Raw genomic sequence first — 102,551 nt, forward strand, 5'->3', positions numbered from 1 at the left:
GGTTATACAAATATATTGTCTCAAGTACTGTGTGACGAAAAGTTATAACCTATTCCTTAGGGGATATCTAAGTTTTAACAGATCTTAAAACTATCTTTATATAGGTTGATGTTTTACAAAAACAAGTAATCCAACTGTATTATTTGTGTGTGTTTGTATATATAAATATATATATATATATATAGTGTATGTACACAAACATGTATCTGCTACTACAATTCTATATAATAATAATAATAAACACTACAATTTATGTCTCAAATACTGGACTAAGCCCTTTATGTACTTTAAAGGTTAATTAAAGTTGTCAAGAGAAATCCATAGTTTAAAGGTAAAGTTAGGGAAATTATATCCAAACAAGACTTCTAAGAAGATAGAATTATAAAATGAAGATAAAAGCTAGAATGAAACTCTCCAATTTAAAAAAAATGTTCTGACTATTAATTAGGATAAATATCTAACATAGATGGGCATCAAGAAAACTTATGTTTAGGCCTTGATTTTCTTGCTTAGTCAGTAAACTTTGTGTGTGTGTGTGTGTGTGTGTGTGTGTGTGTGTGTGTGTGTGTGTGTGTGTGCTGTACAGAGGGGTTGCAGTTACATGAGCAAGGTAATGAGTATACTTCCTGTTGAGCACTGTTGCCTCCTCCTTTGTTTTCCCCCTACCATCCCTTCCTTTCCACCTCAACTATGCCCCTCCACCCCTGCCGAAGTTGTAAAGTTCGTTTTCAACATAGTGTTTTGTACTTCTCATTGTTACAATGGGTCAACCTGTATCCCTATTTAAGCATTTTGTTTTTTCTCTTCTCCTGTCCGAATTAGAGAAGTGCATATACACTATGTAGGGCACTGAATCAAATACAATGAAAATAGGGGTTATATCGTGGGGGGAGAACATACAAAGAAACAAAAAAATCACATGGTACATTATAAATACATTAGAAACAATAGCAAGAAAGAAAAAAGATACTTGTGTCCCTATCTTGGGGTTCTTTTCACTTAACATCATCCTATATGGTCATATGTACATAGCTTTTGGCCTTTTCTGCTTGTTCTACACATGTACTAGTTATTGCAACTAAGGGAAACCATGGGACCTATGTTTCTTTGGGCTTACTTCACTTAATATAATTTTTTTCCAAGTCTTTCCATTTCCTAAAAATGGGGCAATGTCATTCTTTCTGATAGAGGCATAGAATGCCATTGCATATATATATATATATATATATATATATATATACATATACATATATCACATTTTCTTGATCCATTCATCTACTGAAGGGCATCTGGGTTGGTTCCATATCTTAGCTATGGTAAATAATGCTGCAATAAACATAGTTGTGCTGGTAGGCCTTGTTTGTGATCATTTCAAAAAATCATGTGGAACAATAAAAGACCCAAATAGCAAAAATGATCCTTAACAGAAACAACAGTGCAGGAGGAATATCAATACCAAATTTCAAACTCTACTACAAAGCCATAGTAATCAAAACAGCTTGGTACTGGCACAAGAACAGACCTGAAGACCAATAGAATTGAAAACTCAGAAATGAACCCACAGACCTATAGCCACCTAATGTTTGATAAGGGAGCTAAAAAAAAAATAGAATGGAAGAAAGACAGCCTCTTCAGTAAATGGTGCTGCCGAAATGGGTAATTCACCTATAGAAAACTAAAGCTAAATCCTTATATATCACCCTGCACCAGAATCAACTCCAAATGGATCAAAGGCTTCGAAGTCAAAGCAGACACCCTGAAAACATTACAGGAAGGAATAGGAGAAACCCTATGTCTCCTTGGCACAGGCCAAAATTTTCTTAATAGAGACCCACAAACACAACAAATCAAAGAAAGGTTGGACAAATGGGATTGCATGAAGCTGCAGAGCTTCTGCATGGCAAAGGACATAGCCAGTAAGATCAATAGAAAGCCCACGGACTGGGAGAAGATTTTCACTAGCCATACAACGGACCAGGGTCTCATATCTATTATATACTTGGAACTCAAAAAATTAAATCCCCAACAACAAATCCTCAAAGAAACAACTGCCCAATAAATAAGTGGGCTAAAGACTTAAAAAGAAACTTCTCTGAAGAGGAAATAAGAATGGCAATAGACACATGAAGAAATGCTCAAACTCCCTAGCCATAAAAGAAATGCAATTCATGGGGCTGGGAAGGTGGCTCAGTGGTAGAGCACTTGGCTTGCATGCCTGAGGCCCTGGGTTCGATTCCTCAGCACCACATAAGCAAAAAGAAAAAACCCGGAAGTGGCGCTGTGGCTCAAATGGTAGAGCACTAGCCTTGAGCTGAAGAGCTGAGGGACAGCACCCAGGCCCAGAGTTCAGGCCCCACGACTGGACCCCCCCCCGCAAAAAAAAAAAAAAAAAAAGAAATGCTAATCAAAACAACACTGAGATTCTACCTCACCCCAGTTAGAATGGCTAGAATCGAGAACTCTAATAACAGATGCTGGAGGGCATGTGGCCAGAAGGGAACCCTACTGCATTGTTGATGGGAGTGTAAACTTATTCAGCCACTTTGGAAAGCAGTATGGAGGTTCCTCAAAAGACTCCACATAGAGCTCCCCTATGACCCAGCAATCCCACTTTTAGGCATTTACCCAAACGATCAATAGTGAGTAAACTTTTATTTTCCAGGTATTCTTGCAGTGCTCTGTTCAGCTTAATGAAGGGAGCTAAAATTGATTACAAATTCTCTACAAAAAAAAATATGTAAATTTATTACAGCTCTACAAGATGCTTTGGTGAAACACATTCCAGGTCTATGTTCCTTGGATATTGTCTATCAAGGAAAGGTTCAAAATTTAACTCTACAAAGGGCCTGGAGGCCCATTGATTTACCAATCTGTCATTTTTCTCTGTATCACTAATAACTGTAACGAACACATATCAATAGTTTGTACTCCTAAAGTGTTTCTGTTGATCTGCATTGTTAGTTTCTCATTTACTAATATTAATATCTCCTTAAAGTTTGAAACTGGCTGGGCACCGATGGCTCATGCCTGTAATCCTAGCTACTCAAAAGACTGAGATTTGAGGATCACAGTTCAAAGCCATCCTGGGGAAGGAAAGGCTGTGCAACTCTTATCTTCAATTAACCACCAGAAAACCATAACTGGCACTGTGGTTCAAGTGGTAGAGCACTTACCTTGAGCTGAAGAGCTCAGGGAGAGTGCCCAAGGCCAGAGTTCAAACCCCCTGACCAAAAAAAAAAGAAAGAAAGAAACTGAAACTGAGTGTCTATTGTTCTAAGAAAATTAATACTACTGCTACCAACACAGAGTGAGAGAGAGAGAGAGAGAGAGAGAAATACATTAACAATCCCACAGCTCTAAAACCAAGCATGCTCAGTTTTCTAAAGCCCATAAAAATCTCAACATCTGACCAATTTTGTTTTTACAGGAACAGGGCTATTACACTGGAAAATATGCATAAAAATGTGCAGCATTCAGGAGCATTGAACAGTTTTATTTCACATTTGTTTCCTATGTAGGAAGCACGCATTCCTATATCCTATGCACATGATAGCACCTGCTGCTATAACTCTATGCTCAGTCAGCTCCCAACCTTCCCATTTTAGAAAGGCTTCATATGAGCCTTTCTTGAACAGCTGTAGAAATGCTGCCATCTCCTGTTCATTGTATAAAATACAATGAAATTACCCCCTAAGAAGAATGAAACAAAATTAAAAAAAAAAAATTTCAAAATGACAGTCCTATGAGTTTTGTTTTAAATTTCTTATTTTTAATTATAATTATTTTGAGAGAATTTGTGGTTTATTTGAACATTAAATTGGTAGATTTTAGTTTTTGAATATTTTTGGTATTATCAAAATTCCAATCACCTATTGGGGCTGGGAAGGTGGTTCAGTGGTAGAGTACTTGCCTTGCATGCATGAAGCCCTGGGTTCGATTCCTCAGCACCACATAAGCAAAAACAAGCCGGAAGTGGCACTGTGGCTCAAGTGGTAGAGCACTAGCCTTGAGCTGAAGAGCTGAGGGACAGTGCCCAGGCCCAGAGTTCAGGCCCCAGGACCGGACCCCCAAAAAAACAAACAAAATTCCAATCACCTATAAACATAAAGCATTAAAAATTAAAATCATGCAGAGACTGATAGCTAGCTCACGCCTGTAATCTTAGCTATTCAGGAAACTGAGATTTGAGATTCTTATTCGAAGACAACCCAGGCAGGAAACTCTGTGAGACACTTGTCTCCAATTAAATACCAAAAAAGCTGGAAGTAGAGCTGTGGCTCAAGTGGTAGAGCACTAGCCTTGAGCAAAGAAGTTTAGGGACAGCTCCCAGGCCCTGAGCTGAAGGCCCAGGATAGGCACAAAAAAAATTAATAATTATTAGTTATATTGGTTTGTAAGATTAAGATATTCTTAAGAAATGATCGTCTCTTTAACGATTCTAACTCTATAAACACCAACATTAAGACTGAAGATCAAGGAAAATCTAACAACTGCACAAGTAGAAATTCGTGTCTTACCAAAGCAGATACAAAACATAATAATGTTTCAACTATTCAAAATAGTTTTATTCAATAAATCACTCTTTCCTGGACAAACAGCTTCCCTGACTTCCTTTGTCATTAAATGTCTGACTGGCTATCTGTTGTGGATCTCTGTTCTGGAGATTTCACTGCTCAGAACACCTGCTGTGATCTGGATAATATCAGAGAATACCACCCAGAAAACTTCAATGGACAGTACAGCAAATGGATAGCCCAGGAAAGATTGTGTTTCTACACATACCTTTTGTATGAACATTCTTTCAAATCTGTGCCTACCTTTTGTGGAAACAAAATGAATTATCAGCTTATTTATAGGGCTCATTCTTGGTATTCTTAACCAACATACACACAATCAACTGATGAAACATAAATGCCTACTATTATAATTTTCAATAAAATGACAAATACTATAATCAGTTTACTCACTGGTTCCTAGACTTCTTGAAGTCTTTCCTGACATCTGGGGCTCTATCTTCTCTAGTGAAAATTAATAGAATCAATTTCCATCACTTTTTCCATCTAGATTTTTTCCCCCCATCAGGCTTCTTCCTTCTTAAAGAGTGATTGTAACTGCAGGTAGAAATCATAAGAAGAAAATATTGTCATGATAGGCCCAAGTTCTTTCTAGACAATAGAGACCATCTCCAGAAACATCAGAAGAAATAAAGTTACATAATTATTTCTAGAAATAACAGCCAATAATGAAGGCAAGATGGCTATTCTCAGGCTGGGCTCAGTGGTAGAGTGCTTGTCTTGTATGCATGAGGCCCTGGGTTCTATTACTCAGCACCACATAAGCACAAAAAGCTGGAAGTGATACTGTGGCTCAAGTGGTAGACCGCTAGCCTTGAGCTGAGGAGCTCAGGGACAGCATCCAGGCCCAGAGTTCAGGCACCACAACAGACCAAAACAACAACAACAACAATAACAACAACAAAAAAAAAACAGATGGCTATTCTCAAAAAATTAATTGACCAAAATTGCCATTTATACTTGCTTTAGGTGACAGTACTAAAGAATATCACATATCATTTTGAAACATAGTATAATAGTTTGCTTTAATTGTTTGAAATGTGTACCATATATCAATAAGCTAACTTTGAAAGGTGATTATAAAGCATATGATTAGAATCATATTATATATGCTTTTATTATCATACAGTGATTAGTCTTAAATAAAAACTATGATAACATGAGTAGTTTCCTTATAGTTTCTTCAAAACACTAAAACCAAATATGAAGCACGTTAGGAGTTCCTTACATAGCAAAGTAAGTAAAAGACATGTCCTTTTTTTAATACATTTATACTTCAGTCTTCTTATCAAGACCATGACAGCAATCAAAAAAAAATCATGCAATTCCAGAATCACAGAAAAAGAAAAATAGGGATACAGGTGGACCCATTGCAACAATAAGATGTACAAGTCGTTATGTCGAAAACGAACTTTACAACATTGGTGGAGGGGGAGGGGGAGGGGGAGGGTCGGGTGGGGTGCAGGGGGAGGATGGGAAGGGATGGGAAAGGGAAACAAAGGAGGAGGCTACAATGCTTGATAAGAAATGTACTCATTATCTTGCCCATGTAATTGTAACCCCTCTGTACAGTATTTCCACAATAAAAAAAAAAACATGTAAAAAAAAAGGATAGTTTATAGGATTTCCCACTGAACTTCACAGAACTTGTTTTATTTATAAGTTCACAGAATTTTTTTTACCCTTTTCCAACTTAGGTAAAGCAATATACATATCAAATGAACTGTTTTCTTTAAATGCTTAGATTTCCTTAAATGCTTGTTTTATAAATTTGGTTGACAAATAAATTGTGAGCTGTAAAAATGGTGGAGGACTAGCCCTGAGCAAAAAGCTCAGGGACAGTGTCCAGATACTGGGCCAAGCTCTGTGACTACAAAATTCAAAATTAAAATTAAATGCCATTTCAGTTGAGATTGTGATCACCAGGGGAAAAAAACTAATGGAGTTCACCAGATAAAATAAAAGTAGAATTAGTCAGATAATAATCATTTACTTATTCTTTCTTTTCAACCTATGGTTTATAGCATCAAGTGACAGGTGGCCTAAAATAAAAGGTGAATGCTGGCATGTTTTTTTAATCTAAGAAAAACATCTGTGGAGTAAAATAAGAAAAGAACATTTTCATACTAATTTAGAATAACCTGTTGAGCACTGGTGGCTCACACCTGTAATCCTAGGTAGTCAGGAAGCTGAGATCTGAGAATCATGGTTCAAACAGCCCAGGTAGGAAAATCCATGAGATTCTTATCTCCAATAAAACAGCCAGAAGTTGAGCTCAAGTGGTAGGTTGCTCGTCTGGAGAAAAAAAACAAAAAACAAAAAAACAAGCTTAATGATAGTTCCTAATCCTGAATTCAAGCCCAATACACACACACACACACACACACACACACACACACACACACACACACACACACACACACACACACACACACACACACACAGCTAATTTATAATGACCTGAGCTCTTCTCTCTTCTCTTTCCTCTTCCTGAGCTCTTCTCTTTTCTCTTTCCTCTTCCTACCTTCCTTCCCTTATACCACCACACACACACACACACACACACACACACACACACACACACACACACACACACTTTGCTCCTTCATCCTTCTACCATTCTCTGCCTCTTTTCTCCCTCACAGGAATATTGCTTGCTTTTAAAAATGTTACAGTCACTAAAATAAACCCTAAGTAATTTAAAAATGTCATTATGTTAGTGGATACTGCATTCAGTGGACAGGAAGTATCCAGTTCATTCAAAGTCCTGCTTGTTGACCACTGCTAACAGAAAAGCAACAGTTTAATCATTACATATTTTCCAAAAATGTCTCATGTATTACCTATTGGATTTTTACTACACTCTAATTGAACAGTTTCAAACCGTGATTGAATGTTAGCTTCACTGTTATCTGTCCTGTGTTGTCACCCAACATATCCAAACCAGATGGCAGTATGCAAAAACCCGAGATGTATTGAATCAGTGGCTTCACAAGGCAGCACTGGACAGCAGTAAAGGCAGTGATAAGGTTGTACCTTATGCCTGGGCCAACTTATTTAAAAATCTAAAAGAGTTAATTCAAATCCTGTCCTCTGCACACAAGGCTCTGAATTATGCTTTTGTTCCTTATACTGTTTTCATGTTATCACTTCTATTTATTTTAGAATACAATTTTCTAGTTACTACATGACAGAAATTTAGAATAAAGTATTTTGAACTGATGATAAAAATTTTTTAAATGTAGCTGGTGGAGGGAGAAAAGCCTTTAATTCCTTCTTTAAAAATATCTGTGTATTCCCTTCTGAAATAATAGCATAACTGCAACTCTTACTAGTCCAAGAGTGGTAAATACCTCCCAGAGAGACACAACATGTACCCATTTAGCAAAGCCTCTGCTGACACTGGAATTTACCAAGTTTATCCAACATCAAATATAAAAGAGAAAACAGGATTTTAATTTGTACCATTTTGTATGTTAATATTTTACTTTCCCCTTATGAATATCGTATGTATTTATTTTTATGTGCATTTTGCTCCATTTAACCTGATGGCAGCACTGTGAACTATCACAGCCCTTTCACTCTGTATTTCCCTAACAAGCCAACCAGGTACAAACGGTTTTTATATCCATTTGTAAATTTTAGTGAGTGGTGATTTTCTTGAGAGAAGGAAAATAAAAAGACAAACACTACATTTGTGTAATGTACAATCCTGTGTTGTTAGCATATGTCTCAATAAATAGGCTTCAAAAAGAAATTATTGCAGTGTAAAAAGTTTCCCTGAATTCAAATGCTTTTTACTATTCCCAGGTCTCAAAATAGCTTTTAAAATTATTTTTTCAGACTTTTAGAGCCATGTACCTCATATTGTGATAGGATATGTTTCTCTGCCCTGATCCCTGGAGTAGAATTGGAGTGAAGAGTTGAGACAGCTTGGCACCTTATTAGTCTGAAAGAGGCCTAACCTGATTCACCTTTGTTGCCAGAGAAAAGAATGGAGAAAGTAAGGGTCAAAAAAAAAAAAAAAAAAAAAAACCAGCAGGGGCCAGGCGCCAGTGGTTCATGCCTATAATGCTAGCACTTAGGAAGATAACATCTGAGGAACACGGTTCTAAGCCAGCTCCAGTAGGAAAGTTTGTGAGGCTCTTATATCCAAATAACCACCAAAAAGCTGGAAGTAGAGTTATGACTCAAGTGGTAGAACACTAGCCTCAAGCACAAAAGCTCAAGGGCCAGGACAGGCCTGAGTTTAAGCCCCAGAACAGCTACAAGAAAAAGACTGGGGATATAAGCCTTAGTGTAAAAGTGACAGTCAAAGAAATAAACTCGTAAACTCATCAAGCAAAATATACTGGAACACCTGCTATCCCAAGCACTGTTCTAGGCATGAGAGATATAGCAATAACACTCAGTGCTTCTATGAAACTTCAATGAAGAAATTACAACCCTTGCTGTAGTATTCTCTAACCAATGCCCATTTCCCATAATGGGTCTTTTCTTGAACCTTTTGTTGTTCAGGCAACTTTAGCCTTAACTCAATACAATGAAAGAATAAAACCAACTTAAAAGACACAATCCACTCTTACCGATCACAATCCATTTCCTGCTTATATGTGAAATAATTGCAGTACAACTAGGAATGTAGCTAGTGGAGTGGTAGAGCACTTGCCTAGCACATGGTTTGATCATCACCACAAAAATAAAAATAAAAACACATGACTGTGGTAACATGAGCTGTCAAGCTACCAAAGCACATGCCAAACAAAATGCCACTCTCCACTGACTTCACCATTTATGGATAGTGAGTTTTGCAATAAAGGCTAAACCATTCAATCTGGAATTAAACCAGTCCTGGAATCAACCCCTAACACTCTTCCGTCCTGAAGACAAAGATTTAGAGAAAGGTATGATATTGTTTGTCACTAATCCCCACTAGGGGAGGCAAAGATAGGAGGATCACTGTTCAAAGTCTGCCCAGAGAAAAAGCACAAGACTGTACCTAACAACAAATTTTAAAAGACAAAAGTTTTTCTTTTTTAAAAAAATTATTAAGAAGGAAGTACATGCCAGAGTTGTGGCTTGGGCATTCATTGAAAGCCAACATTTACATTTTTGTAATTTCTGATTTGTATTTCATATAGACATATTGCATTGAGCAAAATTGGTTTTGTTTTGTTGTTTTGGCTATACTGGAGTTTAAACTCTACTACTGAGCCATGCCTACAGAACAACTGATCAGTTGGATTCTTAAAACTCTAATTGCTGTTAAGGTAACTTTATTTATATTGTTAAACTACACAAAAATACAATTAAGATAGGCAATATTATACAAATTATAAAATGACGATGTCCTTTAAATTTTAATTATTTACTGGCAAGACTAATTAGGCTTTTTTATTGTTAATGTTTGTCAGTGTTGGAGACAGAATCTAGGGTCTTGTAGGCAAGCTTTCTACCAGTGAAATATATATTTGACTCCTATTTAGGTCTGTTTCAAGGTAGCAGTATTATTTTAGAAGTTTGACTAGTCTTTCCATTTCCTAACAAATGGGGCAATGTAATTCTTTCTGATGGAGGCATAGAATTCTATTGTGTATATATACCATATTTTTTTTATCCATTCATCTACTGAGGGGCATCTGGGTTGGTTCCATATCTTAGCTATGGTAAATAATGCAGCAATAGACTTAAGTGAAGTAAGCCAGGCCCAAAGAAACATAGGTCCCATGGTTTCCCTTATTTGCAATAACTAGCATATGTCTGAGACAAGCAGAAAAGGTCAGATAAGACGTTACATGAAATGAACCCCAAGATAATGACACAAGTGGTTTTTTTCTTGCTTGCTATTGTTTCTAACATATTTATAAGGTGATTTCTTTGTCGCTTTGTATGTCCCTGTCCCACAGTATAACCCGTTTTCAATTTGATGTTGGAATAATTTGGGGAGGGGAAGGGAAAAAACAAATTGTTTAAATAGGGATACAGGTAGACCCATTGCCACAATGAGATGTACAAGACACTATGTGGAAAAATGAACTTTACAACTTTGGGGGTAGGGGGTGTAGTTGTGGAGATGGGAGGGCAGGGATGATAGGGGAAAAACAAAGGAGGAGGCAACAATGCTTGATAAAAAATGTACTCATTACCTTGCTCATGAAATTGTAACCCCTCTGTAAAAATCTTACTTAAAAAAAGTTTTACTTAAACAGTAACATGATTATGTTGTTTTAAAAAATGCAACCCAAGGGGCTGGGAAGGTGGCTCAGTGGTAGAGGCCCTGGGTTCGATTCCTCAGCACCACATAAGCAAAAAGAAAAAAGCCGGAAGTGGCGCTGTGGCTCAAGTGGTAGAGCACTAGCCTTGAGCTGAAGAGCTAAGGGACAGCGCCCAGGCCCCACGACCGGACCCCCCCCCCAAAAAAAATGCCACCCAAACTAGCAAACTAAAGTGCAACAATGCCCTCTATCCTCTTATCCTACAGCTAAAATTTCTTCAAAAGTTAAGGCTCTTCCTAAGAACTTTGAAAGTTAATACTTCATCTCATCTTTGTGTCATACTGCCCTCTGCTGGATATACGTATGCATATACATATGTGGGTGCATATATGTGTGTGTGTATATATATGATATATATCATATATATAATTTCTTATATTCCTTTCTTTCCTTCTTTGTATGAATTTAGTCTTGTATTTGGCATAGTATTACACATGCTACATAAGCACTATACCTGTTAAGCCATGCCTCAGCATGGGTTTGTTTTGGTTCCTACATGGAGTCTAACTAATTGGATCTCCATTGGCCTTGAACTTCCATCTCTGCCTCCTTGAATAGCTAGGATTACAGGCACGAATCACACCTGGCATTGAATTAAATTTTTGTTTTTTTTTAAGCACTGTATGTTTTGTAAAAGTAGTGGGCACGTAAACAATGGTGCACAAATTGTATCAATGGTGATACAATGGTGATACAAATTGTATCAATGATAAATTTAATTCTGCGAATGTACTACATCATGTTTAATAAAAGAAAAATGTCTTTAATCAGGATGGTGGTATATACCTTGAGCTTGGAAGCTGACTTTGGCTATCCAGTAAGACCTTGTCTCCAAAACATCCAAGTTTTCTTAGTATAAAAATAATGCATGTTGGGGCTGGGAAGGTGGCCCAGTGGTAGAGTGCTTGCCTTGCATGCATGAGGCCCTGGGTTCGATTCCTCAGCACCACATAAGCAAAAAGCCGGAAGTGGCACTGTGGCTCAAGTGGTAGAGCGCTAGCCTTGAGCTGAAGAGCTGAGGGACAGCGCCCAGGCCCAGAGTTCAGGCCCCACAACCGGACCCAAAAAAAAAAAAAATAATAATGCATGTTGAAAAATAACAGAAAAATAAACACACCAATGGGAAGTACAAATTGTCATGTCAAAAACGAGCTTTACAATGTCGGTGGGGGGGAGGGGGTGAAGGATTGTGGGGGGAGGGGGAAGGCTGGGAAGGGATGTGAAGGGTAAACAAAGGAGGAGGCTGCAATGCTTGGTAAGAAATGTACGCATTATCCTGCCCATGTAATTGTAACCCCTCTGTACAGTATGTTTACAAATAAAATAAAATTTAAAAAAAAAAAGAAAAGAAAAATAAACACACCCACATTTCCAGAATTGTGAACCCAATTTTTGTCTTTCCTATTGCAGGCACTTTGTATTGCTTCACCTTTGTTTTTTGAGAATGCTATCTTCATGTATATGTTGATACTGCTTTCAAAATATACACCATGCCTTATTACTGTAGACTTAGCTATTCAGGAAGCTGACGTCTGTGGATCAAGATTCAAGGCCAGTCCAGACATTTCTGTCCATGAGACTCCCAAAAAGACTGAAGTGGAGGTGTGACTCAAGTGGCAGAATGCAAGCCTTGAGAAAGCGCAGGGATATCCAGGACCTGGGTTCAAGCCCCAGGACCAGCACACACTCAAAATTACAGGAGATGGGCACCAGTGGGTCACTCATGCAATCCTACTACTCAGTATCAGTTTGAAGACAGCCAGGGCAGTTTGAAGACAGGGCAGGGCAGGCCAGGAGACATCTCCAAAAACCCGCAAGAAGCTTGGAGATGTGGTTCGAGTGCTGAGTACCAGCCAAGCAAGCAAGTTGACTATATTCAAACCCTGGTATTAAAAAAATATTAGTATCTGCAATAAATATTTGCCTTGACAAACGTCCTCCCATAACATTTTTACAGCACCCTAATAGCCCAGCAGTATTCTATCTCATCATCCAACCAACAAGTGTTACTATTATCACTGATACACACTTAAAACTATTCCTATTCTTTTCTAAAATCAATGCCTAATAGTTTTCTTTCATCAAAAGGTGAAAAGTAATAGAATCTCATGATTTGCAAGGCCTCAGGGGTGCACTTTACAGGTTATGAGTATCTCTGACATATCTTTCTCAAAATGGAAATCAAATTAGCAATGTTATAATCAAAGAAATGAAAAATGCCCTTAACACGTTTCATATGAAAAGGGAAATTTTAAAACTCCCCCATGTAGGTAACACAGCCTCTCCCTCTAAGCTTGCCCAAGCAAACTAGATTGTAATGCAACCTTAATTATATAAAAACAGAAAAACCTGACTCAAACATCTTGTAATGAAAACAATTCCAATCTACAGGTGCTACTACATTGAAACTGTAGTATGACAATTGATTCATTTTTGCATTAGTCTCAACTCCAGTCCTTCTGAACTGTTGGTACTAAGTCTTACAGAACCTAACACTCAGCATTCACTGAGCAGGCACTCCCATCACTTAAAATAACACCAATTCTTCCTCTTTTGAAATGTATACCTCCCTTAATCCCCATGCTTCAGTCCCTGGAGAAAACTATGTCCTACCACTAACCCTTTATGTGCCACCGCATCCAGCTTCATATGGCTAACTACTGTACTTTACCTAATGTGTTACTGCATCCAGCTTGAGTTTCATAGACTGCATGTCTATTTTTGTGCTGCAATCCCAATACTTCAATTCATCCATTTTAAGATTTTTAGTTTCTACTTCTGACTTTTCCATCCCTGGCACAAGGTACCAGCAGTGTTTGTTATACTTCACCCAAGACTATCAAATGTGACCCTTCTGGCTTTCTCCCCATACCCATTAACTCATGCTGCCTTCTCACTTCACCTCGACACAGTGCAACGCTCATTTCAGCCACTTACCTCTCCCATCCTCACCCCATGAAGTGGCCTCATTTTCCTTCCTTAGTCTCCCTGCACTATGGGTTTCAGGGGTGTTTGCTATCAATTCTGCCTATGCTTTTTTTTTTTTTTTTGGGTCCGGTCGTGGGGCCTGAACTCTGTCCCTCAGCTCTTCAGCTCAAGGTTAGCGCTCTACCACTTGAGCCACAGCACCACTTCCGGCTTTTTTTCTTTTTGCTTATGTGGTGCTGAGGAATCGAACCCAGGGCCTCGAGCATGCAAAGCAAGCGCTCTACCACTGAGCCACCTTCCCAGCCCCTCTGCCTATGCTTTAAAGCTCAAAAATTCCAAGTTCTGCCAAACCCATGGCTCTGGTCTCTAACCCTAAATACACAAGAGACTGAGACATGAGGATCTTGAGCCAAAGTCAACTTGGGCAAAAAGTGGACAAGTGGAACTGTAACCCAATTGGTGGAGCCAGCCTTATATGAAAAACACAATGCCCTGAATTCCAGGGCTATGTCAGTACTGGCACACATTTTAAAAGTTGACACTTAACAATCCAGTTAAGGGGCTGGGAAGGTGGCTCAGTGGTAGAGCGCTTGCCTTGCATGCTCAAGGCCCTGGGTTCGATTCCTCAGCACCACCTAAGAAAAAAGCCAGAAGTGGCACTGTGGCTCAAGTGGTAGAGTGCTAGCCTTGAGCTGAAGAGCTGAGACGGCGCCCAGGCCCAGAGTTCAGGCTCCACGACCGGACCCAAAAAAAAAAAAAATCCCGTTAAGGCTGGTAAATGGTGGTTTCAAATACATAGCAGCTTTAAACAGCCCTCGAAGTTCTATGGCTCCTGATTATCACATTAATTATGGTTTATATTGCCTTTAATTGTAAAAAGGGATTCCAATTCAACAGTATCAATTTATATTCAGTATCAACTTATATTCAGTGTCACCTCTTCCATAAATTTTAATAAAATCAGCAACAGGAAATGAAGACCAGAAGCTAGAGCCAGTTATTAGTTAAGGACTCCTCTTACTATTTGAACAAGAGCTTGTTCAAGCTTGAAAAGCACTGCTTAAGCTTACCACTCTTCATACTTAGTCCCTTAGTGTAAGACATATGGCTAACTTCTTTCCAGAGACCAACTGAGTGCTTTTAATCTTTTAGCATCAGCCCATGCCAATCTCTGTGCCTTGGGATTCTATTGTGCCAATACCCATTTCCTATCTCAGCCTACTAGATCTGAAGAATACCTAGCCAGCAATAAATGCCACTCCAAACACTTGGCAACCAAACACCTTAAGGCAGGTCTCTGACCATAGTTCCAATAGTTAACTAGTGGAATAAAGCAGGTCTCTTGCCCATGGTTCCAATGCACAAGTTAACCGGTAGAATATTGCATTCATTTAGAAAAATAAGTTCCTATTTCAGTTAATCCGTTATTAGACTTTTCTCCAGATTTCTTTTACAGCCCCAAATAACAAATCAGAGACAATAAAAAGTCAACTTTTTTATTTGTTCATTTCTTGCATTTGAAGTACTCTTCGATGACATCCTTGGCCTGAGACTCTTTGCCATAGTCCTTCAAAAAAAGGTCACATGGAATATATTAATGTTTCAAAGCTCCATTTCAATTTTTAGCACTTTCTGTAATACAGTCTTACAGATACTTAAATTTGTTGTAGCCATTCTCAGGGACCTTAATGACTTTGATTGTAATTAAGGCTCGTATCATGGCACTATTATTGCCAGCTTCATCTAAATCTCTGCATATACACATTTGTTTAGATAAGCAGAGTCACTGACTGGCTTGTGTTAAGACTATTTTTCTTCTAAGGAAATGCAGAATTTTTTAAGCTTACTAAACACACTCATTTTAAAAGCCAATGCAACATGTATCATTTAGAATAATGACTTACCTTAACAACTACACAACTGCAACCAACCACTTTACGGGGTTTTCCCTCTCGGTCGATTTTGCAGAGACCTACCCACTCCCCTAGTTTTTTGTTATCATCGACCTGTAGGGGTTATTTACAAAAACAAAAAAGAGCATATTAGGTTAATAGACAATCACAGTATGAACAATGAGTTAGATAACAAAGATAGCTGTGGTCAGAAGGGTGACATGGCAGTTTCCTCATAGCAATTCAGTAGAGGGAGCCAGTTGTCATCATGCACAGCGACAAACCAGTTAAGAACTTTCTAGGAAAACTAGTATTCATACATGTTTTATGTCAAGCACAACTGGATAATTACCTTCATCATAGTAGCCAGTGATGTAAGATCCAAGTAATGTATAAATCATGTGCTTGGCTCTAAAATATACCTTGGTATGTAATCCTGGTATTACTACAAAGCATTCACCTTTCTCTATGTAAGACAAACTGTATTAAGGCACTTCCCAACCCTTTTAGCAAATCTAATCAACTTACCTTAATAAGGTTGATTTGGTGCTCAGCACAAAGTGCCTCCACCAACTTGACATACATGGGCTCATTGCAGTTGGATGCAAGCACACAAAGGTGTGCTTGGCGCCTGCAACATAAAATGCATGAAATGACAATTAGGCCAAAGCTTCCAGGTACAAATACCCATTTCTATACAAATCTTTTTTTAAGTCCACTTGAGTTCACTTATCTACAATGACTTAGTACCTATTTTCCCAGTATGAGTCTGTGCAGGGATATGTACAATTCTGTGTCCTAGCAACAATAATTCCTTGACTTTCCTACACCTTCAAAGACTCTTACTATGTTCACAAGATACATGTTTACCACTAAGCAGTAACTTACAACCCTGAAGATTACCAGGACCCTGAACTAAACACTAGGAGTGCTATTCCTTGGATTTTCTGGCCAAATCACAGTGAATTGATGTAATAGAGCAGTCCTTATATTGCAAACTTAGCTGAATGAGTTAGAGAATACATTTCTGCCATTCATATAATCTGGCCCGAGTAACAGTAGAAACAGGCTAAACGTTTACATGTCAAATAATTGTCCCTAGTAGCTATTTAGAAAATCCAGATGATGTACATCAGCTTAACACTTGATATTTTAAGTGCGAATCCCCACATATCCTCCAGGCAACGCTGATACTACAGGTTTGTCAGACTGTTGATTTTTCACCCATGAAAAAAGGTGAAGGGGTATCCGACAGTTTAAATCATCATTCAAACGCTGTAGTACTCGGCTTAAGAACCAACTGCCAATCCCCAAGCTGCACAGCAACCCACGTTTACAGCCACTCGCATTAGCCTAGGTGGGGCATAGAGATCTGAGTTTCGGGTACCTTTTCCTAGGTTTCCGGGTGAACGGATGTCATCCAGAACTTTTGTGCTAACATCATGAACTTCACGCTTTCTTCCCTTGGCTGCAGTTTTGTTCGGGCCGCACCAACCCAGAGTATTGAGACTGATACACGTACTTGTCTAGGGCTTTGGCGGCTTCGCGGATTCCACGTGCTAGGCCGTCGTGGATGAGGGCGGTCTTCAGCACCTCTTGTAAAGCAGTGTTGACGTCCATTACACCTCCAGCAGCAATGCTGCAACGCCAAGACACGCCGTCAGTCAACGCTCCCCGTGCACCCGCGCGCGCCCCCGAGCCGCCGCGCGCCGCCGGCCGTGCCCACCCAGGCGGCAGCGGCGCCCGCCCCGGCCCGCCCCGGCCCGCGGCTCACCCTTCCTCGGCCATGGCGGTGGGTTACGGGGGAAGCCGAATCTTGATCGCACTGTTAACACCAGAGAGAAGAAGACACTATTAATTCTGACTGATCACCGCACCACACGCGACGCGCACTCCGGCCCAATACTCACCCCGAGCCTCCGCCTCCGCGCGGCTTGGCGGCGGCAGGGAAAGAGGCCGCCCGCGTCCGCCTGGCGATATTTAAGGGATCCGTAAGCCCCCTACACGCATGTGCATTCCCTCCCACGGAAGAGGCTGGCTCTCTCAGTGCCGGGCCCTGAGAAATTTCTGTTTCCGGTTTGAAAGGATTCGGACACAAAAGTCCGTCATCCCCTGTGGGCGGCTTTGAGCGCTCGCACACAGGCACGATACGGACAGTCTTCCCTGCCAGGGGCGTGGTCTGTGGAGGTCCCCGAGAGCGTCCTCTACGGAGCGCGAGAAGAACCCAAGCTTCCGGTCCGCGTGGGTGCTGCCCGCGGTTCGCGGGGCTCCCCGTCCATCCCTCACGTCACTCGTGTTAACCCTTTCCACGACACTTCGCGGTTTCTTATTGGTTGCGCTCATTCGACTGTATCTTCTCGAGTGGCCTGCTTCTCCCCGGCGTTGCTAACTCACGTGGAGGGGGTCATGTTCCAATCCCACTTTTCCGGTCAGTGGCGTGATACCGGAAGTCGGTTCAGCTCCTGGTACAGTAGCTTCCATGAAGGAGTCTTGTGGTTGCGAATTGCACCCGCAGTTCCGGGCCTTAAAGCGGGGTCCGGCCAGGTGCACCTGCAACCGAAGCCGGAAAAAAAGGAAGCTTAATGTTAATTCCTAGCTTTCCGACGCTTGGATTCCGAGTGTTTGAGCCTGCTTCTCTCCTTTCTTTTTTGTAGCTCAGACAAATGTCTTGCTTTTGCTTAAAAGGAAAAAAAAAAAAAAGGTCTGGGTTTATTTGCATCTTCGAGATGAGATTAAGATTTGAATGAAAGAGCTGTGTACCTAAAATAGGATACTCAGAATCCCATGGGCGATTTTAAAACACCCAACTGAGGCCTAGAAAGTTAGGGAGGTGGGCTGATTTGGAAAGATGAGAAGACTTTAGGATTGTGTGACTGTTTGAAATGGTCTTGAAATAAGGAAGTCCTAGAAGCAGGGATGAGTGTTGTAAAAGAAGAATGCGACGGGGCAAAACACATAGTGTCGCTATGACTGCTTTGTGTATCTGAAGAGAGTAAGGGTTAAGTGGTAGGGCACTTATTTCCTAACGAAGTGGATGAGGCCCTGAGGTTGATAGCAGTAAGGCATGAGCAACAACGAAGTTGTCTGTTTGAGGACGTGTGGTAGGATTAATAGTATTTTAGCACTTTTCGCAGTATCTAGTGGTTAATATGCTAAGCATATTTGATTTTTTTCCTCTAGAAATAAATTCTTCCAAAAGCAGGCAATTTGGTAAAGATATGGGAAGTGCAAGTGGGGAGAATCGTCACCAAATAAAACATTTATATCAAGGAAAGAAAATTAACTCTTCGCTGCTCTAGATTTTTGGGGTTTTTTTTTGTTTTCTTTTGTTTTAATTTTTTTGGGGGGGTGGGGGGTCCAGTCATGGGGCCTGAACTTTGGGCTTGGGCGCTGTCCCTCAGCTCATCAGCTCAAGGCTAGCGCTCTACCACTTGAGCCACAGCGCTACTTCCGGCTTTTTTCTTTTTGATTATGTGGTGCTGAGGAATCGAACCCAGGGCTTCATGCATGCAAGGCAAGCGCTCTACCACTGAGCCACCTTCCCAGCCCTGTTTTTTTTTTTTTTTTTGTCCAGGGGCTTGAACTAAGAGCCTGGGCAATGTCCCTGAGCTTTTGCTCTAGGATAGCACTCTACCACTTGAGCCACAAGTGCCACTTCTGGCCTTTTCGGTTTATATGGTACTAAGGAATTGAACCCAGGGCTGCATGAATACCAGGCAAACTGTCTATCACTAAGTCACATTTTCAGCCTACCCCACTCTAGATTTAAGTTCTGTCTTCTAGAAGCTCTGACATGAATCTGTTCTGTTGACATGAATAAATACTTTGGACATCTACCCTAAAATTCACCTAAATAAATATCCTTTCTAACAGCCACAAACTTCCTCCTTGCAAGTGGAGCTCTTTCCATTTCTTTTTTCTCTTTAATTTTTTATTTTTCCATTTTAGGTATTGGAATGGTAGAAAAAAAAAATACAATGGCTCACACCTGTAACCCTACCTACTTAGAAGACTGATCTGGGGCTGGGAAGGTGGCTCATTGGTAGAGTGCTTGCCTTGCATGCATGAGGCCCTGGGTTCGATTCCTCAGCATACACATAAGCAGAAAAAGCTGGAAGTGGCGCTGTGGCTCAAGTGGTAGAGCACTAGCCTTGAGCTGATAGTGCCCAGGCCCAGAGTTCAGGCCCACGGCCGACAAAAAAAAAAAAGACTGTGATCTGAGGATCACTGTTCAAAGACAGCCTGCACAGGAAAGTCCATGAGACTTATTTCGAACTAACCACTAAAAAATCAGAGGTGGAGTTGTAGCTCAAGTGCTAGAGTACTAGCCTTGAGAGAAAAAGAAGAAGAAGAAAAAAAAAACACTTAGAGATAGTAACCAGGCACTGAGTTCAAGCCCTAGGACCAGCACCAAAACAAAACTCACACAAACAGATTTTAACATTTACATGTCTGAAATTGTACATAATATGTGGAGTTGTAATGTAGCTTAGGGATAAGAGTGCTTGACTACCATGCTAAAGGCTCTGGGTTTGATCCCCAACATTGAAACTTTAGTTACGTGTAAAAAATAATAAAAAGCTTCAGATAGAGGTTTACTGTATCAAAAATTAAAAAGAAATTAAAATTAAAAGAAAAAAACTTGAGGGCTGGGAATGTGGCTTAGTGGTAGTATGCTTGCCTAGCATGCATGAAGCCCTGGGTTTGATTCCTCAGTATCACATAAACAGAAAACGCCAGAAGTGGCCATGTAGCTCAAATGGCAGAGTGCTAGCCTTGAGCAAAAGAAGCTCAGGGACAGTGCTCAAGCCCTGAGTTCAAGCCCCAGCACTGGCAAAATAATAACAGTAAGAAGAATGTTGGTAGTTGTGTAGCTTATAAAATTGTTAGCCTTTTCATTGGAAAGCCCAGTTCATTAAGGAAAAATAAAGGTTGTGAAAGACTGGAACTAGATAATTGTGTAGCCAAATATGAAACCCATAGTAATAACTTACATATTTTAGGACTTTGTGTAATTGTCATGAAGTTTCATAAGTTTTGCTGATAGTAACTCAGCAAAATGAGCTCCCTTCCCATAGCTTAGTCCACTCCTTCCCTTCTCCACAGCTTAGCATGCTTCCTTCCTAGGCAACACCAAGTCCATGTAGTAAAGGCAGTAAATAATCAACTTCAATCCCCTTTACCTTGGGATGGCACTTCTCTGGGGCAGCTACTACCATATAAGGCAACAAGAGCCCCTTAGAATGACCTTCAGGTCTGGGCAGCTGCAGGATGAGTTATCTACTATTTGGATAGCAGCTATAAATCCTAGTCCAGGGGCTGGGAAGGTAGCTCAGTGGTAGAATGCTTGCCTTGCATGCATGAGGCCCTGGGTTCGATTCCTCAGCACCACATAAGCAAAAAGAAAAAAGCTGGAAGTGGTGCTGTGGTTCAAGTGGTAGAGCACTAGCCTTGAGCTGAAGAGCTGAGGGACAGTGCCCAGGCCCAGAGTTCAGGCCCCACGACCGGACCCAAAAAAAAAAATCCTAGTCCACCATGATAAAGCCCCTGGCCACACGTCTACACCGGGGGCTCCACCTCATAGCCCCTGATAAACCTCCTAGGTTATACAGTCACCTCAGACAATAGCAGGGGCTTCTTCTCACCCCTTCCCTTGTGAGAACGGGTCTTGCTGGCCCCTTTTCCTGGCAGTAAACCTTTCTTTGTTCTCTGTACCTGGATGTCTGTGTGGTTGTCTGGCAAAGTCTAATCTTTCAGTAACCTTAAAAAAAAAAATCAGATACTGTTCTCCAAAGAAGAATGACTTGTATTTGCAAATAGCATAGCATTCCAAAGGGAATACACATAACACAATAACCTAAGGGCATAGTCTTAACTAGTTGAGCCAAAGGGAAAATTGTAAATACAGAATGAAGATTACATCAAATGAATTGAAATAGTCATTTTCTTCAGTGATTAATGACAAGCAGTCTAAGGTTGAATAAAAAATTTCTGGGCATATGTCCTTGAAGAAGTACTTCTAATATAAGGCTGTGGTGACCTCTGTGTGAGTTTGTGGTTTCATAGTTTTTGTTGTTGCTGCTGCTGCTGCTGTTGTTCATGGGGCTTGAACTCAGGGCCTGGATGCTGTCCCTGAGCTTTTCTACCAAGGCCCAGTACTCTAACCTTTTGAACCACAGCTCCACTTCCCAATGGTTAATTTGAAGTAACTGTCTTCAAGGACTTTTCTACTTGGGCTGGCTTTGAACAGTCATCCTCAGATGACTGATTATAGGCGTGAGTCACTGCCCAGTCCAATAGTCTATTTACTATCAGCCAATCAAGATTAATAGCTTTTCTTACAAAACCTCTTGGCTTTATTTTTTATTCAGGTTGACACTGACAACTCATTTTAGACCCTGACAAATTTTATATAAGGCACACACTAAAAAAATGACATGTTTCTATTGCTTGTGATGCTACCCAGAACTATCCAAGTGTAGCTGCTCACTGCAGTGACAAATCAATTTATGAAAATGAAACATACTATGAAAGTTGTTTAGAAATAATATTTAGCATTCATTAATGAACTCATTAGAAATGATCTGACTTATAGTTTGCAACTGAAATTGAAAACAGTAGCCAAAAGAGCAAACCTTAAATTTATGTAAAATTTATTCCCCTGGAATACAATGGGGACTACAGTATATATACCTCCAGACCCAAAGCTGCTTCCTATAGAATACGGCTGTGACTTCTGTGACATATCTTTTAAAAATTAATTCAGAGGCATTACAATGTATCTGATAACTGTACTTAGTAAAGGGTCATTGGAAAGAAGCCATTTGTTTCACTAACCTTAGAATTATTATTAGAATTATTAGAATTTATAAAGTCCTAGTTATAATTGATTCTAAATCCAAAAATGAATGTAAAGAGCAAATTGGTAGTAATTCAAGGATTTTATAAAATATAAAATCTCTACCATTTTTTGACTCTCTAGTCTTAGTTAAAATACTTCCAGTCTCTAGGTCTTAGTAGTTCATCAGTAAAATAAATGACCTGCCCTAAGGACTTTGGGGGATTGGACATTCTATGCCTCTCTTTTCTTTTTCTTTTTTTTCTTTTTTTTTTTTGGCGGGGTCTGGTCATGGGGCCTGAACTCTGGGCCTGGGCGCTGTCCCTCAGCTCTTCAGCATAAGGCTAGCGCTCTACCACTTGAGCCACCAGCGCCACTTCTGGCTTTTTTCTTTTTGCTTATGTGGTGCTGAGGAATCAAACCCAGGGCCTCAGGCATGCAAGGCAAGCGCTCTACCACTGAGCCAAGTTAACTGTTAGTAAACGTTAACATCTCTGCTGTCTGCCATGAGTTTTCTGATTTATCTTGACATTAAGCTCCCTGATGCTGAGCTGTCATTGATGCTGGCTTTGCATCCTACTCTCTACCTTAATGATGTTCTCTTTATTTGTAAATGATAGTTATGTTTTTTAAATACTAAGACATATGACCATGCACTTCGTAGAACATGTGGTTGATATTACTTTGCTTATAGTTCCTTTCATATAACACAATGAGCCGTGACTAACAGAAACAAAAGAAATATATTTATTTATAAAGCACTGAGTGATGGCTTCAGAGCAATTGTGTCTTACTGAGCAGTTGAGCCTGGGAAATGATGTATTAGGATTGTTTCTAGGATTCTGGTTACAGAAATTCATGAAAACCAGTTAACTGTCTAAGGAGTTTTCAAACAATCTATCATGCATGATTATTTTAATAAAATAGGCAAATACTAATCACTAGGAGTTTCGACAAGCCTACCTTCCTTGTACCTCTGAAAATGTTCCAAATAACTACACAAAGATATTGGAAGAGACAAAAAGCAGAATTGGGTAAAGAGGTGGGGGAATCACACAAGGAAGAAGATGGCACTGGCTGATTCCCCCCCCACCTTTTTTTTTTTTGTCAGTCCTAGGGCTTGAACTCTGGGCCTGAGCATTGTCCCTCAGCTCTTCAGCTCAAGGCTAGTGCTCTACCACTTGAGCCACAGCACCACTTCCAGTTTTTCTGGTGGTTTATTGGAGATAAGAGTTTTGTAGTTGTTCCTGCCCAGGCTGGCTTTGGACTGCAATCCTCAGATCTCAGCCTCCTGAGTAGCTAAGCTTACAGGCGTGAGCTACCGGTGCCCGTCTCTGACTTCCTATTTTTATGGGTTTTAGCAAGATAGCACCTCTGTCACTACCAATGAAGCAACTGATCATCAGAATTCCACAATCTTAGACCTTGAAAATATGAGGGCAAAGCGTAGAGCTCATGTAATCAATGTCCAACTGAGAGGAGGAAGGGAAATCCAAGAAAGGACACACCCTTAGAATAAAGACCAAAATTCTGTGTACAGACTGTACCCAAGTCTCCTACTGACTCCTGAATTACACGTGCATGGTATAGATTCTCAGCAGCTCAAGAAACACTAAATAACCTGCAGAAGAACTTTTAGCTGTTTTTTTTTAAACAATCACTAGAGGAATAGATTGTAAATTTTGAAGGTGATCTCATTCATTACTAACATTTTTAAAATCAGTATTATTTGGAAAAATATAATAAAATCCAGAATCCCTGCAATATATCATTAAGAATGTTCTTGACGCTGATAGAAAGTGGCCTACACTTGTAATTCTAGCCACTCAGGAAGCTGAAATCTGAAGATAACTGTTCAAAGCCAGCCTAAGCAGGAATATTCATGAGGCTCGTGTATTTCCAATTAACCCTCAAAAAGCTGAAGGTAGAGGTGTGACTCAAGTGGTAGAGCACCAGCTTGGAGTGAAAATGTTCAGGGACAGTGGCCAGATCCTAACTTCAAGCCTACTGGTGCACAAGCAAGCACTTACATGCACACAGATGTACACACACACACACACACACACACACACACACACACACACACACACACACAGAGTGTCCTTGATAACATTCAAAATTATTAAATCTACTGTGAAATAGAATGATTCATACTTGAGGAAAGGCAATTTAAAGAAACTGATCTCAAGATGATCAAATGTTAGAATCAGGGAAAAAATTAGAGCAGTTATTGAAAGTATGATTATAAAAATTCCCATAATGAATGAACAGATAGGAATTTAGGGACTATAAAAAGATCAAATAGAAATTTTAGAAAAGAAAGTAAAATATGATAAATAAGAAACTCACTGGAAGGTGTCAGTAGCAGACTGGCAGTGATGGACCAGAGATCTTTTAGCTAGATCACTCAGAAGCTATCCAGCTGGAAAAACAGCAACAAAACAAACAACAACAAAAAAAACCCTCAAAAATCAATTAAAACATGAATAGTTCAAGAGGGTGAGACCTAAAGGATCTTGGTTTAAAGCCAACCCTGGCAGAAAATTCCATGAGAATTAATCTCCAAAATAACAAGAAAAATTGGGCTGGAGGCATGGCTCAAAAAGTAGGATGTCCACTTGGCAAGCAAGCCATGTAAGTATGATACCTGATACTGGACAAACAATGAGAAAACCTCAGATAATGAAAAAAAAATGAAGACATCCTAAGATCATCAAATACTAACGTACTAACAGAATTTATCACACGAAGACACATTCTTGAAGAACAGTTACTGGAAGTTATTCATGTTAAAGAGAAATGGTATCAGAAAGTTCAGATGTTCCAAAATGATGAGCACTGGAAATGATGGACATTTTTATTGAATTAGAAAGAAAACTGTCTTTTCTTCTTAAGTAAAACAAACAAGCCTATGGCTGTTAAAAGTTATGCATAATAAATTTTCTGTCTTCATAATGCATAAGACAATTGAAACACAAAAGATAGAAGAGATTGGACCCTAGATAAAGAGGTATATAAGCAAATCAGCCAGAAACTAGTGTGTTATGCCTATAATCCTAGCTACTCAGGAAGCTGAGATCTGAGGATTGTGGTTCTAAAGCAGCCTGGGCAGGAGAGTCCGTGAGACTCTTATCTCCAATTAACTACCAAAAAGCTGGAAGTAGGTCTATGGCTCAAGTGGTAGAGCACTATCATTGAGCATAAAACCTCAGGAACAGCAACCAGGCCCTGAGTTCAAGCTCCAAGATTCACACACACACACACACACACACATACACACACACACACACACTACAAACAAATCAAGGGCTGGCATTGTGACTCAAATAGTAGAACCCACTCGCCTAGTAAGCACAAGGCCCCGAGTTCAAACAGCAATACTGCCAAAACTTTATGACCACACACAAGAAAAGTTAAGAATGTGTATTGTGTTCCCTAAGCAACCACTGAATTAAACTGGAAGGTGTCAGTAGCAGACTGACAGTAGCTAATTAAACTAGACTTACCTAAAAAGACAAATTAGACTTCTGTTTTTTTCGATTAAAAAATGGTCAGAAAGAAGAAACAAATGAACAGAAAATGGGATGATGTAAAACAAATAATAAAATGGTAGACTTAGAGCCAGTCATGTCAATAATAACTTAAATATAAATAGGCTAGCTGCTCAAAAGAATATCAAAATGTATTTTTAAAAAACGAATTACATGGCTGGGAATGTGGCTTAGTGGTAGAGTACTTGCCTAGCATCTATGAGGCCCTGGGTTTGAGTCCTTAGTACCACATAAACAAAAATAAAAAATAAACAACTTAAAAAAAAATGAACTAGAACTGGTCTCTGGTGGCAAGGAGATCCATGAGACCTCCAGTAAACCATTCAGAAAAAATGCTGTGGATCAAAGTGGTAAAGCACTAGCCTTTACCATTCAGGGACAGTGCCCAGGCTTGAGTTCAAGTTCCACAACAGACCAAAAAATAAAAATAAAAAAGAATTTCAATCAGTTTACAAGAGATTTTTTTCCCTTCAGTACTGAGGGTAGAACCTTGGGTTTTGCATAACAAATGCAATCACCCAGGAATTTTTATGTAATCTTCAAAATCAACGGTAGCACTTCTTCCCAAGGTCATTCTGAACTCCTTTTATAGTATATAATCCTTTCAATATGCTTACATTTATAAAATATATTGCATTATAATAAAGCATTATTCAGATCTGTTTTGCCTGCTACAAGGAGATACACTGCTGGAGAGCAGAGGTTAATTGGAATTCTCTCTCTCTCTTTTCAAATTAGTTTACATTTTCTAACTTAACCCTATGTTGTACAGGAGAGCATTTCATTGTTGCAGTCCCACACATGTATATATTCCAATCAATCTGACTGTATCACCCACCTTCCCTCACTCCCTCCCTGAAACTTCCTTTCTAAACAATTTTAATAGGTTTCATTGTCCTATTTTCATAGTTATAAAAAAAAATCTATTTCAACTGTGTTCAGCTTCTCCTTGTAGCTTCATTTCTCCTTAAATTCATAATGCCTTGCACAAGGTGGCAATTTAATAGTCTTTTGTTTCACTTTGGCAGCAAATCAAGACTATTTATTTATTTATTGTGGTCGTGAGGCTTGAATTCTGGGGCTGGGTGCTTCCCTCAGCTCTTCAGCTCAAGGTTTGCACTCTACCACTTGAGCCAAAGCACCAGTACAGGTTTTCTGGTGGTTTATTGCAGAGTCTCATGGACCTTCCTGCCTGGACTAGCTTTGACTGCAATCCTCAGATCTCAGCCTCCTGAGTAACTAGGATTACAGGCGCGAGCCACCAGCACCCGGCTTTATTAAGACTTTTTAAAAGTCAAATTCCAGCCTTTTCAAATTGTGAAATAATATGAAGCCAAGTAAAGTCTATTTTCTGTGTGTGCTCACATATTATATGAGAATAATAGTCACCAACAAGCACAGACACTCTAAAAAGCACTTTAATCTCCGTTGTCCAGATAAGAAATCAGATTTGGTTCTCCACTCATACAACAAGCAAGTTCCTCAGTGAAAACCCAACCAACTCAGCCATCTGTTTCCAAAAGTGATCCTCAGAGTCTCTCACAATCAGACCTTAACATCCATTATCATTTGTGTGTGTGTGTGTGTGTGTGTGTGTGTGTGTTTGTGTGTGTGTGTGTGTGTGTGTGTGTGTGTGTGTGTGTACTAGTACTAGGGCTTGAATTCAATGGCCTTGAATTCTTGCTTGGCTTTGTCTCTCAAGGTTGGCACTCTACCACTTAAGCCACAACCCCTCTTCAGGTGTTTTGGTGCTTAATTGGAGAAAAAGAGTCTTAGACTTTTTCTGCCTAGGCTGACTTTGAATCCCAATCCTCAGAATTCAGCTTCCTGAGTAGCGAGGATTATAGATACAAGCCACCAGCACCAATCACATTATTATTCTTGCTAATATTTTTCATCGTTTGCTTCACATGGCTTTAATTTATCAGCCATTGTAAACACTATCTCACAAGTGCAGGTGCAGCTCAAGTGGTAGAGGGGCCAGCCTTGAGCCAATAAAGCCAAGCATGAACTCAAAGCTTTGAGTTCAAGTCCCAATACCAGCACTCTCACCCCCCACAATAAAAAACCCACAAATACAATCTCATTTACACATGTGAAATATAATATGCAAAACCAATGAAATAAAAGACATGTAAAAGATAAAGTATAAGCCTCCTTTTCTATTTCTTTTTTTCTTTTGTCATTAAAGTAGAGGAGGTCTGGCTTCTTTACATGGGGCGTGAAAAGGCACCGCAAAAATTACAGCAGTTGAGGCCGTGAGTTAGTAGCAAATGTAGGTACAGGAAACTGGAACAGGGAAAGGAGACAGACAAAGATGGGATAGATGGACAAGAGGGGGAGAGAGATGGAAGGGGTGACACTGATCAAGATGCATTGTACACGTGAATAGACACCTTACACTGAGACCCTTAAAAAAAAGGGGGGATAGGAGGGGAATAGCCTAGCCCCGCCCCGTCCTCTCCGGCCCCGCCCCGTCCTCTCCGGCCCCGCCCTCGCCCCGCCCCCTCGCTCACTCCTGCTTCTGAAGGTTTTGCAGAGCTGGCCGCTCACTGCCAGCCGGCAATGCAGGATGCCAGCCCGATGCCAGGCGGGGCCGCGGCCCTGGTCGACGAGCCTTGCACGCTGAATCCCGGGCCCCCCACAGGCCGAGGCCCGGGCCCGGGACTGGATGCCCCGCGCACGGACGACGCCGCGGGTTCCCCGACTCCTGGCGGGAGCGGAGGTGACCGAGCGCGCCGCGCGGGCGTCGGGCCTGTGTCTTTGACTGTGGCGTTAGCGTAGTCAGTTTTTCTTTTTCCAGCTCGCTGTGATTCCCCGTGAGGTTCGCTAGGTCTCGGGGTCTGGGCCAGGGGTCGAGTGTGGGGTTGCCCACCTAGGGCAGCTCAGCTCCGTAGTTCGGATGCATTTAACTTAGGTGTGCCTTTAGACTGGGGGCGGGGGGCAGGAAACAGCAGCTGTCTAGCGTTCACTCCCGCCCTCCTTTCCAACTTCCTCTCCTTTCCCTTCTCCGACTCCCAACATTTGTACCAAGGTTTATTTTTTTCTTTTAACTTCCTCATCGAGCACTGATTTTGGGGTTTTTCTGGATTGTGATAGCAACCTCTGGAAAAAAATAAAGCAAAACAAATACATTGTTTTCCCCCTCAGAACCATTTGATTAAAAAAAAAAATAAGGCTTGTGCTTGCTTAGATGTTTGAATCAGAGTAATTGATTGGGGATTAAAAAAAAATGTCAGGCCAGCCCTGTGAACAAATGTTGAATGAATTAATGTAAAAAAAATAGTAAGCAGTATAAAAGAAATGACTGATATAGCGATACGCGGGGCTCCTCTCTGCAGATCAGACTATTGTGTTAAATTCATCAGTTGAATGATTTAGTTTGTTTTTTCCTACTTATACTTCACTGAACCTAGAATTCCTAGTACATAGCTAACGCTGCATGCTTTAAACATGAGTGAGCCTGGGTAATACATGAAGCCAATCAATAGTCTGAGAAATCAGAGGTGTTACATTTCAGCAGTCTCTTTGGAGATCACCCTGCTTGCTGGCAGCCTTGAAGAAGTTTATCAGTGACCAGGGAGATAGGCCTAATGGTAAAGGCAAAACAGACCTAGTTGATGCTTTCATAATTCCTGCATTGAAGTTCTCATAGGAAAAGGGTATACAGATGAAAATGATACCTTTTTACATCACATTGAGGTTCCAGAGTGGTTTCCCATTCCTTTGGTTATGTGCTCACTTTCTTTTTCTTTCTTTCTTTCTTTCTTTCTATCTTTCTTTCTTTCTTTCTTTCTTTCTTTCTTTCTTTCTTTCTTTCTTTCTTTCTTTCTTTCTTTCTCTCTCTCTCTTCCTCTCTCTGTCCTTCCTTCCTTCCTTCCTTCCTTCCTTCCTTCCTTCCTTCCTTCCTTCCTTCCTTCCTTCTTTTTTATGTACTATATGAGGCTTGAACTCAGGGCCTGGGCCCTGTCTCTGAGCTTTTTTTGCTCAAGGCTAATGCTCTACCACTTGGAGCCACTTCTGTTTTTCTGGTGGTTAATTAGAGATAAGAGTCATGGACTTTCCTGCCCGGGCTGGCTTTGAACTGCAGGCCTCAGATCTCAGCCTCCTGAGTTGCTAGTATTGCAAGCTTGACCCACTTGCACCCAGCGTGCTATATTTAGAATAGCTCTTAGTTCAATCCATGTCTGTAGGATGCTTCATCTCTGCAAGAAATGACCATGTGTATTTTCATCCTCAGTCTAAATTACACCCCTGTAATCACATTGCATTTTTATTCAAGGTGATGGCACTGAAGAAAGCGAATCACCCAGGCGGCTTTCCAGAGAACAGATCTTTGTACTGATATCAGCAGCTTCCATGAACTTAGGCTCCATGATGGCCTATTCAATCCTAGGACCCTTTTTTCCCAAGGAGGTAAAACCTTTTTATATTCTTATAAATTAGAATGTTCTATTTCAAGGTCTGCTTACAAAATCGGTCATATATAGAATTTCAGTTAACAGAATGTTTCATGTAGTACTGGAGATTTAGTGGGTAAAGCAAAACAGAAAGAACATTTTCTTAGGTAATAATTCACCTAAAGTATAATTGACTTTGTGTACATGACTTTGTTTATCATATAATATGATTAAACGTGGAGACTGCAATTAGGAAAAGGAGGCACATTGAATACTTTAGATTTAAATGCTGCTGAAGAAGTGTTTTGGTTTGCTTATATCTTGGAATTAGGAAATTGTAACCTAGTAAATTCTCTTCCTCACTCAAAGAAGCGATATTTGCATGAAGGAAGAGTTCTCATTCATATTGCCTAGTTAAATCTAATGGTAGCCTTTTAGATGGAACAATAGGTACAGGCACAAATAGAATATCCCCAACAGAGTTGCATGGAATATGGACTAACTGGGGCATAATATAACAGGGTAAAGAGGCATGGGGCAAGTGTCAACAATATGTCAGTGTATTTTGTTTTGTGCTTTAAGCCAAAGCTTTGGGCTCATGATGAGCTGGCAACTTCTCAGTCTTCTAACATGTAATCCTCCACGGGCTACAAAATAAAGATAAAGTAGCTTTTCTGCTAGAAGAAAATGTGGCTCCTTACTCACAGAGCACACACTGTTTTCCATGCAGTTCTCATTCATTTGCCCATTCCCACCCATTTAACCAATTTGGTCCTTCCAGAAACCCCATCAAGGAGGGTAGAATATATGAATTCTGTCATGATGCAATGAAGAAACCATCTCAGAAGTAAAGGGACTTCCCAGCCCAGTCCTATTCCCTAGAGGCTTAAGAAGTTCCTTTTGTGAAGTGTGCTAGTCATGGGATGTGGTAGGGCAAAAGAAGGTCAGAAAAATGTCCATCTTGTGCCCGTTCATGAAAAGTGTGGAATAAGAAGAAAAAGAAAGGCTTCAGATGACTTGGAGATCCTGTAACAATAATCACAACAATTTAAGAGGTTGTCCCGAAGTTATGAAATTCATGAGAAAGCTTAAGAGACACGAGGAAGGGAGGAGACCTGGAACAGAGCAGCAGTTAAATGGTGTGATGCTGAATGGGGCTCCAAAGGATAAATGTAAGGTGTGGCTTGAGAAATGCTGGTTTCTATAGTGAAAAGCAAAAGCAAGAACCCTCCAGGTATGGTCAGGGGAAGAGTAAAGAGAACAGCTGGGGGACAGCAGACAGCTCCCATGTGGCCTAAACCTAGGGTGGAATGAGCTTTGCTGAGGCCCCGAGAGGCAAGCTGCAGCTAGCACATGAGAGCACTTGAGTGCTTGTCAAGAAACTTAGTCACTGGGAGATCATTACAGACACTTGATTTGGGTTTTGTGGAAAAACTATTGATGGCTTCGGAGATTATAGAAGGAAAACCCAACTCAGACCTACTGTCTCTTACTACACACTCAACACAGGTCACTTTGGTAGCCTCTAAAAATAAACAAGTAGTACAACTCCACAGGAGCAGACACCATCTGGGTATCCACTAATCCTAGTCAGTTCTGACATTCTCTACTTGGTGATAGCATCAGATTTTTACAAATTGAGGGCTCTGTTCCCAACACGGTCCACTCCCTCCTCTATTTTTCATTTGCCAGTCATATACCTCAGGTTGCTTTACTTCTGCTTCCACAATCCCATCCTTAATGTTGAGAATTTGCTTGAGTAGCCACAGAACTCAGGGAAACACTTCTGCGTACCAGTTTATTGTGAAGGCTACAGATGAGGGGATGCATTAGGTAAGGGACACAAGCACAGTACTTCCATTCCCTCTGTTGATACAGTACACCGGCTGCATCCAGGATGCACCCTCCTCCAGAAAACATGGGTAGCTACCCAGAAGTTCTCTGAATCCTGTGTTTTTTGGGTTGCTATAGAGATTTGTCTAGGCATGATTATTTAAACTGATTGTGGAAGCCCAGCAAGACCTTGAACTCTTTGCTCAGTCTTTTTGGAGCATGATCCCACTGGAAGGAGGAAGGTCCTCCTTCCAGAGATAAATGAGATTAACAAGGTCAGAGATAAAAGCCACAAGCCTTGGAGAAAAACAAATTTATATATACATATATATGTAGTTATATACTTATATCCCAATGAAGTATGATAGAAAAGAACTGAAGTAGGATTAAGCAGTTATGAAGGTATTTCACAGCTCATCTGAGACTGAGCACCATTAATGTTTGTTTTCTGTTAAGTTTGGTCTACATACAGCATAATCTTTTGCTAGGCTGTCATGAAAGTGTCTTAATAATGACATTATTCTTGTTTACACCATTACCTCATGTGGTAAAAAAGGAATGGCTGTTTTTGAAATCTATAGAATTACAGGTTCAGTTTTTAAGCAGTTACTGCAGTGCAGTATGTCTGCCTCTGTGACCTCACCCACCACTAAGGGCTTAGGCAGCCACTTATGAAGGTCTTCCTAGGAAAGGGGCCTTTCCTAATATTTACCTTAGAACAGTAAGTTCACAGCTAGGGGAGGCCAAGACAGTAGGATCAAGAGTTCAAGGCCAGCCTGGGCTACCTGGCACATTCTAGGCCAATTTGGGCTATATACTGAGATCAAAAAAGAACAAAACAAAAAACATGTGTTAAGCCGGGTGCTGGTGGCTCACTCCTGTAATCCTAGCAACTCAGGAGGCTGAGATCTGAGGATAGAGGTTCAAAGCCAGCCTGGGCAGCAAAGTCTATGAGACTCTTATCTCCAGTAAGCCACCAGAAAACTGGAAGTGGCACTATGGCTCAAGTGGTAGAATGCTAGTCTTGAGCTGAAGAGCTGAGGGACAGCATCCAGACCCAGAGTTCAAGCCCCACAAACAAAAAACAAAAAACATGTGTTTTTCTATGGTAAAATGTTCTGTAGTCTGAAATGAAAAGAGCATCCTTGAAAAAGGTTAAATATTAGATGATTATAGTATCTTGCATGAGAAGGGATGGAGAACATGTGTTCTTAAATTTGAAGACAGAAAATTACAATCCATATTCTACTAGCCATAATTACATTTCAAATGTAATTATGGCTAGTAGAATATGGATTGTAATGGATGTGTGTATATGCGTGCATGCATGTGTGTGCCTGCCCGTGCATGCTGCATTTCTGTATGAATGAATAAAATTATTCAAAGCTCAGGTGGAAGGATGAATCTAAGGTAGACTCCTCTAACTATAGCCTGCTGGCATGATGCCTGATTGTGGAAGATGCTTTGTCAATGGCTGCTGACTGGGAGTCTAGATCTGTACAAGTCAGACTTCAAGCTTCATAGTGTGCAGTGTTGCCAAGTTATCTTTGAAAAATTAGCCTCATTAAATTCTTACAGTTAATGTGCATAGGATCATATAAAATAATATCATTTTATGGAATGAACTCCAGCAAATGGAAACAAGAGACATTTTTTAGTTGCTGTTGTTGCTGTTTTTTGTTTTCTTTTCCTTTTGTCTTGTTTGTCAGTCTTTGAGAGGATAAGATGGGACACAAAAAAGGTGGAAGAAAGGGTGAACAAATACAACAGCAGTACTCACTAGATGTTATTGTGGGTAGGACAGGAGGGAAAAACTGAGAGATGTAGGGAAGGTGAGACAAGGTCCAGAAAGAATTGCACTCATTACCTGACTCATGTAAGTGTAAGCCCTCTGTACCTCACCTCTGCAATAACAATAAAATATTAAAAATAAATAGCTAGTAAAAAAAAACAAATAACATTTAAAAAATTCCTCTAACTAGAGGCCCTATAAAATATGCAGCATTTTCAGTGGGTTAAAGAAAGTTTTCAACCTTGTCTCTATTTTTATACATGAATTCAGTTGTGTATCACCACTATAGCATTTGAACTTCAAATGAATTAGATTTAGGATAACTGCTACTATAATGCTTGAAAAAGACCACCAGAGACCAAGATCGATGTAATCAGCAGTGAGGTATTTATTGTGAGCTAGCTCAGTCCTCTGCGCACACAGCAAGCAACTGGTGAAGTTGAGAGGCCCTGGGCCTAGGGTTTGCAGCAGTTTTATACACTCTTTGGGGAAGGCTGGGGCTTTGCACTCTTCACATCATTCCTTGACAAATCAACACACACTTCGGGAGAATCATAAAACATCTCTAAAACATGATTTGCATGTCCAATGGTGGGAAGGAATCTAGAAAGGATTATTGGTCAGATCAAGGGGTTGATGCACTTTATAATTATTGGTTAAAGTCACAAGGGTGGTGCAAGGGAGTACATGCAGAAAGGCAGGACTTCCTGGTTAGATATTGGTCACCACTCCTAGGTGGGGGGCTGTCTAGAATCTCAGACAATTCGGCTTATCTTAGGTAAGCATCATCTGCAATTTTCCAAGGACTGTTTGCACTGTGGAATTTTCTGGCTTTAGGACTGCAGTAGGTCAGAGGCTGAATTCCAGAATAAAATGAGGTCCCAGGTAAATTATTGGTCAGGCCTTTTATGCCCCCATTTCTTCTTGGATACTTTGGAAGCCAATCATGGATTCCTCTGAGTAATTTTATAGGATTTGACTCTACTACTTTTGTCCAGGGGCTGGTACTGGGCTTGTAACACCATTAACTGGACTGTATTGATTCATTCTTTTACAAAGACTACCTTGCTTCATGAGAAGAAGTCCAGTCCCTGACGATTTCAGAGAACTACCTCTGTCAATGAGTCTACCTTGCTGCATCTAGGGGTACTGTTACACCATCTGTAGGAAATTTAGAGCTCCCTGCTGGAGCTCAGTGTGACTAGACTGAATGGGGCTAGATATGATCTCCATACCAGTTTAAGGGATTTCCTATGCCTGCAGGGTTTTTTTTTGGGGGGGGGCAGATGTTTTTGTTGCCATTCTTCTCCCTTCCCATCCCTTCTACCTCTCCCCCCTCCTTTTTCTCTTCACCAATTTCCCCTTTTCTCTCCTCTCTTCCCCTCTATCTTCTCCTCTTTCCTTTATAGAGACTGCATCTCACTTTGTAGCCCATGTTTTTTTTTTTGTTTGTTTTTTGTCAGTGTGGGGCTTGAACTCTGGGCCTGGGTGCTGTACCTCAGCTTTTCAGCTCAAGGCGAGCGCTCTAGCACTTGAGCCACAGCACCACTTCCGGTTTTCTGGTGGTTAATTGGAGATAAAAGTCCCATGGATGTTACTGCCCAGGCTGGCTTTGAATTGTGATCCTCAGATCTCAGCTTCCTGAGTTGCTAGGATTACAGGTAGTGCCCAGTGGGAACAATTCTTTATAATCATGGTGAGTAAATTATTTTCATGTCAGAGACTAGCATTTTTACTATCTTAGTTTCCCTTCCTGGCCTATTCCACTTATTTTAAAATTAGAATCTTTGAAATTCTCCAATTTCTATTTCCTTTATTGATGTTCTTTAACATTTGTAGAATCTTTGAAATTCTCCAATTTCTATTTCCTTTATTGATGTTCTTTAACATTTGTTCCATTCTTATTTTTCAAAGGCTGAAAAGAAGGGAGCCAGCAACACTATGATCGGTATGATCTTTGGGTCTTATGCCTTATTTGACTTGCTGGCATCTTTGATATTTGGAAAATATGTAAGTATTGAAGTTTATATACATTTTCTAATTTTTAAAAATTACATAATTTTATCCATGGATAAGGAATAGCCACCATTATAGTTTTATAAATTATGCCCCTGTTGACAGCCCCAGTCCTTAGAATTTTTAAACTCTCTCCATATTTGTAATTAATATATACTATTCTTTCAAATAATTAGTGTATTATTACACTAACTATATATATGTTTCCTTAGTTCTATAATTGAGGATTTGTTTATGCAAATATAGATGTGTTGAAGCAATCCACTTACCACTCTTTGACATTTATTATAGCTTGTATGTATTGGAGCAAAATTTATGTTCATAGCAGGAATATTTGTCTCAGGAGCAGTTACAGTTCTCTTTGGGTAAGTTACTTTCTGATATGTTTGGGAATTTGTTGAGCCTTTTTTTTTTTGGGTCCGTTTGTGGGGCCTGAACTCTGGGCTTGGGCGCTGTCCCTCAGCTCTTCAGCTCATGGCTAGCACTCTACCACTTGTACCACTTGAGATACAGTGCCACTTCCAGCTTTTTTCTTTTTGCCTATGTGGTACTGAGGAATCGAACCCAGGGCCTCAGGCATACAAGGCAAGCGCTCTACCATTGAGCCACCTTCCCAGCCCATGTTTGGGAATTTGAGTAACTTTCATCATCTATCGTCAGTCATAGATGTTCATGTCTCTTTAAACACTGCTAATATTACAGTCTGCTGAATGTATGGTTTGTGACTAATGGTGAGAAGAGATAAGTGAATAGAGAGCAATGTCTCCCCATGTAGCCCAGGCTGGCCTCGTACACTCCTTCCTCCTTCCTTGAGAATGGAAAGACTGGCAATAATATATCAAGGAAAGAGCCTTACTATTAAACTTATCACTAGGCCCAATGTGGTGATGTGCACCTGTAATCCTAGCACCCAAAAGGCTGAGGCAGGGGGATTTTGAGTTGGAGGCCAGCCTAAGCTATATAACAAGATCCTGACATAAAAACACCACACAACACAATACAACACAGCACAATAGAACACAAAACTGGCTACTTTATCTCTTGTGACTGAGAGTTATAGAAACTTAACTTCTTAGTTTTCTGAAGTTATAGAAACTTGTTGACTTAATGAAATAATGAATTTCTTTCCAAATGGTTTGAGCACTATTATCCAAGTGCTAAAACAATTATCAAATCTTTTTCAGCTTCCTAGTTCTATTTCTTCTTCTTGTGCTATGTTCTTGGGCAAGCTCTCTCTTTTGGTGACCAGAAGGTATCAAAGCACCAGCAGGAAGAGAGTGCTGCTTTCCTAATAGCTCCATTAGAGTCATTGAAAGGAGTTCTTGCCTGATCTTTGTTGCCAGCCCATTCTTGCCTCAAGGCCTCTATAGACAAGACAAAAGAATCTTATTAGTTTTAGGAAGTGGGGAAGTGAAGAAAAGGAAAGTAATGGAGGAAGTGAGATCGGAATATAGTGTACACGTAAGTAGAAATGTCCCAATGAAATTCCTCCATGTATAACTAATGTATGCTAATTTAAAAAAATGTTCTGAGCTAGGTGCCAGTGGCTCATGCATGTAATACTAGCTACACAGGAGGCTGAGATCTGAGGATTGCATTTGGAAGCCAGCCAGGGCAGGAAAGTCTGTGAGACTCTTATCACCAATAAACTACTCCAAAAAAGGCGGAAATGGCACTGTAACTCAAGTGGTAGAGTGCTAGCCTTGAGCACAGAGAAGCTCAGGGTCAGCATCCAGGCCCAGAGTTAAAGTCCCAAGACTGGCAAAAATAACTAACTAACTAACTAAATAAATAAATAAAAATGTTCTGATTGACAAGGTCAGTTTAAGTGCTCATTTCTTTTTTTTCTTTTTTCTTTTGGTCATGGGGCCTGAACTCTGAGCTTGGGCGCTGTCCTTGTGCTCTTCAGCTCAAGGCGAGCTCTGGAGCCACAGTGCCACTTCCAGTTTATTGGAGATAAGTGTCTCATGGACTTTTCTGCCAGGGCTGGCTTTGAACCATGATCCTCAGATCTCAGTCTCCTGAGTAGCTAGGATTACAGGTGTGAGCCACCAGTGCCTGGCTTAAGTGCTCATTTCTGAACATGAAATAGAATTGTTTTCCCTTGGCTATTTCCAGGAAAAAAGAAAGAATGCCAAAGGCAAAGTAGCTCTGAAAATTATTAAGCTTAGAATCCTCAAACTAGCAGCAAAGTAACTAATAATGGGAAAGAGCTCATACAAGTGCCTGGGGAACAAAGATAAGAGTATGAGAAGATAAACTGAAGTAAAGCGTGGAATGAAGTAGGTTTTCTTTTTTCTTCTTCTTCTTTTTTTCCCTAGTCTTGGATCTTGAACCCTGGGCCTGGGGGCTTTCCTTGGGCTGTTTTTGTTCAAGACTAGCACTTTACCACTTAAGCCATGGTACCACTTCTGGCTTTTTTATTTTTCTGTGATTAATTGGAGATAAGAGTCTCAAGACTTTCCTGCCCAGGCTGGCTTCAAACCATAACCCTCAGATCTCAACCTCCTGAGTAGCTACCCACCAGTGCCCAGCTCTTCTTCTTCTCCTTCTTCTTCTCCTTCTTCTTCTTCCTTCTTCTTCTTCCTTCTTCTTCTTCTTCTTCTTCTTCTCCTCCTCCTCTTCCTCCTCCTCCTCTTCCTCCTCCTCCTCCTCCTCCTCCTCCTCCTCCTCCTCCTCCTTCTTCTTCTTCTTCTTCCTCCTCCTTTTTTTTTTTTTTTGTCGGTCATGGGGCTTGAACTCTGGGCCTAGGCGCTGTCCTTCAGCTCTGCAGCTCAAGGCAAATCCTCTACCACTTGATCCACAGCACTACTTCTAGTTTTCTGGTGGATTATTGGAGATAAGAGTCTCATGGACTTTTCTTCCCGGACTGGCTTTGAACTGCAATCCTCAGATCTCATTCTCCTGAGTAGCTAGAATTTCTCCTGAGTAGCTAGGATTACAGGTGTGAGCCACTGGTGCTCGGCGGCTTTTTTCTTCTTTTGGTGAGATTATTTTCTGCATTCTTTTTCTTCCTTTTTTGATGGTTGGTTTTTATTGAAGGCTTGAGACCTATCATGAGAGAAACCTGCTAAACCTGCTAGTAAGATTTCCCTCATGTATAGGTATTGCCAGAGTGATTTCATACTCAATTCAACTTCAGTATCTCTGGGTTCTACACCTGTTAGAAGCAAATGCTGATAGAAATATTTGAAAACAAAATGCATCTGTACTGAACTTTTTTTCTTGTCATCACTAAATAATCCAACATGACAATAACAACTATCTTCATAGCATTTATGTTGTACTAGGTATTGTAAGGAATCATCTAGAGATGATTTAAGGGAGACAGAAGGTATGGCTTAGCAGTAAAATGCTTGTTCACAATGAGTGAGACCTTGTGTTTCATCCTCAGCACAGCAAAAAATAAGTAAATGAATGATGAATATAAATCAAATAGTAACAATGGTCTAAAGCACTTAGCTGGATGTGTAATAGATTATATGTAAATAGTAAGCCATTTTAGAATAATTTTTATGCTGGTACAGAGGCTGGAACTCAGGGCTTGAGGACAATGCCTTAGCTTTTTTCCCTCAAGGCTACCACTTGAGTCACAGCTTCATTTCTGACTTTGGGTAGTTAATAAGACAGAAGAGGCTCATGGACTTTCCTGGCCAGGCTGGCTTCAAACCGAGATCTTCAGATCTCAGTCTTCTGAGTAGCTAGACTTTATGTGTGAGTTACTGGTACCTGACTATGCATTTTGTATGAGGCATTTGAGTGTACTCCTATTTTTGATACCCAAGGGGGTTGGAACCATTTCCCTATGGCAACTGATGGATGATTATATTCCATAAGGGCCTATTTAGTATTTTTATCTAGGGAACCAATTCTGTCAGCAGAAAAAGAAAATTTGAGTTATTATGACTCAAATTTTATTTTATTTTATTTTATTTGAGAACATACTGTACAGAGGGGTTACAATTACATGGGCGGGATAATGCATACATTTCTTACCAAGCATTGCAGCCTCCTCCTTTGTTTACCCTTCACCTCCCTTCCCAGCCTCCCCCCTCCCCCCCACCCAATCATACCCCCCTCCCCCCCCCCCACACCGACATTGTAAAGCTGGTTTTGACATGACATTTTGTACTTCTCATTGTTGCAACAGTCCACCTGAATCCTTATATGACTCAAATTTTAAACAATAAAGGCAATTTTCTGCTGAATGTTAAAAAATAAGTCTTAATTCCCCCCCCCTCCCCCCCCCACACACACACCCTGTGCAGCAAACCGGAGCCAGTGGCTCACATCTGTAATCTTAGATCTGAGGACCTGCAGTCTAAAGTCAGCCAGGGCAGGAAAGTCTTTGAAACTCTTATCTTCAATTAACTACCAGAGAAACGGGAAGTGGCATTGTGGCTCACAGTGGTAGAGCGAGCTAGCCTTGATCAAAGAGAGCTCAGGGAGATCACCCAGGTCCTGGTTTCAAGCCCAGGACCAACAAACAAACAACCCGAAACCCCAGCATATTCTTAAGAGAGAGATTGACTTTTTAACCATTATGCATAATAATCTACTCTTTTCTATGAATATAATCAAAGTGAAAAAGAAAACCACACACAGGTTGACATATGGGAATTGTCCTTTTCTTTTTTAGTGTCTTGGACCAACTTCCAGATGGACCCATATTTATTGCTATGTGTTTTCTCGTGAGAATAGTAGATGCAATAAGCTTTAGTGCTGCAATAACTGCATCAAATGCCATCCTGGCAAAGGCTTTTCCAAATAACTTGGCTACAGTATTGGTATGTACTTTATATATTTTCCTTTGCTCCAGGTCAGAATATTTGCTTGACCTTCTAAGCAAAAGCTGGACTCCATTCTTCTGAACCTACTTTTCTTGACTGACTTCTGCTTTTGTTTCCTTATACCCTAATTTATTTCTATTTCTAGCAACAAGACTATGCCATTGATGGTAGTTAGATGCTCTTCCTGATGTTTCTCAAACTGAATGGGCTGTTTCACAGGTAGATGTGCTCCAAACCAATTATTACTTCACTACTTTTAGTAAAATCTTTTGAGTAGTATTTAGCCCTCTCCCTGTAATCTAGGTCTTGACTGAGTTACCTGAAATAGTCCTCTACTTCAGAAAAGAGTGCCTGGTTGTGAATACTTAGCTCATACCAGAGCTCTTCCTCCACTCTTCCCAGATGTTTAGAGGTCTGTATGGAGTCTGTAAGTGTTTCAGTAATGTTGGAGGAATGCAATCTTATTTGGGCATAAAAATCCAGAGCCTGCTGGCATCACACTAACAAAGGTTCTTACATATTGTCTAGATGTAAACCTAGTGTTAGTGACATTCCAGATGTCCTGTCCCACCCTGAGAATCTGCCTTTCTCACCCTGGTAGCTTCCTCTCAGGTTCCTGTATCCACCCCCTGTAGGACCCCAGGTTAGCATATCAGACCAAAAGCTACCTTTATTGTGTGTATTTGTTTTCACCTTAGTACCAAAGACTCCCTTGATTTACTCATATAATACCATAGTTTGAATTTTTTTAAGCTATCAAATGCACTTCTCTATATAGTTCTTTTATCTCTCCTTCCTTCCTTCCTCCCTCCCTTCTTCCTTCCTTTCTTCCTCTCTTTTTCTTCCTTCCTTCCTTCCTTTCTTCCTCCCTCCCTCCTTCCCTTTCTCTCTCTCTCTCTTTCTTTCTTTCTTTTTTCTCTTTCTTTCTTTCTTTCTTTCTTTCTTTCTTTCTTTCTTTCTTTCTTTCTTTCTTTCTTTCTTTCTTTCTTTCTTTCCTTCTTTCCTTCTTTCCTTCTTTCTTTCTCCCCTCCCCTTCCCTTCCCTTCCCTTGCAAGGATAACCCTGCTGCACCTTGATGGTTATTCCTGTTCTGGCTAAGAGCATAGGTTCATTTGCAATGTTAATAGTTTCCTAAATTGACCCTAGTTCTCACCCATCAACAATGTATAAGAAAGTTTCTATTTTTGGATCTTGGCAGAAATTTGTGTTGATAAGTATTTAGTCAAAAGTTCATGTCTTGAGATTTAATCTCTTCTTTTCTTTTAATGAGTGAGGGCAAGCTGCTGCCTGTTTGGAGAGTTATTTGTATTTCATTTGTCAGCAGTTTATATAATTTTCCCAGGAGCCCATTTCATTTTTTTTTTTCTTACTGGCTATCTGAATGTCTTTGGGAAATTCGTTTTTTGGTTATATTTTCTCTTATTTTTCATTTGTTCTTTGATATGCTTGCCATGCATAGTTTTGCATATTTTCATATTACTGGATTTATCAGTTATTTCTTTTATGTTTTGTGTTTTGTAATGTAAGTAGAAAATCTCCACCATGCTCACATATATTTTATTTTCCTAGTATCTTTATTATTTAAACATATGCATTTAAATTTTTGGTCTATCTTTGTGTGCAGATTGTGTGTATGTATGCAGATTGTGAAATACGATTTTTTTTTCCAGATGGTCAACTGTTAATTCTTCAAGTACAATACATTAACTCAATTTTGTTTTTCCAATTTTAGGGAAGTCTTGAGGTTTTTTCTGGACTAGGATTCATTCTAGGCCCTCCTTTAGGTGGATTTTTGTATCAGTCCTTTGGCTATAGTATACCTTTCATTTTTCTGGGATGCATAGTTCTGTTGATGATACCACTCAACATATGCATTGTACCCAACTATGGTAAGTCCAAATTTATTTATTTCCAGAACCTTAATGTATCAGAAACTTGAGAAATGTAGGTAATTTACCTATAAGAATGTCTTCATATCATAAAATCTTTCCAACATTTGAAACTAACCAATTATTGTATGCCAGAGCTCTTGAGTTGAATCACATATTTAGAACAGGAAGTTTCTATAGGTCATACATGGCCTCAATATTTCTAGAAGGCTGTGAGATATGAGTGTAAGGCCAGTTTTCCTGACCCATAGTGTCTCTCAGTATACCTGTGGCATAGACCAGGTGCAAAAATATAGGACCACATCAGGCAGTAACAAAAACCACTATGATTTCAAAGCTTTATACTCCATGGGAGACAACCTACACTGTGTTAACTGTGTCAGTTTTTCTTTCAGATATAAATGCATATGTTTTCCTTCTACATATCCATGAGGGATAGGAATATGTAGATTCAAAGAGGTATACATGTTCAGGGAGGCACAAAACACGGTGTCCTCATTAGGTACTTGTAGCTTATTTGTAAATCCTTCTATCCAGATGAAATTTACCAGTCAGGGCTATTATTACTATTATTTTAAAATTGTTATTATTCTCCTTAATTAGCTGTACAAAAGGGTTTCAATTCAAGATGTCTATGGATACAATGCATCTTGGTCATTGTCATGCCTTTCATTATCCTCCCCATCTCTCCCATCCCCAGCCATCTCCTCAAGGTTGCCTAGACATATATTGGACATTGTGCTCTTATCAAGTTACCAGTGGAACAAAATTAGATAGCTAACTTCTAGTTCAGTTTTCTAAACTGAAGGAAAAGGTTAAAGAGCCAGAGAAGTAGTTCCATACTAAATCATATGGTGGTGCGTGTCTTTTTTTTTTCAGTGTTTCTTCAGTCGGATGCTTGGCTGATAATTAAGTAGTAGATGCCAATTCAGTCTCAAGAAGCAGGAGAAAAACTTGCTGACTCTTTATCATACAAGATAAAAGACTTTGCTGCTGGGCATCCATGGCTCACACCTGTAATCCTAGCTACTATGGAGGCTGAGATCTGAAGACTGGGGTTCAAACCTAGTCCCTGCAGAAAAGTCCCTGTGAGATTCTTTTTTTTTTTTAAATTTTTATTTTTTGGGTCTGGTCGTAGGGCCTGAACCAGAGTTCAGCGCCTGGGCACTGTCCCTCAGCTCTTCAGCTCAAGGCTAGCGCTCTACCACTTGAGCCACAGCGCCACTTCCGGCTTTTTTCTTTTTGCTTATGTGGTGCTGAGGAATCGAATCCAGGGCCTCATGCATGCAAGGCAAGCACTCTACCACTGAGCCACCTTCCCAGACCCCCTGTGAGATTCTTATCTCCAATTAACTCCTCAAAAACTGGAAGTGGAGCTCTGGCTCAATGTGGTTGAGTGTTAGCCTTGAGCAAAAGAGCTCAGGGACAAACTCAGGCCCTGATTTCAAGCCCAATGACTTAAAAAAAAAAAGAGAGAAAGACTTTGCTCACACAGACTAAATACTTAATAGCAGAGCTATTTAGAACTTCTTTGACTAGGTCACTAGTCAAAGTCACTCCTGGAGATCTTGCTTCCCCTCCCCACTTGGTATCTTTTGCAACCTCCTCCACCACTTATTAATTTGGCATGTAGTTATCTTCATTTTTGTTATCAATTAAAATTTCTCTGTATCCTTATTAAACTTGAAGTCCTATGTGGTTATATTTCTATCAACTGAACCATGCCAAGCCAAAACAAACAAAAACCCGAAAAGTTTCAATGCAGTTTTTCACCTACTGTATATCTTTAAAAAAGATAGAAAGAAAGAAATCCAAACCAAAACTTGTGTTTGATGCTGTTAAGCCCATAAGTGTCCAAATGCAAATCTGTGGTGATCTCTGGGCAGAAGCACTACAACTGCCATCTACCTAGACACCTCCTGGGTCTATAGCATCATGGAGCAATTAGCTTTATGCTATTTAATTGGAAATAAGAATGTCATGTATTTGTCTTCCCAGGCTGGCTTTGAACTAGGATCCTCAGATCTCAGCCTCTTTTATAGGTAACATTACAGGTCTAAGCCACTTGCTCCAGATAGGACATCTAAGTTTTTGGATGAATCAGACCTAGAGTCAAGTCTTATGGACTAGAACTTGAAGGGAAAAAAAGCAGGAAAAAATGAAAGGAGTTGTGCAATATGCCTGGAGGCTGGGAGGAATACTCCATGCTTGGTATGGGAAGAAGTTGAATTAAATGTTTGGGGAATTGTAGGAAATGAGACTTGATACTAACTCATCTTAAATGCTAGAAATAATTTGCATAGGATTCAATGGCCTCCCCTTTCAATCTAGTATTTGCTTTGCCAACAGAAAAAAAATAACGTTGTTTTCTTTTTTAAAAAATAAACTCATATTTCTCTTTGAGCACACACACCTTATTCCTTTAGTAAATCATAAATGATGCTTTTCTCTGCATCAAATCACATTCTTGAATTCTCTATCCTGTCCAGAGAAAGCCTTCTGGGTTACAACCTGAACCCTAATACCTCTTCTTCCACTCACACTTGGATTCCAGTTAGTTCTTTTTGTATCTGAAAGAATATTTTTTTGAAGAAAATAAAATGTGGCCTTTACATTTGAATATCTTAAGAGATGCAAATGGAGATGATATTCATTTTGGGGCAGAGTTGCTCTGGTTTATTTATTTATTTATTTTCATTTTAATCCTAGAGTCTGATCCCAGCGAACACTCCTTCTGGAAACTTGTCACTATCCCCAAGGTTGGCCTTGTAGCCTTTGTCATCATCTCCTGCAGCTCTTGCCTGGGCTTCCTCGACCCTATTCTGTCTCTTTTTGTCTTGGAGAAGGTAAGAAGCTTGCTTGTCAAAAAGGGCTGCTTTGTATTAAGCAGTCATAATTGCTTGTCCTTGGGCCTTTCTTTGGGAAAAGACCTTTGAATGGCTTTGAGGAAGAAGAGATAAATTGGGAACTGCACACCAAGGTAGCTGGTTAAATATTAATACTCCATTGATATCAAGCAAATTAATATTATTATCCTTTGTTTTAATACTAGGGGCCTCAAAGTACAGATTGTGGACTGTCAGCATCATTATGAGCTTGGCACACATGCACATCCTCACAACTCTATTGTTCTTGTGTCAGAAACCTTAGGACTCAAATCAAAGACTGTCTCTTGATAAGCTTTCTAGGCAATTTTTTAAACTTGTGAAACACTACATAATTCATAGGACCTACATTATATGTTTGATATCAAATGTTACAAAACAAAGCATGTCTATCTTCTGCTCTCTAGTTAGACATTGTTTTCCTCCCTGGTGAAAAAATAGGTCATTTACCAAAGTAAAGTTAAAATTAGGAAGAATACTGCAGTGGCCAATTTTGATTTTGAACTTGATTGGATTAAAAAGTACCAAAGGGATTAGTTAAGCAGAAGTCTAGGTGTGACTGAGAGTTTTTCCAGAAAGGATTAACTGTGGAGAAAGTATTGAAGGCAATGTGTATTCTGAATGTCAGAAGCACCATTTTGGATGGAATAAAATGGAAAAAAATGGAAAGCCAGTTAGCACAGGCAGGTATGATTCTTCCCTTCCCTTCCCTTTCCTTCCCTCCCCTCCCCTCCCCACTACCTTCTCTCTCTCTCTCCCTTACTCCTTACTGTTGTCTTTCCTTCTCCCTCTTTCCTTCCCCTCCTTTCCTGGCCACCATGACATGAACAGCTTTGCTCTATCACACTCTTCCTGCCATGACATACTGAAACCATAAAAAATAATTCCTCCTTATAAGTTGTTCTGTAGGGCATATTGGTCACAGCTATAGAAAGCTAATGAATAGGAATGCTGCATGTATTTAGAAGAGTAGTAACAATATGTGTTGAAGGTACATGCTTATTATAAGAAATGCCTTAACTATGTAACTTCAATGAAGGATTTCTTTTTCAGTTTCATTTGCCAGCTGGATATGTGGGATTGGTCTTCCTGGGTTTGGCACTGGCCTATGCCATTTCTTCACCGCTGCTTGGCATACTAAGTGATAAAATGCCAGTATGTACACTTGATGTTTACTTGAATTGTTTTTTGTGTGCTTAGATCAGTTTTCTAATGGTTCCTCTTGCATTCTAAAGGTCCCTTTAGCACTCCAAAGGTCCATAGGTTAAAACTGGTGGACTGATGGAGAGACTCCAATGTTTTCAACCTCAGCCATCACCCAGAGAAGATTCATTTTTAATTACTTCATATGGACAAAGAGGATTCTTAGCTGAGACTGTTAGAAAATGATTAGTTTATACTTTCTTTTCAATTTCTTAAAAGAAGAAAATCTTCCTGTGCTGCCACAGATTCATCCTGAAAATGAATCTGTAAAAATTAGGAAGAATACTAGGGAGTATTATAATGGGACTTAATTAAATTGAGAAATTTGGCTTTAGGAAAATTCTGATTTACAAAGTGGGAGTTTTAAGCATCGGCCATGTAAATGCACATTGATTATCCATTTTCTTAGCAGAAAATCACTTCTGTTTTAATGTAGTCCAACCTATTCCTTCTAAATGCTTACTGTACAAAACTGACCAGCCAAATCTTAAAGTTTTATGGCTTCTTCTATGACATTAGTGCTTAGTTTTTGTATTTTCTCTCTTCATTTGACTTGCATATATATTTCAGCACTTACATCATGTGGGAATTATTGGGTAACCAGATGGCAAAAAAACTAATGTCTTAAAAAAATGTTTGCAATTTGGGATTAACATAGTTGTGAGCCAGGCATGTTGGTATATACCAGTTATCCCAACACTTGGGAGGCTAAGGCATGAGATGTCCAGTTTGAGGCTTGTCTTGGAAAAAATAAATTCATAGAGAAGGAAAGAAAGAGGAAAAGAAAGAGAAAGGAAGAAAGAGAGAAAGAAAGCCAAGAAAGAAAGAAAGAAAGAGAGAGAGAGAAAGAAAGCCAAGAAAGAAAGGAAGGAAGGAAGAGAATGAAAAAGAGAGAGAGGGAGGGAGGGGGGAGGAGGAAGGAAGGAAGGAAGGAAGGAAGGAAGGAAGGAAGGAAGGAAGGCTACTGCCTTACACAACAGAACAGATAATATATTGCTGTGATTTTTTTTTTAGACTGAGTTTATAGAAGTTTATAAGGGATAATTTTACTGGACACTGTTTTTGGCTAGTTAGACTTCTATAACAAACATCATACTCTGAGGAATTAAAAAAATAAAAGTTTTTTTTCATTTTTTAAAATTTAATTTTACTGTCAAGGTGATATACAGAGGGGTTACAGTTACATACATAAGGTGGTGAGGACATTTCTTGTCAAATATTGTTGCCCCCTCCCTTGTTTTTCTCCCACTTTCCCTTCCCCCAAGTTTTCATAAAGTTCATTTCCAACATGTCTTGTGAGTGTCATTGAATTTTATATTGGTACCCTGTGTTTTGTATATATGTTGATCTGAATTAGGGAAGGGAAGGGGAACAACAAAATGAGACAAAGGACAAAGGGTGAACCAATGTAACAGCGATACTCTTCTATTCATTTCTTTATTCCCTTTATCCCATCCGCCTATGTAATAAAAGGAAACCAATATTTTTTTGAAATGGAAACGTGCTCTTTATATTTTTAGTTTTGTCTTTTGTTTTGAGACAAAGTTTCCTATTTTGTTTGCCTGGGCTACCTTGAACTCTGCTTCCTGGTCCTCATTCTTGCTTTTACTGCTGAATCTTATTTCATTGTATTCTGTATTTGTACCATCATTTGTTTGTTCAATCTCTCTTTTCTTTTAGTTTTTTAAAATGATTTTATTGAGATTAAGTGATTACATAAATTTCACAGTGTTGTGAGATAGTGATGCTTAGTTAAAGTCACGAACACATTTTAACCTTCACAAGGCAAATTCTCATTATTATGGTCTATAATGTTTGTGAATTATATGAGCTTTGACAATACAACTATTTCTTCCACATCAGGTGATATGTACATTTCTTTCCTTTTGTTTAGTGTATGCTGTTACCTCTTTCTCTCTCATATCCTCTTTCCCATCACTGTCCTTGAGTTGTTTAGTTCATTTTCATTAATGTCCAGTGCAGCTGGTGGGCCCCTCTGTTGTATATTTTCCCGTTTCCCTCTGATTTTGTGCCAAGGGCCAATTTTTGCTTGATGGGTGGATGATGGCTGTCTCTAGTGTCTCCTTTTTGGAAGAAGGGACAAGAGAACTCTCTGAAGATTCTTTGTAAGAGAGCTCCACCTTCAAGACCAAATCACCGTCTTAAAGCCTGCCTCCAGATACCATAATTAGGATTTAATATAGGAATTTGAGGGGAATATTCCCATTCTGTCTATATTAAGGGCTTTTCAAAACAAGGCAATTCTGTGTGTGTGTCTTTGTGTGTGTCTCTGTGTCTGTGTCCTAGGGCTTGAACTCAGGGCCTGTGCACTGTCCTGGAGCTTTTTTACTCCAAGCTAGCATTCAATCACTTGAGCCACAGCTTCACTTCTAATTTAATTAGATATGAGTCTCCCAGACTTTCCTTCTCTGGCTGACTTTGAACTGCAATCCTGGGATCTCAGCCTCCTGATGATAGGATCTGATGATAGGATCTCAGCCTCCTAGGGTTATAGGTATGAGCCATGGGTGCCTAGCTATTAATGTGACTTTTCTTACCTATTTTGACTAGTTGATGGCTTCTGTATGGTGACTGTTTAGGAAACTCTTAGATATTTTGAATAGTTCACAATGTGTAAAATTCTATAACACACACCCTCCTAAGGAATCTATGTCCTTTGCTCATCCTTTACCTTGTGGTATATTGTCCTTCCTTTTGAGTTAACATCTATTTTTTCTTAAATGTAAAATTTCTTTTCTTTTTTCAAGGCATTGGTAGTTTTGAGTATCATGATTTGCGTTCTCTAATGGTTTTTAAGTATGTTTGCTTCTAGACGGTCCTTCTCTAAGCATTTCTCTGGGCTCTTTTTCTTTACCAGAATCAAAGGAAATGGCTTCTGGTGTTTGGCAATTTAATCACAGCAGGGTGTTACATTCTCTTAGGACCTGTCCCAATTTTTCACATTAAAAGGTAATTTTTCTCTTTCAGGGTTTTGACCAAATGACACTAATAATTATTTCAAAAAGAGTATTCTACTGATATGACTTAGTAATTTAAGCCTTAATAGTTAAATAATTCTTTTTATTTAGGTCTCTATTGAGTTATTTGCTAGTCTGATAGTACTTTATATTCCTAGACATTTGGGTCAAACAAACAAGACTGCTAAATCTTTATCAAATGCAAAAAATGCTAAGTCTTCTGTTTCAACCCAATACTTGTTAGTGCTTATTTTAAAATAGCATTTGTTTCTACTTTTGCTTTATAGTTTTTAGAATATATATGTATGTATGTGTGTATGCATAAGTGCACATATATAAATAACAATGATTACTTTTTCTTGTTTAGTACTGGGACTTGAATACAGAGCCTCAAGGGTTCTTTACGTTTAAGCCACATTCCCAACCTTAGAATATATCTTTTTCTATTTTCACTCACTTCTTGAGTCTGGGACCACATTTGGTATGTTTGTAGCATCTAATAGTTTCTCATTAAAGCTTGTTAATTTTTTTTTTTCTGAAATAAAGCAAGCTTGTTAGATCTTTTAAGATACTTTTTGGAGAAGATGTGTTATCATGGGAAGAGAGATCTCAGTCTTTCAGAGTTGGATTTGAGTTTTGATTATGTCACTTACTATGGTGTGAACTTGGGCAAATCAGTAAACTTCTAGGAGCCTTGTCTTATTATCTGCAAAAAAAGAGCACCTGTAATGTGAAAGCAGCCATACATAATACTTACAGGAATACATAATACTTACAGGAATGAGTGTGGCTATGTTTCAATACAGGTTTATTCCTAGACAATGACATTTAAATTCTATATAATTTTATAATAAAGAGTCAAAATAAGATTTATATCACAAGTATTAAATGAGATAATATATGAAGTTCCTGTTGTCATGCTCAAAATAGAACAAATAATAGTTTCATCTCTTCTTTTACCCCTTCCTTTATTATTGTTTAGTTGGTGAGTTTCAAGGCTACATGATTCTAAATGAATAGAATTTGGAGAGAATTTTGTATAGTAAGGTTGTTGGCCCAAGATGCTTGCTACTTTATCCAAAGATATTATCAGATAGATGAGCTGATTTTTTTCTTCACAAATACAAGGAGCTAATAGATGATCAGGCTTAATGGCAATAGAACTGGATAGGAATGACAATAAAACTAGTTACATAATCTGTTAAACTAACTTCTCTGAGCCAGGCACCAGTGCTCAAACCTGTAATCCTCGCTACTCAGGATGCAGAGAGTTGAGGATCACAGTTCAAAGCCAGGAAAGTCCATGAGACTCTTATCTCTAATTATCCATTAACAAGCTAGAAGTGGAGCTGTGGCTCAAGTGGTAGAACTTAGCCTTGTGCAATAAAGCTCAAGAATAGTGTACAGGTCCTGCATTCAAGTCCCATGCCATCATAATCAAACAAAAATAAAACTAACTTCTCTGAGATCTTATCCTCTTCACCTTTAAGATGGTGTATCTTAAAATGCTAATGTTTTGTTTTTTATAAAACTCTCTTATAGTCAGCTGTGGCTGCTGGTGCTGGTATTAGTTATAATTGGCATCTCCGCTGGAATGAGCATAATTCCAACTTTCCCAGAGATCCTCAGTTGTGCATAGTAAGTGACTCCCATTGCTTGAACAGCTGCCTCGTGGCTAGCTTCCTCAAATCTCTTGGTTTTGTCTGATGTTGAGTACCTTCCCCAATAGTAAATCTTCATGATCTCCTAGTCTTAAAATGTTAAGATATAAATTCTATTAACACACAAATAGGTTTAAAAAAAAAGGATTAGTCATAGATGATTGGCTCAGTTTATACTTCAGAGTATACATCATTTTGCAAGGCCAAACAAATGGAAAGTCTTTGGCACTGTCCCTCTTTTATCATAGGAGATCCATATAGGAGCACAGGTACTTGGCCATTGGTCCTGGATAGGACAGGCCTTTCAATGAAAAATACCAAGTAAAATGATAGTGCTGGGTCCAGTCTACACATATCACACAGAACTCCCTCTGTGTTTCCTTAAAGCCACCCATTGTTCTGCTTGACTCATTTGGGAATCTCTTAGATGATTGTGATTTATAAGAATGTAATACAAAGGGGTTATAATTCTTTATATTGTACCATATATGTGATAAAATTATCTTCAGAAAAATTATGGCAATTCCTCCAAGTTACATGGATATATATTATTTTACTTGTTGGTCTTAAAATGTTGTGTATACTAAGCATATGTTCCTCGATTTGCTCTTTTATGTTAGAGACCGAATATTCTTGTTGTTGGTTTCCAGGTTATTCCTGGTTTATCTTAATCCCATGCAGGTTTTCCCTTTTGTTGAAAATCAATGAACTTGGGGCTGGGAAGGTGGCTCAGTGGTAGAGCGCTTGCCTTGCATGCATGAGACCCTGGGTTCGATTCCTCAGCACCACATAAGCAGAAAAAGCCAGAAGTAGCGCTGTGCTCAAGTGGTAGAATGCTAGCCTTGAGCTGAAGAGCTGAGGGACAGCGCCCAGGCCCAGAGTTCAGGGCCCATGACCAGCAAAAAAAAAAAAAGAACTTTTATTATTTATCATCTTTAAGTAGTTGTGCGTATAAAGGAGTTGCCATTTAACAAAGCAGTTTGTGAATACAGTGCATCTTGATCAATGTCACCCCTTTCAACATTCGCACCACCCCTCCCCTCCCCATCCCTTTCCTCACTCTTCCTAAATTGGTAGGATATAGTCGGATTCTTGTCTGCATGTTTCCTTTCTTTCCTTCTTCATTTGTTTACCCTTTTCCTCTTGACCCCACTCCACCCCTTTTGAGTAGCCACTTGTAAGCATTATGCCCACCTGTGGTCCTCAGCTCCATTGAGACTTGAGCTCTTCCCTGCCCTGGATTTCCTACCTTACAGCTGCCCCTCCCTCTCTCCACCCAGACCCACCTGAACTCCCATCCATCTCACTTCCTAATTTCCAGACCCTGCTGCTACCTATAGTGGAGGCTGCCATGTGCTCTCTCTCTGGGGGAAATATGGTACCTCTAATAAACCTTGTAATCATCTTCCTCCTGTGCCTGCCTGCCTCCGTGGGGTCCCCTGGCATGGATGGGGAGGGTCCTTTCACCACTTCCTTGTATTTTATTTTGCTGAATTTAATTTTGGCTTTCTAAGGAATTACATTATTTGAGATCTCACTTGAATCTATGGTATTTCCGTTAATACAGTTATATACACTTGCATACCACCCAATGTATTTACTCACGAGTTTGTATGTAAGCTAAATTTAGTTTCCACATATAAAGGAAAACATGGGTCCTTTGTCTCCTGGGTCTGACTTACTTCATATACTCATGTCTCTCTTTGCAGTGAGAATGGATTTGAAGAAGGATTAAGTACACTGGGACTCGTTTCAGGTCTCTTTGGTGCCATGTGGTCAGTTGGGTGAGTAGTCATTGAATTTACTCAGACCTGAAAGACAGAAAATACTGTCTTTATTTTACGGATGAAAATATTTAGACACCAAGAGGTCACATGAGTTTCTCAAAGACTAACAGTTTACACTGGGGAGAGCTTGAGTCCCAATCCACATCTTCTGCCTTAGAATCCTAGTCTACCAGCAGACTGAATACCAAATCAGAGTGGTCCCACTCTGTTTCAGTTGAATGATATTTGTGAAATTCCTTTAGCATATCACCTATTTCAAAAAATGTATTCTTTGGACTGGGAAGGTAGCTCTTTAGTAGAACGCTTGCTTCCTATGCATGAGGCCCTGGGTTTACTTCCTCAGCACCACATAAACAGAAAAAGCTGGAAGTGGCGCTGTGGCTCAAGTGGTAGATTGCTAGCTTGAGCTGAAGAGCTGAGGGACAGCACCCAGGCCCAGAGTTCAAGCCCCACAACTGACCAAAAAAAAAAAAAAAGTATTCGTTTAGTGATGTATTTACTTAATTTTTAGCTTCTACTATGCCAAAGAGATAACTGTATCATAGCAGCATCACAGATAGTGAATAAAGATGTATTGAATGGATTCATATTAGATGCAAATACTGTAAGGAGAAGGAGTAAAGATTCTTTTGAACATGTCATACTTATAAAAGCTTTTTTTTTTTTTTTACATAAGTGCCAACCTTTCAAAAATTGTTTAAATAAATTTAAAAACAGCATTTTGGTAGAATTTTCTTTCTTTTCTCTCCCTTCTCTTTTTGTGGTACTGAGGATCAAACACAGGGCCTCAGGACCTCACACACTATATTCTGCCATTGAGCTACACCCCCAGCCCTAGAATTATTTTCTTATAGCCATGCTTTGTCCAAGAACTGGCCTTTTTCTTCGGAATTTATATATCTAGTAAAAGGAAGATGCATGCCTAATGTATCATGCACCTTACATAAAGTATTTTTGTGCACTATTTAATATTCATTCATTCTTCTTTCCATTGTTAGTGCTTTTATGGGACCAATGCTTGGTGGATTTCTGTATGAGAAAATTGGTTTTGAGTGGGCAGCAGCTATACAAGGCCTGTGGTCTCTCATAAGTGTAAGTAACCATCTTTTTCCCTCTTTTTTTGTCCATTTCTTTGTGATTTGAGGAAACTTAATTTAAAGGATTTAAATTAACTTTACCTTTTATTATGTTAAAGGGACTAGTGATGGGCTTATTTTATCTTCTGGAGTACTTCAGAAAGAAAAGGTATGCTTAACCTCAGGTCTTTTTTTTTTTTTTTTCCCTCCCCATAAAAGCCAATTTATGGAGATGGGAAATAAATACTGTCTTAGATTCATTCTTTTAGTCAGCAGATTTCTGGGTACCCTGAGGCTTATCACTTGGTGGACATTAGGAGCATATTTGGAGCGGGCCCCTGTGGCTCATGCCTGTAATCCTAATTCCTCAGGAGACTGAGATCTGAGGATCATGGTTCAAAGCCAACTTGGACAGGAAAGTCTGTGAGACCTTGATCTCCAATTAAGCACCAAAAGCACTTGAGCTGTGGCTCAAGTGGTAGAGCACTAACCTTGAGCAAAAAAGCTCAGGGACAATGCTCAGGCCTCTAGTTCAAGCCTCAAGACCAGTACCTGCTGCCCCCCCCCCCCCCACACCCAAGAACATGTTCAGATGGAGATGTAGGTACTGTGAGTGTTTCTTTGTTTTTAAGATAAATAATACTGAGATTCCCCTATTGTTTTTTTCCTCCAATGTAGGTCTAAATCTCAAGACACTGATAGCATGGAAGAGGAACAAACTGACCTTTTGTCTGGTGAAAGCTAGCCTCACAAGTCTTGTTACAAGATGGAGAGATGGGTTCTCCGGGCCTTGAACATCACTGCTAGAAGTGTTTCTTAGGTGTACAAACAGAACTTTGTGGACCTCATATTTGCATTCTTGAGAGAGTCAACTTATATTTGGACAATTCTTTGTTGGACTAGACTTACAGTTGTTTTGAAAAGTTAGCTTACTGAGCCAACCATATGAGAAAGGGAATGACAAATCAGCAAGTTTGTGGATTTTTTTTTCTATGCCAGTACTAGGGCTTGAACTCAGGGCCTCATGTTCTCATTTGGCTTCTATCATCAGAGCTGGTGCTCTACCAATTGTGCCATGCCTCCCATCTTGTGTTTTACTGGTTGGTTAGACATGTAGTCTCACAGACTTTTCTGTCTGGTTTAGTATCAGACTTCAATCCTCCAGACCTCAGCCTTCTGAGTAGCGTGATTACAGGCCTAAGCCACTGGCACCCAGCTAAAGTTTGTATATTTTAGTCACCAATATTGGCTCAGGCTTTTTTTGTTTCTTCTATTTACTATTTATTTAAGGCACTGTTTCTATGAATGTATCTTTTCAGTCACTAAGAAAAAATGAGGTGATTTGTTTTGTACTATACATACAAAAATAACGCAAAATATAAGAATTATTGTGAAATCCATTTTAGAAAGATATATGCTGTCTGTGTGCTGAGGGTTTTGTTCTTGTTGAAAATTTAAATTTTTTGCCTGGAAAAACTCTGTAGCATTGCTTGGCCCTTAATTTTTCTTGCAAAAAATTTGTATTTGTGTAAGATGTCTGTTTTTGTGACATTTTCAATTAAGATCTAAATTTTTATAAACATTACGTGGTATCACATTAATTATTCATTTATCTTACTGTCTTTGTGTTTCACGTCTTCCCTCTGATTTCTTTTTGCTTGCTTTGTGTGTGTGCACACTCTTAAAATTACCCTTAGGTTTGCCAAGGGACTTCAGTTCAACTTCAGTTTCAATTTATGAGTGATAACTGCCACTCTTTCCATCACTCTTCCTCACCCTTATCTATGAATACTTTTGGTGGATATATTCCATCCCTAGAGCAGGATAGCACTCCTCTATACCCAGACAGGTTTATACGTTGTATATTAGGAACACTTCTAACGTCCTGTAAAATCTATGCTTATTTGACTGCTTTCATTGGACTGACATTTTACTGAGGTGCTAGGGATTTAGTTGTGATCATGATAAATATAATCTTTGCCTTCCTTGAAGGTAGTAAAGTATAACAGTGGAAAGAGATAAAGAGAGGTAGATAAAGATGGGGAGAGAGAGAGAGGGAAAGAGAGAGAGAGAAAGTATGATTTCTGTGAACAAATGTCTATTATTCCTTCATATTTTCCTTGGAAATTTATGTGGAAATTTGCCAGACTTTTTCTCAATTCTTTGGAAGGGTTTTGTGATTAAACAAAGCCTTTCTGATTTTAGTTTGTATATTTATTATAATACTGGTAACTCCTTCAAGGAGCCTCAGTTTGATATCCCAGGAAGACCAGAGTTAGTGACTTGCAATACTCCATTTGGAAGACTTGGCATTTTTGCATGCTTTGATAGACTTCCATGATGCCGGTGTTACCCTGGCAGATGATCTCCAAGTAGATACCATCCCATCCTGTTTCCCACTGCTTGGATAAATGTTTTGCCTCTTCTTTAGTTACTGAATTTCATTCAGCTTGGGCAATGGGGATGAGAATGAGTCTTCTTGTGACCAACACACTTCATTTGAGCCTATATATAACAGACAACTCATGACCAGGTTATACTTCTAAATACAGAGCAATTAATTCTTCAGATAGGCTCTGTCTTAACTTTTTGCTTTGTATTGTTATTTCTCACTTGTTTGCTATCCTTTCACAAAAAGAAAGTAGTGCTTGATTGTAATATAATTATAGTCATAGTTTTCTAAAACATTTATGTGTATTATTCTATGTAGTCATATTCTATGTAGTCATATTATTCTATGTAGTCATAGTGATAGGTACTAAGATGTCCATTTACAGATTAGGAAACTGACACAGAAAGTGCCATTAACTTGACAAAGGCCATTCCCCCTGGCAAGAGGGTAAGCAGGGACCTGAACAAGGATATACTCTAAAATGCCAAAAGCAGGCAAGAATATTTATATGCTGCTGTATTTCTAATTACTCTAAAAGTTAAAAGGAAATGTAGCTTAGACCTACAAATATTTTCTTAGAGTTTCTGTTTGTCAGTTATTGCTTGCTTGAGAGCTCTAGATTTCATCAAGTTTCTGGCTCGGGAGCAATCATCTGAACTCCTTAGTCTTCAGGAACACTCAGTTGCTTAGTGGCTCTTGACAGAGAGAACTTCATTTCTTTTTAATTTTTGAGTCATAAGACCTCATAATAAGTGTATCCCTATGACAGGGCACTACCTCAGAGCAAATGATGAAAGAAGGGTGAAAGACAGAGAGAGAAAGAGAAATAGAGAAAGAGAAGGAGGAGGAGGAGGAAGTTGAACTGCCATTTCTGACCAGTTATTACTACCATTACTTCATTAGAAGTGTGACACTTGGGCCAGGGAAGAGAATTAGATCCTCTCATTAGAAAAGGCAATGTTGAGGAATGTTTGGACATATTTGTAAGTCACCACAGTGGGGAAAAGGAAAAATTGTACATTTCCTTCCTCAAACTATTAACTCTTGAACACCAAGATTTTTTTAATCTTTAAAGTTGCTAATAAATATTATATTCAAATTTCATTTAAAATAAGGCTAACAGACATCTAATCTCTTCTAAGAGAAAAGATTGTAACTAATGTGGTGACTGCTGTGATCACAGGCTTAATTTTGATAAATTGACAAATGTGTATGTGTATGTATATTGTTGTTTCCCATTCACATGGAATGCACCACATTCTCCCAAGGTGTACCATTATGACATGGGAACACAGAGGGGAAAGATCCTTGTTGCAAAGGTGGATTCACATTCCTTAGTCTCTCCAGTTTTTCCAGCAGCTGTGAAATGGAGCTCCTATGCTATAAATATCCATCTCTTCCCAGCATAAGACAAAAACATGAGGGCCTTTATTTTCTGGGATGGCTTCAACTTCACAGAACTTATTTGAAAGTGCAGAAACTCTTAGCAATTTGTCAAAAAAAAGTTATGTTGTCATTTAAGCAAAAGAATGTTACAAAGAAAAAGGAAGAGAAAGATGTCTGTTTTCTGGGAGCTTTTACAGGATTTTGTGGCCAATGGGAAAGAGCATATTGGTACACAATATTGGCTTCAGTCACAGGCAATAGTTTAGTGCAAGTAAATTCTAGGTTAACATTTCGTATTTATTCCAGGAAACCAAGTGCTCTCACTTGGCATGGCTTCATACAATACTACACACACACACTCGCACACAACGAATTAGGTTTTGCAGTGGGAATTAAATATAATCCAATATTTTACCTTGAGCTTCTCAAATCACATTAAAAAAAATTAACCTGACCAAGATGCCTTCCAATTTGATATTGTGGTGATGTTCAACTACAAATGCTAACAATCTGAATGTGAACCTAGAAATGATTAGGAATACTATCTTTACCTTAGTTCCTCCTCTTATCAGATTGTCTTCCAATGACAAGTTGGGCTGATGTAATTTTGTTAAAACCAGAGACATTTATTTTGCATTTGATTTCACTGGCTCAACTGCCTAATGCGAGAATGATTCACTTCCTCTCTTCAAGGTTCTTCCTCTGAAGTGCATTAACCTGACCATTCATGGCACACACTGGCGCCTGACTCTGTGACTGGGAGATGGTGGGGGAGGGCGGGAGGGAGGGGGGGTTTCGCCCCACCAGGGCCTGGCACCCAGCCAACTCAGAGAAAGGCCACGACACAGTCTTGGGCATCAGACATTGGGTGGTCTCACTAGGCACTTCCTGTCTCTTGCAGGACAGGCAGGACAGGGCTCTGCTACCGCAGCCACAGGCCCACCTCATGCCCACTGTAGGACCAACAACCCCAGCTAGTCTGAGCCCTGAGCCTTGCCTTTTTGTTGATTTTTATCATCAAGATCTAGTTTCCAAGGGCCTCTAAACATCCTCACCACAGCTGGACATGAGAGCAACAGGTGATGTTTAGGGGCTTGCCTTCCGCTGTGCTTGGAGAGAATGACTAACATGGCCTTCCATAGTTTCTTTGTATTTCTCTTCAAGAGTTGCTTGACCTGACATCTTTGTGTCTGCTAGTAAAATGAAATATGCATTTCAGGTAAGATCTGTAGTGAAGGACAAGGCCTTCTGGGAGCGTCACGTGTAGGCAGGGCCAACCAGAGTGGAAGAAGCTAAGAGAATGTGCATCCAGTCTCAGTCTGCAGCGGCTTTCTTGTTGCCAATCTGTGAGTTACCCTGAACACATCATTGCGTGGCTTGTGCAGGACACTGCTGGGGTTGGGGAGAGGGAAGCAAGCACTAGCCTCTAGGGTTGAGCTAATGACAACTTCCGAGAAGTCTCTCAGGACACACGGTGAACCAATTCAGCAGTGACACTCACTGGAGACTACATTGGAAATGAACTATGCAACTTGAGAGGGAGGGAGCTTGGGAAGAAAACCTGGGAGAAAATGAGGGAGGAGGTAACACTGTTCAAGAAGAAATATACTCATTACCTGACTTATGTAACTGTAACCCTTCTGTACATGATCTTTACGATAAAATAAAAAAGCTTAAAAAAAAGTAAACATGTTAAGGGAAGCAGACAACTCTGGAGGCCCAAACGCTTTCTTGCTCTTTGTGGTCACCCACCATCTGGAGGATGGTCTTCTTTGGGAGATGGTCACAGGCCTGGGACAGTCCTGTGGGGCTGCAGGCGCATGGGAGCAGGGCTACCTTGTGCTCCTCCACGTGACAATGGGGCTGTGACTCACAGTCCACGGGCCTGCAATGCTCTCGTCTGTAACCTGTGATGCAGCCATCCACTTCTTCCAGAAGTCGTCCTCGTCTCCCAGGTGGTGTTCTGCAACTTCGATGTTCAACGGGTCATCAAAGTTCACAAGATTGGGCCGGGAAGGTGGCTCAGTGGTAGAGTGCTTGCCTCCCATGCATGAGGCCCTGGGCTCGATTCCTCAGCACCACATAAACAGAAAAAGCCAGAAGTGGCGCTGTGGCTCAAGTGGTAGAGCGCTAGCCTTGAGCTGAAGAGCTGCACCCAGGCCCAGAGTTCAGGAACTACGACCAAAAAAAAAAAAAGTCCAGAAGATCAATAAGTAAAAAGTTTAATTCCCAAACAACATCCTTTACAGCCCAGCCGTGCCATGGATAGAATGCTCTCTCAGAATCTTAGACACATTTCCCCCATTGCTGTGATGTGCGGGTGCCAGATCTTGCTCAGGCAATTCACTTTGGGAGGCTCCGTGTTGTAAGCATCAAGGAACTTCCATTTCAAACTGAAATTCTCCACCCTGCTAGGATAACCCTCATCTGGGATTACAGTTAGCGGAAAACAGAATCAGGAAAGTGCACTCTGCATGGACAAGGTAAATGAGCTTCAAGTGTTGCAAGCTCTGAGCACCCCGAGACAGGCGAGGCTGCCGGTTCCCCAACACCATGCCCAGCTGGCTGAGGAGGCATCTCTGCAGGCTTAGCCTGAAGATACAATTCTTTTGGTGCGCTGGCTATGAGTTTGTGTTATAGAGAGGAGGGGGCTAGGGTAGTCAAAGTTAGTCATCCCTTCAGTACCTGTAAGAATGCTGTTGCCCCAAACCTCTACTCTGTTGACTCAGTGCCATGACCCAATACACTAAAAGTAATGGTTTAAGTCTAATTCCAAACTGACTTCTTTCTTTCAGTCTACTCACGATCCAAGAAGTAGTTTGCTTCTCAAATCATTCTCTATTTTCCAGAAAGCAAGTAACTAAGTAAGAGTTGACCATTTCTACTTCCAACCTCTGCTCCACTATGAAAAAGGAAGAAAGGAAGAAGGGAAAGAGGTGAAGGGAAGGAAGGAAGGAAGGAAGGAAGGAAGGAAGGAAGGAAGGAAGGAAGGAAGGAAGGAAGGAAGGAAGGAAGGGAAGGAGGGAGGGAGGGAGAGAGGGAGGGAGGGAGGGAGGTAAGAAAGAAATAACAACCAACACAATTCCCTTATGGAGAAAAAAATCTTTGCCTGGCTATGGTTAAAATCCAGTAGTGCTAGTATAAGTAACTGAGACAGAAAAGTCATAGCATTTTGTGTGAATCTGTTCCACACAGGGATGCACAATGATGACAGGCCAAAGCCCTAATTCAACAACCTGTGGCAGGCCAATAGAGACTGCTTCTACCATGTTTAAAATGTTCTCCTTCAGTGGTACATTTGGGAACAGACTATGTTTCTACTGAAGCACTACTTTGGTGTTTTTTGATTCTAAAATTCATTTGTCATCTGGGAAATTTGAGGAAAGAAGCTTGAAAGAGTTTTTTTTTCCTCTGTTCTCTGGTGCCAAGCCAAAGGGCCTAGAGTAGTTACTATATCAACTATCAGTTAACTTTTGGCTGTCATAAACTTCCTCAAAATGTAGTGGCTTTGAACAATGAGCATTTATTTAACCTTGCTGTTGTGGTTTGGCATTCAACTGTGGTAACAAAGCTGTTTTTTTTCTTGAGATGGGTTCAGCTGATGTTGACTGGACTCCTCATATCTTTTACTAGCTGGGTTGGCTGGGGCAGATCAGGTCAAGATGGAATTGTATTAGACAGCTGGGATAATCGCCTCCTATTTCTCACCACATGTAATTTGCTCATATTTTCATTGAGTCCCAGAGCATCAAAAAGGAAAAGTCACAATAGATGTAAAAATGTAAAAGATATTATGGAGCAAAAGTACTGTTGCGCCAGAACTGTACCTAGAGTCAGGATCCCAGGAAACGGTCCTGAGTGCCAGTCCACACTGGCTTTTAAGCACTTTTGGCTAGGGTGGGGAAAGGGAGAGGTTGGGTGTTGGTTTTAGCCAATGATTGTTACAAGAAATATGTACCTTAGCTGGGCGCTGGTGGTTCATGCCTGTAATCCTAGCTACTCAGGAGGCTGAGATCTGAGGATCGCGGTTCAAAGCCAGCTCGGGCAGGAAAGTCTGTGAAACTCTTACCTCCAATTAACTACCGGAAAACTGGAAGTGGCTCTGTGGCTTAAGTGGTAGAGCACTAGCCTTGAGCTAAAGAGCTAAGGGACAGTGCTCAGGCCCAGAGTTCAAGCATCACAACAGACAGACAGAAAGAAAGAAAGAAAGAAAGAAAGAAAAAAAGAAAGAAAGAAAGAAAGAAAGAAAGAAAGAAAGAAAGAAAGAAAGAAAGAAAGAAAGAAAGAAAGTTTCACACCTTAAGTTTAAATTTCCAGCCAAGGTTTTTCTGGCAGGAGGCTCGGGAATAGTACAAAGGGTGGTGAAGGCTCAGCTGGGTTAGGGCACACATTGTCCAGAAAACAGCAGAAGCAGGGTTACAGAAGCTAAAATAGCTAAAATAGCTGTGGAGAAACCACGGTTACATTTATATCTTAAAATAATTCATTATCCATTTTATACAATGCAAGTCAAATATTATATTCCATCCTTACTTCCTCTATCATATCAGGATGTCCCTGCTTGCACATTTATGAAGATCTTATCAACCACAGCAAGTCACAGAACAATGTATATGCAAGTTGTAGAGAAATAAATGATCCAGACTTCTCAATGGGAAGATCTATATAAAACCATATTACAAAAAAGTATGGAGAGGGCGGGGAATGTGGCTTAGTGGTAGAGTGCTTGCCTAGCATGCATGAAGCCCCAGATTTGATTCCTCAATACCACATAAATAGAAAAAGCAGGAAGTGGTGCTGTGGGTAGAGTGCTAGTCTTGAGCAAAAACAAGCTCAGGGACAGTGCCCAGGCTCTGAGTTCAAGCCCCAGGACTAGCAAAAAAAAAAAAAAAAAAGTATGGATAAAGGAGAGGAGGGTTTTAGGTTTATTTTAAAATTTTATTTTGTTGTAAAGATGCTGTACAGAGGGGTTGCAGTTACACGAGTAAGGTAATGAGTACATTTCTTGTTCATCCTTGTTACCCACTCCTTTGTTTTTTCCCTACTATCTTCCCTCCCCCACCCTTCCCCATTTCTCTCCCCCTTTGAAGGTGTAAAGATCATTTCCAACATAGTATCTTGTGAGTATCATCCATTGTTGCAATGGGTCATCCTGTGTCCTTGTTTCAGCATTTTGTTATTCCCCTTCCCCTCCTCAAATTAGATATATACAAGATGCAAGGTACCAAAATTAGGCTTTTTTAAAAAAAAGTTTTAAACTTTATTTTTAAAATTAGGTTTCTCCTTTGGACATGGTCAATGCTCACTTATTTCTTCAATGTAAGTGAACTTGCTCCTTCTCGTTGATCTATGGTGTACAATTACATGGGATGAGCTCATTATCCAACTAATGCCTCCCTTTTGTATTCGTGGCGATGTTTTGATTGGAACTAGGCAAACCTATTTCTCCTCTGCTGGCTGTATTCCTAAATTATGCCAATAGAAGGCGCTAAAACACCAAAGGTTGGAAGAGGAAAGAGACTTGCTCCTGTTTGCCTGTTTGCCTGTTTGCTTACTTCTCACCATTTTCCCATCAACAGTTGCTATATCTTGTCTTAGGTCTTTGTTCCAGAGGCAGTTGGTGATTTTGGGGTCTTTCTTAAACACTCATAATCACATAAAGAAATAGAGACAATAGTTGTCAATTTGTGAAGGTGTTTGATGAAGTAGAAAATAATCTGATGAGAGAGGAGAGGAAGGGAGTGGAAGGGGGGGAGAAAGGAAAAGAGAAAGAGAAAGAAGAGGAGGAGAGCAGGAGGAAATCATGGGAGAGGGAAGAAGAAAAAGGCAAAGGGAAAGGAGAAGGGAGGTTGGAGGACAATGTGGGGTAACTGCACATAAACATTAAGAATTTAACCCAACTTAATAATACAATGTTAATATGGTTTAATATATAGTTTAATATATCTTAGCACAAAACTTTAGACTTTAAAGTTGCTAATCTGGCTATGATTACTGTCATTTTGAGTAGATACAAAATGCTCTGTTTACAAATAGCTTGTATCTACAATCCTGATCCCTTATACCAGTACATTGCAAAGAGATATTAACAAATTGTGTAACACAATGTTTGTTTTGTTAATTTCAACCTAGTAAAGAGTTGGTACATTTCCTGGAATTGAGAGACTGGGAATATGCAGGGGAATTCCCAGCTGTTTACTTTTATCTTTATGCAGAAAGTCTGGTGAGCCAGGATGAGTTAGAGTTTCAACCTGACAGATGAGAACCTTTACCTCCTCATCATGGAGCAATTCACCTGTATTACATAGCTTTCTTCTCATTCTCGATATTTGTCTTTGAATTAATTTATACATTATGGATGTCATTTGAATGCATTAGGATACTGGGGCCTGGGACACGTAGGGACTTGGAGTTACAAAACCAGTCACAAAACCAAACAATCAGAAAGCACAAATCTCCAAACTTGTTCCTCTAGATCAGACAAGGATTTGAAAGGATCCCTAGGGAAAGAATAAATGTCAATAATGCTGTAATCAGAGGTTTACACTTTCAAAGAATATTTAACCAACTTATAAACAAAGGGATTCAATGTAAAAGTAGGCCAGGAAATTGAATTTAACAAAGTAAAACATTTTCTCTGTATAGAGTTAATGAGTGGTAAATGTTTCTAATAAAATTAACAGATAATCTGTAGTGATTAAAATATGAATTGTTTATCTGCATATGTTACAACATCAGTCAGCTTGTTTATTCCTTACAGAGCACAGAACCAGCAATGAACCCAATGTTTATGGTTCTTTAAATTTTTACATTGGCCAGGTGCTGGTGGCTCATGCCTGTAATCCTAGCTCCTCAGGAATCTGAGACCTGAGGATTCAGTTCAAAGCCAGCCTGGGCAGTAAAGTCTGTGAGACTTATCTCCAACAAACTACTAGAAAACCAGAAGTGGTGCTGTGGCTCAAGTGGTAGAGCACTAGCTGAAGAGCTCAGCACAGCACCTGGGCCCAGAGTTCAAGCCCCTCGATCAACATAAATAAATAAATACATTCTTACATTGAAACAGATATGGTGGTTCATTCAGCAGTAGGCAAGGGAATCATGAGTTTGAGGCTAACTTGGGCTATGTAAGTGAGACTCTATTTCAAAATAACAATAGCAACAACACAGCTTATTATGCTCAATCCTTATCCCCAACCTGATGGCATTAGGAGGCAGGGTCTAGGGGAGATTATTAGGTCACGAGGTTGGCGTCTTCAAGAATGAGAATAGTGCTCTGTATCAAAGAAACTTCAGAGACTTCTCTTTCTCCTTCTGCCAAATGAGGCCACAGCAAGGAGACAGATATCCATGAATGAGGATGTAGTTCCTAAATAGTGAGCACCCAACATTGAATCCTACAACACATTGAATTACTAGCTGACCATTGAATTGTGATAAATGAATTGCTGTGGTTTGCAGACTTCTCAACTTTGGGCATTTTGTTGTAGCAGCCTGAACAAACTAAAATAATACTTCTAGAGAACTAGTATTTTAAGTAATGGAATGCCACTGTCTGTTGTGAAGTTTAAAAGAAGCTGTGCTTGCATTAGTCAGGTCCCAGAGAAACCAACGGACTCAACTCCAGGAGTACTAGCCATCAATGACTATGCCATCCAACATGGAATCCAAGGAAGCTAGTTGGCTGATATCCTATACCAATGCAAAAACAGTGCCCATCCTGTAGCATGTATGTGACATTCATGTATAGCGAGCTCAATCTCTGCTTATGTCTGTGTTTAGTGCCTATCCCAGCCACATACATACATTTTCAACAAATGGTTAGAATGATAGTTTCCTTCTAGAACAGTCCACTATTGGCCTTCTTATGGAAAGATTGGTTACTAGGAAAATTATTTTATTAAAAATATCTGAAACAGGAATTAGTGTTTGGGATTGGGGTGGACTCATGGAGTTCTTGTCTTAATTCTACATTTAGAACTCAGTTGACATTGAACAGTGCCAACAACAGCCAAAGTCAGTGTGGTGATGGGTCTCTAATTGTCACTCATTGGTGTTGTGGGAAATGCTTTCTCAATACTGTGTTTCGTAAGATATTCATGAGGAAACAAACGTAGCTGATCCGTGGCAGTGATTTATTAGGAATGTTTTCCCAGTGCTATACAATAGAAGAATCTTGAGTTTGCCTTTGAAAGATCACTTCATTTTATTATGATTCCATTCCATTTTCCAAAATATTTAGCAATTTTTACCCTCTTCTTCCAGACTCTGGGTGCACTGAATACTTTCAGGGCTGCAGTGTATGAACATGCTGTTATTTTACCAAACAAAACAGCAAATCCTGTTTCAAAAGAAGAAGCTTTGCTCCTGATGAATAAGAACATAGATGTTTTGGCAAAAGCAGTGAAGACGGCATCCAAGCAGGTACTGGCCTTTACATTCTGGCTAAGAAATTGTATGTTTGCAACTAGACAACAGTGTGGGTGTTTTGGAATTCATGAGGAACTTTTGTTTTTGTTTGGAGCAGGGTGCACATATCATTGTGACACCAGAGGATGGAATCTATGGTTGGGTCTTCTTTACCAGGGAGAGTATTTTCCCCTATCTGGAAGATATACCAGACCCTGAAGTGAACTGGATTCCTTGTAGAGATCCCCAGAGGTAATGTCATGCCATTAACTTTTGACTTTCCACAAAGAAGTTAGCATGTTGCAAATTGTCAATAGCTTGTCATTAAGCTTGTCTAGTAATTTTGCTAGTAACTGAATTTTTAAAATGTTTCATAATGTGTGCCATCTGGTGTGTCTCTTGTTTGGTAAATAACTTCAGATATTGATACTTAATTGGTTGCAGTTCTTTTTAATAAAGTAGATGTGTATATACGTGTGTGTGTGTGCGCGCGCGCGCGTGTACTAGTCCTGGAGTGTAAACTCAGGGCCTAGGCACTTCTGTGCTCAAGACTAACATTCTAAATCACTTGAGCCACAACTCCACTTCTTTCTTTTCTGGTTAATTGGCGATAAGAGTCTCATGGAATTTCTTGCCCTGCTTGGCTTTGAATCATGATCCTTAAATGTCAGCTTCCTGGGTAAATAGGATTATCGATTTATAGAACCCAGCTGTTAATGCAATTTTTATAAGTGTTTAATTGAATTTTAACAAAGTGAGGAAGTGGTAATATGTAAGATCTATGTTCTCAGAAATAGGTGAGCCATTTCATTCTTATAGGAATGCTAAAAGATGAATGAGTCTATGTTCCAAAGAGCTTTGCTATCTATCACCATGATTTACAATATAATCAGGAGGATGAATAAAATTGAGTAAGAGTTGAAACAAGAAGTACTTTTTCTGGATCCACATTTTACTAACTGCTAGTTAAGTAATACATGGTTTTATAACCTAAAATTTGACATTTCTGTTGCTTTATCTATAAAGAACAAGAGCACTAAGATTTCTCCTCTGCTTCTTTCAGCAAGATAATAGTGTCAAGTGAAGTAATATGGAATCTTACATTGGGATGACTTCTCCAATGTCAGCTCTCATTATAACATTTTTTTTGGGGTGTGATATTTGAGTTGGAACTAATACCTTTGCATTTTCTCAGCAAATGCTCTATTCCTTGAGTCATTATCTATTCCTTTAAAATTTGTTTTTTGCTTGTTAATTGTGGGCTTGAACTCAGGGCCTAGGTTATCAAGGCTACCACTCTACCACTTTGAGCCACAGTGCTACTTCTGGTTTCTGGGTGGTTAATTGGAGATAAGAGTCTCAGGGACTTTCTTGCCCAGGCTGGCTTTGAACCACAGTCTGCAGATCTCATCCTCCTGAATAGCTAGGATTACAGGCGTGAGCCTCCTGTGCTGGCTTCCTTAGTCCTTTTTGCTTTTATTTTGCTTTTCAGATAGTATCTGTGCTTGTCCCTGAGGCTGATTTTCTTCCATGGTTTTCCTACTTTTGCCTCCCAAATATGTAGAATTATAGGTGTATACACAATAATAATAAGAAAGCCTAATGAAATTAATTTATTTTTGTCGGTTGTAGGGCTTGAATTCTGGCCCTTGGTGCTGCCCCTGAGCTCTTCAGCTCAAGGCTAGCTCTCTACCACTTGAGCCACTGCACCACTTCTGGTTTTCTGGTGTTTTAGTAGAGATAAGAGTCTCACAAACTTTCCTGCGGGGCTGGCTTTGAACTGTGCTCCTCAGATGTCAGCCTCCTGAGTAGCTAGGATTACAGGCGTGAGCCATGGATGCCTGGCTTGAAATTAATTATTTTACATGAGTTCACTTACGTTTTAAAAACATTTTATTCAATTCCTTTAAATGGTCGAACATAAAGTAATTTGATTTGCTAATTTTGTATTTACATACATTTGTTCAGAATTACATCTATCACCTAAGAGAAGAAAATATTTTATTAGCTCATGCTGGCTCTCCAGCATTATGTCCAGCTTTGGTTCTCAGCTCCACCCAGACCTGAGCTCCTCCTAGCCCTGGAGTTCTGCCCTACAGCTGGTCCCTCCCTCTCTCCACCCACACCCACCTGAGCTTCCATCTACCTCACTTCCTGCCCCCAGACCCCTCCTTCTACCTGGATAGGGACAGGTACCATGTGCTCCCTCTTGCGGAAAATATGGATCCTCTAATAAACCTTGTAATCATCTTCCTCCTGTGCCTGCCTGCCTCTGTGTGGTCCCCAGGGATGGATGTGAAGATCCTTTCAAGGGGGAGGTATATTGTTATAATTCCACACATGTTTACAATATGTTCCAATCAATCTCACCTCCAAAGAGGAAATTCTTTAACAATTTCGACTATATAAAATTAACTAGAAAGTGAAGTCCAATGCTGTGATATTTAAGATCAGCTGGTGTGTCATGACTCATCCTGGGATTTTCCCTTTTGGACAAATATTCTATTAAGGTTGCATGGTCTGTGTTTATAGAAACACAGCTAATGACTAAGTGTCATGTAATTAGTAATCCCAGTGAGTCAGTCTCCTGGTTTGCAGACTTTTCCTAGAACTGGGAGGAATCATTATTGATAGTTGCTTAGACTAAAATGCAGTGTGTGTGGATAGGCTGGTAAAACTGGCTTTTCTGGGGGAACCTGATGAGTTAAAGCCTTAAATGAATTCTATTGAGAAGGTAAATGACTGATGGAAACTTTAACGTTGTTGAGTTTGACAGACATTTACTTGAATGAAACACTTTTGTTATAAATAGACAAAAAAATCTAACTAGGCAAGACAGTGCATGCCTGTAAGCTCAGCAGTAAGGCTGGATAAATGAATATAAAAGGAGAAATCCGGTATTAATGGAATGATAATGAATATAAAAGGAGAAATCCGGTATTAATGGAATGATAATATTAAAAAAGAAAGCCACCATTTCTTCCCTGGTAATGTTTAGCTTTAGGACGGGCACATATTGCCATGGCCTTGTCACTGGACAGAGGTGAGGTTTAGTGAAGCTTCCCTTTAAATATAGGAGCTCTTCACTTAGGGTTCTTGACTTCCATCGCAGAATAAGAATTTCTGGACAAGTCACAATGGTCAGAAAACTTGGCAGAGCTTCATTAAGTAAACAAGCAAGGAAACAGACAAAAAAACCAGACAAACAGAAGGGCAGGGGCACACTCCAGCAGAGTGTGAGTGCTCTCATAGGGCACAACAACACAGACACAGACACAGACAAGGAGACACCTAGAGAGACACACAGCTCCTTGGGCTCTTGGATATTTATAGGGTAAAGGTAGAGGGTCTGGCTTTAAGTTACGCAAAACTAGGTGTTTTGTCTTCACTTTAACTACACTTGGTGTTATCCTCTGAGTTTCCAGGTAAGAATGCATCCAGGAGACACCCTGCTATCTGCATTTTGGGGCAACTTGTCAGGCAGTTGTGCATTCTTGGGTGAGAAATGCATCCCTCAGGAAAGAATGCATTCAGTTGCCTCTCTTTGAAGCAAAGATAGCATTTCTAAGTTTCTAGATACCATATTTCTGAGTTACCTACCCCAGGCCCTAAGTTATCCTGCTTCAGCTACATATTTGTGCATTTAAATCTACTGTTTAGGAGCTGGGAAGGTGGCTCAGTGGTAGAGCACTTGCCTTGCATGCATGAGGCCCTGGGTTCGATTATTCAGCACCACATAAGCAAAAAGGAAAAAGCCAGAAGTGGTGCTGTGGCTCAAGTGGCAGAGCGCTAGCCTTAAGCTAAAGAGCTGAAGGACAGTGCCCAGGCCCAGAGTTCAGGCCCCACGACTGGACCAAAAAAACAAAAAACAAAAAACAAACCCTAAATCTGCTGTTTATATATGTTGATATATTAGACATTTCATTAGGCTCTTTTGCCAAAAAAATTAAACAAATTACACAGCAGGTTTAGTAAAGGGCCTTAATAAACGTGAATATAAATGGTATCTCCCTGTTTTTTCCTGCAGAAAAATAAAAGGTCTATATCAGTAGCTAAGTTATCCATTCCTTTTATTCAAAGATCAGCTCATCATCACTTGCAGAGGGGCTGAGAGCTCACATGGTGATGCTGCTTGGCTTCAAGAAACAATGAAGCTGGTAGAGCAAGGTGGCTCATGTCTCTAATCCTAACATTTAGGAGGTTAAGGCTGAGAGATTGCAAGTTGGAGGTAACCTTAGGCTACCTCAAAAACTAAAAAAAGTAACAACGCAATTACTACATTAATTGTCTTCTCATAATTATAAAAATCCCTAATAACCAGTAGTTATGTTATGTGTTTATGTTATGTTCTATCTTGAGCAATTAGTTGATCCCAGGAACTTACTTGATGTATTGTGCACATTCACTTTGTCATTGGTGACAGTAGGTATCACTATTTGCATATTGTTTATGATACAAAAAGGTGTCTATGACCTCATATTTAGTAGTTTTACTAAATGAAATTAAAACACAGCTGATTACATTAAGCCATGCTAACCATATGGACTCTTAAGGGTCTGGGTACACAATGTTACCCTGAAACACTCAATGTCTAGTGAATCTATTTATTCGCTAGCAATGGCCTAGTTACTAAACATTTCTAGTCTGCTTTTTTGCTGAAGTTTGCTTCCTTTTAATTTCTTGGTCTTTTCTTCCCCTCTTTCCTTTTTTTTCTTCTATTGGAGCTTGAAGTCAGGGCCTCGTGCTCTTACTTGGCTTGTGTGCTCTCAGCTGGTGCTTGCAGTCTACCACTTGAGCCACAGATCGAATATAGCATTTTGATGAGAGAGAATTTTGAAAAATTTTTTCTTGCTGACTAGGCTTAGAACCATGAACATCTATATCTCAAGTCTTCTGAGTAGCTAGGATTACTGGTGTGGGCCACCAGTGTCTAGTTTCCTTTTGCCTTTATTCTGCCTCCATGATTTGTTCTGTGTTTTCCTCATGATTTCTCATGAAGGCCCTATACGACAGATGCTGTATGCTGCTTTTACTTTTGCTGGGTTTTTTTCTTTTTCTTTTTTTTCCCCCAGTCCTGGGCTTGAACTCTAGGCCTGGGTACTGTTCCTAAGCTTCCTTTGTTCAAGGCAAGCACTCTACCACTAGAGCCATAGTGCCACTTCTAGCTTTTTGAGTAGTTTATTGGAGATAAAGGTCTCTCAGACTTTCCAGCCTGGACTGGCTTTGAAACACTATCCTCAGACCTCAGCCTCCCAGGGAGGTAGTATTACAGGTATGAGCTCTTAGTACCTGACCTGTATGTTACTTTTGATTGATAGGAAATCTATGCCAGCTCTGTGAAGTATTTACTTACTTCTATTTCACTACACAATCTGTATTTGTTTGTATAGCAGATGTTTAGCACAGAACCCACTATTTTCTGCCACCTGGTACTTGTGTTTCCAGTCACACCTAGATCAGTAAATTTGAAAGATTATGACTTGGGTTATAGACAAGATCTTTCTCAAAAGTCTACAAAACTTTAAGCCCTTACTTAGCCTTCCTGGAAGTACTTTATAATATAGAGGCAGTGTTGCTTCTCCGTTTCTTCCTTTGTCTTTTTTTTTTTTTTTTTGGGTCCGGTCATGGGGCTTGAACTCTGGGCCTGGGCACTGTCCTTCAGCTCTTCAGCTCAAAGCTAGTGCTCTACCACTTGAGCCACAGCGCCACTTCCGGCTTTTTTCTTTTTGCTTATGTGGTGCTGAGGAATCGAACCCAGGGCCTCAGGCATGCAAGGCAAGTGGTCTACCACTGAGCCACCTTCCCAGCCCTTCCTTTGTCTTTTCTGTACACCAGTCTGGCACTGCAAATCTGGAATCTGGCACATTGAAAAATTGCTTTCATGAAAAACACCATGTTACACGTGAGTTTTAAAATTTTTTCTGCTAATTATCGATCCCAAACTGATATTCAATAGGCAACAAAGTACCACAAATGGATAAAACAGAGTCAGCTGAAGCAATGTCTATTGAATTAGGTTTGGCTACACACCAGTGCAGGAGAGACTCAGCTGCCTGGCCAAGGACAACTCTATTTACATTGTGGCAAATATGGGAGACAAGAAATCGTGCAATACCAGTGACCCTCAATGTCCCCCGGATGGCCATTACCAATACAACACTAATGTGGTGTTTGATTCTGAAGGTAAACTGGTGGCCCGCTATCACAAGGTAAGAATTACTTAGGTATTACTAAACTTGATTTACTGCTTGTGTTTGTTTGTGATATGCATATATGGTTGTATGTTCCGTGCTGGGGAGTTAACTTATAATTGCATAATGCAATAGTCATTTATTCCAGTAGAATAGGATTTAATTTGATTTAGACTCAAGGATTTTGAACTTGTATTAGTCATAAAATAGAATATGTCAGAATATTAAATTATGATATTCTTTGAGAAAGAAAAGGAAATGATCTGTTTCATCTACAATTTAATGTCAGGGTTAACAGTTGGACTCCATTTGTTAATATTTTACACTAAGCTACCATGTAGTCTAACAGGACTTTTTGATTTCAAGGGAACATGATCTTTGTGGAAACTAGCTTTTTCAAGAAGAGAGGAATATCTTTGTTTATGTAGCTAAGGAAATACTTATCTTTTACATAAGTATTATAGAAAGAGGTGGGCTTCATAGATAATAAAATAGAAAAGGTAGGGCTGGTACAGTTAGTTGCTTGGAGGGTTAAAAGATATTGTCTACTGTTCCAGCCCTCTTATCATTGGCTAACTGCCTTTTCTCATGGCAGTTCTCCTAGAAGCCATCATGGCTATAGCAACACAGAGTTCACATTCCTATGAGTAAAATCCACAGGAAGTGTGTATTTTTCTCTCCTAGGAATCTTGCAGTGGCATTATCACTCCTTTATTCTAGTTTGGTCACATGCCTTCCTGAGCCGTCAAACTCAGGATTCAGGGTGCACACACTAACACAAGCAAGCATTGTGTTAAACCGTCTGAGTATCAGAGAGCTGATACCTGAGCCGACCTATGAACACATTGGACCAAACGAAAACCAGTCCCAAACATGTCGTACCCTAATCCTGTTAGGTAGTAAGTAACTCATAATGTTATTTTTTCAGCCTGATCATTGCTCTAACAGTGCAAGTGTTGTACTGGTTACAGCCATCAGGGAGACACTGAAGGTCAAGAGTCCAGCCTATGCATATGGTCAGCTTGAGGTAGTAGCTATTGAATTATGTTTCTCTACACCAGTGTAGTAGAGACATACCTGCCTGGTCAAGGACAAGTCTATGTTGTGGCAAATATGGAGAGCAAGAAGTCATACACAGTGATCTTCAGCATCTCCCTGGAATTGTTAGTGGTTTGCTACCTAACAAGATCTAGTTTTGTTGTGGTTGTTGTTGTGGTTGTTTTGTTGGTCGTGGGGCCTGAACTCTGGGCCTGGGTACTGTCCCTCAGCTCTTAAGCTCAAGGCTAGTGCTCTACTACTTGAGCCACAGCACCACTTCTGGCTTTTTCTGCTTCTGTGGTGCTGAGGAATAGAACTCAGGGCCTCATAACTGAGAGGCAAGCACTCTATCCTGAGCCACCTTCCCAGCCCAAGATCTAGTTATTACATTGCTGAAACTAGTTTTAAGTCTGCTTCAGTCGATTTATATAAACTTGATAGTCTCACAGGGAATAACAAATAATGATATCATGTATTTTATTATCACCTATCAGACTTAATACTGGGAAGAGCTGTTCATCCTCAAAAAACATAGTGGAAATAATCTGAAAATTGTAAGTCTAATGATTTCATCCTGAGCTTTAAAGTAGAAATATTCACATCTTAAATACCATTTGTAGATTGAATCTTATTCATGGAGGAAAAGGAAAAGTTTTGATGAATATAGTAAGAAAACTCAGGGACAGTTGTCCATGATTTATGCAATTCTTTGCATAACACTTTTATGCACATCAACATACATAGGAGGAACTATCTAATTTTGTTGTAAAAGAGGTTTGTTGTACAGAGGGGTTACAGTTATGTAAATCAGGTATGAATACATTTCTTTTTGAATGTTATTACCCCTTTCCTCATTTTCTCCTAGTTTTCCCCTTCCTGATGCCCCTCATCCCCAAGTTGTACTGTTCATTTCCAACATAGTGTCTAGTGAATATCACAATTTATCCCACCATTTTTGTGCTTCCCCTTCCCCTCCACAAATCAGATACACTTATATACATGACAAAGGGTATAGAAATCAAAAACAGTAAAAAAAGGGAATAAACTGAAGGGAAAAAATAATAACTGCAAACAGTACAATAAAAAACCCTCTTGTTTCCCTTTCTTGGAGTTCATTTTGGTAAGCATTGTTTATATCATCATATGCACATAGCAATTGAGCCCTTAGGAAGAAATATCTTATGGGTTTTGATCATATCTACTGGCAACCTGTTCTTTTACTAATTTTTTTCTTTGCTTTTTGTTAACAGTACAATCTTTTTGCACCAGAAATTCAATTCGATTTCCCCAAGGATTCGGAATTTGTGACTTTTGACACTCCGTTTGGAAAGTTTGGCATCTTCACTTGCTTTGACATTTTTTCTTATGACCCTGCTGTGGTGGTGGTGAATGACTATCAAGTTGACAGCGTTCTCTACCCCACTGCTTGGTACAACACGCTGCCCCTCCTCTCAGCTGTCCCCTTCCATTCAGCGTGGGCCAGATCCATGAGAGTTAACTTGCTTGCTGCAAATACTCACCACACCAGGATGCACATGACAGGTAACTCATGCCAGTTGAGCAATGATGGTCTCTGGAAGACTACTTACTAGCTTTCAAGGTTTGACTTTCTTTAAGGATTTAGTTAGTAACTCCAGTATCATGAAAGTCACAACAGCATGAATTTCTGCCTAAGGAACTTTACTCTTGAGGGCAAAGGAAGCAAGCATTGTGTTAATTTTACACAGGGGGAGAGAGTTATAGAGAGAAATAAAATTATGTAAAAATGAAAAAGAATGAAAAGATCTGGGCTACACGGTGAGCTTAAAGCCTACATGGGTTACAAATGAAACTTTCTCTCAGAAAAACAGGTGAAACAAAACAAAAAAGTTGAAGCCAAGATCTAAGGAATGTCCCAGTTAACATCTATTAGTTGTACTGTGATGTCTTGTTGAGATAAAATAACTTTTTATTTTCATTGACTCAAACACAATAAATTGATCATTTAATTAATGCAAAAATATTCTTCGTGTCTGTAAAATTTTCTAATTTCTTGTTAGATTAGAATGACTTAAATTAGATAAGTAAATTAGAATGGCTTGAAATGGAAGCTTAAATCAAGAAAAAGATCTCCTGTTAAATCATAAGTTTAGGTAAGTAGTATCAGTATTAACAGAGAACACACAGAATCAAATTGGAACTTAGGTGTAGCTCAAATGGTAGTGTGCCTGCCAAGTAAACACAAGATCGAAACCCAAGTATTGAAAAGAAAATGGAACTTAAGCCAAAATAACAGTGATTTCCTTAGTATTTGTATGCTTTAATGTCATTTTATTTTTTTCTATTGGGTGCCAGTCCTGTGGCTTAAACTCAGAGCCTGACACTGTCCCTGAGCTTTTGTGCTCAAGGTTAGTGCTATACAATTTGAAGAACAGCTTCACGTGTGTGTGTGTGTGTGTGTGTGTGTGTGTGTGTGTGTGTGTGTGTGTGTGTGTGTGTGTGTGTGTGTTTAATTGGAAATAAGAGTCTCATGGACTTTTATGCCTGGGCTGACTTTGAATCATGATCCTTAGTTCTCAGCCTCCTGAGTAGCTAGGATTACTATACAGGCACGAGCCACTGACACCTGGCTTATCTTTTTATTTAATCGCATGTGGAAGCATTGCATTAGAGAGTTGCCATGAAAAATTTAAACTGGTATTTGCATTGATTTGTGTTGGCCCCAGGGAGTGGAATCTACAGCCCAGAAGCCATCAAGGTATATCACTATGACATGGAGACTGAGAGTGGTCAGCTGCTGCTGTCAGAATTAAAGTCTCGGCCTCGCAGTGAGCCCCACTACCCTGTGGCAGTGGACTGGAGCGCTTATGCTAGCAGAGTCCAACCATTCTCCTCTGAGCAGGCAGACTTTCTAGGGATGATTTATTTTGATGAATTCACCTTCACCGAGCTTAAAGGAGACACAGGAAATTACACAGTGTGCCAGAAGGATCTGTGTTGTCACTTAACTTATAAAATGACTGAAAAGCGAGCAGATGAGGTTTACGTACTTGGTGCTTTCGATGGGCTTCATGTCGTAGAAGGCCAGTATTACTTACAGGTAAAAGTGCTTGTGGATGTTAGAATGACCTTGTTGTTAGCTTCGTTTCTAAGTCAGCATTGCCTTTTTAAAGATGTACCTTTCTTTAAAAAATTGTGCTGATTTCAGTCAATTGGTAGAAGGTTGCATTTTTTTCCACGTGTCTTTTTAACCCTAAAACACTTCATTTGTTCAGTCTTAGAAAGGACAGAATATTTTTTCTTGGCTGCAAAGTAAAAAGATAAAGCATATTGACTAATTATCAGCACTCCAAGTTCAAGTTTAAATAACTGCAATTTCTGAGCATTTTCTTGTTTTCCCCAGATTCTGTTAGTGCAATGGGAGATGGGGTGGGGGAGCTAACATTTTAACATTTGATCCAGTACAGTCATGAGTGTGAATGATTTAAAAAGAGACATTCAATTGAAACAAATAATCCATATAAGAATCCATGGTAAAATTTTAGTCTATACTGTTTGGCTTCATTAAAAAAAAGATAATCCCAACCCACTAATTTGGAGATAAAATTCCCTAATAAGTTGTAATTTGGAGTATAAAAGAAGAAAAAAAGCAATAATTGAGAAGCAGGCTCAAGATTCTTCTACCTTTTAAAATTGTGTTATGTAGGTAAGAAATATGTCCAAGTGTTCTGATTATTTCACTGTTCTTTTTTTACTTAGATATGCACATTCCTGAAGTGCCAAACCCCTGATCTGAGTACTTGTGGGGAGCCGGTGGGGTCAGCTTTTACTACGTTTGGAGAATTCTGCCTCAGTGGCACATTTGGAACGAGTTATGTCTTCCCACAGATTGTCCTAAGTGGGAGTCAGCTTGCCTCTGAAAGACATTATGAGGTAGGAGATTTTCAAGATGATAAATTTCTTCAAATGGATAGGCTAGTCTAGCAAAATAAAAATCTTTATAACAATGGGACAGTTTCCAAATACTATTCTTGGCATCCTAGGAGAGACATATGGAATGTGGAAACTACAAGACAGAATACAACTTTTGGGTTTAGATTGTTGTTAGGCTGTGATAGAAAATTTGGGATTTATTTTGCTGTGAAAGAGTATGTTGGGTTCCAACACAACAATGAATGGATAATGACAATGAATGTCCTGTTCCTTTACATAATGTAGAAGGTTCAAGTGAAATAATGTGTCTACAACTTATTTCATGGGTGTGTTATTTTGAGAAATCATTATAGTCATAGCTGTACTTCATATAGTTAAAAGTTCCTCCCACCAGGTGCTGAGTAGCCTCTAGCTACTCAGGAGGCTGAGATCTGAGGATCGAGGTTCAAAGCCAGCCTGGGCAAGAAAATCCATAAGACTCCTATCTCCAATAAACCACTAGAAAACCAGAAGTGGCACTGTGGCTCAAGTGGTGGAATGCTAGCCTTGAGCTGAAGAGCTGAGGGACAGCGCCCAGGCCCAGAGCTCAAGGCCCACAACTGACAAAAAAAAACTTCCTCTACTACTAGACCTGAAACATAGACCTTCTGACACCAAATCCTGTGTGCTTCTCACAGTGCTTTTATATTGCTTTAGAATTGATGTGCTCTACACAAGACTTCTGGGCTGAAAACAAAGTCCTGTCTTGGAGTTTATCCTTTGCTTTCTTTCCTTAGGTTTCAAGAGATGGACGCCTAAGAAGCCGAAGTGGAGCCCCTTTACCTGTCTTAGTTATGGCCCTGTATGGAAGGGTATTTGAAAAAGACCCTCCACGCTTAGGGCAGGGACCTGGGAAACCAAAATGAATGGGGGCAGGCAGGCAGAAAGGGAAAAGTATACCCAAAGTAACCTGAAAACATTTTGTCAGTCATCCTTACCAACCATTATCCTAAAATAATTGTGGACCCAGTTGAAGCTACATTTTGGTACAGCAGCCAACAGCTCCCTCCCCAAGGATTTCACAACTCTAAAGGTTATTCAGAGGCCTCACCTACGTCTCACTACAGATGCAGTTTCATTCATCCATCTCCCTTCAGATCCTCGTCTTGGCTCTGAAGTCATCTCATCAAATAAGCACTTCCTGTCCCATGGTTCTTGGAAATGTCCTTCCTTCCATGTCTCAGACTTTCTCACACCCGTGTTCATGTCCTGAGCATAATCATTAAATCCTACCCACAAAAGTAACACCAGTATCTTGAGGTACTTGCTGTTTGGCTGGATTGTTTCTTTTCATCCTATTTGGAGAGTGTTTTTGCTTTTGCATTGGCACTTGACTTGTTTGATCAAGCTCTCAGACTTGTCTCCAATGGGGACATACTTTCTCTTTGACTTCAATACATTTTTCTCTGTTTAAAACTCCTGTGTGCAGGTCACCGGTGGCTCATGCCTATAATATTAGCTACTCAGGAAGCTGAGAATTGCAGATCAAAGCCAGCTGGTGCAGGAAGTCCTTGAGATCTTATCTACAATAAAACTACCAGAAAACAGGAAGTGGCGCCGTGGCTCGAGTGGTAGAGCGCTAACCTTCAGCAGAAGAGCTGAGGGACAGTGCCCAGGCCCAGAGTTCAACCCCCACACTGACAAAAACAAAAACAAAAACTCCCAAGTGCCCACCCCCAAAGTCTCTCTTTGGTGAGACTAAGGGCTGCCACTCACTTCTGATGACAGCTTTATCAGGGTCTGTCAGGGTAAGATAGGTAGGTAGAAGATAAATAGAGATTCCTTAGTGTCTAGAAGAAATTGATCTAATTTGCTGAACAACAAATAAATTTAAGAAGGTTAAAAAGCCAATATAAGTGTTATGTGCTGTAGTTTGAAAATGGTAATGCTGATAATTTAACTTACAGTAGCTGTTCTAATATATGCACTATTATGTCCATCATGATAGTTAATTTTATGTGATAAAGTGATTGGACATGGTTATGTACTATTTATGCATGTGTCTGTGAGGTCACTTCTGGAAGAGAGAGCAGTGTCAGAATTGGGCTGAGGAATGCAGAGAATCCTCTCGTGCACTGTGGTTATAGAGGTCTGAATAGAACAAAAAAGCAGAGACAGGTTGAATTAATGTTATATATGTTTGATCTAGTATATAGATCATCTGCCTTCTGGTGTTTAGACCCTTAGACTTGGAGGCCCTCAGCCCTATTAGTTCATTCCCTAGAAGTCAGGCTTTCAAATTACACCAAGGCTTTCTTCATCTCTGGCTTGGAGATATCAACCATAGGATTTTTGAATCTCTATAATAATGTTAACCAGTATATTATAATAGATACTTACCTGCCTACCTTTCTCCTACCTACCTGCCTACCTACCTACTTATCTTTCATGAGTTCTGTTGCTCTGGTGAATTTTGGCAAATATATATCCTTTAAATAGGCAGAAGGTATTTGACCCCAGTAACACAGGACTTACACAAGGGAGTCTTCCAAATAGTCATGAGCAACTTTGTAACCAAGTAAGATAATATCTTTATCTTTTTTTCTTCTTTTTAAAAATTGTTATAACGAAGGTGATATACAGAGGTGTTACAGTTACATAAGTCATATAACAAATACGGTTACTTTTGGACAATGTCACTCCTTCCCTCGCTCTCTCCAGTTTTTCCCTTTTGTCTGCACACACAAGTTGTATAGTTCATTTTCAACATAGTGTCTAGTGAGTACCACTGCTGCATTTGTTCACCCTTTGTTCACCAGTTCTGTTCCCCCCCCCCCATCCTCCCAAAGACAGATGAAGGAACAAAGAAAAAAATTTGTTTCCATTTCCTGGAATTCATTTTGATAAATATTATTTTATATGATCAGATGCACATTGATCTTTTGCCTTTGTGTTCCTCCCCTAAAAATATCTTCATTTGCCATTCTTTTATCATAATCTCCTTGGCTGTTATGGTCTATTTGAAATTAGATATGTGGAATAGAACTAATAAAGAAATAAATTATCTGCTTCAGGACACATCTTTTTTTCCTTCTTGATATAGTCTATCTTAAAGACTACTCAATTATGGCTAAGCCCTCAAGCTCAGGAATTAGTTCCCTCCTGTGCTAAGATATAAACTTCCTTAGAAAGGGCTACCCTGTCACCTTTCCCCTAGCAATCTTTGGCCCATTTTCCCTCCCCTTATCTTGACTGGTCATTGATTAACTCCAGAAAAAGACTGATCTGAGAGCTAGTGAGTGCTCTGGGTCTTGTGATGGCAGCTGAAGATCACTGAGTTCATAGACTTTTTTTTTGCCAGTCCTGGGGCTTGAACTCAGGCCCTAAGCACTGTCCCTGAGCCTCTTTGTGATCAAGGCTAATGATCTACCACTTGAGCTACAGTGCCACTTCTGGCTTTTTCTGAGTGGTTTATTGGAGATAAGAGAATTTTGTGGACTATTCTGCCCAGGCTGGCTTTGAACTACAATCTTTAGATCTCAGCCTCTTGAGAAGCTAGGGTTACAGGTGTGAGTCACTGGTGCCTGGCATAGACATCTTTTATTCCCACAAAATGTATGACAACTATATTCCTAAGCTTTTCCTGGTGCTTATTCCCACCTAAAATAATTTAATTCAGTACTAGAAAGCCAGAAACACTCTGGCCAGAAGAATATTCCTTTGGTGTCCCCATTTCCATCTCTCTTAGATTCTTTCTGCAGGAACTGTCATCTCAGATCTTAGATGGTAAGAGACTGTAACCAGAATTCTTCTGGTCTTGAGGAGATAGGAAGCAGCTAGCCCCCAGCAACAGAGAAGTAAAGGAAACTTAAGATCACATCGCTAAGAGAGAAAATTGTAATAAACATTTTTTTTACTAGGCAAACAATTTTATTAACCTTTGTTTCAACTTTTATTCCCAGGCTTTATCAACTTCATTAGCTGCAAAGAATTAATTTTGTATAAGCAAAAACTGAAAAGAGCTGCAGTATCCAGGGGGCTTGGGATTAAAAATATTAAGAGATCTAGGTTTTATCAGACCCATAAACAAAAGAATTTTAAAAAGCAGTCATATTATAAAATAGCAGCTCCTGTAACTTCTTCAAGTTATATCTTCTTCAGAAGTTGACTCAATTCAGTTTGCCTCATTCTTAGAAGCCTCATCAAAATTCTCCACAAGATCTGGAACTTCATCATCATCGTCCTCACCAGTAGCAAGTGGTGCTTTTCCATCCACAGATTGTTTGGGCAGAGCTTCAGCCAGTCCCCTTAAACTAGTCAGACTGTCTGCACCAAGCTGGTTCAAGATGCTGGGAAGCATTTCTGTCAGCTGCTTCATCTCAGCATGGCCTGTAATGGTGAAAGTATTTGCTGCCAAAGATGCCTGAACTTTAGGGTTGTTAAAGTGGATCACTGTTCCTTGGTTTGTAAACATATTCACCTCCTCAATACCACAGATATTGTTCACTCCTAACTTCTTTAAGGAGAACTGAAGTTTTTTGTCATCTGCTGTAGCTGTTCTATGAACCACCTTCTTCTTCTATGAGCAGTTCCTTTCCCACCAATGCGCACTTGTGCCTGCAGTTTGGCGAGTTTTTCTTGGTTCATGATAGTTTCTTTCATTTTGTTGTAGTGGAAATGGGGCCACACGGGGGATTAGGGTTGGCACTCAGGGGGTCTCGGGCAGACCAGCTGAGATTAGGTGCACACACACTGCAAGATGGCAGCTCCGTAATTAAACTTTTAAACCTATCTATATGGCCCGATAAGGTCACAGAATGTCCCAAGATTAGATTTGGTTGAGTATCTACTCACCTAAGGATTGATGATAGGCTTAATTTCAGCCTCTGATGAGACAACAAATAGTTCTATAGCAGATCTTCATCTTATCTACCCTGGCTCAATATATCATGCTTTAGAGGTAAAATGTAATTCAGTCAATATCCTCAAACCTTGAGATAGTGATTCTGCCCGTGGGCGGGTCCTGGGGAGGGCAGAGACTCAATAGCTAAGTGTGCTGTGGTGAACATCATTGTCAGTCTCACCCTAGACATGAGCAGCTTTCAGTTATAGAAAGCTATTCCTTTCCTAATGGACTTTTCTACCACTTTCATGTGTGAGTGTGGCTTCAGTTCTTCTCTTGAAAGGACCTTGTAACGACGTAAGGACTTGCTGATAACATGGCATCTTCCCTCTTTGTGGCCTCCTGTGGCTCCTTCTAGACGTCTTCCTTCTCTCCTAGCCAGCTATCTGGAGGCTGTTACACAAGCTTCCATATCAGCCCCTTCCTAAATCTTATCTAGGTAGACTTCTGCTCTGTTTTTATTACAGGAAACTTCAAAATCAAATCTCACATTCATCTATAAGTACTTAATCTTTATGACAGAACAACAGAACTGATCTCTTGAAGTTGTTTTGCCCCTTATCTTTTAATACCTATACTTTTTATTTTCTTATATACTTTTTATTTTTTATCTTTTTATTTTCTTATATCTTTTTATTTCTTATATTCTGGCCTTTCCTCCTTCCTTTCCTCACTCATGGTTTCAAATATATTTCTGACACCTCAGAGAATAGTTCACCGATTGCGTAGGTATGTGTGTATGTGTGTGTTGTATGTAGTTTTTATTTTTTTTCCATGAGAGCCAGTTCAGGATACTAAATAAAAACTATAAGAGGTTATTGTTTTGAATCAAAGTTCTGCACTGGGTCCTAAGAAACTTGGCTAAAAATAAAAATGGAGTCACAATAAAGTTCCAAGGCACCAAACAGAAACAACATTGTTTATCAGATCCTCAGGGAAATCAGAATTGGAGAGATAATTGAATGTCCAGAACAGCCTGTTTCCTTGGTATGATAATGAAATTCTCTCCACTTTAACCCTACTGCAAAGAACGTGAAGTAATTGGAAGTTAACTAGTTATTCTATTGTCTATCCCACCCTGCCCTCTTTACATGGAGAATAACATATAGGAAGGATCAATCCACTTTTTGTTCTATGATTTCTTTCATTACTTTCTCTGTCTATAGTAGAAGTGGGGAAAGTTTTTGGCCTAAGGAAGTTTTCTGGCCTGTTCCTAGAAAGGCAACCACAGGCACAACTTGAGATTCAAGAAATTGAGATTTCCTCATTGCAACAAAAACAAAAGCACCAGCACACTCCCTGTTAAAGCCATCACATCAGGGGTGAGTTAATGTTTGATCACATTTTTTGAGGCTCATTTTTAAGTTGCTAGTTTTGTATGGCCCCAATGATGTCATAAATATCTTGAGTAGAAACAACTGTCCTGATATAGAAACAATTATTATTGTTGTTGTTGTTTTATGTGTGTGCTGGTACTAGGGCTTGAACTGACAGCCTTGTGCTCACACTAGGGCTTTTCTCCCACAAAAATGTCCCAAACTTGGGATATGACTGTACTTGGGCTAGTCTTGGGGAGGAATTTAATGTCCCAAGCCCCACATAACCCAATGAAACCTTGTTCTGAGGTAATACTCACCATTCTCACCATGGGGATGACCTGCTTGCAGTCTATTGAAAGTGTATTCCTTTCCTAATAGAGAGTTTCAGTTCAGTATGTCGGTTTATGAGCACAGGGAATCTTGACAAATGATGCTCCTTCTATTGTTCGCCATCTCTCCAAACCTCATCCATCCCCTAGTTACCTGGTTCCATTTTCATGTATGTACCTTGAATATTATTACTATTTTACTTTTATTATTGTATTATCTATAAGTAGATGGATAAAGGGGCCTGTCTGCTTATGAGTATAATCCATCTTGATCATTGTCATGCCTTTCATCATTCTTCCCATCTCTCCCAACCACACCCATCCCTCAATTTACCTAGCTCATTAGGAAAGGTTTTCACATATTTACACCGAATGTTATGACTACATTCATTCACTTTCCCCCTCTCCATTCATCTGTTCCCCTTCCCTTGACTTCTTGTGCTCCTGACAACACATGTTCCAGTTTCCTTATATTCATTTTGTTAAACTGTAAGTTAGTTGTTCAAAGGAGTTACACCATTGGAATCCTCCCCTGTGTATACCATACTTTATCCAATTTGTTTGATTATATTTTCACATGACTAAGTATTTTCATGTGTTTATAATTTAGATCTAACTTTCCTATCAATTTTACTGTGGTGAAGTCTTGCTGAATTCTTCTCTGCAGTCAAGGATAGAGGTTGGTTAGCTGCACTAACTTTATGGCAACAGTTTTTATTGAAAACTTTTCTACTTTTTAGCCCATCTTGTCAGTACAGCAACTCCAAATCCCTAGATGATCGTTTGGGGTAGGTACTATAAGTGAGAGCCTCCCAAATCTAGGTAACTTTTGGGACTTCCTTTTACCAAAGACTTCCTTTTGCCAGACAAGTCTTTTATTTTTTTCTGTCTCTTGCATTTGAGACTTACCAGCTTTTTACCCTTTGGAAGGAAAATGAAGATAAATACAATCTCTTATGTCTCCTATTTTTGTAACTTGATATCTAAAAGAGTGCATTGTAGGAAAAGAGCTTTTCTTCAGCTTATTTCCTGGTTTAAATTTCTGATATGATTAATAACATTTTTTTTTTTTTTGTTGGACATGGGGCTTGAACTATGGGCCTGGGCATTTTCCATGAGCTCTTCTGCTCAAGGCGAATGCTCTACCACTTGAGCCACAGTGCCACTTCTGAATTTCTGGTGGTTCATTGGAGATAAGGATCTCATGGATTTTCCTGCCAGGGCCGGCTTTGAACTGTGATCCTCAGATATCAGCCTCCTGAGTAGCTAGGATTACAGGTGTGAGCCACCTGTACAGGCACTCGGCCTGATATGATTTTTGTTTAAAATAACATAATTTCCCTACTACATGGTTTCCTTCATCTGCAATAACTAGTGTATGTCTAGGACAAGCAGAAAAGGTCAAAAGCTATGTACATATGATTATATAAGATGATGCTAAGCGAAATGAACCCCAAGATAGGGATGCAAGAGGGTTTATCTTTCTTGCTGTTGTTTTTAATGAACTTATAATGTGCTATGTGATTTTTTTGTTTCTTTTATATGTTCTTCCCCATGGTATAACCCCTGTTTTCACTGTATTTGATCCTGGTGCCATGCATCTTTTCTAATTTGGGGAGGGGAAGGGAAATAACAAAATGCTGAAATAAGGATACAGGATGACCCCTTGTAACAACTACATGTACAAGACACTATGTTGAAAACGAACTTTACTACTTGGGAGGGGGTGAAGGAGGAGTTAGGAAGGTGGGGAGGAAAGGGATAGTAGGGGAAAAACAAAGGAGTGGGTAACAATGCTTGATAGGAAATGGATTCATTATCTTGCTCTCATAACTGTAATCCCACTGTACAGTATCTTTACCATAAAAAATATGAAAATAAAATAAAACAACAATTTCCCTAGCTATCCTATGTCAATATGGTGGCATACTCAAGAGTAAGGGAAATATCAAAGTTGAAGTTTTTCTTCTTCCAGGTAGATTAAGCTCTAATAAAAATACTTTTCCTTGAGTGTAGGTTTTCATTAAAAAAAAAAAAAATCAGTGTTAGCGAAATGAGTCCAGTCCCATAGCTTAGTCCACTCCTTCCCTTCTCCACAGCTTAGCATGCTCCCTTCCTAGGCAACACTAGGCCCATGTAGTAAAGGCAGTAAATAATCAACTTCCAACCCCCTTTACCTTGGGATGGGACTTCTCTGGGGCTGCTACCACCACATAGGCAACAAAAGCCCCTTAGAGTGACCTTTAGGACTAGTTATCTACTATTTGGATAGCAGCCATAGATCCTAGTCTGCCATAATGAAGCCCCTGGCCCACAGGTCTACACCAGGGTCTCTGCTTCCTAGCCCCTTCTAGCCCCTCCTAAACCCCCCTAGGTTGTATAGGTCACCCCAGACAATAGCCGGTGCTTCTTCATTCCTCCCTCATGAGAAGGAGTCTTGCTAGCCCCCCTCTTCCGGCAATAAACCTTTCTTTGTTCTATGTACCTGGATATCTGCGTGATTCTCTAGCAAAGTCTATTAATCGTAATTTTGCTAACTATCAGAATGGAATGCTCTGAACCATTTCAAAACCTCATTTGGTCTGGGAAACTGGGAGGTAGAGAAGTGGCAGTCCTGAAGGTAAAACTATGAGAGATTTCCTCATTGCCAGCATAGAGTTTTAGCCCTTAAGACTGGTGCACCAGTGACTCAACTATAATCTCAAGATGAGATTATAGATCAAGAGATCTAAAGATGGTGGTTCAAAGCCACTAAGCTGGGCTTCCAGCAAAAATTCATCAACTACTGGTCCAGTGATCCAGTCAGATTCCAACCTTGAACTCTGCTTGAAGTATCATAAGCTTTCATCCTCTGTATTTCCCTTTTTCTCCTGTTTGGTGGGTGAGTTTGTCCTGGAACCTCCTACATTAAGGCAAATCGTTGATGTTCCGTTGTTCAGCTATCTTCCTGGATTGTGGTAAGATGACTGTTAAGCTTTTGTTAGACTGGACAGACTCCAGTGGGAGTTTCTTATTTAATACTCTTAACCTAAGAAGGTCAAAGAAGTAATTTTTTAACTTCTTGGTAACTCATTCCAGCTTTAACTTTTATCTTAGAAACTCCTTTTACAATATGTTATGTAAAAACTGCATTTCTTTGCAAACTATGTAGTTTCCCAATCCATCTGGGTGGAGAAATACCACAAGAGCAGATAGCACAGCGGGATAGCACACTTAGGAGGTCTGCAACTCAAGTCATCACACAGAAATAGAATAATTTCAAAATTGTAAAGCTAGTTATTCTTCAAACTACCACATACTGCTATGTGTTAATCCAGTGTCTCAGGAAAGATCTCACTTGGAAGGGTTGGTTTAAGATCTAATAAATGTACAATCACACTGGTGTAACATGAGTACTGAATCTAAAAACTGAGGTCCTCATAAAAAGAAATATTGAACAGAAACATGCGAATAGTGTGTTTATGAAGAGACTCAAGGAGATCTTTTCTTTATAAAGCCCATGGGACAGTTCTGGAATGCTTTCTGTTGCTCACATTCCTGAAGTGGAGCCAACTTTGCCTGCATCTTCTATTACTATTCCTAACCTCCAGAGCTGTTACACAATACATCGTGCTGTTTACCCAACCTGTTTGTTTTGTGGTACTTTGTGAAGCAATCCTAGAGAACGAACACACAAGCATTTCTGGTTTTGCTTGTCCTGAATGTTTGCAAGAAGAGAGGGTCTTTTGTTGTCTGAGAACGGTGAGTGTCAAGACACACTGTTTTCTCAAAGTAGCCTTTGTAATTTATTTTTCAGATACTACATTCTGGGAACCATGTGACCTATTTTCCTTCTATAAATAGCAAGGTGCGCTGTGCATTTTCAGCAGTCTTTGGACTTCAGCATGGTGATTGCTCCGTTGCTGGCTTATTTGGCATTTTCAGTTTTCTGTGTCTTACCAGCCAGCTGCCTGGACACTTTCACTGCAGCTGTTTATGAGCATGCTGTAATACTGCCTAACTTCACCATAACACCAGTGTCTCGTGAAGAGGCACTGGTGTTAATGAATCAGAATCTAGACATTTTGGAAGAAGCAATCACATCAGCAGCAAAACAGGTATCCTCTCTCCCATCTCTTCAATGTGCTAGATATTGGGTGTGGGGGTGGCGGGGAGGGAGGGTTAGGGGACCGGGCCCACTGTAGTTAGAGATGTGTGATTGGCATGTGTATGAGAAAAGTCAACTTACTTTGTTTTACAATTAGAACTCTTCTTTCCTCTCTAAGCAAGAACATTAAATAGTGTTCTATACTAAGGGCAAAGTTGAAAAGCAACATCACTGAGGTGCAACAGAACCTTGAGGTACTAGCTGTAAATTCAGCATCTTTGCTCCTCATTTCTGCTACAGTAGAGGCTACAGAATAAATGGGGCAGATACATGTACTATTCTTATAATATTAATGGCCTCACTGCACCTTTGCACCCTTAAGAGTTCAAAGATTTTCAGGTAAATTTATAATCTGAAAACTAACAGAAGTTGTTTATTACTTACCAGTGTATATTCACACTGTACTTACCATTGCGTATATCATATTTGATTCTAATTACAGGATAATACATATATGTATATATGCTAATGCATAATAAGGGCTTGAGTTAAATGAATGGTTAAGTTTAATGTAAAGCCTGCAGTATAAGTGTGTGATCTGACAGATATGGTTTAAATAAGATATACATAGATCAAGTATAGACCAAAGATATATAAAGTGAAATATCCCAGCTTCATGGGGCCGGTGGGACTCAAACCCACAAGCAGCAAAAGGAGTCATCAACACTCAGTCAATAGGGGTAGGAATCATGTATTAGCCATGGTGGCTGACCTCTGCTATACAGACAGTGAAGACCAGCAGCGAAGTCTAATAGCTCAGGGTATTTAAAGGCAAGGTCCATAGCTGGGGGCAGGGGATTGGGCACGTGTAAGTGGCCAGTGGGAATTACAATTCCTGTAACCAAGGCAATAACTTATCAAAGCAAAAGTACTTAGGCAGGAGATGGGGGCTATGCACCCACCTACAAGGCCTGGAGGTAAGACCTTGAAGTGCAGATACCTGGTTGGTGGGGTGTGAGCTATGAGGGCTCTGCTTTAGCTTTAGGAAAATATTACTCTCCCCCCCCCCCCCCCCAATGGCCAAGAGGTGAGATAAGCCATCCTTAGACATGCAGATGCCGAGCACAGCCATCCTGGTGCTTAACTACTTTACAAGAGTCTTTATCTTTGAAATTTCCTTTTAACGACTAACCTGGAGTTTTTCTCTATGAAGAGGTTCTGCCTTTTTTATTTTTATTTTTTTGGGTCAGTCGTGGGGCTTGAACTCCGGGCCTGGGCGCTGTCCCTCAGCTCTTTAGCTCAAGGTGAGCACTCTACCGCTTGAGTTGCACAGCCACTTCCCGTTTTCTGGTGGTTTATTGGAGATAAGAGTTTCACTGACTTTCCTGCCCAGGCTGAGTTTGAACCGTGATCCCCCCATCTCAGCTTCCTGAGTATCTAGAATTACAGGCGTGAGCCACGGCCACCTGACACCTTAAATGTTATGTCCTATTCTTAATAATCAATAGGGTTTTTTGTTTCTGATTTCACATTTTATATTCTTTTTTTGGGGGGATCATCACATAAAGTATGATGAAAGTCATGTATACATTCATATTACATGTATTATCATTACATTTCCAAGGTTATCAGGCTTTTATACTCTTCTTTATTCTTAGTCCATTTCCTCAAAAGACAAAGTAACTTTCAAGGGGATTTTCCAATCTGATAGTGCCCAGGTTAGTTGTGGGAGGACTTCTAGGCTTGGCATAGCTCAGGGAACCTGTGTGTGACTCTCTTTCTGAAGAGCAGGGATCAAGTCTACAGGATACCATGCAGGCGAATCTTGGAACAGAAGAGATAACAGAAAAATGGAAGCTAATGTTCAGAGAGGGGTTGATTTGGAGAAAAGGCTAGGTTTATAGTTAACAACTGGGAAGGGTGGCAGCACCCTGAATGTACAGAAACCTATTAATGTCTAAAAAAAAAGTGAAAAAGTTATGTAGTTATGTATAACTATGGGCTTTATACATGATAGGAGGGTTAGATAATTAAACTTCTTGGGAAAAGAAAATCAATGGCACCAATATGGAAGGTGGGTGAATAAGATTAAAAGGGATTTAAAAGCAGCTTCAAGTTTTGTCATTTTTCAGTTTCTCTTATGGCTCCATCCCAACTCTTCAGTTATTTGAGAAATGTTTAATGGCTACATCTCTTAACAGGGTGCACATATTATTGTGACTCCAGAAGATGGTGTTTATGGTGTGAATTTCAGCAGGGACACCATTTACCCATATTTAGAGGACATTCCAGACCCAGAAGTCAATTGGATCCCCTGTAATCATCCCAGAAGGTAAAGAACCAAAGTGTGAAAGATGCTATCTGAACATCAGTTTACCTGTTGGTAGACTACCGCATGGATCTCATGTTAGTCATATTTCTATCACATTAGTAAAATAACACAGTAAAGAAAGATTTATTTTGGACTATGGTTTCCAAGGCCCATGGTGACTTGCTTCTGTTGTTTTAGGCTTGTAGTGACATAGTATATCAAGGCAAGAATATATATGTAGGAGGCCTGTTGCCTCAAAGTAACTGAGAAGCAAAAAGAGGAGAGAATGGAAGGAGCTAAGGTGCCAATATCCTTTTCAAGTTTATGTCCCCAGTGATCTAACTTTCTTCCATGAGCCTCCCTCTCCCCCAACCTTCTAAAAGTTCTACTACCTCCTGGGAGGTGGCTTAAAGGTGGCATATAGCATCTGTGAGGCTTTATGTTTGAGTCTCAGTACTACAGAACAAAATGTAAAAAGTGAAAACAAATCAACAAGCCAGAAAGCAAACAAAGCACCACCAAGTAACTGGAAGCATATACCCATTTAGGATTAGCAATTTTTCTTTCTCACTGGTTAGATAGCTGATAAGATTCAAAACCCTTTAGCTTGTTAATCTATGAGGTGATGCAGCAAAAATGGTATAAGTGGTCTAGACTAAAGAGATATGAAGTGAGATAAAAAAGCCTTATTAACTTCAATATAAGGTTATCAGAACCATGCAGAGAATCCCATCAGTTAACAGTCTTTTTCTGAATGCACCATGGACAAAATCGTTTTGGGAATTCTACTTTTCAACCTGCTCTCAACACTCCATAGGCTAATGAAGGCAACTGCAGACAGACACAATTTGATTTTGATAAAATTCAGTATCATTTATTCATTCACTTTGTTGTCAGTTCAGTGCTTAGAAGCAGTGATCAATGAGGGATCAGAGTATATATTTGTTTCACGTGGAGGATCAGGAACTTCATTGCATGAGAACTGTTCCAGAAACACACACACAACTGTCTCTTGCAAGGATTCTGGTGATGGATGGGTAGCCATGGTTAAGCATAGAGCTGAAATTGAAGTGAATTTACCTGACTATAAATTTAAGCCGCTGAAGAGGCTTCCTCTGGAAGTTTCAAGCCTTTCATGGGACTACAGAATTCCAAAGTAGTCTTATCAGTCAGATACGTCCAGTGTAATTGTTGTCTAGGAGGCTGGGGGAGGACAGCCAGATCTATTTCTATTTCTTTTTTTGCCATTTATCCAAGATCCTCATAGTTGTTAAGTTTTGGCACTCTGATTCAGAATATGTCTCAATGTCTCCCTCTCTCCCCACCCCACCCCCTTTATTTGGATCAGGTCTGGAGTCAGTGAGAAGGATATACAAGTTATTGCCCCATAATACTTAGAGAAAGTTGTGCATATTCAAACATAAGCACATCAATGAGGCTGTGATTTCAGGTCATCATACACAGGATGGAGTTAAAAAATACACAGAGTAGACTCTTAGACCTAGAATAGATTCCTATATTGCATTCAGCATGTGTTTCCTCTGGCCTCTCTTCTTATGGCTACTGTTGTTTAGAATTCATCTTTGTGTGTCTCAAACAATAGATTCAGGCAATCATTACTCTATTTCATTGAAAGCTAACCTTGACTTATTAAAAAAGAAGAAAAGAAATCTGTCTTTCTTTTCCAATGAACATATACCAGGTTTGGCGATACTCAGATACAAGAAAGACTCAGCTGTCTGGCCAAGAGCAACTCTATCTATGTGGTGGCTAATATAGGAGACAAGAAGCCATGCAATGCCAGTGACCCTCGATGTCCCCCTGATGGTCGTTACCAATACAACACTAATGTGGTGTTTGATTCACAGGGAAAACTGGTAGCCCGCTACCACAAGGTAAAATTAATTTTGAAATCTGTTATTGGATGCTTAGTGACTTAAACTGGACATGAGGGAAATATTATAGACAGTAATGCACATACTTTGAGGAGAAAAGACAAAATATAAATAGTATTGATTAGGTGTAGGTAGCAAGCTGCTGTAAAGAGATTGTAGGCGTGTACTGTGCATTTAAGAACACAGGCATAGCCAGGCACTGGTGGCTCACATCTGTAATCGTAGCTACTCAGGAAGCTGAGAGCTGAGGATCGCGGTTCAAAGCCAGCCTGGGCAGGAAAGTTTGTGAGACTCATCTCCAATTACCCACCAGAAAACTGGAAGTGGCGCTGTGGCTCAAGTGGTAGAGTGCTAGCCTTTAGCTAAAGAGCTGGGGGACAGTGCCCAGGCCCAGAGTTCAAGCTCCACAACTGACCAAAAAAAAAAAAAAAGAGAGAGAGAGAGAGAGAGAGAGAACACAGGCATGTGTCACCAAGAACTACCTGCATTGAAATGTAACGTTGCCTTTTAAATTTCATCCTTTAAAAACTCTGCCCTGTTTCATGCAGAGTGAAACTCTGTGAGACTAAGAGGAATGTTCTATCACAAGTTTCTGAACAGACTATAAATCTGCTTCAGAGCTAGTAGCAATAAATAAAAAATATAAATGCCCTAGGCATATGCAGCATAGAAGTCTAAAGAATAATATTGTAAAAATTTCTATCACTAAAGTAACTACCATGATCAACTTTTAACTTGGTTCATTCATAATTTTAACATTTTGTAACACTGAGTGGAGTTTGTTCTATTAAATGATGTTTCATACACACTTTTAATTTTCTAAAGAAAACATTATATTTTTCTATGGCCAAATGTTCAGTACAATTAAATGTCCATTGCAATAAAGGATTTTTGAAAGTGCAGGAAAGAACAAAACAAAGACCTGTCTTGGCAATGAAAACCTCCTTAGTGGATGGACTTGGCCTTGAGGAGAAAGGAGGATATAAACTTCTTTGCCCAAAGGGAGTGGTTAGAGTTTTTGGCAAATAGAGCTTATCTATTTTATTTCTTAACCTGTGGCACTCAAGATGGTCTTAATCTGTAAGGCTACCTGTATGCACATTTGTAAGGAAAAGATAGCCCAGCAGGTTTCCTTCCACTGGAATGAAAGCCCTCCTCTTTTCTGGAAAGGCAGTGGTCATAGATGAATATGCACTGTCAACTACATGTGAGTTCCACTTTTTATTTAGAGAATGTTGTGGGCACTTGAACAGGAGCACATCACTGAGTATGTGATTATTTCTCTTTACCTTTTGTTCATCACAGCAACATCTTTTCATGAGTGAATCTTTTTACTTCAATGCACCCAAAGATCCTGAGGTCGTGACTTTCAACACTCCCTTTGGAAAATTTGGCATTTTTACATGCTTTGACATCCTCTTCTACGACCCTGCCATTACCCTGGTGAAGGATTTCCATGTGGACACTATCCTCTTCCCAACAGCTTGGATGGATGTTCTACCACACTTGTCAGCCATTGAATTCCACTCAGCTTGGGCTATGGGCATGAGAGTCAATTTACTTGCATCCAATTTACATCGCCCCCAGAATAGAATGACAGGTAATGTATCATCTTCAAGACTTAGTTAAAAAGAAATAATTTAAATGAACTCTAACATGTACCCATTAATTCAATATTTTTCCAACTCTGAATTTTCGAACATCAATCTTCATCTAAATCAACTTATACATGTAGTTCACTTTTTCAACTTGAATATACATTCTTTTTAAGAAGAAATCACCACTGTTTGCATGACTTCTTATCATATTCTTGTTTTTGTGTATGTTGGTTGTGGTGCCTGAACTCTGGGCCTAGGCACTGTCCCTCAGCTCTTCAGCTCAAGGACAGCGCTTTACCACTTGAGCCACAGCACCACTTCTAGCTTTTTCTGCTTATGTGGTGCTGAGGAATTGAACCCAGGGCCTCATGCATGCGAGGCAAGCACTCTACCACTGAGCCAGCTTCCCAGCCCCTTCTTAGCATATTCTGTTGGATTGTCTTTCATTGTTCTGTCCTTTTATCAACGTACTTTTCTGACATTAACGAGATGTATAGCACAGATGAAGTAAAATAATATGAATTTCCAAATGACAATGACAACTATGAAATCTCTTCTTACTTTCTTCTTGTGAATGGGATGGTGTTTCCAACTGAATGTCATCTCCAGGAAGTGGCATCTATGCACCTGATTCTCCAAGAGCTTTTCATTATGACAGGAAGACAGAAGAGGGAAAGCTCCTCCTCTCTCAGCTGGATTCCCACCCCTACCGCCCCGAAGTGAACTGGAGCTCTTATGCCAGCAGCATAGGAGCACTCTCAACTGGAAACCAAGAATTTAAGGGCAGTGCCTTTTATGATGAGTACACTTTTGTGGAGCTCACAGGAATCACAGGAAATTACACTGTTTGCCAGAAAGATCTCTGCTGTCATCTAAACTACCAGATGTCTGAGAAGATATCCAATGAAATTTATGCTCTAGGGGCATTTGATGGATTGCACACAGTTGAAGGGTGTTACCATCTACAGGTATGTTTGATGTCACAACCATTACAAGAGAAAATACAGACACACAGGTAATTAGAATGGCAGGTGAATATTTTATTTTTTAGTATAGTCTAAGTACATTCCACTTTAGGAAATACATCATGACTTAAACAATTGTTTATTTGAAGTTTAAATTTAGGTGAGAAGTTTGTATTTTTATTTGCTAACTCTTGAAATCTTGCTTATCAGACCAATCTTAAAGTGGTTGGAAAAGAAGTCAGAACATTTATAAATACAGTTCTCACGTTACAGTCAATTAAATGCAAGTGGAGCTGTGTCTCAAATGCTGGCCTGGAGCAAAAGAGCTCAGGGGCAATGCCTAAACCCTGAGCTCAAGCCCCAGGTTCAGCATAAAAAAAGAGCCATCCAAATTAAGCCAGACATGGTGGCACATACCTGTAATTTCAGTTCTTTGGAAGCAAAGGCAGTCGAATTGTGAGTGCAAGGCCACTCTGGGCTACATGTCTCAAAAATAAGTTTTTTTTTTTACAGTCTGATAATTGAAATAGATAAGAAAATATCTATTATATATCCTATGTAGACAAAGTTAAAGATTTTTTCCTCATATGTTCCATATAATGCCTGTCTTACTTTATGAAGAGCTTTGATCTTTGTATAATATATACTTATCTTGCTTAATAATGAGTATGTACCAGAGATAAATGGAACTGACTTTTGAGATTGTTCGATAATATGGTGCACTGCTACAGATTTCGATATATCACAGCCCCCAACATAAAGAAGAAACTATTACAGTCTGATGAAATTCTGCTGCTCTTCTCTTCTTTGGTCTGGCCCCATTCTGTCTCTCTCAGCTCATTGTAATACCTTCTTCACAGGTTGTCTTGTTGACAATCTCAGCTCAATCCACTCTATTCTTTATAATTTCAGAAACAACTAAAAAAGCCATTTTTGATCATATTGCTTTCTTGCTTAAAGTTCCTCACTGATAAATGAGGAATTAACATAAAAGACTCACAGTCTTGATGTATAGACATTTCCTACTTTCTATCTTCTCACCTTTTCTCACAGATGCTCTGGGCTTCAGCAATATGAAGCGATTTTCTTACCTCCAATTGGAAAGCATCTACAGGCCCTCTGGCTGTCTACATGGTTTGTTTCTTTATCCATAAGGACATGACCCCATTTTTCCATAGTGCTGAGTTAGAGCTCTTTATCTTTATTGCCAGACACATTAGTTATTCATCAATAAACCAGATAATTCTAATGAGTTAGAGCAACAGTATTTTACTGATTAAATGGACCTAGCCATTTTTGGAAAAAAAATCTATATCTTTATTAAGGTTAATTAACAAAATTGCACCCACTCCAACAGGTTTTGATAGACGTATAATTATGAAATGATGAATTACAAACGAATTAGGATCAAACAGATTACAGATGCATGGTGACTTTCTTTGGATGTTTTGATGTTATTGCTTCACTAGGTCTGCACTATGTTAAAGTGTAAAACCACTAACAGACACACCTGTGGTGCTTCAGTTGACACGGCTTCTACTAGGTTTGAAATGTTCTCCCTCAGTGGCACTTTTGGGACCCAGTATGTGTTTCCTGAGGTGTTGTTGAGTGAAGTTCGGCTCGCACCTGGAGAATTTAAGGTAACAACCTTTGCTTCATTTCCCCAGTTAATTGCATGTGAAAGGAAATACTGGTTTATTTCAAAAGCTACTGAAATCATACATATTTCCATTGGGAAAGGGAAAGATTCTCTTTGAGGATCAGGAAAGGCACCCTACATACTGAGTTTCGTGCTTGGAAGTTCTTTCTTTCTTTTTTTTTTTTGTTGCTCTTGGGGCTTTAACTCTGGGCCTGGGCTCTGTCCCTCAGCTCTTCAGCTCAAGGCTAGAGCTCTACCACTTGAGCCACAGCACCACTTCCCGCTTTTTCTGCGTATATGAGACACCTTCCCAGCCCCCCCCCCCCAGTTTTCTTCCCTTACCCCAGCAGCTGTTTCTGTGTCAAATTAAGTGAGGGCAGAACCTACAGGGAAAGCCACAAAAGAATGTAGCTGGGAAGAGCACACATGAGACAAACGATTGTCCTTTATCTTTTCCTTCACATCTTGTTCCTATAATTATACTAGGCCTTGACTCACTTCTGAACTGGGACAGGTACTGTCTTGTCCTCTTTCAATCTTCTTTCTACTTAAAAGACTGGAAGCAGCCTAGACTCCTTCTTATAACCTCCTTAATAAGACTGATTTCTTAATTCTTGAAGGACATTCTGAATCTTTTATTAAGAACTTCCAAGCAGGGGCTGGGAAGTTGGCTCAGTGGTAGAGCGCTTGCCTCGCGTGCATGAGGCCCTGGGTTTGATTCCTCTAGCACCACATAAGCAAAAAGAAAAAAGCTGGAAGTGGCGCTGTGGCTCAAGTAGTAGAGTGCTAGCCTTGAGCTGAAGAGCTGAGGGACAGGGCCCAGGCCCAGAGTTCAGGCCCCTGGACCGGATCCCCCCAAAAAAAATTTTAAAAAAAAAGGAAAACTGTGGGAATGAGTGATGGTAGAGATGGGGGGGAGTAATTGACACTAAGTTTGGATCTTGGTCTATCATTGTGATCATTTGTTGGAGTCTTCACCAGCAATTTCTGATAATTAACCTTAATACAGGCTATTTTAAAAATTAATGAACTTGCGTAATGCCAGCTACTCTAAAAAGAAGTCTTCAGGAAAACTATTGAAGTACTCTATTCTTAGAAAAATGGCTATGCCATTTTAGTTGGTAAAATATTATTCCTTCTTTATTAGAGTCATTTGGTTTACTGAACAACTAATATACCTAGCAATCTGATGGAGTCTGAGAGTACTAGATTTCTCTCTTATGTATTACTTCTAGATCTACTACTTCATGTCTATGAATCCATAGGATGTTTCTTCCAATAAATAAATTATATTTATTATAGATAGTTTGGTAAAAATGAACCAGTGCTACTTCTATAACTTCAATTTTTATTATGTTCTTCAATGCTTGAGATATTTCTAAAATTTCTTTTTTCTTTCCTTTTTTGTGGTGCCAGGGATCAAACTTTGCTTTAGGTATGCTAGGCAAGAATTCTACATGCCTGAGCTACATCCCCAGCCCTTCAAACATGCCTAATGAAACAAATATTTGTCCAGTATTATAATTTTTTATTGTTTCTTTTCCTTTCTTTCTTTTTTTGTGTGTCAGTTGTGGGGCTTGAACTCTGGGCCTGGGAGCTGTCCTTCCGTTCTTCAGCTCAAGGCTAACGTTCTACTACTTGAACCACAGCACCACTTCCGATTGTTTCTTTTGTTGTTGTTGTGTTTTTGTTTTTGTTTTGGTCTGTTTTTGAACTCTGGGCCTGGGTGCTGTCCCGAAGGCATTTTGTGCTCAAGGCTAGGGTTCTACCACTTGAGCCACAGTGCCACTTCTGGCTTTTTCTGAGTGGTTCATTGGTGATAAGAATTTCACAGCCTTTTCTGCCCTGGTTGGTTTTGCCCCATGATTCTCAGATCTCAGCCTCCTGAGTAGCTAGGATTACAGGCCTATCTTTACTATTTCTTCAACCAGTTATACTAAATGTTAAAATTATATTGTGGGAATGTATAACTTAAAGGTAGACCTTGTCTATTTTTCTGTTTTCATTAGGTGTCAAGTGATGGACGTTTGTTTAGTGTGAAGGCCACATCTGGACCTGTGTTGACAGTCTCTCTGTTTGGGAGGGTGTATGAGAAGGACCAGGCGTCAAATGCTGCCTCAGCCCTCACAGCGCAGGCCCTGAGCATGATGCTAATCGTTGTGACACCTATGGTGTACTATGTTGATAGAATATGTACATTTCTATTTAATTTAGGATGATTAAAAATGATCGATGAGAAAAGCTTGGTCTGGACTTTTGTTTATGTCTGGCACAGTGAAAAATGACCGCATATTTCTCTTTAACACACTCATGTAGCAGACAATATAAGCTTAATACAGTATTGCTTTAGATAAATTTTCAAAAGTACCATAGAAATTGAGCTGGTTATATCAAGTGAATATCATATATGTTTTAATCATTAATAAAAGTGATAGGGAAGAAACAAATTGAAAACAGTCATCATAAAATATACTTTGGGGGCTGGGAAGGTGGTTCAGTGGTAGAGTGCTTGCCTTGCATGCATGAGGCCCTGGGTTCGATTCCTCAGCACCACATAAGCAAAAAGAAAAAAGCAGGAAGTGGCACTGTGGCTCCAGTGGTAGAGCGCTAGCCTTGAGCTGAAGAGCTGAGGGACAGCGCCCAGGCCCAGAGTTCAGGTCCCACGACTGGACCCCCCCCAAAAATATATACTTTGAAGAATTCTGAACCCATTACTACTTTTATTATAGCATACCTCTTAAATAGTTCTGCTTAAGATTTCCAAAGGTTTTCTTTGTTTGCTCCGCTGGTTATTCACCTAAACAATTCATTTCAGTTCTACAACGGGTTGAATAGTGTCCTCTCAGATTCATAAGTACTAACTTATGAACTGAAATTCTAACTCCTAATACTTGTGTGTCTGGTTTTGAAGATTACTTTCAAAAGACAAAATAAGGCCATTAAGGTGGATCAATTAATCTGACTGATGTCCTTAGAGCATAGACACACAGACACAGACACAGACACACACAGACACACACAGATACACACACACACACAGACACACACACACACACACACACACACACACACACACACACACACACACACACACACACACACACACACACACACACACACACACACACAAAGAAGACCATGCAATCACAGAGAAGAGATGGCCATCTACAAACCAAAGAAAGATGCCTGGAGAAACAACATCTGCCAGGTTGGTGTTAGCTTCTATCCCCACAATCATGAGAAAATAAGTAATTTCTGTTGTTAAAGTCACTCAGTCTGCTCTACTTTGTTATGGCTACTCTTAGCAAATGCACACAAAGTCCTGTTCGTCCCCTTTAATGTGCTTCCCACCATTTTCACTATAAACTGAAATTGGGCACAAAATAGTTTATCAAGTAAGAATACCCAGCTATGCCCAGGTCCCTAAGACTTCACCTGACACGCTCCAAGGAGAAGGACTGTGCTACTCACAGTGAAACTACAAAATCATTGAATAGTCTCTGGAGTTAGGGAACTAGAAGTTACCTTTGAAAATACATATTTACTCTAGTCTAAATGTTCTTGTTCAGCAGTAGTAGAATCTCTTCACAGGACACAACTCAGGGAACAAAGAACATCATTTAAATGTAAAGATTTCTCCACTGGTCTACATATCACTAGTATTTGCCTCACAGATAAAACTCACCCTTCAGCAGAGGAGTGCAGATATTTGCAAGTAGTAGTTCATGCTAGTGGGACATCACTTTGCAATCAACCTTTTATTTTTTATAGCAGATGCTCTCCCTAGAACATGCTTATTATTCAAAACATATTTGAGTAGCAGCCATTTTATGCTTTTGAGTGACATTAACTGATGAAGTTCCCTCCCCCCACCAAGACTTAATAGAAAATAAGAACTTGGCTTCTGCACTTCAGAACAGATGTTTTCAAGCAGCCTCAAAACAATGGTGATTTAAAAGAGAAACCATGCTGGTGTGTTGATCAAGGCTTGAAATATTAAGAGTGTCAAACCCAGAGAAGCATAGGTTGCATGGTTTCTTTCAGTTTTTGGTAGATAAAATGTGCCTATAAACCTGCAAGTAAACACACTGGGAGGTATGCAAGTGGTTACAAATGAATAATCTGAAGGTTTAATAGACTCTATGGAGAACTCCAATAGAAAGACTAAGTCAAAGCCTAACAAAGTAAGTACTGGAAATGGGTCCTTGCAAGAGGAAGAGTGGGGTCAAGGGGAGAGGGGTAGACAAATGAGGGGGTGAAGGGGAAGAGAATGAAGTTAATAATTTATTGTATGTGCCCAAAATTTTAAAAAAAGGGAAGGTGTAGATCAAAGTGGGCGAAAATGTTGAAGGGGTGACACAGATCAAGATGCATTGTATACATCTACTGCTTTGTTAAATAGCAAAAAACTATGAATATCCTACAAAGTTAAGAAAAGGGAAGGAAGGGACAAGATGGGAGGGTTGGGTGAAAATGTTGAAAGGGGTGACATTGATCAAGACATAATGTATTCATAAACTGCTTGGTTGAGTGGCAGCTCCTTTGTACAACTACTTAAAGACAATAAAAATATTAAAAGTTCTTTGCGACATACAGGATGAGAATCTTTGACCTGTGAGACAAGTTTAGGAGGATCAATAAGTGGAAGGGAGATTTTCTAATCTTCTGCCTTGAAATTATTCTCTATGGTGAAACACGAAGCTCTTAGCAGCAGGAGCAGCTATTTAGCCAATCATTCTGAAAGTACTGACATCATGCCAAGGCAAATACAGCCCATCTGTCAGTGTAGTGGTAAATTACCTGATACATAGCTAATATTTGGGCAATATGTATTATAGGCAGGTTAGCTGGGTAAATTTTGAATTGAGTAATAAAATACTGATATAAAATACTATTTTCACAGATTACGATGTTGGTTTAGTAAAATTAGTTGCAACCCAGATGACTGTTTTCTCTCTGCTACTGTTGAAAATTATCTTGCTCCAACAAAAATAATTAACCAAGGTTTATTTGCTATTGCAATGTGCGTAAAGATTAATTGAAAAGCCTTCTGTCAAGTGTACTTAGTGCTAAAAAACTAGTTGTTATAAAAATTGATTATAAAAGCATTGTCACAAGGAAAAAAATTTTGAAGGTCTGAAAATTGCTTCCTAAGTAACACAGATAACATTTTTTTTTTTTGCAGGTCATGGGGTTTAAACTCTGGGCCTGAACACTGTCCCTCAGCTCTCCAGCTCAAGGCTGAGCCACTGCATACCACTTCTGGTTTTCTGAATGGCTTATTGGAGATAAGAGTCACAGACTTTCCTGCCCAGGCTGGCTTTGAACCATGATCCTCAGATCTCAGCCTCCTGAGAAGCTAGGATTACAGGCGTGAGCCGCTGGGGCCCAGCAGCTAACAATTTTAACAGAAAGAATGACGTGAAAATTATCTTCAGAGGTTGCTACAAAATATGTTTTTAAGGCATTGGGCCAATTATAAACATTATTGAAAATACTTGAAAAGTATAATTAGCATATTCTCTCATCTTTCTAATATATAGTATAATAAGATTCCAGATGGGTATTGAGGTTGAACCTAAGTTTTCCCTATTTATATATTTAGAATATCTGTGGAGAAATTAAGAAGAACTTCCTTCCTTCCTTCCTTCCTCCCTCCCTCCCTCCCTCCCGCCCTCCCTCCCTTCCTTTCTCCCTCCCTCCCTTCCTTCTTTCCTTCCTTCTTCCCTTTCTTCCTTTTGTGACTCCTTCCCCACCTCCTCCTTTTGCTGTCCTTTAGGAGTAACTTGCCTAATTCTTGGTTCCTTCCTTTGTGAAGCAATGAATTTTTTTT

At 39.7% G+C, this 102,551-nt stretch overlaps 4 protein-coding genes, 3 non-coding genes and 2 pseudogenes across 7 annotated transcripts; 4 read left to right on the top strand and 5 right to left on the bottom strand.

Annotated features, from left to right (window-relative positions):
- Positions 1–15,259: 15,259 nt before the first annotated feature.
- On the bottom strand, positions 15,260–17,636 carry Rps12 (ribosomal protein S12). Its single transcript, XM_070010101.1, has 6 exons — positions 17,580–17,636; positions 17,444–17,494; positions 17,192–17,308; positions 16,198–16,300; positions 15,682–15,783; positions 15,260–15,344 (listed from the first exon to the last, which is right to left on the bottom strand). Exons 2-6 carry the CDS (start codon positions 17,455–17,457, stop codon positions 15,282–15,284), a joined length of 399 nt encoding a protein of 132 aa, XP_069866202.1. The 5' UTR covers positions 17,458–17,494; positions 17,580–17,636; the 3' UTR covers positions 15,260–15,281.
- On the bottom strand, positions 15,440–15,574 carry LOC138819541 (small nucleolar RNA SNORA33). The gene has a single exon (XR_011369469.1). It is a non-coding gene; the product is annotated as a small nucleolar RNA SNORA33 (small nucleolar RNA).
- LOC138819549 (small nucleolar RNA SNORD100) lies at positions 15,871–15,946 on the bottom strand. The gene has a single exon (XR_011369475.1). It is a non-coding gene; the product is annotated as a small nucleolar RNA SNORD100 (small nucleolar RNA).
- On the bottom strand, positions 16,869–16,943 carry LOC138819590 (small nucleolar RNA SNORD101). The gene has a single exon (XR_011369508.1). It is a non-coding gene; the product is annotated as a small nucleolar RNA SNORD101 (small nucleolar RNA).
- A 10,986-nt stretch (positions 17,637–28,622) lies between the features above and the next one.
- Positions 28,623–55,946, top strand: Slc18b1 (solute carrier family 18 member B1). Its single transcript, XM_070010903.1, has 14 exons — positions 28,623–28,783; positions 30,341–30,474; positions 35,998–36,093; positions 36,391–36,464; positions 40,739–40,886; positions 42,622–42,778; positions 45,488–45,624; positions 46,717–46,818; positions 49,745–49,836; positions 51,387–51,482; positions 53,215–53,289; positions 54,291–54,384; positions 54,488–54,537; positions 55,047–55,946. Exons 1-14 carry the CDS (start codon positions 28,624–28,626, stop codon positions 55,111–55,113), a joined length of 1,482 nt encoding a protein of 493 aa, XP_069867004.1. The 5' UTR covers position 28,623; the 3' UTR covers positions 55,114–55,946.
- A 180-nt stretch (positions 55,947–56,126) lies between these two features.
- LOC138818982 (pantetheine hydrolase VNN2-like) lies at positions 56,127–58,585 on the top strand (annotated as a pseudogene).
- Positions 58,586–66,294: 7,709 nt separating this feature from the next.
- LOC138819137 (vascular non-inflammatory molecule 3-like) lies at positions 66,295–80,743 on the top strand. The gene is made up of 7 exons (XM_070010430.1): positions 66,295–66,567; positions 66,671–66,804; positions 72,569–72,761; positions 75,032–75,323; positions 76,487–76,860; positions 77,520–77,693; positions 78,470–80,743. The coding sequence occupies exons 1-7, from the start codon at positions 66,355–66,357 to the stop codon at positions 78,596–78,598; spliced, it is 1,509 nt and encodes a 502-aa protein (XP_069866531.1). The 5' UTR covers positions 66,295–66,354; the 3' UTR covers positions 78,599–80,743.
- Positions 80,744–81,724: 981 nt separating this feature from the next.
- Positions 81,725–82,351, bottom strand: LOC138819418 (transcription factor BTF3 pseudogene; annotated as a pseudogene).
- Positions 82,352–87,869: 5,518 nt separating this feature from the next.
- Positions 87,870–98,975, top strand: LOC138819514 (pantetheinase-like). Its single transcript, XM_070011050.1, has 8 exons — positions 87,870–87,964; positions 88,067–88,320; positions 90,512–90,642; positions 92,324–92,516; positions 93,822–94,116; positions 94,724–95,082; positions 96,549–96,719; positions 98,728–98,975. Exons 1-8 carry the CDS (start codon positions 87,925–87,927, stop codon positions 98,935–98,937), a joined length of 1,653 nt encoding a protein of 550 aa, XP_069867151.1. The 5' UTR covers positions 87,870–87,924; the 3' UTR covers positions 98,938–98,975.
- Positions 98,976–102,551: the final 3,576 nt, after the last annotated feature.

Source organism: Dipodomys merriami, unplaced genomic scaffold, assembly GCF_024711535.1.
Source record: "Dipodomys merriami isolate MVZ:Mamm:240054 unplaced genomic scaffold, mDipMer1.0.p SCAF_8, whole genome shotgun sequence".
In the NCBI taxonomy this organism is placed as follows: Eukaryota; Metazoa; Chordata; class Mammalia; order Rodentia; family Heteromyidae; genus Dipodomys; species Dipodomys merriami.

What these genes read in the sequence shown, in the direction of transcription:
- Rps12 (XM_070010101.1), bottom strand. An exon ending in GCCGCCAAAGCCCTAGACAA is followed by an intron (nt 16,301 to 17,191) that starts GTACGTGTATCA and finishes TTTATGTTGCAG; the next exon opens with GCGCCAAGCACACCTTTGTG. An exon ending in GCAGTTGTGTAGTTGTTAAG is followed by an intron (nt 15,345 to 15,681) that starts GTAAGTCATTAT and finishes CTTTTTTTGAAG; the next exon opens with GACTATGGCAAAGAGTCTCA.
- Slc18b1 (XM_070010903.1), top strand. Translation starts at nt 28,624, where the DNA reads ATGCAGGATGCCAGCCCGATGCCAGGCGGGGCCGCGGCCCTGGTCGAC. An exon ending in CTCTTTTTGTCTTGGAGAAG is followed by an intron (nt 45,625 to 46,716) that starts GTAAGAAGCTTG and finishes TTTCTTTTTCAG; the next exon opens with TTTCATTTGCCAGCTGGATA. An exon ending in GAGATCCTCAGTTGTGCATA is followed by an intron (nt 51,483 to 53,214) that starts GTAAGTGACTCC and finishes CTCTCTTTGCAG; the next exon opens with TGAGAATGGATTTGAAGAAG.
- LOC138819137 (XM_070010430.1), top strand. Translation starts at nt 66,355, where the DNA reads ATGATTCCATTCCATTTTCCAAAATATTTAGCAATTTTTACCCTCTTC. An exon ending in TGGTGGCCCGCTATCACAAG is followed by an intron (nt 72,762 to 75,031) that starts GTAAGAATTACT and finishes TTTTGTTAACAG; the next exon opens with TACAATCTTTTTGCACCAGA. An exon ending in AAGGCCAGTATTACTTACAG is followed by an intron (nt 76,861 to 77,519) that starts GTAAAAGTGCTT and finishes TTTTTTACTTAG; the next exon opens with ATATGCACATTCCTGAAGTG.
- LOC138819514 (XM_070011050.1), top strand. Translation starts at nt 87,925, where the DNA reads ATGTTTGCAAGAAGAGAGGGTCTTTTGTTGTCTGAGAACG. An exon ending in TCTTTTGTTGTCTGAGAACG is followed by an intron (nt 87,965 to 88,066) that starts GTGAGTGTCAAG and finishes TTCTATAAATAG; the next exon opens with CAAGGTGCGCTGTGCATTTT. An exon ending in TCACATCAGCAGCAAAACAG is followed by an intron (nt 88,321 to 90,511) that starts GTATCCTCTCTC and finishes ATCTCTTAACAG; the next exon opens with GGTGCACATATTATTGTGAC.